The sequence below is a fragment of the Leuciscus leuciscus genome (genome assembly GCF_965113295.1).
Source record: "Leuciscus leuciscus genome assembly, chromosome: 11".
In the NCBI taxonomy this organism is placed as follows: domain Eukaryota; kingdom Metazoa; phylum Chordata; class Actinopteri; order Cypriniformes; family Leuciscidae; genus Leuciscus; species Leuciscus leuciscus.
The window spans coordinates 17,682,543-17,823,438 of record NC_138735.1 but is presented as its reverse complement, the minus strand read 5'-3'; the positions used below and the strand labels follow the sequence as shown (position 1 = coordinate 17,823,438).

The 140,896-nt window shown below is 36.5% G+C and overlaps 3 protein-coding genes across 3 annotated transcripts; all 3 read right to left on the bottom strand.

Moving 5' to 3' along the window:
* Nucleotides 1-3,523: 3,523 nt before the first annotated feature.
* LOC309508845 (uncharacterized protein) lies at nucleotides 3,524-14,133 on the bottom strand. Its single transcript, XM_082183327.1, has 5 exons — nucleotides 13,808-14,133; nucleotides 13,384-13,454; nucleotides 13,046-13,205; nucleotides 8,405-8,534; nucleotides 3,524-5,202 (listed from the first exon to the last, which is right to left on the bottom strand). The coding sequence occupies exons 2-5, from the start codon at nucleotides 13,401-13,403 to the stop codon at nucleotides 5,000-5,002; spliced, it is 513 nt and encodes a 170-aa protein (XP_082039453.1). The 5' UTR covers nucleotides 13,404-13,454; nucleotides 13,808-14,133; the 3' UTR covers nucleotides 3,524-4,999.
* An 837-nt stretch (nucleotides 14,134-14,970) lies between these two features.
* Nucleotides 14,971-17,736, bottom strand: timm21 (translocase of inner mitochondrial membrane 21). Its single transcript, XM_082183234.1, has 6 exons — nucleotides 17,292-17,736; nucleotides 16,928-16,990; nucleotides 15,870-15,967; nucleotides 15,700-15,773; nucleotides 15,525-15,630; nucleotides 14,971-15,426 (listed from the first exon to the last, which is right to left on the bottom strand). Exons 1-6 carry the CDS (start codon nucleotides 17,557-17,559, stop codon nucleotides 15,322-15,324), a joined length of 714 nt encoding a protein of 237 aa, XP_082039360.1. The 5' UTR covers nucleotides 17,560-17,736; the 3' UTR covers nucleotides 14,971-15,321.
* A 1,625-nt stretch (nucleotides 17,737-19,361) lies between these two features.
* neto1l (neuropilin (NRP) and tolloid (TLL)-like 1, like) lies at nucleotides 19,362-120,634 on the bottom strand. Its single transcript, XM_082183541.1, has 12 exons — nucleotides 119,551-120,634; nucleotides 118,540-118,593; nucleotides 118,319-118,453; nucleotides 117,098-117,346; nucleotides 47,603-47,644; nucleotides 47,377-47,504; nucleotides 37,807-38,035; nucleotides 30,105-30,218; nucleotides 28,179-28,755; nucleotides 24,044-24,118; nucleotides 21,186-21,217; nucleotides 19,362-20,512 (listed from the first exon to the last, which is right to left on the bottom strand). Exons 1-10 carry the CDS (start codon nucleotides 119,576-119,578, stop codon nucleotides 24,058-24,060), a joined length of 1,617 nt encoding a protein of 538 aa, XP_082039667.1. The 5' UTR covers nucleotides 119,579-120,634; the 3' UTR covers nucleotides 19,362-20,512; nucleotides 21,186-21,217; nucleotides 24,044-24,057.
* Nucleotides 120,635-140,896: the final 20,262 nt, after the last annotated feature.

Here is a 140,896-nt window from a genome sequence, read left to right as displayed (position 1 = left end):
TGTCTGATATGTGTGTGTGTGTGTGTGTTCATTTGTTTCTCACACCAGATCCACATGACTAACACTGATGATGGCCGCAGGTGCTCGCAGCAACTCCTCCAGTGCTCCTGCAGGGTGGCCAAAAGCAACGTCACTTATTTCTCCTTGAGTGCTTCTGCCTGCGGTGCAGCTTATATGTTCCTACTATGAGCTGTGGAAGAGAATGGGTACAAACACTGCTCATTAAACACTGAAATCATAGTTCACCTGGTGTGTCAAAATACAATGCAGTGGAGAATTAAGGTAACCTGTTCGCTTTAAATGAAGTCCTGCTTGTTATGAACACTAAACACAACAAGATGAAACATTTAACAAGTCTTACCTGTGCTTGAAAGTGTTCTGGTGCTGGTTTAACTGACCACTGCAATAACCTGAAAGAGGTTTTCTATACTTTAGAAATTACTTTTCATCCCCAAAAACACAACGTTATTCCAAACCAAGTTAAGAAACAAGAACTGTAAAAGAAATATTTTTTTTGTTGTTGTATTTTCTATTGATCAAAATCAAATGAAAATGTAAAGTAGGCCTACAATGTTTTATATTTTGCATATATATATATATTAAATTATACATTACTAACGTTATTAACATTATATGTGAACCTCAAAGAACATTAAAATAAAAAATCAATCCCATGACCCCTTTACAATAAAAACATAATGAAACTTTGAAATATTTTATTTACCTGCGTGTGACCATTAACCGACATCAGAAAAATGTAAACTTAATTTCATTATTTATAATTATTGACTTAATTTTATTATTGACCTCATTTATTAACTTAATATCTCAGAGAGTAGGCTACTTCAAGTAAATAGATTAAAGGTCAAAGAGGTTCAGCTAACAAAAAGCTGGAGAATACCTGCATGTAAATATAAAATGATTTGAATGGACTAACGTTACTTGCACAATTACTTCCGCGTTGTTGTTAGTACATATCGAAAATTAATCCAAATAAATAAATGTTCGTGGTTCGTACTGATGTTATTCATCTGTTCTCACACACTTCAGCGTCGCGGTCATTCTCTTCTAGACGAACACTGACACCCTGTGGTGAAATAATGGCGTATTTTTAACACCCGCTGCTTTCTCAGATCGGCTTGGGCCTTGGGTTGGATTAAAACTTAATGTTCCGACAAGTTTGGAAAATTCTACACGTAGTAAACATCAGAATATACCTTCTCCTGTCAATAAAAACTGCCAAATTTGTCAATCTTATTGCGGAAACTCATTTTAGGTGGCGTTTGTTCAACTCATTGACCACAGTACATTGAAGGTAAACATAACCGGAAATAAGTGAGACGTACTATTTCCAAACGGAAGTGCGTCACGAAGCTCAGTGCAAGTGGTCCATTTGCACCTTTCTTTTACGGTCTATGATTTGCACATTTGAATGTGTTTGAAAGACAAAAGCCTTCCAAAGACAGTAATACATGGTTAAATGACTCACTGATAATTCAAATAATTATTAATGTGTTTGGCAGGAGTTGATTAGATATGCAATGTTTAGAAAACACTTCTTAAAAATGTCTGTGTGTGCAATTCGACATTTTTTTTTTTTTTTTAAAGGAACATTTAAAAGATAAAGTAATAGTATCTTAGGGAGAATAAATTAACTATTAATAATTTGCGGTCATTTTGAGAATAACATGTAATCAATAAAAAAGTAACTGTAGTCTGATTACGAGTATTTTAAAAAGTAATATAATATAATTACAAGTTTGTGGGATCTGATTCAACTCATTTGAAATATAGGTCTAAGTAATAATTGTCTGGACAGGCCAAATCTACAGCTAACATGTCAAAAAGGTAAACAACATACATTGCATTTCCAACATCCTCTTTAAGTGTTTGATTTCATGTGATGTGGTGAAAGATCTTTTGTTGTATAAATAGTTCAAAACATTATGCAAAGCTGCGTTCTTCAGTTATAGAGCATCACAGTCCCGCCCACAGCCCGAGAGCGCTTCGGTGCCGGAAGTAAATTTCCCATTCATTTCTCCCATTGACGTTTTCGAAAATCCGTATCTAAAGAGTTTTAGAGCATGTCTGAGGATAACCAGCTACGGCTGAACTCATAGGCATACAACATATCATTTCGAGTGAAAAAACGGCGAGAAAATCCAAAAAAAGTCAAAGGTACAAGACTGTGTACATATTTTCATTTCCGAGCGAAGGAACTACTCATCCCATAAACCACCGCGCCTCACTGAAGTCGACTGAAGCCACAACCGCGAAAGAGCCTTTAGAGCGACTTTAAAATCTGACGACAGCCACGCGAACTTTTTCTTGTGCCGTTTATAGCAGTTCTTTCAGTAGTAATTGTGTAAATAGACTGGAAAGCATGGCTGGTGGTCCGCGGCTCACGGGTGCAGATCTGGCAGTCCGCGCGGCGTTCTGCTCATCAGTTTCAGCGGCCCACGGGCAGGTTGCTGACAAATGCCTCAACAATTTCCCACTTGTGATCCATGCTCATTTTATTCATGAAGTTATAGTTCATCCTTAATTTTAATAACATTTAATGTATTTTCTTAATAACAACAAGTGAAAATTAAAAAGTGAAGGTCAGCAAACCAGAAAGTGCATCATATTCAGTTTATTAACTTGCCATAAATTATTACACAAATGTTCAGTAAATGCATGAAGAGCTCTCTATGGCTCTGGGTATGCCTAAGCTAAATATTGTTTTGACAGTGGCATCATAAAATGCTTGATATGACTCATACCATATATGAAGACTCCTCGGTTCAAATGTCACATCAGTGATACAGTGCAAAAAAACGCAACAGTTTTTTTTTTTTTTTTCTATTTATCTTGAGTCTTCACGAACTTTCGCGGGGTTTACACGAGCTCCACCAATCAGATGCATCACTGTGGGATTGTGGGATTGTTTAGGATTGTGGGTAATGAAGTACTTCTCCAAGACATCGCGAATAAAAGGCATTTATCTCAAAACAAGGTTAGTGCCCCATGAACTTTTGGCGGTTATATGAGCATATACAATCGCTTAGTACAGCCGTAGCTGGTTTTAAGTCTACCATGTATGGTTACGTTTTTATGGCTTATACCCCAACTGTCAATGGAGAAATTGTATTGAATTTTTACTTCCGGCACCGGCTGTGGGCGGGACTGTGATGCTCTATAAGTTAAAGTTGTACAAAATGCCAGGAGCCGCCCACCTCACTGATTTGACTGAGATTCGATCGTCCCACACAAAAGAGTAGGAAGCAAGGAACAGAGGGCACTGGCTCTGCAGGGTTACGAATATGGAAATATGGAATACATAGCCAGCTGTTAAAAATACAAATCTGAACGGCAAGTTATCATAAAGATGAAGAGAACTTCTGTGAGAACAGATGAGACTGAAGAATAGTGTACTACTGCCCCCTTGTGGTGTCAGAATGTAGTGGCCAAAGTAAGTTTTTACAGTATTTATGAAACTTGTCCATCGAGTTTGTTTTGAGAAATGAGCTGTTTTCAAACATGATATTTCAGTGATCTTTATTTTTTTAAAGAGATTCAAAGGGTTTTTCCATAAATACAAAAATAGCATATACAGTACTTCAGTTTAAATGAGATAATACATGTTGCAGGATTAGCATTTTAAATCAAATTATGATTAAATGAAATTACATAGTGAAGGACCGGGTGTTCATGGGAGAAGGGGGACAGAACTATACACACATTTTCTAAAAGCACACTTAAATCACATCCTTTCATGTGGACTTTTTTTTTTTTTTTAAATACAAAAAAAACATTGATCCCATAATGTGAACCTGATATATTGACAATTGCACAGAGATGACTTCATGCGCTCACAAAAGCACATAAACATTTTCACAAGGAAGTTCTGTTTGAATTCATCACACAGTTAACATATGCCTTACACACACACACTCACACACGGAAGTTCTATTTCGGTTAGCAGAAATTGTTAATAAGGGCACTGTGATCTCAAATGCATCAGTGTGTTACATTTAACCTGATAAGCGATACAACACAGAGTAGGACTTCGCACATTTACACGAGTCATAACCATTATCCACACCGGCTCTGGTTGATTCAGGAATATTGGACACTTACTAACAGACGGAATTAAGGCAATTACAAAACATTAAAAGTGCTTCAGAGGGCAAATGTTTTTTGTGTTTTTTTTAAACTTTAAATTGTCATCACATATAAACTGAGGTTATAAATAACCTGAGGCTAGACCTCTATACTTTAAAGAGATGGTTCAGTCCAAAAATTTAATTCTGTCATCATTTCACTGTACACTGTATGACTTTCTTCAGTAGAACATAAAATAAGACATTTTGAAGAATGCTAATAGTTTCAGATACCATTGGCGTAGAGTCATACAGGTTTGGAAAGACATGATGGTGAGCAAATGACAGAAACATTTTTTTTGCGTGAACTACACCTTTAACCTATCCCTTTGGGACTTTAAAAAGCAAGAAAGAAAGAAATGCGTCAACGACATTGTCTAAGCAGAACGTGCTTGGCATCAGTCAACCCACTAGCCTATTTACAGTTCCTCAAACACGCAGCCACACGTGATCATAGCGTTAGTCTTCAACACTGCTGCAAATAAATGACGGTGAAAGTAATCATTTAAAAAATAGTGAAATGGCCGTGTTTGCCGTATGGTTGTGCGCTGGGATTTTGCTGGAGGAAATGAGCATAAGGCATGGGTGAACTGAAAGCACCGGTACACCAGCGTGGGCAGAGAAGTGCTCGACTATGCCAGAAGATGGCATCAGGCCAGTCTCATTCTTTATACCGCCTATTGTGTGCCCGATACTAATTCTCTAATGTCACAAGAGAACGAGCAAGATCCACAGCCAATGTGAAATCTTTGTATAGTTTGCTTAAAAAGAAAATAAGTCCAGATGGAAAAACGAGACCTAGAGGGGCTAAAGCGGTTGCTAAGCCCTTGTTGCATTTCTATATTGAGAGAAGTCTAACTTGACATTCCCTCAGGTTGTGATTGGCTGTGGCTGTCTACTTGCTGATTGGCTGCAGAGGTGATGCTGGGCGTGTAAGGGGGTGGGGCATCGCTAATTACACTGGAATCGCTGGCGTCCGGGATGGTGATGCTCAGGGATGCATCAGTATCGTCGTGTTGAGCGTACTCGCTGTACGGTGGAGGCTTCAGGTCATTTGCTGCACAAAACAAAGACGAGAGAGGACAATGATCATGCAAAAGGTTTAAAATGGCAAAGAAAACAAAGAAAAAAACATCACTGATAACACAAAAATATTTTCTCATTGTAAAATAAATCCTGTTATATTTACAGTAAAATAAATGGCAGCTGTGGTTGCCAGATATTCACTGTAAAAAAAAAAATGTATGACAATGATTCTGGTATTATGGAATCGGTGCCTGTATATTTTACGATTTATAAACCGGAATATTTCATTAAGTGATGTAATGTTAATATACCAATGTAATTGAAGTACCAACATCTGCATTTTACCTTAAAATGTATTGATAACCAGCGTAATAATACAGGTGGTAAAATAGAAAGCCACATGATGAATCAATAAAACATGGACAATATTTGTACATTAGACATTGCACAGGGTCACACACACAAACACAAAACATCAGCAGAGCAAAACATGACACTAAAATAATCTAATAAACATTAACTAAATAACAGAACATTTAACACAAAAACACCCTGCTGTACATTACTGATAACAAAAATGAGAAGAAACAAAACTATTGAAATAAATCATATGTGATGTGTCATGTAAGAACTTTTGGGAATGCCATTTTACTGTTTTTCAACCATAAATTATGTGGCAATTATATGGAAATATAACAATTTATTTCAGCATTTTACAGTAAAATGACAGTAATGTTAGCAATTTTATACTAATTTCTGTTTAAAAAAAAGTGTCAAAAAAAAAAAAAAATCAAAACAACTTAACTTTTATTGATCACTAAAAATACAAATACATTATATAAAAAAGAGAATAATAACTTCAATAAGACTAGAATAACACTAGTGACTCTCAGCAACTTTCTGCACAACTAAACCTTCCAATGACTCAATGTAATATGCATGCAAAATAGCAAGGTCATTCTAAAAAAAAAAAACCTAAAAAAAAAAACCTATTTCCTGTTTCATGCCACAGCCCACTGCAAACCATCAATGCCCTATTTGTTTTTTTAATAGCAAACACAAGCAGATATTGCCAAATATGTCCATGGAACAGGTGGCACAAACTACACACAAAGCACTTGGAAAAAGGGGGGGTTTCCATCACCACTTCACTCAAATATCAAGAAACGGTGGAAACGCTGAATGATGTGTCATTGAAGTTTGACAAAAACCACATCCTGCCCTGAAGATATTATTTTTCACTCTTCTGGGTCAAAGGAAACGCGGTATATGCACGTGTTGCATCTTCAACCTCATGTTCTTTCTTGGGGGTCTTCTAGACACCTACAGATCTACTTGCTGAAATCCAATGTTTATAAACTCATTAGACATTGTTAGATAATGAGAGCACAAATGGAAATGATGGAAATGGAATGATACAGACGACTGGAGCTGGGAGCCAGAATCTGTCGTTTGCTGCCAATCCACACAAGCACCAGAAGATTTCCTTCTCTGCTGCTGAATGAACAATCAGTCTCAGCACAGAAACTAAACTTAAGTAAACCCTACGCACAAAGCTTTGATTGCCAAATTCAATTCACTTTTCCATGTCTTAATGTCAATATCTGGCAGCTGGTGTTCATAAATGTCCTTCTCAGCAACAACGTGTCAGTTAGAAAACCTGCCAATTATGAAGCATTGGTCTAATTTGGGATGGCTGATGCCTGCAGGCCCACTCTCCAACTGTTGCTCCCTCTTGTCATAAAATTGTCCCTGTTAACCATTTACAAAGCATAAAGCAGAGTGGGTGAAAGCACGAGACTTTCCCTGGAGAGATGTAATGTGACTAAAATGCTGTTTCTCATATTAGGGTGAAAGACATGTCAAGTATTTAGCGTTTGTCTAACCCTTTAGGCTTGACAGTCTCCTCGGTCCTCACCATACCATATATGTATTCTTGCTGATTTTCTTGTAAACATATCGACCATTACTGTATTAAGCTTCTCATGCAGAGATGTTTTTAGGGATGAACTTAAACTGTGACACACAAGAGAACGTCAGTGCAAGAGCTCATAGTTCAACAAACATTTAATCATTTACATTCCAGCTGCGCTGTGAGTGATCGCTTGGAAAAGCACTTTCAGAGATGATTTTAAGTGCAGCACAGTCTACATGAACGCTTCAACAATATCGGGATTTGGCGTATACACAGAGAGACAAAAATAAGGCGAAATCCATCCTGCAAACACAAATGTGCAACTAGAAAATGATTAGCAGACAAGTCCCTATGCCATTGTTTATGGTTAACTTTTTTTGTAACACTCCACTGACCAAAAAAATCCATGACTGTCTAACAGATTCAAATGGTTTAATGAATGGTTTAATTTAAGTTCCCTTATTACGCTTTCTCGAATATTACCTTTCATGCAGTGTGTATAATATAGCTTTTGTGAATGTAAAATGTCTGCAAAGTGCACAACAAGAGAAAAAATGTATTCTGAACTGCCGAAACAAGTCGTCAACAACTCCAGTCTCAACGTCGACTTTTGACCAGCCCTCAAACACTGCAGTTGAAGCTGAGACTGGAAGTGTTTGGTTTGTGTTGTCGACATGTTGAGAAGACGCTGTTTTCGGCACTGAGAATCCACTTTGCATGCACTTCAAAAGGATGAGGATTTGCACTGGAATTGATATAACTACGCCAACGTCACTGTTCGTATTACTGTCTATACAAGTGCTGAGGAAGCTTCTGGAGCTGAAATTCAGATTTGGTAATGGGTGTTTCATTTCTGACACACGCTGTAAGCAGTAGACCAATCACAACAGACTGGGCCATCTGACCAATCAGAGCAGAGTATGCTCATGGAAAGGAAAGTTTAGAAAGACTGAATCTGCACACGGACCGGTTTTAGTCTCTTTGAGAAATGAGGTGATGTGCAATGTATATGTCCACAAACTGTATATTTAAGAAATAAATAATCCAGTTAAATCAAATACTAATTGATAATAAACGGAGCAATTCCAAGATGGTCCTCACACCATCGGCCTCTGGGGGGGATGTGACACAACACACTAAACAACAAAAAATACTACTTGTTGGGTACCAGTGGTCTTGAAAGTGGTCCAGTAAAAACTTGTATTAATCTCTTAAATTACATATCTCTTAATTTCTTACATTTTCTTAATAATCTTGCAATAAATGATTTCTGTCCCAGTGCAGACTGGGGTGTAGTCATACAGTGAGTCAGTCTTACCTCCAGACACTGCCTCATATGGAGGAGGCATGTCCAGTTGAGACAGTGAGGATGAAGGTGGAAGAGAGGCGGAGGGTTCGCCCACAGAGCCGTCGTCCTGAACTCCGTACCAACTGGGCCAGATTGATGTCTGTGGAGCAGAGCAGCAGTGCGAGTTAAACACCCGCAATCAGACGGGAATCAGACATATTACACAATAGAAGCATCTTAAAGACGCCTTTAAATACATGTGGCAGTGAAACAAGATCCAGTCGATGCTTGCTGTTAAATGGTGGAATTCTGCAATCCCTTGCCCAGGCCTGTGTATGTGCTTATAACCTATAAAACCTTGTGGTCTCAGTTTGGCTGATAAACACAATGATATCCCAGTTTCAGTAAAGATATGAGACACTTCTTATTTTATGTCATATGCAGTTTCATAGTTCACATAAAAAAAAATTGCTTAAAGAAAAGGTCATCTTTTAGGTTGGATCTTAATGGTCTGGTATTTCCCTTCTTGATTACACTATTACTCACCGAAGCAGTTTGTTAAGTATTAAAAAAGTTACAATTATGTGATACATGGCATAAAAAATGAACTCATAAGGACAAACTGTATTTTAAAACCACTGTAAGAAGAAAGAAAAAAAACTAAATGTGAATGTGTAAGCAGGCTAAAAGTTGATCATCTATCTGAACCGCTTGTTGTCAAATTAGCATTTCCTGTGTGGAGAGCTACAGGCAGCTTGGGTTTCTAAAAATAGACCTATATTTTGTTCTCTCCATTTCATGTTGTTCAGATGAAGAAAGAGAAAACTTCTGTTACAAGAAAGAGAAAACAACTGCTTTGAATTCTAAGATAATCTAGAACCTTTTTTATAGGCATATATCCTATAAAAATTCAGCTTGCAATGGTATGATGGTCTAATAAATGTAAATTTTTTATCCAAAATATCCAGTCAACCAGCAACCTTATTTGAATGGCAAAGCTCTTGAAACGGTCTTCAATACTTGTGCTACAAATTGCTTCCAGATGCTTTTCTGAACATAAGACGCTTTCATTTAGAAACAAAGGGCTTTTTCTGAATTTCAAATGCAGCGTTACAGCTTCAATACAGTTTAGAGCTACAGAGATCACATTCAACACATCAGACTCTTTTAAAGAAATCTCATTTATAATACAGTCACAGATACCATAACTTGACTGTACAAATGAATCTGCTTTAGTCAAACTGGCCAAAAAAACCACAAAAAAACAATAACATTCCTGTCAGAGCTGTCACGGCCCTTAGCTCTGGGTCCTGTTCTTGTTCCATCAAGTCTGCTTCTTCTGGCTTTTTCACAGGCACTGGTTAGTTTTGACAAGTGCTGTGCGCCAACAAGAGAAACTATTCTTCTGAACAGAAGAGCTCACACATTTAGTGGCCTGTGCGAATAACATAGACACGAGACCTGACACCCCTGCCCTCGGTTTGGTTTAACAGATCCTTGTTGCAGCTTTGAGTTTAGAGAGTGAAACGTTTTACATCATGAGTCAAAAAAATGCAGAGCACCAAGGGCAAAAATTGTGTTGTGAAACAGTAAAAGTGGAAGTTCACCAAATCCTTCCCTGTAGATAAATGACAGACAGAACGTGTCATACTGAAAATGTGCACCACATTAGAATCCGCACTCAGATTCAGTATTAAACCAAGCAAACTGAAATCTTAGAGAAGATTAAAATTTCCTGTGATCAGATATATTAAAGATTCCCCTATAGACTAACATGCCTTTTAGGATCTGTTTGGGTGATCCGATTACAAGTGTACAAATACATGTGTCAAAAGGGTCCAAATTACTCAACCCACATAAAAAAAAATGTATGACACCTTAACATTCACAGTGTAAAATCGAATCTGTCCTGATGTATCCCGGACAACAGTGAAGTTGTCCAGGATACAGTGAAGTTGACACACACTGTCATATATATATATATATATATATATGAAGAGTTCAGATGCAAAAGCCTCTAAATGCCATTTGAAATTTTCTTATAGAATGATCATTTTTATCAAGCTCGTATACTTAAAATCAATAATTTCACTTAAATGGCAATGAAGATTATCTATTAATTATCATTTAAGTGAAATTACTGAACTTAAATGTACAAGCTTGATAAAAATGATCATTCTATAAGAAAATTTCAAATGGCATTTAGAGGCTTTTGCATCTGAACTCTTCAATATACACAATATCAGTGTGTGTGTGTGTGTGTGTGTGTGTGTGTGTGTATATATATATATATATATATAAAATATATAACAAAAAATTTGTTGGCAAATTTTTAGATTTTTTTAATTCATTTCTACATTGAAGAAGAGCAATATCAAGCAAGTAAAAACTTTTTTGCACCGTGGAAAAAATTCAGGTATAAAGGGGTTAAATTCAGATTCAGTAAAATTACTGAATTAAATAAAAAAAATCTAATAATAATACAATTATACAAAAAACTAATTTTAAAATAAGAAATTAATAATTAATAAAAAAAAACATTTTTGGTTTCGGTTTTCGGCCAAGTGCATCCAGAATTTTCGAATAGACAACTAAACAAAATAACATGTAATTTACTAGAGGTTCTGACAAAATGTTAATTGCTGCAGTCAATTTAAAAATATTTAATTAAATATTAATTAATTATATACTTTTTAGTTAGTTTGAGTGAATGATTCAATGACTTGCTCATAGACTTCAATGGTCTCATTACTGGATAAATCAGTGTTTTTGAACAAATCTCTTGAATGAATGATTCATTATTTTGGTAATCGAGTAATCGGTCGATTATTTCGACAATTAATAGAGTAATCGGAAATGTTTTGTGGTAATAAAAATAGACCTAAGCAAAGACCTAAACTTTTAAAATGACTTAAAATACATATATAAAAACAATGAGGAAATAATATTTGGTTCAAATAAAGCATCAAAAGCAAGTAATAATATTGTTTTATAGAATAACACTGTTAAAATACATAATATAAACAATCATCTTATGTGCATTATGTATTGTAACAAATGCCTGCAGAGGGCGCCAACGGCCTAGTGTTGTTACACTTGATAGCAGATTCAATCTTTGTTTAATATTGGCCAAATTATATTTAATTCAAATGTTTACTTTATCTTTAATATTTGGCCAATTCTTTATCATATAAATGTTACGGCCACTATTATTTCTTGAACAAGAATATGTTGACATCAAAACATCCAAACTCAAAGCGAGGGTTTAAACTTTTATTTTGAAATTGCGATGAACAGTTCGCATATTTAGAAACAAATTGCTGTATTCTCCTGTATTTGCGTAGGTTTATAAATAATTGACCTTGTCTCATTGACAAGATAACAGTTCATGCAGCATTTACTGTGAATGAAGCTGCTCTGAGACACACATAACCTACACGGATGTAAATAATTAAAGTGCACATATAAAAACCCGCAGGGCATATATTTATTCAACTGAAGCACAGCCTTTGTGAATTCACAATTGCACTATGCTATAGTATGGTTTTTATATGGTTTTAATACATCATGCGGCCTTAGAAAATGGTCTAATAATGCGGTTCATAGATTCTCGTCCGTGGAATGCGCCACTTCCAGTATTTTGTGGGTAATTTGACACGAGTAAATTGCAATCGAGGATATTTTAAAATCGAGTACTCTAATTGGTCAAGGAATCAAGACAGCCCTACATCAGTGTTTATATCCAAACTATAAACCTTTATTCCAGCACTTCTGTGATAGAAATAGAAATAATGATACTGAGTGTTTGAAAAGAAGTGGTTTCACATTCACACCTATAGCTTACATGACAACTGCTCTCCCTGGGTCAAAGGCAATGCACATTTGAATGTTCGCTGTGATTGAACTTGTGAAAGGTTTAACAGACAGGCAAATCACTGTCATTTAGAAATAAGATCGAGTGGATGTCTGAATCGAGATTAATCATGCTGCTTTAATATTTAAATATAGTAATGGAGCTTTTTTATTTTATTTGATCAATTTCCTTCAATTCTGATAAAAAGGGGTTGCAGGAGAAGCATTTGATATGCATGTTAATACCAGGTGTAACCAGACATATTGTCTGACACTTTAACATTCAACAGGAAGATTTTCCGTCCTGACATGAATACTTACTTTTATTTGATGACAGATTAACGGTTTCGAATGAAAAAGTAAAGTAAGAGAAAATAAGACAAACTAATATTGATCTTGGTGTAATCTACTGTATGAGTGTAGACTGACTGAACAGTGATGGATTTAAATACATTTTTAGTGCTTAATCACAACATTCCTCTTCCCCCTACAAGTGCTTAATCAAAGGAGAAAAGTTTTGTCTGCTTATCAGCTTATCAGCCGCTCTGTCATTTACCTACTAGTCAAATCTCCTGTGAAATGCCACTTAAGGTCAACAGAAGTTACCATAACATATTGCGTTTGAGTCTGTCTTATTGTTTTGCTGAATGTACACTGAATCCAGGAGACCCACACAGTACTACACAGGAAGTTTAACTTTGTCATACTTCCAAAAAGCGATTATATCAGCAGCGACTGACGCACTGCCAATTTGGCCACACCTTTAAAAAAAAAAAATTATCTGATTGAACTGAAGTTTGAAGTTTTAGTTTTACTCACATTTTGTCTCTCACAGACCTGGTGCAGGTACGCACGTCCTCCCACAATGACGATCTGAGCGTTTCGGGGATTGCTGAGGTACGCAGCGAGCTGTCTTTGCCTTGAGCGATACCAGCAGATGTAGAAGAAGATCTTAATCATAATAAATATTATGACGACTCTAAAACAAGATTAAGAACAAGTTTAAAGTCTCAAAGACATACTCACAATAACTGATAATAACTGTTATTATTACAACACAGAAATAAAATATAAAGTAAAATCAAAGATGATGCAATGTTAAAACAAAAGACAGACAATACAACTGTAATCACATCAACAGTCTTCCTAAAACTTACATGTACCAGTACAGCTCCATGCTTCTCACCAGTTGGTATCAATTACCATAATCAGCTTCCAAGCTGTCAAACTGAAATAAGAACCAATAACAGTTATTGGCAGAGTCTGCATAGGAAAATGTCATTTCGACATTCCTTATGTCATGTTTAAAGCAGCTCAGATTCTTAAAGTCACTCTAGAAACATTTAAAATAGACTTTATTTTCAATATTGTGTAACACACAAGGTTGGGTTATTGTTACATAAACAGAAAACTGAAAATAAACTCACAAGCTTAGTTCGCCCATATAACAGTCAGTTACATAAACAAACAAACAAACATTATAGAGCACGCACACCCCTAACGTGCATTCAGTGGGATTTATTACAGCCCATTTTAGTTATATGACTTTACTACAACTTTTCATCAAGAAAATAAGCTCACCTTGTAAACGTGTTATAAGTAACGTTAGTGTTATAATCCAGCTTTAGACAGCTAGCGAAGCATCTGCTCCTCATGGACACAAGAGGAAGTCTCTTTGCTAACGGGCTAATATAACGTTAGTAACGTATAACGTTATACAAACACGGTCACCTAGGTGTATTGTTTTTTTCAAACAGCTCGGGTTCACTAGCAGCCTGTAGGCCGAGTGTGGCTCCTCTCTCTCTCTCTGTGTGTGTGTTGGTAAATGCTAATACTTCAGACACTCAAGGGCTTCCGAGAAATGTTGAGCGCTGTGTTTTTTCCATGAGCAAACGAAGGGGGTTTTGTTGTAGTTCTTGTGTTGTCTAGAAAGGCGTCCGTACTTCCGTGGATTCATGGCAGAAGAACGTCAAATTAAAAGTCCCTTAAAGTTTATTTTACGTTTTTATTGTTGTACTTTCATCATTTAAATGGAAGTGTAAATAATAATAATAATAATAGACAGTAATAACAATAATTATCACATGTAATTTAAATTGGTCGAAATGTTACTAAGGACCAAAGCAGTATTTACTATTTTTGAACCATTCACACACACACACACACACACACACACACACACACACACACACACACACACACACACACACACACACACAGTGTATATATATATATATATATATATATATATATATATATATATATATATATATATATATATATATATATATATATATATAATATTTGTATATATATAACAATATTATAATATTGCTCTGTTTTGTACCGGAAGATTGTTATATGAACGGTTAAAACAAAATTGTACAAAAGCGCCATCTACCGGGCACAGTAAGTTACTGAATGACGTTCTTGAATCTCAGATCAATTAAGTATTTTCTCACTGGTCCATCAGAGATCTACTGCAATATAAAAACTGGACATAAAAATAAATAAATAAAAACACACATTTGACTAACACACTACCTGTGCAAAACTAAGAGATCATTTACTTATTTGTTAGTTACATATTTTTGTTGGTATTTATTCCTCTGTTCTATAAAACAATGACAATAAAGAACCTTTATACATTTCACAAAATTTAAGAAATCTAATTTATAAATCTAATTTATAAAATTTATATTTTAAATGCTTCAGGCAAAGGAAGAATAACAGACCATTTGAAATAAAGGTATCAAATTGCTTTATTAACCTGTATTCAAGTTACATTAATTAAAAAATGCTTTTCTACATTAATCCTTTATCTTTATTTCAAACCACATATTATATAAAACAATCATTCATATCCTTGAACAAAATATAAGATGTTTCAGTACAAGCACTGTCCTCACCAAATATCTAGCTCTTCCACTTCCAATAGTCTAAATTATCTTGTGATGCTCAACACAACCAAATTCAAGCATGACAAATCCAAGCTTAATTAATCCAAGTAGGGACATAAATTCAGGTTCTCCAGTTTCCATTCAGAGCTTTTAAATGAATGTCTACCATTGAAATTCCTAATATGTGTTTAATACTTAAAACTCATTGAATCTGTTGTCTTCAATGACGACTGTCCTCTTGGGATACGTGTCAATCTCTACAAAAATATACCGGAATTCATACTTTCCAGTCTCAGGATTCTGTCAGACAGAAGCAGTATGTTAAATATTTGTCAACACTATTTTTGCACAAAACTAAAACAATTTATTTATTTATTTTTCATTGAGATGCATTGTACCTCCTTTGATTCTGAATGAACAGTTCCCCGTAATCCTGGTTCAGACCCCTCAACGTAAAATTTCAGCCGCATGTACTTGATTCCATCCTTCATGTACTCTACATGACTAAAGAAAAATCTTAAAAGCATGTGAGGTGTAACAAAAGTTTTTATTTATTTATATTAAAAATTGTACCTGACTTGCTGCCTTCTGCCACGCCGACTGGTCTCTCCAAAGCCTTTGATTGGCTCTCCAAAAGCTCCTATTACCTTCACATACAGCAAATACTCAGTTTATTCACACGTTTAACATAGTTGGTTTGTTTATCTCCGTTGCTCATTACAAATTAATCACCATTTGCTGACCTCTGGGTGAGTTCTGCACTTCTCAAAAGCTTTTCCATAAATTTTGCTTGGACTTGAAGAGGAAAACAGCTCTTGAAAGACCACATACAGCAGTCCACCTAATAAGGATGACAATCAGATCATTTATTATACTGGTGAACATATAAACATGCATGGAAGTGTCTGAGCACGGGATCTTTAATTGATCTTTGATAACAATGGCATCATCAACTAGATGTTTGAGAGAGCCGGATCATGGGCACACGTCTTTGGATCAGTGTTATTATTGTTAACTAAAAATAAAATAAAAGGTTTTTGGTAATCGAAATAAAGCTTTTTAGATTAAATATTAGATTAAAAACTTACATTTACAAAACTTAAAACTATATATATATATATATACTGTACCACAAACTATTGGTCAGGAAATTTGCTAAATTTAGGCAAAATGCACAACTTAAAAAAGCCATTATTGTCTCAGTAAAACATCAAAGACAGAATGAAGTTGCATAATGATGCTCCAGAGCATCTGGTGAGAAATATAATAATAAATGCATCTCTACCACAGTAGAGCATTGAGGAAGAGGAGTCATTGTGTCAGGAGCCTTTTTAGCTGCTCGTATTGGTGAACTACTTTACTGTGAAAAGTAATTTAATGCTTTGGTGTATATTGCAGAATGGCTTGCTTCCCACAAATGAAAAGTTGTTATCTAAAGAGAAATGATCAGATATTATTTCCTGCACAAATTGCAATTCCATCAGGCTCAAGTTTTGGCCTAGTCTGAGTCCAGATTTGACCCCTATAATGAATATTTGGTCTCACATTGGGTGGAACAACACTGACTCTTTTTCCTGTAAAAACCTGTCTGCAAGTTAACGGGGAAGGCTATTCTGTGCAAAGTTACTTGATCTACAGATTTTGTACAATTCTTGCTAATTTCCTGACCAATATTAGACAACAAAATATTTAGCCATTTTTGGCTTGGTACATTATTTTTGGCCAGGAGTGTGTGTGTGTGTGTATGGTACCATGATGGTCCACAATCCAGCCCTGGTTTGTATCAAATCAAACATGTCACCTGTTACACCAAGTCCAATGAGCACCACAATCAAATAAGTGAAATCTTTGCCGGCTTGTTTAACTGTTGAGGAAAGACACATAGAATCAGACATGCGCTTACTAACTAGCTATAATAAATCATGACACTAAATTCCTTAAAAAAAAAAAGAAAAATCAACCACTTCCTGCCAAAATATCATATTTACTGTAGTAGATTTATATAGCTGGGATCTCTTTAAAAACTAGCTTTGTTTTGAGAATCTTTGCTTAATTTTAACCTACTTTTTCTAGTGACTGGTTGGCAATATCAATTTCTAACCATATGATATATTGACAGAAAAGATGGTTAATACGGTAATTCTCTGTAATGCACGTATATATACCTTTCTGTGCAGCAGACGAGCTTGGAGGTGTGTATGAACTTCTGGAAACTGACACCTTGTCAGTGTCCTTCTTTCCATCGCTTCTACTACAAAACCGAACTCCTGTATGAAGCGAGCGAGTGTGGTCAAATGTCCAGTTTAACCCAGAACATAGATTCGTTTGTGTCTGTACAGCTGATATCTGTTGTGGCAGTCTGGCATGCACGCGTTTTAATATGAGCTGCACACATCTTGTCGTCCTTCCGATTCTGAAGAAAGAATACATCATGATTCCTTATAGTATAAATGACCCGTCTAAGCAGTTAATCTAAAAGATACACCGTGCATCACTTTAACATGTTTTAATGATGACTTTCACACGTCTCGGTCTCCTGATCGTTTATTGAAGTAGAACTAGATGGCATTAGTCCTTAGCTTCACGCTTCTGTCTTAATTTTCAAAATAAAAGTACCAATTCACGTGAAGAGGCGTCTGAGAATTTCATCACTGGACATGTTCACGCCATGTCGTAATTCCCAATTCGCCTACTTATACTACGCCCTAAAAGTGTGTACTCTTTTTGTGAAGAAAAAGTACATACTTTTGAGTGTGTAGCAAAAGAGTAGGCAAACTTTGGGGCATACTACTTCGTCATCTTAACGGACAGATCTGTCGCGTGCATCCTTTCACCGTAAACTGCCCTGTCAATCATCTTGTCACAGTTAAAATCCTCCATTCAATCTAATTTAATTGCCTACCGTTTCGGAGAGAAATGTAGTTCCACGTTCGTCTGTCAGTCGTGGGTCTTTCATGCGGAGACTCTCCTCATGTGTTTGCAATTTGAATATAATGATGCTTTTAAAAGTTAATGGCTAAACGTATCTTTACAAAAGTTCACAATGCTGCTGCAGATGCAATATAATGTAGACAACATTGAATAAATACATTTTGGTCAGGTTAGATACTGATAATTAATCACTCAAACCCCTTTATCTAAAGCTTTCTACATAACCGCCGGACTCGCGCGTCCTCCATGTCTGTAGTTTTTTAACACTTTTTACTCGTGTTTGTAGTTCTAACCGAATCCTGTCCATGGGTCCATGGGATTGTTCACTCAAAAATCAAAATTCTGTCATCATTTAGGCCTACTCACCCTCAAGTTTTTCTAAACCTGTATGCATTTCTTTATTCTGTTGAACATAAAGGATATATTTTGAAGAACATTGGTAACCAAACCGTTTCTGGTCCCTATTGACTTCCATACTTCCATACATGGCATAAAAATACCATGGAAGTCAATTGGCACCAGAAACTGTTTACCAACATTCTTCAAAATATCAAAACAGAAGAAAGAAATTCATACAGGTTTGGAACAACTTGAGGCTGAGTAGCCTAAATGATGACAGAATTTTCATTTTTGGGTGAACTATCCCTTTAAGGGTGGGACAGTTTTTGAATTTCCACCTTGTGTAGGGTGCCATAGATTAAAAAGTTAAACATGAGCCCAACACACCATACATTTATGTAATACTGAAGATGTTGCCTATCCATTTAAACAGTTTATATTATAGTAAAAGGATGCGTGACATTTTATGTAAACTGAGCCAAAAAAACATTTGGGTGATTGGGACAGGCTGCACTCATTGATTTAGTCTAGTGTAAGCATATTTATTACACAAGTTAGTTCATACTTTGATATAATTTCATATGAAAGATTTCCTTTTTCTGTTTATCATAAGAGTCCATGTTTATTTCTGTTCAACTTAATTTCTCAATGTTTATAAATTTGCATGTACGCTTATTGAGGTAAGAAGGCTTGAAGTCCTTGAAAAGTGTAATAAGTGAAAGCTTATGTCATTTTCAGGATCAACTTCCTGTTTGATGTATGCCCCGCCCACCTACATGATGTCACACTAATGAGGGCATCCAATTTTGATTATGTGGTCTCACAGCTAAGGTTCAGCAAAAGAGTTTTTATTTTCACTCATTAGTTGAGAAAATAAACTGTATACTGTCCCATTTGACCTTATGTCCCAAAACCCCTCAATTCACCATTTGTTAATATCAATATTTCATATCTTTTTTTAAATACAAAAACAAGACTAGACCCAGTTTTATTCAGGTTTTACAATATAATCTGAACATTTGAAAGTTTCTAAAGTATATTGGAAATACTGAAATACAACTATGGCAACATTATAAAGTTTATGAAACATTATTCGTCTCAATGGCAAAACTTTAATAATGATGAACATTTCATTTATTTTGGGGGTAAATTAAAGTGAATAAATTAAATAGTTTATTCATGTTCATATTTGTTTTCTTATTTGTAATCAATGTATACATCACAACTATTTAACACATGGCTCAAACCTCTTTTCTAAAAACCTTTTATATTAAAATCAACTATAAATAGTTGATTCAGTCATACATAATAAATTCAATCATTCATAATAAAGTTCCATGCAATGTTTGTCCAAAACAACACGTTTGTTTCACTTTATTTAAAACAATCTGTCCAGCATCAATCAAACATATTAACTAAATGCGTTGTGTCAAATTAATAGGTTTCTGTTTCTCAAATCGTAAGGGAAATATTCTGACATTTCTTATCAGTAAGCAACTTGATACCAATTCTTTGAAAATCTTGCTCGGCACACTTAGTATATTTTACTGTATGCATAGACATGACCATAACTGACCTTAATGTTGAACATTAAGAGAACAAGTCTTGTGTTTAAACATCTGAGATGCTAGTCAGATACATCTAACTAGACAATAGTCACAGTAAAATCACTCCTGACCTGGAGGATTACAAACTACCTGTTTATCAGTTGGTTCAAGTATCTTAATATGGTTTGGCAATATTTGAAAGGTCTTGATCTATGCTTTCTGCAAAGTAAAAAGGTTATGCACCTATACTCAGGACATTACAGTTTGTATTGAAAAATAATCTGAACATTACAATCATCAAATCAGAGGAAACAAAAACATGTCTGATTCATATTCCACTGAATGAAAAATGTACATCAGTTTGTGGATTCTGTTTCAGTCCAGTGTCTGAAAAATTGTTTTTAGTCCCCAAGAGCTTCACAGTATCAGCTTTAGAACACAAGTCGTCAAGATATTCCCCATCAAATAAAAAAAAATGACAAAAAAGCAAACTTGTCACTATGTTGCACCCCTTCCAGTTTTTAGAGGCTGCTTCCACAAGATGTCAGTAAAGGATATGATGTGATAGCCTGTAAAGAAATGAACATACTATTAAACTTCAGATCATTAACATTCATGTTTAAAAGAATATGTACACCACCGTTGATTGAGGTCGATAATATTTTTCAGTATTTAAAAAAAAAGTATCTCATGCTCACCAAGGCTGCATTTATTTGATCAAAAATACAATAAAAACAGTAATCACAATTTTAAAGAACACTTTTTAATATTGTTTAAAATGTAATCTATCCCTGTGATGGCAGGCTGTATTTTCAGCATCATCACTCCAGTCTTCAGTGTCACATGATCATTCTAATATGTTGATTTGGTGCTCAAAAACATTTCTTCTTATTATAAATGTTGAAAACAGTTGCTTAATATTTTTTGTTGATTTTTTGATTGATAGAAAGCTTAAACAGCGTCTATTTGAAATAGAAATATTTTGTAACAAATTTCATTACTGTCACTTTTGATCAATTCAATGCATCCTAAAAAGTCACAAACAAATCCATTAACTGAAATATTAATTTGTCATGTTGCATTTAAAGTGCATTATAGTGAGGCTGCAAGCCTATTCATTTCTACACAATGTAAAACGTTATATTTATGCCACACATAAAATGCCATTTAAAACAAATAAACATAAAACACGAACGTATACTGTAACATCAAAACTTATAGAAGTAAAAAGTTGAAACAAACCTTTGTGCCTTCCACTTCAGATGACATTTTGTCTACATATAAGAAAGTGGAAATTCATCCATAATGTAAATTCATTCATTCCTCAATATCATTTTATTTTCCTTTATATAGTTTAAATTCAAAAACAAAAATGTAATGACAACGAACAGACATACAGAAACACTGACAATTCATTTGAATTAGTTTGATGACTAAAAATTAAATCAGGGACATTTACCATAGTGTGTGTGTGTGTGTGTGTGTGTGTGTGTGAAAGAGAAAGAGAGAAAGAAAGAGAAAGAGAATGAGATGTTTTGAGGTCTTGGGGTTTTATAATGCTCTTCATCTCACATCTGATATTCACTGCAGGTTAATGGATCACATAAACAAAAGTATGAAAAATAAACTTAAGATTTATCATTACTAATGTCATTATTTATAATAATAGTTTATTGTTCTTTGACAGAGCTTGTATTGATGATTCGGCATCTACAAAAGTTTGAACACAGTTAACATACAAAGTTTGTGTGCTACTAAAATGTAGCAAATGTTAACTTACTGTCATCCTTCATTTGTCCTAAACATCAGCAACTGAAAGTGTTTACAGTATTAAAAAAAAGTATTTATGTAAATGAAAGATCCCATATTGAATCATACTTTAGATCTTATAACTCTGATGATTTTAGCATGCAGTTAGTAAGTATAGCAGTAAACTATAGGGGAGGGGAAGGGTATAGTGTCATTCCATTTGCTTTAATATATATATTTTGTAATTAAACCTATCAACAATAAATTAGTCTTGGGTTTGATGCTGTACCTAAATGTACAGTCACTCACTTAAAAATGATAAAGGAAATATGCATGCAAATCTTAACATTAAAGTGTCTTTCAGACAATTATGTGGATAGAAAGTGTTTGCTAAAAGTCACAAATACCCAATCTCTTAAAAGCATTTGAACAAATATAAAGACGTTTGGTGGCAAAACATGACAATAAAATGCATGCACTACAACAGTCCTGAAAGCACTGATTCACATTTATTCATGTAAATGAACAAACTTTCATGTAATGTTCTGCAATCCTAAATAAGTAACCTTAAAAAAATAAAATAAACGCTTATGCGAGTAAATTAGGAGCTACATGTTAAAGCCATTTCAACACAGTCACTTCCTTTGTTACTGAATCCATGTCCTCCTTTACATCTGCAGGTTGTTTTGATAAATTTGTCTTTAAAATGTCCATGTTATTATCATGCTGGTGTATATCTCCGGTCCACATTTTCATATTTCATTGAAGCCCGTTCGTACTGATCCAGGATTGCACTATTTTCAAGAAGTCTACACGATGGAGACAATGCATGATGGAAGATGAGAAAAACACAGCATTGCACATTACACAGTACGACACACACAAAATCATTTGCAAAGCACAAACAACAAAATCACCATTAATATGAAGAAATGCTGCTTTTTGTTGATCATCAAGACTGTCAAAAACTTCATGTATTTAACACATCAAAGTATATCACATTATAAGTAAAATGCATTTATTGGTAAAAGAGTGTTTTGAAAGTGTACACAAATGTGTGTTTCTTTAATTTAAAGCTATCATAAATTAAAGACATTTTTTAAATGGATATTTCCCCACCCTCATGTTGTTTCAAACTTCCTTTCTTCTGTGTAATACAAAAAGGTGAGTTTTTTTTTTTTTTTTTTTTACTTAAAAAATGTATTGGCATAAAGCTGATTTCTTGTTTCCTGATATCCTGAAGAAGTGTAATTTTGAGTCTGATTTGATTTTAGAACTGCTTGCAAATAGATTCATCCTTTATTTTCTGTCTTTGTTTCAACCGCTTGCTGACACCAACAAACAGAAATAAATGTTTCAGTACTAAAATTAAATAACTTAAATAATTAAATCTATATAGAAATATTAAAAAATTCTAATAAAAAATTACAAAACCACAACAAAAATTTTAGAACTTAAACAAATTTTTTTTATGAAAACAAAAATGTAAAATAAAAGCTAATTCAAAATAATAAATATACTATAATAGGTAAAACTTTAAGTCTAATTTGTTAACATTAGTTAATGCAATAACTAAGAACGAGCAATTTATTTTTACAGCATTTATTAACCTATGTTAATGTTAGTAAAAAAAAATAAAAAATCATATTCATGTTAGTTCACAGTGCATTTACCACGTTTCCCATGTGCAAAGAATGTTTCACATGTGTTTTTGCACATGCGAAATTCATGTTGGTCTTAGTTCATGTTAACTAATGTAGTTAACGAACTTGTAAAGTGTTACCCGATAATAATATATAAATTATGCTAAATTAATACTGGTAAATTATACATTATTTGCCAAGCCATTATATTATTTTTATTTTTAAACTCACCTTTGTGTGTTTCACTTGAAAAAAGTAAGGATGAGTAAATAATGGCAGGTTTTTGTTTGTTTTTAATTTCCTTTAAAGTAAAATTTTTCCTATTTTTGTTCACAAACTGCTATTTCCTCTCAGTGGGGTTGAATAATGGCTCAAAGTGTATGCAAGACAATCATGGATGACCCTCAACAAAGTGATGTGCTTCAGCTGACCCATACTTTTTGACACCTTGTCGGGAGACTGAATTTGCCAAAACAAATAAAAGAAAGAAAACATGACAAGCAACATATAAAATGACCTCACCAATAAGCAAGATGGTCATATGTCCTATGATGACCATCTCAATGGCAATGATGAAGGGTTATGACAAAACACAAAATAAATAGTACAAGAAAGGAAAAAAAACACAAAAAACACGACACTGACTCACAGACACTGACTAGACAAACATTTAAATACATAAAATTTAGTGTGTTTAAAGAGTCTTACCTTCAGATTGTCTGTTACACCCTAGTTGTGTTGTACTCAGATTCATGTTTGTTTAGAGACCCAATGAGGCAGAACCTGGAATATCATTGCTTGTATGTTTAATGGTATTTTTTGCATAATGAATTATAATGCACATTTCATTTGTTTGGGGTCTAGTTCTTAAAATTGTTTCATAAACCCTGTCATTTTCATTAAGTCAAGAATACACACTACTGTTCAAAAGTTCAGGGTCGGAAATATATTTTTTTATTGTTTTTGAAAGAAGTCTCTTATTGAGCATAATAATAATAACAAAGCAATAATAATAATTGCAAGGCAATTTTGCATTTGATCAAAAATATAGTAAAAACATTATTATTGTGAAATATTACTTATAATAGTTGTTTTTTCTATTTTAATATGTCATTTATTCCTGTGATGGCAAAACTGAATTTTCAGCATCATTACTCCAGTCTTCAGTGTCACATGATCCTTCAAAAATCATTATAATAAGCTAATTTGTGACCCTGAACCACAAAACCAGTCTTATGGGTAAATTTTTTTTTTATTGAGATTTATACATCATCTGAAAGCTGAATACATAATATTTCCATTGATGTATGGTTTGTTAGGATAGGGCAATATTTGGCCGAGATACAACTATTTGAAAATCTGGAATCTGAGGGTACAGAAAAATCGAAATATTGAGAAAATCGCCTTTAAAGTTGTCCATTTCTATTGGCGATAGTGCTGCATCCATTCACAAAAATAAATGTTTTATATATTTAAGGTGGGAAATTTACACAATATCTTCATGGAACATGATCTTTACTTAATATCCTAATGATTTTTGGCATAAAAGAAAAATCTATAATTTTGACCCATACAATGTTTTGTTGGCTATTGCCACAAATATACTCGTGCAACATAAGACTGGTTTTGTGATCCAGGGTCACATTTATTACATTTCTTACTATTATCAATGTTGAAAACAGTTGTGCTGCTTAATAATTATGTGGAAATGTGATACATTTTATTTCAGGATTATAAAGAACAGCATATATTTGAAATAGAAATAACATTACAATGTCTTTACTGTCACTTTTGATCATCAAATGAAAGAATCCTTGCTGAATAACTTAAAAAAAAAATATATATATTACTGACCCCAAACTTCTGAACAATAGTCTACATAAAGTCTCAGGTTACGACTATAACCATGGTTCCCTGAGAAGAGGAACGAGACACTGCGCCATTAAGTTGATGCTATGGTAACACTTCTCGTGAGCCAGAGTCCGATGCATGTGTGTGTTACGTAGCAATTTTGATTCGCTACCGCAGTCAGGTGACGTCACAGGCGTGCCAGCTGAGTATATATAGGTGCCAAGAAAAAACTTTATCAGCCTCATTTTTCTGAAGGAAGCCGTACAGGCATACCGAAAGTATGGCAACACGACGCAGTGTCTCATTCCACTTCTCAGGGAACCATGGTTACAGTCGTAACCTGAGACATTCCCTTCCAAAGTGGAACTCTACACTGCGTAATGGAGTTCACACTATAGGAACGGAATACCCACTATACCATACTGCCCAAATACCTGCTCAATGTGCAGTTAAATCATCAGCGAACTAAGCCGTAGCCAAAGATTGCCATTTATCGCACCTAGTGACCCAGAACTTACAGCTTGAGGCAATATCCGCAGCTCAATATCACCCATATTATATGATCTATGCCGGGGTAGAACTGACTAGGTAGATTGCAGCCTCACTGCGTCTGCAACCAAAGAGGAGGGGCAGACTAGAGAACTGCCACCTGGACCCTCAGCCATAGTTCCAGAGGGACTATCTCCTCCCAGAGAAGAATTATTAAGCATCCATTCCAAAGGACCAGTAGAGGCCTCATGAGAGAACACCATTCTCTCAACTTCCTGCTCTACCCAATAAACATGGCAATGTTCTTCAGAGAGATCTAGTGAAAGAGCATCGGGATGGAGCATCACATCCAGCTCCACCCCCTTGCTCTCTATCACCAATCATCACAGGGGCGTGACTGCCCAACCTCTTACAGCAACTTACAGTAGCGTCTGGAATACTGTCTATATTCCAGAGCGGCTCTCTCGCACTGTATGACGTGACAGACAACTAGTTGTCCAGTCTGGTTCCATTCATACAGCGCAGGTTTTCCGAGAATGAGTTGTAAATCCTGGAAATTTACAGGTGAGTTCTGTTATAGAATGCAGTCACTCTAATAACTAAATAACTGAACTCTGTGTGAACGTAACCGTATTAAGGACTCAGATACAGGACAGACAACAGTATTCTTTTGCTGTGTGAACTAGTAAGAATAAGAGAACTAGTTGACTGAAAGTCGTCCGAATATTACCTCTCCTACCGGAGAAGCCACTGAGAGAGTGGAGCGCATTCCTACAGTTCCATCAATCGAGTCCACTTGTATACTCTGTCCCAATACTCCTTGTGAACCGAAAACATGCTAACATAGTCCCCTGCTATGTCCCCACTTATAACCTCCAGGTATAAACTGGAGGGGCGTCAAATGAAGGAGTGACGCAGGAGTGGAATTCTCCTTACTGTCCTGCCCATTCATATATGGGAATGGCTTTATCATGGCTTCGATGGCAAGGCTGGAGCCTTCCATGAGGACGCTGCACGGGGACAAGATAGCTCACAAGCGACTACTCAACCTGGGGCATCCCAATCCATGTTCATCGAGCCCCTTAAAGCTACACTATGCAAGATTTGTACCTTAATATAACAGCTTCAAAATCGTTTCGATGGTAAACAAACTCGTAGTAGGGTGAATCATCCCGATAGCAAAGAGCGGGGGACGCCGCTGGCAAAACCAGCAATGCAAGTTTGAGAGGTGGCACCCCGACAAATCTGGCGAGAATCACGACTTACTTTACGGCACGACGTCACATACATCAACAACATATGAAGCAGCCTCTATGGAAGACACTAGCACGCATTTCAGACGTGAATCATGGCAGAGTCGACAAAGAAAACGAAGAAAGCACGGTCAAAGAGTGCAGAGACAGCTCTGCGTGAGTGGTATTTACGTCAGTAACATTAAATACAAGTACTCCACAGTGACTCTAGGGGTCACTGTTTGAGAAAAACGGAAACTGCATAGTGCGCCTTTAACGTTTGCATAACTGTTCATTACGAGTCGAAAACGGCTTCCCCCACGATCTCGCTACCTTAGTGTGGATATTTGGGAGGAAATGAAGGCTTACTGGAGAGGGATGCTTATGACCCGCAAGGAATCGCTCATCCAGCCTGCTTAGGGCAGATTCCTTTCTCTCCACAGATCAATCTAATTTTAACTTGGCCGCGGAGCAGGTCATTACGTCGACCAGCTCCTAGTGTGTGGGGGTGAGGGAAAAACAGACTAACTCAAAACATCCGCCTCAACTCCCATTACATCTAGTTCCTCAGATCTAGATCAGGCCAATAAAATGCTCTCCGTCAGATCGGAAGAAGCTGCCGAGTGGGCTTCCGGATCTGGCCGGAGAGCTGAAGAGCTAGGAGACAAAGAAGCTGATGACATTCTTTCTAGGCACCCTTATATACTCTGCCAGCGCACCTGTGACGTCACCTGGCTGCGCTATCCAATCAAAATTGTTCTGTAACACACGTGCTTCAGACACCGGCTCACGAGGAGCGTTCCCATAGCATCAACTCCATGACACAGTGTAGAGATCCACTGCGACAGGGAAGCTTGTTAAAACAGAAACCCTTTTGGATAATTTCACATATATTCTCCCTGAAAACGGACCCAAAAAAGGTTGTTTATTTCTCAGTTCCATCTTAATACAGCCTGTCTTTAGCTGAACATTAAAATTTAGAAGTGTCAGCCTTACTGCAGACATTTACTTAATGCATCTTCTGCATTTCTACAGCTTTTACAAACTCAGCTCTGACTGTGATGCTGTCTCAGTGACAAAAAAGAGAATATCAAAGCAAAAAACAAACAAAAAAAACAAACAAAAAAGAAAAAGATAAGATAGCTAAAACAAACAAACAATGAGAAGCTGATTAGAGGAGCTAAAGAGGAATACAAATGAAAGTGGGAGTAAATCCTTCCAAAATGTGCATTATGATGAATTTGTATCATCAAAAATCAATGGATACTGACCGCTGCACTGCTTTCTCGTGTCTGGACAGCCTGTGGCTAGTGGTGGGCACTTCCTCCAGGTCATCATCTAGGTCACAGGCATCTGCGGCATCTTGTGAGTAGGTGTGTCTCATTACCAGAATGTTCCTGCGGTTGGTTTGGGGAGGAAGCGGCCGCATGGGTTGTGGTGGGAGGTCCGTCAGGATGGCCGCCGCCGCCTCGCGGGCGCTCAGGTTGGTGCGGCTGCCCTTGTTGCTGGACAACTGCGTGGAACCGCAGTGATGCTCGTGGACACAGCGCGAGGAGGCGCTCCGCAGCTTGTGGTAGCTCTCAAAGTCCTCGGCCAGCTCGGCCAGGTCCGCGGATGTGGCCGCCGCGCTACGGAGAGTGCACAGTTCATAATGCGGTGGCTCCTGGAACACCTCTTGGAACATGGTGGGGTCAAAGTCTTCCCGCCTCAGGATGTACTTCTTCCGTGGCTGCTTGATTTGAACGATCACAGATATGACAAGAAGGATCAGTACGATGCAGCACGTCACGCCGATGATGGTGCCGTTGGTGTTATTGAGGTTGTCCAGGATGTTGGCTTTCCTCTTTTCTGCAAAACACAACAAGAAGCATAATAAATGATTACTGCAGGCATGCAATGTCACCGTGGGTTACCTTCTGTTGAAACAGTTGTATCAAAGAGATTACAAACAGCACACAGAAGTAGTAAATCATTATAATGGGAGAGCGTTGACATTTATGTAGCACAGTGAGCGTATAACATCTGCGCTGGCTTTGGTTCAGAGGAGAGAAGCATTTGCATTCAGAGACAACCCCCAAACTAAGGCATTATGATATTTTTCAAAATGAAATAATTTGTCTTTTATAATGTCATTGTACCAAAATAAATTATTTCAATATTATCTGCATGGTCTTTGTATATATACAATTTTAATTTAATTGTATTTTAAAACTATTTTTTTTTAAAATATTTATTGTAGTATTTTTTGTTTACTTTTTTACTTTTTCTTTCTATACTATTTTTTTACTATTCATCTTGGTCTGGGGAAAATAGTAAGCATTGTATTATAAAGTTTATTTAAATTATATGATTTTATTTTAATTTTCTTTCACTTTTATTTTTATTACTGTTTAAAACTAAGGCTAAATTCAATAATTGCGATTAATATCATGATTTACAATTGAATTTAGAAAGCAAAATGAAACAAGCCTACTTTAGTAAATGTGTTAAAGAAATGTGTTAAACACATTTAATTAATATCTGAAGATAACAAGGAGAACCCTAAAAAATACACTTTGTAAAGTTTTTTTTTGTAAAAAACTTCAGTGGACCCCCAATATGAATATTATTCAACTAACTTGAGTATTACATCAATTAAATACTACATTTAATTGGTAATAACTGATAAATTGTGTTTGATGTCAAAGATGTTTTAGACAAAATGTCAAAGTTTTAGGCCTTTTTAAAAACAATTTCTCCAATATTTCTCTAGTACTGTGGAAAACAAGCTGAGCAAAAACAATTCTCTATGGAGGATCCCAGCAGCATTTTTATCAACTTTCAGTTAATTTAGCTTGGACAGCTTATGTGAAATATAAGCACGATATAGCTGAACTGCACTTATTCAAATCCAGCCAGAGCCACAGTCATTCACATATACAAATGAATTTCTAGTGGCCTGCTCATTTTTCCCAGCAGCAGCATTACAATGAACCCTAGTGCAGAATTTTGAAGGCTTTATAACAAGGTATTTTTTTTTAACAGCTGTGGGTTCGTGAAGATATATTTGATTGACTAGCTATAAAACATGAACAAAAAGGGGACAAATTTTAAGACAATTCTTCTCCTCAAGTTTTGATCATCATTTAGAGAAAAATGAGGGCGACTCGTAAACCACTCAAGATTTAAGAGGATATTTAAAAAAAAGTACAATTTACCTTTGCAGTGGTTCTCGTCCCAAGGGTAGACGCAGTTCTGGACTCCGTTGCACACCAGCGTGTTGTTGATACACATGTTACTGTGGCAAAAGAAAGTATCTGCCTCACAGGGAGCTGATGAGAGGGAAAAATGGATAATGCTAATGTCATATTACACGTCATTTCTTCCTGTTAATAAGACGCTGTCTATAATCTTATCTCACAAATCACACTGGATGTCTATCTGACTGTGTCTGTGCATCAATACAGTTCAAATTTAGAAACCCATTACTCAAACCAACCAAATCAAATTCTGTTGCCTTCTGCTATGCATGAATTTTAATACAGCTCTTCAAATATGCATGGAAACAAGTCCATGTCTGTAGAAGCATGCACAGATATTTTGTAATATTTCTATTAATATTATTCTGGTTTTACCTCAAGAAAGAGTCGATATATGCATATACAGTGAATAAAATTCTATTTAAATTAGGCCTATTATAGATAAAAATGTATTCAATAATTTCACAAGTTTACTTGCCAGGATGTGGTGATGATAACGAATGCAGACACAAGCTGCAAGTACTTTAATATTTCCAAAAGCACTAATATCATTCAAGATCAAAGAAGATTAATCCATTATTTGTGTGAAAAATATATTAGGGAGAGTGTTCAAATTATAAAATGATAAATGAGAAAGTATGCATGAAGACAACCTCTCATAACATTTACAACATCACTATCTGAAGGCTCAATTAAAGCCAAGGTGACTTGCAGAAGGGGCGGGGCTTCGGTCTCAATCACCTCGCGTGCAACACGCGCACCAATGTGAGGCCAGTTCCCAAATACCTCACTTAACATTTTGCAGGACATAGATCACCTAGTTCGTACAAAAAAACCCTTAAAATAGCAGCTTCAAGGTTGACTGAATGTACCTTGAGGGTTTATTAATGACAGTATTCTCGACCTGTTCCCAGGTGAGAAATAACAACGTAAATTAGGATGACTCATCATTCCAGAAGTGTCCTCCTCACGACTCTCGCCTTCACGTTCTGATACAGTTCCACTTCCCACCACAAGGTGGTGCTGCAGCCCTGTATTTCTCCTAAATAAGGCACTGAAAGAGACTGGACTTCCTTTCTTGGATGGGACCCCATTGACTTCGATAGAAAATCCCTATGGAAGTCAATGGGGTCCCACCCACTGTTTGGCTAGAATGGCTACCCATATTCTTAAAATATATTGTGTTCAGCAGAAAGAAATTCATACAGGTTTGGAACAACTTGAGGGTGAGTAAATGATGACAGAATTTTCATTTTTGGGTGAACTATCCCTTTAAAAGGCGCTTCAACCTCCATAGAAATTATTTTCCAGAGACCTTACAATAAAAGTGATACAATGCGATCTCATTTGTTAAGATTAGTTAATGCATTGGCTAAAATGAACCATCATTTAAAAATATATTTTTACAGCATTTATTAATATGTTAATGTTATAGATCATAAAAAATACAATTCTTCATTGTTTGTTCATGTTAGTTCACAGGGCGATAAATGATAGGCATTTGTTCATTGGTAGGTCATGTTAAAGGTATAGCGGAGGATGTTTTACTTCCTGGTGGGTAGTCTAAACTATTGGTCCTCCTAATTGTCAATCATTCTGGTGAATCAATCAAACTTTTCAAAAAGTGGAGAGTCTTATCTAAAATTTGGAAAGATCCTCCGCTATACCTTTAACTAATGTACTGTATGTTAACAAATGAAACCTTAATGTAAAGTGGCTGTTTACACATAAACCAGTGCATGAATTACACAATATTACAAAATAACAATGCGGACAGGCCTTGACTTTCTAAAAAATAAAGGTCCTGCACAATATATATTAAACGATATTGAAGTTCTAAATAAAACAAAGATTATTGAAGTGTGTTTTAGAAGAAAAATTTATTTTTCCGTCTTGCAACTTCAATATGTCATGTTCAATTCAATGTTACTTGTAGTTTCTTAATTACTTGTGAAATTTGCTATCAATTTCTGAGTGAATCCAACATCATTTTTCATTCATTCAGTGTGTTTTCAGATTGAAAGGCTCTCAAATATGTTGAATTAGTCATATATGCATATATTCATATATGTAAAAAAAGTTGAAACCACTTAGTCACTCATCTAAAAACATACTTTGCTTCTGTAGTAGAGCAAACACACACAGTTTCACTTATTTAAAGGTATGCTGGGCAAGACTCTTTTCAGTGGATGGTGGTTTCCCCCGTTCAGCTGCTGAGGATAGCAAACCAGAGGGAGAAAGCGAGTGCATAAGTAAGTGCCTGGGCAAGTTATGCAGGGGTGTTACCCGGGCAACCGCACATCCTGTGTTCATTCACTGGATAGGGCTGCACAAAAGACACTGGGCTCCTACACAAATCCACCTATCGCCATTCACCAAGACTGACGCAGACGCACAGCTGCATCTTTCGATCTCAGAAAGAGCACTATGTGTTTTCTGCACCCTCAAGGGCCTCAGAACCAAAACCACAGACTCATTCCCTCAACCATTCTTCTCCCGCATGCTTCAGGATATCCGCCTCTCTCTTTAAACGCACAGTAATGTCCATTAAAGCCCCGCAATCAATCAGAAGAAGTGGAAGCTGCGCTGCTATATGCTGCTGTCTGGAATTGCTCATTTACTATTTTCAGCGCCAGGGGTTTTTAAACTTGTTGATGCCAAGGAAGGACCCTCAAATAAGACGATCCCCTTGCAAGGAACAACTTTGCTCAAATATAAAGAAGGCTATATATTTTTCATGTAAAAAGGAACTTTTATATTGTGTGACAAAGAAATATTGTGATAGTAAAAAGAAAACATATATATATATATATATATATGCATTAATCGATTAATCGATTTGACAGCACTACATATATATATGTTTTTTATTTTTATTTTTTACACACACACACACACACACACACACACACACACACACACACACACACACACACACACACACACACACACACACACACACACACACACACACACACACACACACAATATATATATATATATATATATATAAAAAAAAAAAAATATATATATATATATATATATATATATATGTTATTGTTCTTACTGTTAAAAACAAATGTTGTAAATAGAATAAAATGATCATATATATATATATATATATATATATATATATATATATATATATATTTATATATTGAGTATATAATTTATATAGCCTACAATAAATTATATATAAAATGTATTTATTTTACAAAAACATTTTTGGAATCCCAAAAGCCCTAGCCCTAACTGCCTTAACCAATATGTATAATTGTGGCTTGTTTTGGGCTTTACATTCCTCTGTGCATTGAATTATGGGTACAGTGTCAGTGAATGCACATCATTTGACCTCTAAATCCTAGTGCATTATGAGTAAAAAAACAACAACAAAAAAACTGACCTATGGGAATAGCAGTACAAAATGAAATACACTACAAAATGAAAAACAGTATATATGTATTTTTAGTGCTGGGAAAGTTACACAAATTTCATAATTTTATTCTATTTAGCATTTGTTTATATATATACTTATATATCAATTATACTGCTACAGTATATATACACTGCTTTTCTCTGTGCAAAATGAGGATGTTGGCATCATTTCCTTTTAATCTTTTACCCATCAGCATCGGCACGGCGTGCTTAGGCTGGGGTCGTTTTTAGGGACCACTGGGACAAGACAAATGGCGATGGGATGTCACAGGAACGGTGTTGAGACCATTACAAAGAAAGCCGTTTGATGCCGGCAATGTGCACCAATGATGAGTGTGCTACCAACTAAACATTAAACTCACATTTTATCACCCTATATTCACTTTCTCTCTCTCTCAGCACTTCCTCTCATAGCCAGATACTCAATCTTTATCGCTCCTCTTCTGTCCCACAATACTTCATCCTCTTTTAGAGCACCCATCCTTCAAGTTCCTTCTTTTCTCTCTCTCTCCTCCCCCATTACGCTTTATAGTTTCTCCTCCCCCATTACGCTTTAAGCTGCTAGCGCTGCCACCCGGAGAGATGTGACTGTAACTGCGCAGGACCACCGACTCAAAGACGCCCGGGTGGCGGGGCACCACCGCAGAACCCATGTTTTCTATAAAACGCTCTGTCCCAGCAGGAACTGCTTATCCCTTAAATGAATAATCCTGTTATTATGTGCATCTGTGGTCTCCCATGTAGCCCGTGGTTTTATAAAGGCTACTTAGCAGAGGGAACAGGGGAAGTGATCGTTATATTCAGCATGGGAAGGTATGTAACAGTGCTACAGTGTAATGCAATGTAATGTAGAATTTAAATATCAAATAGTTTATGTGCCTCATTTCGAACGAGAATGTATTACACCTTGTGTCCTTGCTTTATTAGAAAAGACTGTCTGTGTGAGTTAAAGGGATAGATACAAACTCTGTCATCGTTTACTTACCATCATGTAATTCCAAAACCTGTGTGAATTTCTTTCTTCTGTGGAACATAAAAGAAGATCATTTGAGAAGTGTTCTTTGTGCTTACAATAGAAGTCAATGGTAACCAAAATGGTTTGGTTACCAACATTTTTCAAAATATCTTCTTTTGTGTTCTGCTGAAGAAAGACAGTCTTACCGGTTTGGAATGACATGATGGCGAGTAAATTATTAAAGAATTTTTATTTTTAGGTGAACTATCCCTTTAAACTACAATTTGTGTTGAAGAACAACATGACTGTTGGGGTCCACCACCTTCTAACCAGCAAAAAGTATACCAGCACCAGTATAAACATCAGTATAAACCAGTTTGCTGGTATGTTCAGCAGGGTTATGAGAGATTTATCGTGTGTTTGTGGCTCAAATCTCTGGCAGGACATGATGACCAGCTAAATAAATGGCCCGTGTTTCTTGGACACATGGATGAGCTATTTTCATTTCCCAAGTCCTGCTCGGTTTAGTGTTCTGTCAGGTATGAATGTGCTGGTGAAAATGAGAGTGGGAGAGCATTTTTGCTAAGTGTGTGTTCATAAAACAGGGAATAAATACAGAAGTATTAGATGTCAGTGCTTGTCAAATTTTGTACAAACATGTACACAAGGGTGTAAAACCCATACTTGCTGTGAGGCGAGATGGGTTTCATAAAAATTGTCAAGAAATGTTAAGGTCTTATTTCAACCCAAAACCAAAGGGAATATACAATATATATTATGCAGAATATTAGGGGTTGAACGACTTCAGATTCTACGCTGACTAGTCACTGATGATGTTATTAATGAACAAATAAGCCTGAACCTCGAGCTGAGACTCGAACACGGGTTGCCTTGTGCACAAATATAGCATATGACACATTGCTCCTAAAGAACAGCTTATTTTTATTAGTTATTTTGTCTTTGGGTCTTGTATTTCTCACAGATTTCTGCTCAACAGATTTTCCTTTCACGATAATATAAAACTCTCCTGATATTAGAGTTACAATTACAGAAAAATAAAACAAAGCATATTTCGCTACCTTTTGGAGCTTGGAAGAGTTCAGTTTGAGTAGATGGTTCATACCATCATCACTGTCCTCGTTAGAGTTCATTTCCCAGTACATTCAGCATCTGGCTCATATTTGCGATCTCAAAAGTATTCTCAAAACTATCATTTTCAACATCTTAAAAATCAGTATTTTGATCACTGACAGCTTCTTCACCAGATCCACCATCAAGTGACAGTAACACTTATATGTGATTGCGTTCAGTTCTCGCTCTGCAGTAAATCGCTGAACCATTTCAAGGTTTGCTGAATATACTTCCTATTCTTTTATTTTCTGCCTGCAGTAACTATGCCTGAAACGTCACTTCATCATTGTGTATCAGACATTGCCATCTTGTGGAATAAAGGTGAATTGCACTTATTCAGTCATCAAATATTCAATCATTCTTGTGCAGATAAAATATACTTACACTGTTACACACCTCGGGTCATTAGCAACCCTATACAGTTTTTTACAAAAAATGTAAGGGAAAACAGGCATTCTTTTATACTTCTTTTTTTTTCTTGTTATATTGTTTATAATGAATTGATTGAGGAATACTAAGAAGGTTGATGTTTTAAAAAATGAATGAGGAAGAAGGTGGTGAATGAAGTCCCGGGTCACTTAGACCTGAGGTATGCATTTAAAGGAGTGATATAATGCCCTTTTCACAAGGTGTAAAATAAGTCTTTGATGTCCCCAGAAGTGTGTATGTGAAGTTTTAGCTCAAAATACCCCACAGATATTATTCTTCTAGTCATTGATTAGCATATTCTATCATCATAATCTATAAATAGTGTTCCGGGGCGGGGTTTATGTAAATTTTAGGGTTTGTGATGTCACTAACCCGGGAGGAATGTCATGTAGTCCCTACCAGCCGTTTGTTGTAGTCCTTAAAAAGCAATTTCTTTAAAAGAAAATGTCTCCCTTTGCTTTGAACTTTGAGCATTGTAACTTTGCAGATGTCGTTTATGCTCAAACAGCAACATTACACACTAACTAAAGTTAGAAAAGTGCAATCATAATCAACCACCCCTTTAAGGGTTAACTGTTGGAAACAGAGCATGAAAGTGGACTTTAAAGATTTCTTATCCTGTTGCGCCCTCTATAGGCCATGATCAGTGACTAGTCGACGTCAAGCTTAAAGCGTCATGGCAGAGCATTAAAGTTGACCAGTCTGTGCAAATTATAGAATGTTCTATTACCTTTTTGTATGTTTAATTTGATGATTTTCATTGTGACAATGAGAATTGTGCTACATTTCAGTTCTGTGAATTTAGCTGGGAAATTATGTTACACTGCATAAAATACAAAACATATTATTCAAAAGTTTGGAGTCAGTAAGATGTTTCATCTTTATTTATTTTATTTAGAAAGGATGCATTAATTGGCTCAATAGTGACAGTAAAGATATTTATTAAGTTACAAAAGATTTAAAATAAATGATTTTCTGGTAACAATTTACAATAAGGTTAATTAGTTAACATTAGTTAAATACCTTAGTTAACATGACCTAAGAATGAACAATACTTCTACAGCATTTATTAACCTTAGTTAATATTAATTTCAACGTTTACTAATACATTATTAAAATCAAAGGTTGTATTTGTTAACATTAGTTAATGCACTGTGAACTAACATGTACAAACAATGTACAGCTGTATTTTTTATTTACGAACATTAACAAAGATGAACTAATACAGTAACAAATGTTCTGCTCATTGTTAGTTCTTGTTAGTTAATACATGAACTAATCTTAACTAATGAATCTTATTGTAAAGTGTTACCGATTTTCTTTTGAACTTTCTATTCATCAAAGAAAAAATCCTGAAAAAAAATTATTATGGTTTTCAAAAATATTAAGCTGCACAACTGTTATCAATGCTGACAGTAATATGAAAAATTTATTGAGCACCAAATCAGCATATTTAACAATATTACTGTTTTACCAAAGTTTTGCATAAAAGACTTTCAAAAACATATTTTATTTTACAGACTCCAAACTTTTGAACAGCAGTGTCATTTCTGATTGTTTCTTGTCATTTTGATGTTAAATATGACCCATACATTTCTTCATGAGATGCATTCAGTGTAGGCCTAAATAATAAATACAGTAAACACACACGAGGGTTGGAACGGAGAGCTATAAGTACAGTGAATATGTGTGTGTGTGTGTATGGCTTACGCTCTTGGAAGGTAGTGAAGAGTATACGGAAGCGGCTCTTTCGGCTGCCTTCGTCGGCCCACATGCGAACCACTCCCAGCGCGGTCACCAGCATGACGTCGTTGGCCACCGTGCTGCAAAACTTATTCCTCAAATCTTCCACCGAGCTGCTGCCGTCGTACACCGCCACGAAATTACGTTTACACTCATTGGAGTTCTGCATCTCGTAGTCTAGGAAACGCAAGTAGATCTAAGAGAGAGGGGAACAGAGCAAAAAAATAATCTTTTTATTTCGGCAGTTTCAACACACCCATCCCAGATGTCATATCAATCTAGATCACCTGGTAAACTGTGTTTGCTTTAACAACAGATCTCTGTGGTCAGAAAAGCCTCAGATTGATGATAATTGCACAGATAGATCAACAACGAGAACACAGAAGGTTAGGTTTGGAATTCAACTTGAACACAAAATTGAGAGGTTTCAAAAAGTTGCAATGATGAGTTCTCGAAGAACAGCAATAACCTGCACATCTACTCATGCCAGCTCCTTTGGGCTCTCTAAAAACCAGAGAGGTGTTAGAATGAACCATCTGTTCTCCTCTCACCCAATCTGACCCTAATCAAACTGACTTCACACCTCTCCTCAACCAGACTCCCATTTTCACTGTTTGAAATATTAGAAAATTCTGTCATCATTTACTCACCCTCATGTCTTTCCAATCCTGCATGACTTTCTTTCTTCAGTGGAACATAAAAGGTGAGTTTTTGATGAATATCCAAAATAGTTTCATAAAAGTGTTTACCGGTAATATGATTTGTGTCATTTCCCAATGCTATTACTACTATAAGTCAGCATGAAATAGAAAATGATCATATCTGTTTTCTAAATGCATATTATTGATCTAATTGTGAATGATTTACCAACATGCATGTTTAACATTTAAAAATATTGTAATTTTTTAATCAAAATATCATCGAGTCCATTTAAACCCTGCCTCTTTCTTACAATTGACTGCAAGCTCACATTCAGATCTGCCTTCATCCAATCAACAACCGATGCACTGTAAAAAATTAAAAGTTGCTGCCTTAAATGTTTAGGTACAATCAACTTGGATGTTTAAGTTATTTCAACTTAAATTACATTAAAGTGACTTAATAAATTGAGTTGAATCTTGTATAACATTGCATATAAAATTGCATAACATATTTTGATGAGTTAAAAGCAATGTAAAAACATATGTTGTCATAACTTATTGATTATATAATTTTTTACAGTGTGGATAGAAACCCATTTTTTACATTTTTTATAATCTGTTTCACTTGGATGTGTGTTACAGTACGAAAGAAAAGATCAGTCGCTACTTCCGTTACATCCTGACATTAAGGTATACAATAACTTTGTGTAACCACAGTTCATGATAGTAGCAAGAAGTTGTCGACATAAAAAAAAATAAAAATTATTGTATCATTCTTTTATTTAGATCTTGTCAATGACTGTTCACAAAACCAGTCTGAATGAATCATTCACAAATCAATTGGATTCTGTTCTCAACTCACTGATTTGGTCACAATGTTAACAGGTCACTGAAGGAAAAGTCTATCAGTGAAAAATCGGTTAAATTTCCATCTCTTCCAGGGCAATCATATGTCTTCAGAAGATCCAAACGGCTAACTTTTCTGATACTTTTCTGATGGTTTTGCATCCTTTTTGTAGCTTTAAATCTCTAATTTCCATTCATTGTAATTGCATCGAAAAAAGAGAGCACGACATTCTTCCAAAATTTCTCTTTGTGTTTCACAGAAAGTCAGCCAAACCGTTCTGGAACAACATGAGGGAGAGTAAATGACAGAGTTTTAATTTTAGGTATACAGTACTATTCCAAATACACTGCTAGAATAACCCTCACCATGATAAAACAAGTAACATCAAGTAGAATCAAACCTTCCAAATATTAGTACAGAATGTTCTCCTTTCATCAGGTGGAGTTTGCACTATAAAGCGAGGTGATTGTACATTTAATGAGCACTTGGTATTCCATTATGACAAGTAAATGAAGCACCCCAGTTCACGCACTGGGTAAAAGCTCATGTGTTACTCAACAGCTCAGTAAATCTTCTCACTGTTATAGCATTTCATTCAACACATTTTACACTTTTATAGGAGGACTATATATCGATGTGTCATGCCAGTGACATTGGTTGGTTTGTCCTTGCCACCCACAATATGCTCACACCTACAATATAAGTAATGAACTAGTGACACCGTAGTCTTTCTGGAATGCTGCGGTGTGTACAATCTCTCATCATCAGCAAAAAAGCATGGGGGCGTCACTTATAGCCATACTGTACATAAACCCCACTCACTCACATCTGGACAAATGAAACATAAAGAATGAGGGTTTCCAATATCCTCCGAGAATCACATGAAGACGAAAGGAGACTCACTACCATATGTACCAGCTAGTTAGCACTTTTTAGTCACAATTCACTAGGAGGAATATCATCAATGTGTGAGACAGAAATGAGACTGAATTGATTTCAGAGAGTTGCCTAGATCAGTAAATGAAGCATTAGGGAACCTGACTGGATATTACTCTCCTAATAATCTAACAACCTTAGGGCAGCTGAAAGAAAAATCCAGACACTGAAGCTGAAAGTGCATCCACTGACTACTGAATAGCCAATCACTAGCAGTGCCTTATAAACCCTAAGGTAGAGGAATGCATAATGTGATAAAAGCAAATATTTAATCAAAAGATTTGGGCGGTCCTCAGATCAGTCACAGTAGTCTTATCATTGCACCCTAATTAGTGGTGCTTGCTTTTAATTTTTATCTTTTCAACCCCAAACGTTTGACACAAAACTCATCCGACACCATCTGTGCTACTAACTGAATAATATGTGTACTTGTGCTGAACGAGGAAAAGCATGCTTTTAAGTGATCAGACATATGGTTTCTTTATGACGAAAATAAATAAATAAATAAACAAACAAAACAAAAACAAACAAAATGATAAATTTATGACCAATATATACAGTCAAAACAACATTTAGTGTCTAAAATTATTCAGACACTTTGACCTGGCCATAAGTGTTTTTTCTAAATTGCTAATGCGACCTTTTAACATCACAGGCTGAACAAAATTAAGCATTGCTTGGTAATTGGTTGACCTTAATAGATATTATCTAATTGTGCACTTAAATTTAACATCTGACAGCTGACAGCTTTTCAACCTAATTCATTTGTGAGACAGTCTAAGAGTACATTTACATGACAATGATATGCTTAAAACGGAGAAGTTTTTCCTTTGAGTTTTTCCTCGTACAGACGACCCAATTGTCAAAATGATCCCCATTCACACGGATCCGCGAAAAAGACTAAAAACGCTGTATTCTGCTGTCAGGCCATTAGATGCCGATGAAACACAATAGACTGAACACGTAATACGCATGCGCATGATGTCATCGTCTTCAGAGATTCGCGTTTTTGTTGTTGTACCGTTCGCGTTTTTGTTGTTGTACCGTTTTCAGAAACTTGCACTTTGAAACCCGTTTTCAAAACTTTGCGTTTTCAGGCACCCAAAACGCCATTGTCGTGTAAATAAACAGCCAAACCACATACAAAGTTTTACGTTTTTAGTTGAAAACGGTGTCATGTAAACAGCCCTAATGGCCAAAACTAGATGGCCAAAACCAGTGAAACATCAACTGATTTCTTGAGTTCTTGTCATATTTTATTACAAATTTTCTAAACTATAGCGAATAAACTGTGACAATGTGAGAAATATTGAAGGTGTCTGAATACATTTTGGTTTGACTGTATATATACAGTATATATACCCCCCAAAAAAATTATAAAAAAATCATCATTTATATATATATATATATATATATATATATACTGGTAATGGTGTCTGGTCAACTTCAACATTGTATTGTGAGTATTGCATGAGACCACTCACATTTCTTGAGAAAACGCAAAGCTGTAGCCTTTAAAAAGTAAATCTATAAAAATGAACTGTGAATCAGTAAAAAAAAGACTATATGAATTAAAACCTCCTGCACCCCCTCCATCTGAAACAAGCCCTCTCCAGACTCAGAAGCAGGCTTGAATGCTTGAGTACAGTCTAATTACCCAGTAGAATAATTGTTTCTCAATAACTCAGCTTTGTTCTCCTATCGCTCCTCTGGAAAAAAAATTAGCCAGGGCTGCCTGACATCGAGACACCAACCTCTGGCCAGTTGGGGACTGCAGTCTCTTCAGGGCATGTGAATGTGTTTGAGGTGCTGTTCACATCCCCCTCTACGCTGACTTATTAGTCTGCATCTGCTGACGTTCCCACCGGAGCGGAGAGGACAATCAGAGGACCGGCTGCAGCCCAGAAATGCATGTGTGGATGAATTGCTGCGAACACATGATGATGTAATACACCCCACCCCCTTTTCTTTTCCTATCAGTCAGTAAATCAAATAAGAAACTAAAAGATGAGATGTACAGTACATGTCTGGGAGGTTTAAGAGTTGTGGACTTAATTGGATGAGATATATGAAAGCCTGCGAGAGATGTGGGGAGGAAAGTCATTTGAGGAACAGTAGCTGGTGTCTAGAGGAAGACACAACGCTTTCCCTGGCTGCCATCTGTGCTCCAAACAATCATTCCTGAGAGATTTCAGAGCCAGACAAACATAACACTGATTCAGAGCTGCTACAGAAAATGATTCCAATGAAATGGACAATATACACTTGTATGGAGATGACGTGAAGTTATATGCACATTTCAAGAGACGTTAGGAACAGGAGGACAAAAGTCCTTTTAAGGCAAGTCAGTTCGTTCTTAGGTAAAAGGCATTCAATAAGAAGTTTTGCTGAAATGTTATAAACATTTGAAAAATACTGACCCCTTGACTGCGTGTCAAGGTCAATTCGTTTTTAAAAATATCAGATAATTAGAATTTTGTATGACAAGGTTGTGAAATGTCATGTGAAATGTCAATGTCAATAGCATTCATGAATTAATCATTTATATAATACATAAAAAATACATTTTACCTTCATTTTCTTTGCAAAAATACATAAAATATTTATATATTATATAAACATACACTACCCTTTAACAGTTTGGGGTTGGGGAGATTTTTTATGTTTTGAAAAAATGTCTTTTACACACACACACACACACACACACACACACACACACACACACACACACACACACACCAAAAACTAAATTTATTTGATCACATTGTTTTTTATTTAAAATAACTGTTTACTATTTTAATATATTATAAAATATAATTTATTCCTGAGATGGAAAGTTGTATTTTCAGCATCATTACCCCAGTCTTCAGTGTCACATGATCTTTCAGAAATCAGTTTAATATGATGATATGCTGCTAAAGAAACATTTCTTATTATTATCATCAATGTTGAATACAGTTGTGCTGCTGAATTTTTTTCTGATTTTTTTTTCCCGCAGGAATTTTTGATGAAAAAATCAAACATTATAAATATTTTTACAGTCACTTTTGATAAATTGAAATGAATACATACTTGCTACTGTCAATAAAAGTATTGATTTCATAAACAAACAAACAAACTTACTGAAACCAAACTCTTGAAAGATAGTGTACACTATTTTATTCAAATTCATATCTAGATTCGGATTCAGATAAAAAAGGTGACTTTTTTTTTTTAACTGAAAGAGAAATTCTATTCCATTCCTTGAGCGTCATGATTTCTTTCAATCATTTTTCTGTGAGTGGTCCATATCCTCTCCCTTATACTACCTCTGCTCACAGTCTGCTGAATAAATACTGGTTTATCAACACTCTCTGAAGTAACTGGAGAAAAAAGGCAAAGTCTTCATAATAAGCATTGTGTACAGATTCATACAAATGCAATCATGAGTCATAGCGCTGACATTTTTAGTCTCCCTTGAGCAGTGCTGGTGGATGATAAAAATGCTTGAATATCTGTGTGAAACGGACAAGGGCATATGCTTTTGATTTGTGCCTCTGGAAGGACATCAGATCCACAAAAATCAATTTCTGAAACAATAAATCATATTAAAACACAAATATTATCACCGAGCCATGGCAAAATACACAGTTTTGCTCTCCAGTCAACACTGCTATCTAATATAGGAAATGGAGACAATTTATTGTGTTTAGTCATATGCTACTGATCAGTTTCACTGGCAACTTGACGACTCTGGGCAAACCCTTCTGTTCCAACTGAAGTGTGTTTAGTTTTATTGAGAACAGGGCTGAGTTTCCCGATAACGTTGTCTCTTAGCGCGCTACGAAGACTCTTAAGGTATAACTTAACTGAAGGTATACCATTTCTAGGCGTGTTCCCCGAACTATACCTTAGGAAGCTGCTTAAGATATACCTTCTTACGTGCGACGTTACCCGGTGCTGTCCGTGGCGATGGTGCTGAATCTGCTGATATCGATGGCTCGAGAATCAGCAAGGGCTGTTTATCTGAGAAAGCGGTGTTCTTTATAAAAAAGCACTTTAGAAATAGTTGAAATTGCATTTATTAGGACTCATGGGATATTATAAAAAGTAATCCAAACTATAATAGCCTATAATAGCATTGCCTACATATTTTAAAATTTAATATACATAATAACCATAATAACCATTTAAATTTGTATGTGCTTTCTTCTCTTTCCCATTTTTGTTCGCTGAGGTGGAGCTTCGATGAAATATTGTTCTTGTAAATACTTTCAAGCATTTCAGTAATAAAAGTGTACGTCACGTACGGTGCTCGGCAGTGATCAAAAATGATTTAAACAGTGAATTTTGAATCTCTTCTTGAAAACGCAGAGATGTGGATTCAGACGGCAATTAAATTACCACACGACCTGTTTGTCAAAAAACAGTAGGTACTAATTTGGCCAGGGATTTTTACGTGGGTTGGGTGAGAAAACACACTGATATTATGGATTCGGACGGCACTAAAATCACAGACTTACCCCTGTAAATGTTTAAAATACCGGACGAGCCCATGATAAACAATATCAGCGTCCGAATAAGACTTAACTGACAGTAGCCTTTGCTTTCACTGGCCTTTAAAAGCGCTCTTTTATTAAAATACATTTATAAAATTGTATTATATATAATAATATAATAAAAATTCTAACAACAATCAGTGTAATGACAATTTTATTCTTTGCATGAAAACACTTGAATTAGCCTAACTGAACACTGTCTGTGTGTATTAAAACTTCAGAATTATATTCATATAGCCCTTCAACGGTGATAAGGTAAAGCTAAGAGTGGTCCAGACCAACCTTCCGAAAGTATGACTTACAGAAGGTATACTTAACTAAGAACGTTTCGGGAAACACGTATTATCCATAAAGTACAGCTTAAGGTGTAACTTAAGAACGACGTAGCGTTAAGAAGGTTTCGGGAAACTCAGCCCTGGGCCCGGTTTCCCGATAACGCTCACTCTTAGCGTGCTAAGAAGACTCGAAAGATATATCTTACCAAATTTGTTTATGTTCCTAAGTGTGTTCCCCGAACTATACCTTAGAAAGCTGCTTAAGATATACCTTCTTACGTGCGACGTTACCCGGTGTTGTCCGTGGCGATGGTGCTGAATTGGTTGAAATCGATGGCTCGAGAATCAATTATTCTCTCGTGCAGGGGCTGTTTATGTGAGAAAGTGGTGTTCTTTATTAGAGAAGCACTTCAGAAATAGTTGAAATTGCATTTATTATGATTATTGGATATTATAAAAAATAATCCAAACTATAATAGCCTATAATAACCTAGCCTACATATTTTAAAATTGTAACATATATTGCTGCCACAATAACCTTTTCAAAAATTTACGTGCCTTCTTCTCTTTCCCATTTTTGTTCGCTGAGGTGGAGCTGCGATGAAATATTGTTCTTGGAAATACTTTCCAGCATTTCAGTAATAAAAGTTTACATCTTGCGTACGGTGCTCGGCAGTGATCAAAAAGGATTTAAACCGTGAATTTCGAATCTCTTGTAAACTCAGAGATATGGATTCAGGCGGCAATTAAATTACCACACGACCTGTTTGTCAAAAAACAGAAGGTACTAATTTGGCCAGGGATTTTTACGCGGGTTGGGTGAGAAAAACACTGATATTCGGACGGCACTAAAATCACCGACTTACCCCTGTAAATGTTTAAAATACGACGAGCCCATGATAATAGCGTCCGAATAGAACTTAACTGACAGTAGCCTATGCTTTCACTGGCCTTTAAAAGAGCGTTTTAATTAAATTAATAATATTGTATAATAATATAATAAAAAAAAAAAAATCAGTGTAATGACAATTTTATTCTTTGCATGAAAACACTTGAATTAGCCTAACTGAACACTGTCTGGGTGTATTAAAACTTCAGAATTATATTCATATAGACCTGCAACAGTGATAAGGTAAAGCTAAGAGTGGTCCAGACCAACCTTACGAAAGTGTGACTTACAAAAGATATACTTAGCGTACGAACGTTTCGGGAACCGTCCCATAAGGTTAAGAGAGAGGTTAAGGAATAGGTTAAGAACTACTTAGAGATAAGAACGCTTTGGGAAACCGGGCCCAGGTCTTTTAAATTGTAATAATATTCACAATATTGCTATTTGATCAAATAAATGCAGCATTGGTGAGCATAAGAGACCTTTAAACCCCAAACGTTTGATTGGTTAACTGGGACAACGGTCAATTGTGCAGTTTGGAATATTATAAAAGAATATGAGACTGCAGAATTATGCAATTAACCAATCAGAATACATTAATACAGTAATAAATTATCCTAATGAGGATGCATTTATTTTTTCCCCATTTGGATCAGAAAACAACATAATAAAAGGGGGAAAAAAGAGCAGTCCAATCTTTTTCACTGTTACTGTAACATAAAAATGGAAAAAGACTGAAGCATTAATTAATATTTTGATACACTTAAAAATAATGGTTCCAAAATGGTTTTCACAGTGATGCCATTTAGGGAACAGTTCTTAAAAGAACCATTTTTTTATTGTGAAGAACATTTTAAAAATCTAAAGACCCCTTTTCCATTATAAAGAACATTTTGTGCAATGGAAAGGTTCTATGGATGCTGATTCTATTTTTAAGAGCGTAGTGAGACAAGGACAGCTGTAAACTGCTCCACTGGCAACAGTGCCCCAATTATAAAACCAAATCTGACCCCAAATAAACTGGACTACCTGACTTTTTCCACATGAACACTTTTCCTTTGATTCTCATCTGCCATAGAAACAAAACAACGGCAGCCCTGCGAGAGCTCATTCTGCTGTATGTCATGCGCCCAAGAACTGCCACATTTTTATCCTCAACAGAATTCCACCTAACCGCATACAAATCCGCCCCGAGATGTTTTCACAATGGCCGCATAATGCAAACGACTGCAAAACAGGAATCCAAATGTTGAAGTGCTAGGCGGTTACTGCACAGCTTGAGGCAGATACAAGCTGTCATGTGTCAGAAATGTGGCAGGCTGGGTAACACAACGACAACAGGGAAACAACTGGAGAGTTATTAGACGAGAGCAGGGGAAGTTGGGACAGGGTCTGACTGCGGGGGACTGACCTTGGAACGAGGAGGGGCACGGATGTACCACTTGCAGTCCACTGCCTCTGTCTGCAAGGCTTTGCCGTCTTTGGTGATCTGCTGCGATTCAATGATGCCTTCAGGTCCTCCCATCTCAAACTCACAAACTATAGTGGAGGAGACATAAGAAGACAGATTACGGAAAATGAAAAGCCATAGATATATTAATATGTAGGGTGCTTATAAATGAATGAATAATACCCACAGGGAAGAGGTTTGGGGACTCCTACGTCTTTAAAGTCAGGATCTGAAAAAAAGAAGAAGCAAGAAAATAGGATTTAAAATATAATTCAGATGAGTGATAAATATTGTGCTGTGTTATATCAACTGAACCATTTAATGTACAATCAATGTGTACGTTGAGATTGATCAATAAGATATGTGAACTGTTTAATAGTTTTTGAAATCTCGCAGTTGACGTTTCAAAAATGATGCAGAGTTGCAGTTTGAACAGGAAGGAAAGTGGAATGAACAGGAAGGAAGCATTCAATAAACAGAGATTAGACCGCTCATTTAGCAATATCTTCCAGTATATTTTTCATTTCACTGCTCTATAGAGGCTTGTAAAAAAAATTAAACATGTTTGGCGAGCTGTCTGTAATGGAGGGGCTTTGAAACCACCTATAGAGAAAACGGTGTAGTTGGTTTTTGGTTAAATACCTGAAACAAAGTTAGTGGTTAACAGAAGCTCAAGTTTTATTGTACAAATGTGAAGGAATTTAAATTAATCATAACTAACATTTCTTTTTCAATTGGCATTTATATGCTTTTGAAAACTAAATGTCCCCAACACTTGGGTGAGAGTGTGTCTGAATTTGTGTCTGGGTTTCCATGTGATCAATAATGCTCTCAAGACCAAGAACAACAGTAACTCACACTCTTGCAAACTATTCTAACTCAAACTTTCCAATTTGTAGATTTTATATAAAGATTCAAAAGTCGGAAGCTTAATCATGGTGATGTTTAAGACATGCATCTGTGGTATAGTTTGTTCATAGCCTAACTTATAGCTTTTACATGTGGTGACTGTATAATTAAGTTTATTTGTGAATATGATCTTGATTAACAAAACGTGCACGAATCTTAATTGGAAAATCCTATTGAGTTTTTCTCGAGAGAACCAGGGTGATGTGAGCTTTCGGGTTGGCCTGAAAAAATACGTTCTCCCTGCACCACTTTAAAAAAAAAAAACACTTCAGTCTAAACAAATAATAATGGAAAGCCATAATCTAAATTGTATTGATCCAACCTGTTGTTCTTAAATAACATTACACGTTAAAGAACAATTTAGACTTTAACCTGCTGTGGAGCATCATTATGTAACCGTACATTCAGTGAAATCTCCTCAGTTCCCAGTTGACTCAATTCTTCTCTTAGTTGAATTTCTTGGTTTTCAAATGCACTTTAGTTTAAAAAAGTACATAGCCTATTCAAGTCTCTGAAGAACCACATGTATTGCAAATATCACACTCAGTCTAACAATAGTGGTTAAGAGCAGAATTTATAATGCACAAGACATTATTGTATATCCAACAATACAGTCTCATATAGCCAAACTTTTTTTAAAAAGTGGTCTTCACTGCAACTTATTCTGATCAAGAACCGCCCACTTAAACCATCCAATTGACATGTAAAGCAACCAATCACTGTTAGTTTTGTTTTTAAGTGCATTTAAGGGTAGAATTTGTTTCATAATAATAGGCTGGAGCTAAAAAAAAAAATATTAAAACGTGACAAAATAACCTTCATGAACATTGTAGAAACAATGTAAAGACAAAGGGAAATGTTTAGATCCCAAAGTAATAAGTACTGATTATTTTACTGACATAACTTTGAAAGCAATGCAAAATATACTATGCCTGGGAATACAGCTTTTCTGGTTAGATCTGATTCAATTTAGATTCAGATTCCAGACTGATGCAAACCGATAACTCTAAATTTTTTAATTAACTAAAAAGATTGCATTTTTTTTTTGTGCAATAAGAATCAAATGTTCTGTGGGATGCTTTATGTCAAAATGAATATCTACAATCTCATGCTTCAATACAGCCCTACTCTTTATCCTAACATAAATGAGCATAGTCTATCAGAAGCGGCATTTTGCTATGCAGAACTAATAGGTGGGCAGTTTAATTACTCTCACCCCTCTGTGATTAGATCGGCTTATATTTAGTATGGGTGATATTTCGCTCTGTGATCCCACCGTTCACTCTGATATTCATACATGGACAGAGACGATGGCATTTACAGAAGCGAATCTCATTGAAGATGACTTCTCTTAGAGAAGACACACATGTATAAATATACACATACAAACGCACAGAAAAGTCTGCACCCATTAAGAGAGGATTGGATTGTACCTCAGTTATCTTTATATGAGAGACTGATTGATTTGTGGATTGATCTGGTGAAAAATCCTGATTTATTTCTCTCATTCTCATTTCACCCTCCTGTGAGCACTTATGTGGGTCACTGTGTGTGATCGCAGAGGACACCCATCACTATTATGACATATTCACTCCTATTTTGGAACACGGACATGTGGTTCCTGGCAATATGAGACCTTTTTTTTTATTACAAGTCCACTTATAATGCATGTCAAGGTTTCTTACAGCAAAAACAGTTCTAATTTAGTTGCATTACCACCTCGATCTCTGTTGTGATTGGCTAATCTTTGCGTGCCAGAGTTGCCTACATTGTCCTTATTAATTTGGGGTCAAGGGGTCAGGGTAGTTAGCAAGCAAATTTATCGTGAAGGTTCTGTGCAACCCATCTTTGTTTAACATTTCACACATTACACATGTTGCTCAACATCTACACTGAGGATTCAGATCAGGCCTTGAGGAGAAAAGAAATAATAAGAAAGAATACATTACAGAAATAGGGTATTGGAAGAAAGAGCGAGTGTGTGTGAGAGAGAATCGCCATATCAAAAGCGATTAATTGGCAGAAATAAGATAAAATGGCAGATTAAAGAACAGAACAGTGTGGAAACTGGAACTGGGTTCTGCCACTTACATTCAAAACTTGACTTATTGCTCTCAATCAGTGTACAGTATATACATATTCACACAGTAGAATATTGTGTTATAGTGCAAAATACACAGGGAGTCAATTCTATAACCGAAATGACTGCCTTAAAGGGACAGTTTTTAGATCGATAGTGTGACCCTAATGTTGCTTCTCTATACAGTACTTATTCAAAATAAAATTATCAGTTGAAGCCACTGTTGGTTAATTCAGATTTGATGGATGAACTCTGGCCCTCTTTGTCGTCGCTCATTAAATAGCATTTCGGTAATTAAGATAAGACTTTCTGTTGTTATGTGATTTTATGATCATAGAGTATACCCTAGTCACTATGGTTACAGGTGTTTTTTTTACTATCTTTAGCAAAAACTGAAAAAGAGATTGATTACTCATTCATTACTTAATTTTTTTTACAGTTTTTTAGTCATTGTTTAGTTTTACTTCCAATATCCTTAATAATAATTAATTTAATATTTTGTCATGTCATATTCATTCCATTTATTTTTACTCTAAAATGGCATTGGATAATTAATATTAAGCATATCAACATTTAGCAAAAACAAAATTGTGTTTTACACATGAGTGTATCAAACCTACAGAGTTGAAAGTCAGCTTTTTGGTCAAATGTTTATGGACTCTGTGTTTTGATCATTGGTCTGAATCCGATCTGGATGTAATCTTTGACAAAAACGTTTTGTTGTTTTCTCAAAATGTGTTTTTTTTATTTATGAAACTTACCCACATTCAAGTGTCTATAATAAAATTATGTATTAAGCTAGAAATATATATATATATATTGTCTAAAAGCAGAGGCTCTGTTCTTTCTTTTGATATATTGCATGTTTAGATATTCATAAAAAAATTATAATAAAAAAAACCCCAAAAAACGGGGGCCATGAAATTGTTTTGAAAATGGTAAAAAATGCTGGCGGTGACTGGCAACGTTCAAAAATAAATAAATAAAAAATACGCTTTCGGGGAAAGAGTTAATTTTTATTTTATTTTTTAAATGCAAGCGAAGGTCTCAAGACTTAGAATTAGGCATGCATACTTGATAAAGTTGCCTTTGACTTCTACAGTCTATACTTTGAGTTTAAGTTAATAATTTGATACAATACACTTACTGTCTACATATATGTTTTTACATTGTAATTATATTGTTTAAAAACCTGCATGTAATTACAGCTGTAATCAATATCTATAATTACATCCATAATTACACTGTTGACCTTTCCCTTTCCCGTAATCCACCTGTAAACCTAATCACAACACCAAACCTGTCCCCCGCATCCCATCTCAATAGCAGCAAAAGTGTTCTGCAATACATGAACAACACAATATGCACATTGCACTAATAATTAAAAAAAAATTTTTTTAAGTACATAGAAGGTAAAGACACCTAATAACCACGTATACATACTCCAGTAGTGATTATATATTTTTTCATTAGACTTAATAGATTATTTTTTCGTTTTGATTGACATCTTAATAAATCTTATTTTTGTCAAATTATGTATCACCTGCAACATAATGACAAGCTATAGTGTGCGCTTCCACAAGCCTTAGGCTACGTTCACACTGCAGGGCTTAATGCTCAATTCCGATTTTTTGAAAAAATTAGATTTTTTTGCAAGGCCGTTCACATTCCCAATTAAATGCGACCTTTTGTGATCTCCTGTGTGAACGTGAAATGACCCAGAAGTGACCCGCATGCGCAGAAGAGTACTCAACGGTCAACGACGTCACTTGTTGGTTGCGGAAGTAGCTAAACTTTAATTGTGATTCTCTCTCTCACACACACACACACACACACACACACACACACACACACACACACACACACACACACGAGCGCGCGCAGCGACCGTTACACAAGAGCCAGACAGCAGCCGCTGACCTATCTAATATCAGATTCAGCACAAATAAGTTAACATAACGTATATATAATGGCCGTGGGCTTTTTTATGTATTTTTTTTTTTATTAACGGGCTCGTCGAGGTCGACCCGTTCGGCAGATTTATCTCAGCTCGACGAATATGCAGTCCGTTTTCAAACCGACGACTACTTCAACGCAGGATTATGACGTTTTTCGCGTATCAATGACGTGCGGGTCGGATAAATGCGACCTGGCCGTTCAGACTGAAGTCGCATTTGAAAAGATCGGATATGTATCGGATTTGGGACCACATACCCAAGTGGCCTGGGTCGCATTTGAAAAGATCGGATCTGTGTCGTTCAGACTGTCATGAAAAGATCAGATACAGGTCGCATAGGGGCAAAAAAATCGGAATTGGGTCGTTTCAGCCTGCAGTGTGAACGTAGCCTTAGACCATTCAAAATGAACAAGTTGGACTAATGCTATAGAAGGCCAGTGTCTTCAAACTTAAACTAGCCACTCTTTCTAAGCATTCCAAGACAAATCCTCTGAAACATTTTACCTGTAACAATACAGCGATCAGTTAGAACAACACTGCGGAAATAAACCACAGCCTTGTTTTGTTGTAGAAACTGACTGTTACTCTCCTGCTCACAGTGTAATCAAAGGTAGCTGCCACCCTTTATTTCGGTTTCCACAGAAGATGTGGATCCTTTCTTTTAGCAAGGGAGTAAAGAAAGGCTGCTTGAGTGTAGGGGTGTTATCTGATTGTACTTGTCTGTCATCCTCCTTATTCTTTATCTGACAATCTCGTGAAAGAGTAGCACCGACACTGTTTACCCACCCACAGCGTAAGCGGCGTGAGCCGAAGGGAAAGCTGCTCTTCCCTGTGGATGGGCTGCTGTAAAGTTGAAAACACCCTTCTGTCCGTTCAATTCCCCTTGCCAGAGATCTGACGCCTATCTGAGGGTAAACCAGGGGCAATGGGCTGTCAATCAACATGAGAGAGAATGTGGCTGCTTCCAAACAGCCAAGATTTATAAACACTGTAGTAGATCAGTTAGAATATTACCACTTCAAGAATCAATAAGGCATAAGCAATAAAGTAAATGTGTGTGTGTGTGTGTGTGTGTGTGTGTGTGTGTGTGTGTAGGTAGGACCATCGCAGAAGCAACAACTTCTGTATTTGTGGGGGTAGATATGGATGGAAAATTCAGAGTGGCAGGAAGTTAATGAAACAATGACCTTCAGGTCAAGAGAGCTGGTTGCTGGACTGATTTATGATTTGGATGTGGCATCACTTAACCCACAAGGTCCAGCAGACCCCATGGGATCAGTCTTCAGCCATAGTCACATGTAATATACAGGATTCCTCTAAAGGTTATCTAAAGGCATCTATCATCAAGAAGAATGAGGGAAAAGACACTCATATCTCTAAATGTGAGATAGGAGATATGAAATTACAATGAATATGTAAAAAGGATATAGGCTTTCTTTTGTGTGGTAATTCAACGTTACCACTTCAACATCTGCATAGCAGGTAAGGTGCCTGATTGTATTTGTTATCTCAGATACAGATTTTAAAAATTGAAAAGACTTGGGTAACAAAAGCACAAAACAAAAACAGCACCATTTATAGATTTATTGTTAAATATTATTTCACAGCAAAGGTCTGAACAGATGGATTGAACTGAACAATTGATTGTCTCAAAATAACTATAATAAAATATATTGCATGGCTAAAAAAAAAAAAAGAAAAAAAAAAAAAGGAAAATTATTTTGTACATTTTCAGGTTGACACCTATACACGTGTGTGTGTGTGTGTGTGTGGTTCAGGTATTCCGTTGTGGGGACACAATGTCTCCAAAGAAAGTAGGCTAAGCAGAAATCTTTGACCATGTGGGGAAATTTTTTAATCCCTATAAGGAAAACAGCTTATAAATCATACAGAATGATGTTTTCTTGAAAATGTAAAAATGCAGAAAGTTTTCTGTAAGGGTTGTTTTTAGAGGGTTAGGGGATAGAATATACAGTTTGTACAGTATAAAAATCATTATGGAAAGTCCCCATATAACATGGAAACCCAACGTGTGTGTGTGTGCGCACACAAATTAAAATAGTTTAAATAAATAATGAAAATATAAAAAAGGGAAAAGTAACAATTATTTTATTTCCAAGCTGACAACATGAAAATTGGTAACGTATCTCGCTGGTTAACTATAGTACGATGCATCGTTTGAAGAAATCAACTGTTTCCCGAAGCAGTATTGTCATAAAATGAGTCTTTCGACTATGTTGGTTAATGATGTCACGCAAGTGGTGGAGTAATAACTTCTTTTAATTAATCCATTTGAGTTCCAAGATCTTTTGCTATAAATTACAGACATGGCATCTGAGGACTACTTCTCATTTTTCTCAGTTATTTTGCTTTATTTTCTGATTCAATCATAGACTCCTCCATGTGTGAGCATGTGTGCATGTCCTGCAAAATTTGTCATGCAAACAAGAAACTATGATTCTAACCACAGGTCGAGGGCTGTCATTCCAACCACACAACTTTGCAAGGCTGTTTGCGAATTTTCGTTGGAACCATGGTTTCAGGAAACACCAACTCATTGAACTACGCTGAAAACGACTGACCTTGCGACCATAGTTGACTAACAATGGCTGAATAAGAGTATTGATGTCTGAATATAGAGTATTCATTTCTTTATATATGACTCCAAACACATTTCACTACACTGTGCAGAGGCTAAACGAAAACTTGCCTCTACACTTGTCATTGTCATGACAGTCAGCAGACTCAATCTGCCGTACACTCTGTCACTCAACAAGCGGCAGACACATTGAACTGATTCACCATTACCTGCAAGATTCAATACACTGTGAATCATATTTAGGTATATTACATATTTTAAAGGTATATCTTGCATCAGATGCTCGGTTTCCACTACAGAGAAGGAAACCTAACTAGGTTTATAACTGCATTCATTTATGATCAATGATTCTGGACCACGCACCGCTTTTCATTGATCTCTGCTATAGAAAGATTTTTGGAAATAAACAAAACATCACAGGTTACGACTGTAACCCTGGTTCCATGAGAAGGGGAAAGAGACACTGCATCTAGTATTGACGCTATGGGGAAACGTTGAGGCACGTCTAAAAAGCCAATAATCATTGGTAGACGGCTAGATTATTATCCTTCTAGAGAGAATCAAGAAATAACAGAGCCTCTTACTTCAAATTTATAGCCATGAGTGCCTTCAACTCCCTCGGGAGCTAAACGTGCTTCATGCAAACTGTAGATTTTTCTCCTTCAGGAGAAAATCAAGGAAGAGTAGAGTTCTTACCACAAAAATGTAATGCGCTTATCCAGCTCCCTCGAGAGACATCTTACATGCACATACAAACAAACGACTCCTAAAGATAAAAAGTTGATGCTGTGTAACTCAGGTACTCCTTTACATTCACGGGTGCTCCGTGTGTGACATCATGGACTGCCGTCTACCAATGATTATAGGCTTTTGTTTACACGTGCCTCAGACACCGGTCACGTTCCCCATAGCGTCAATACCAGATGCAGTTTCGAATTTCCGCTACGAAAAGGAACTAACCAACATCAGAGCTAAAAAGAGATAGTTATCAGTGTTCAGGTGCTTTCAGAAGGATTTATGATACCAAATGCATCAGATAATGGAATGATAGGAATGGTTTATCAAAACTGTAAATGAAAAACAACTACTTGAATTTACTTTATAAAACAGAAATGCAGAGGAAAAATATCCAAAAATGCTACACTTGAACTTCTACCCATGAGCACACACACTCACACACATTGTCGTGATTTACTAGGGAATTCTCACACCCAGCATAAATCCTGCAGATTTTTTTCACAGTTATAAAGCACTGTGAGAGGACAATATGGAAGCTGTAAATCCTCTAACACTGAAACCATGACCTCTGTAAACAACGTCCTCAGTATCCTAAGCAGGCATAATCTGGCTAAGAGGAAACACTATTATATAGCATTTCTTGCCTCGTCTGTCATCAATGGGAGTGTGTGTGTGTGCGTGTGTATACTGTATGTGTATGCATACTTCCAGATTACACCAGAATACTTCCAGATTCCCCCAGTGCTTGTGTGCAGCCTTGGTTTGTAAACCCTGGCTTAGACTATAATCTTTTGAAGATTACAGTATTTACCCATAACAACCTAAAGGAGATTTATATTTCTTCAGCCTTGAAAATGGTGCCTGCCAAGATATCCGTAAACTGTGTGAGGAAGTCTCGTAAAAATACACATGCGTAATGCTCAGTCAACATAGTGTCAAGACATGTGCATTGCTAACTTGTGTTTGACTTCAATTCCTTCGAAAAATTATTCTAGAGTGCATCAGCGCAGCATCTTGCTGTCTTTAAAGAAACAGCCGTTGGATACAGCTTTCCTGTAGCTCAGTGGTAAGAGCATTGCGTTAACAACGCAAGGTTGTGGGTTCGATCCCAGGGGATAATGCAATGTAAGTCGCTTTAGATAAAAGCGTCTGCCAAATGCATAAATGTAAATGGATAATTGGCAGACGTTCAAACACCATCTCGTACCCAAAAGGACACGTACAAGAGTGTATAAATTGCTTTTAATTTCAGTGTGCTCATAATAGCAGTTATAAACCAATCAAGATTATCCAATTGTGGAGTAGCTACTGAAAAGACCCCATTTCCCATTCTGCTTTTTCCAGGTGACATTTAAATAAGCAACTGATTAATATCTTCCAAAGTGCTAAATTGGTAGATCGAACTAATGAATGAATCCAATTAATCAGCCAATCCCCTGCTGGAGGCGGTACCACATCCTCTCGGCTCTGCCAGACTCGTGTCCTCTGTCTTATCAGTGTTGCCTGATGGCAAATGCTGCAACCTGCCACATAAATGCAAGCATGCACACATAAACACATGCGTCTATCTCTCTCTCTCTCTCTCTCTCTCTCTCTCTCTCTCTCTCTCTCTCTCTCTCTCTCTCTCTCTCTCTCTCTCTCTCTCACACACACACACACACAGGCATTTGGAGTAGCATGCTGGCATATTCTCATTCTTCCTGCAGTGTATAGCATGTATACTGTGCATAGTATGGACATTTTCAGCATAGAATGCCCTGGCAATCTACAACAATAGCCAAAATATGCATTGTACAACAGAGTACAATGCATGCAAGAACACATTCCACACTGAAATTGCCTTCCATTTCCATTTCCCACTGTGGCGAGCAGAACGAGGCCGAGGGCCGTGAGAGAACGGTGCGAGGCCGGTGACTTGATTAATGATGAGCGACACCTGCGCGACGCACCGGTCTCGTATCTCTCACGGAGGAGCCGAAGCATACAAGGAGGAGCGGCGACGTTGAAGGATGAGAGAGCAACAGGTCTGGGCTGGGTTTCCCGAAACCTTCTTAACGCTACGTCGTTCTTAAGTTACACCTTAAGTTGTACCTTATCGTTAATACGTGTTTCCCGAAACGTTCTTAGTTAAGTATACCTTCTGTAAGTCATACGTTCGGAAGGTTGGTCTGGACCACTCTTAGCTTTACCTTATCACTGTTGCAGGTCTATATGAATATAATTCTGAAGTTATAATACTCCCCAGACAGTTTTCAATTAGGCTAATTCAAGTGTTTTCATGCAAAGAATAAAATGGTCATTATATGGTTTGTTGTTAGATTTTTTATTATATTATACAATAGTACATCAGCTGCCGAACCATTAAAGGCTTAATAGTCTGTTAAAAGGGAATGATTGTGGTGAGGAGTTTGCTCAAACTATGGCAGCGATACAGCGAATAGTTGTTCTAAAAGATGGCGCCGTCAGCGGAGCGCTTTCAAAGGCCAGTGAAAGCAGACTGTCAGGTAAGTCCTATTCGGACGCTAATAGTTCATCATGACCTCGTACGGTATTTTAAACATTTACAGGGTTAAGTGATTTTATTGTCGTTCTAATCCATAATGTCAGTCTTTTTTCTCACCCAACCCGCGTAAAAATCCCTGGCCAAATTGTTTTTTGACAAACAGTCGTGTTGGAATTTAATTGCCGTCTGAATCCACATCTCTGACTTTACAAGAAGAGATTCAAAATTCACTGTTTAAATCCTTTTTGATCACTACCGAGTACCGTATGTAAGATGTACACTTTTATTACTGAAATGCTGGAAAGTATTTACAAGAACACTATTTCATCGCAGCTCCACCTCAGCGAACAAAAATTAGATGAAAGCACGAATTTTTTTTTTAATGGTTATTGTGGCAGCAATATATAATACAATTTTAAAATATGTAGGCTAGGCTATTATAGGCTATTATAGTTTGGATAATTTTTTTATAATATCCCATGAGTCCTAATAAATGCAATTTCAACTATTTCTGAAGTGCTTCTTTTATAAAGAACACCGCTTTCTCACATAACGCAGTGAAGCAGCGCCTGGACGAGAGAATAATTGATTCTCGAGCCATCGATATCAACCAATTCAGCACCGTCGCTACGGAGAGCACGTTGCACGTAAGAAGGTATATCTTAAGCAGCTTTCTAAGATATAGTTCGGGGAACACGCCTAGTAATGGTATACCTTTAGTTATACCTTAAGAGTCTTCGTAGCGCGCTAAGAGACAACGTTATCGGGAAACCCAGCCATGGACTTTACGTTGTGTTTTGTTTCTGTTTTATTATATGTGGCAACAGTCATCAGTGAGGGGCTGCTGCCATTACTTTCGTTTTGTTGTTTATTGATTTTATGATTATAAAACTTTGAGAACGTTCGCCGGTTCCCGCCTCCTTCTTCCCATTACAACTTTGCTACAACTAGTTTTAACATCGTTTTGTGATTCACTATTTGATCGGACTGGCAAAAGTTTTTTTATTTTTTTTATTACTGTAAGTCAAAATAAAATAAAAAGTAATAATGTATATAACATTTCATTAAGATGATGGTATGATAACTCATATGCAATGATCATGATGCCATGTGACAAAAAAGGAATAGTTGCCTAATGTTACATTTACTGTTTTTAAAGAACATAAGGTGCTATATTCCATTCCAAACATAGCCAAAAATGTACATAATTTAATGCATACTGCACTGCATATATTGTATTTTGATTACTATATTCCATTATGTATGCCTATAAATAAAATATGCTATATATGCACTACCATTCAAAAGTTTTTTTTATTAGTATTTCTCTGACACTGCAAGGAGGCAATACATTTATTAAAAGTGAGAGCAAAGACATGTATAGTGTTACATAATATTTCTATTTCAAATAAATGTTGTTCTTTTCAACTTTCTATTAATCATAGAATCCTGAAAATAAATGTATCACTGTACATTAGAAATGTTTTTTTTATATATATATATATTAGAAGGATTTCTGAAGGATCATGTGACACTGCCCCTGAAATTCATCTTTGCCATCACAGTAATAAATTACATTTTAAAATATATATATATTTAAAAACAGTTATTTTAAATTGTAATAATATTAGAAAATATTACTGTTTTAATAAAAAAATTTGCCTTGATGAGAATAAGAGACTTCTTTCAAAAACATTACAAATCTTACCAACTCCAAACTTTAAACGATAAAGTGTATAAATAGTAAGGGAAAGATTATGCAATAATAAACATTTCATTTAGTAGCAAATGGGTCATTTTGCATTTTTAATTCAATTTTATCCTATAAACTTGATCAAGGAGCAGTTTGATTAAATAATGAGATGTCAAACGTCATGTTGAGTGCACATTCTACCTTGTGTACTGTCTTAATACTGCAGATTTTAGCTTTATATACTGCAACATTTGCATACTGTGCAAAGTATTATTTATGCATGTGGAAAAAAAGGTTAGTGTGATTTAGTATCAGACAGTATATGAAGCACATTAAGAAAAATAATCCACTTTGCTAGAGAGAGAGAAAGAGAGAGATAGAGAGAGAAAGTGTAATGGTGCAAAACAGTTCTAAACAGTCATTAGTGATGATATTTACTTCAGGGTTCATCATAATGTAAAAGCTGTACCAAGCTCTACCAGACTGTGTCTTTGGCAAAGAGTTGCTGTTTGGATTGTGTGATATATTTCCTGCTCATCTTCTACCAAAGTCAATCATGCTTTCAGCTAAAGTAAGATCACATGTTTAAACTAAAGGGGACCTATATGCCCCTTTTTTCAAAGTCTTGATTTTGTTTTTGGGGTCTACTAGGTTTTCATGTCTAAATGTTCAAAACACATTACCTTTCACATATTTTACATCATTGCAGCACCTCTCTTCCCAGTCTGTCAGTAACGCTCTGGGGTGCGTTTCCCAAAAGCATCGTTAGCCAACTATGTTCGCAAGTTCCGTCGTTATCAGCATAGTTCAACATTCGCAAACAGCATCGCAAAGTTGTGTAGTTGGAACGACAGCTCTCGACCTGTGGTTAGAAGCATAGGTTCTAGTTTGCATGACATGTGGACTTAATAAATTCTTATCTTGAGCAAAATAAGCAAGATGACACTCAGTACGACCTGTGTCTTTTATTTAGAATACATACAAATGTCATTTTCGTCTTTTAGTTTGTCAAGAGATTTAAAGCACCGTTTTTGAAGAGTGCGCATGTGCGAACGTGCTCTAGTGTGTAAGAACGAGCCTATGATTGTATCTGGAAATAAAGCTAAATAACTGAGAAAAATTAGAAATAGTCCCCAGATGTCTGTAATTTATAGCGAAACATCTAGCGTTAATTCGATCTCAAACAGATTCATTAAAAGGAGTTATTACTCCACCACGTGCGTGACGTCATAGAATAACGTGGTTGAACGACCACTTTGCGACAATACGGTTTCAGGAAACAGTCGTGACTGGCTAGTTGATTTCTTCAATGATGCATCATAAAATGGTAGTTAAGCAGCGAGTTACGTCGTTGTTCGGGAAACGCACCCCTGTTTAGTTCTCTATGAAGCCCCTCCTTCTGAAAAGCATGCTCTGATTGGTCGGCTCGACAAGTGTGTTGTGATTGGTCAACCACTTCTAGCGTGATTCAGAAATGTAATTCCCCTTACCATAACCTTGAGTTTCAACACTACTAACACAACTCAAACAGCAACATTACTCTAAATAAAGTTGAAAATGTAAAAAAGTAGTTGTGTCCAATCGATTAATCGCAATTAATCACATCTAACATAAATGTTTTTGTTTACATAATATGTGTGTGTGTATATATATATATATATATATATATATATATAAGTATATTTATATATATTATATGTGTGTGTCTGTGTATATTTACATATACACACATATACAGTATGTATAAATATATGTGTGTGTATCTACAGTATATACACATACAGACATACATGTAAATATAATATATAAATATAATAATATATACACGCACATATATTATGTAAACAAAAACGTTTTATGTTAGATGCGTGTAATCGATTTGACAGCACTAAAAAAATCTGAATAGGACACCTTTAAGACAGCAACCTCCAAATCCACATATCTACTAAATTACACCAAAACCGCACTGCTACATTCACAAGAACCATAACAAGCGCCTTTCACTGCATTAAAACCGCATGCAGCAGAAGCTGGAACGTTCTCGGCTCATTTTATTCCACGTCTCACTGGGGCTCAGCTTTATTGCTTTCGACAGAGTGACTCCTCATCAGAAGAGAATAGGTGTCCTCCCTGTCATTGATCAAGCTGTTAATTTAGCAGGAAAGTGCTGGAGGGGCCACAGTTTGGCATTCCTATTTCCTGGAGTGTAGCTGAGGACACATATTGTGTCTTATACCGATCGATGCCGTCCACCTTTCACATTGCTCGGAGTGAAACTCTGACGAGGCAGTTGTACACATGCTGACATTTTGTTTAAATAAATGCTTTCCAATAGCTGCTATAAACACTGCTCACATTGAGCTATTCATTTAATAAATCAGCACGATACAGTAGAGCTCTTTCATTCTAGTAATAGTAGAGGTCTGGGACAGAGCCGAATCTCAAATTTGATTTCGAAAAGAGGTAATTAGAGCATCAGATAGCATTTCGAGACTTTGTACTCCACAGAGGGTTTTCATTTTCGCTGATTCGCTCACTTCAAATATGGCAACACGCTGTTGATGCATTCATCTAGATATTTGCATTCTATTGATACAGAGCTCATCTGACTGCAACAACAAACAAATGAACATGCTTCAAATGCAGAACAGACAGGCTTAACACCTCTAATCCTTTAAAAAGAATCCCAAATGCTTTGTTTGAAAAGTTGAAAGGGAGTATAAAGATTCAGCTTTACAGGAGCTGCTGATGTCTTTTAGTAAGAGTTTGTTGATATTAAAGTACCAGAATCCCTTAGCACCGTAACTTCTGTGCTAATGTCCGACTCTCTTTTGCGGATTGATGTGTGGAATTTAAAACGGACTTGATTAATTGAGTGTTTGTGCAAGAGGTTTTAATCTGCTCTGGAAGACTGCCGCGCTTGGCTCTGGTAAACAGAAGGCTTTCTCTCAGAGCGTGTGTTTGTCTTCAGAGAGGACACCGCATGACTTACTTAACTCCGCTGTGCTGCCGAGCGGGTTACATCGGTTCATGGATTCCTGCATAGACGAGCTGCATGAAGCCACACGTTCTCAGAAATCATCAAAATGGTCAGAAAGATTCCTTAGACCACCAAAAGGTGACAAGCTCTCTCAGCACAGAGATTGTTTTGTCAGATTTATGTGTTATGTAATAAAAATCTATACAATCAGCTGAGAATCTCTATAGGGTGACGGCATTAAATGGCATTTAAATGCATAGATTTAAACTAAATTTATAAACTAAAATTAAAATGTAAAATTAAAATTAAAACTTACATTTAAATATTATCAATAAAAATATAAAACACAACAATGTAGATCATAAATAACTAAAGAACAAAAATAATGATGAACAGCAGAAATCGACTATATATAAATATTCTGAAAATATGATATATCATATCGTTTTTCAGAATATTTATATGTGTGCGTGACTGCGTGACTGCGTGTGTGTGGTCTAGGTAAACCCTAAATTAGGGGGACAAAATGTCTCCAAAAAGATGTCAATATCCCAAATGACATTGAAAATGTAAAAATGCAGAAGTTTTAAAAAAAATTGGGTAAGTTTAGGGGTAGGGTTAGTGTAAGGGAATATAATATACAGTTTGTACAGTATAAAAATCATTATGTCTATGGAAAGTCCCCATAAAACATGAAAACACAACATGTCTCTCTCTCTCTCTCTCTCTCTCTCTCTCTGTGTGTGTGTGTGTGTTTGTGTGAATATTTGTTTCTCTTGTTAAAGGTATACATTTCATTTCTTTACATCATATAGGTTATAATACATCAATTTTACATTACAGTTAAGTTATCATCTATGGAAATTGCTCAACAGGATAGAAAAAAAATATATTTTTAATAAACATTCTCTGAAAACAAGCCTTAATGTCTTTTTCAGTTTTTCTTTGCAAGTACATTTATCTTCTTTCAAGAACGTTAGAGATATTCCTCTGTAAAACAAGGCAAAAAGGTACTGATTAATGATTATTTACAGTGACCAGCATCACAAGCTGGTGAGCAGCAGTGCTGGTGGATTCAGCGGGGAGAGATTACGCTATTCATGATTATGAATCATTGGGAAAACAGTGAAAAGAGCTCTTTGCCACTCAAACTTCCTTTATTTAAATGCCATGAAGTGGCATTATTGAAATCAGCTTCAGCTTCAGCTTCAGCTCCAACGAATTAGACAAACCAGCTTTCTGTTGTCTTTCTATAGTGGCCAAAAATGCTTATAACAGACAATTAAGTGCATCATTCCCTCTTCCTCCCTGCCCACTCTCCAACTCTAATTAAAACATTTAATCTTACCAATTTAGCGAGTCAATGCATCAGAATTGAGTTCGCAGAATGTTGTGGGTAAATGTGCAGCAAACAGTTCCAGATAAGATCAATAAATGACTGAATTGCTGACTTTAATTTGTGCACGGTGTGCTAGACATGCAGATACTTATTTCACTGGATGCATTAACCTATAAAAATAGGCCTGCCTCAATTAAACACAAATATCACCATCCCAGAATGATAAAGATACACTCTTGACGTCAACCGCTGGCAATGTCGAATCTATATAAAAGCAGTAAGTTTAAGGCGTCTTTTTAGACACTGTCAAGTTAAAACACAAAAAGCCCAATTATGCTTCACTAAACCTAGTGTCAAAATAAATAAAGTGCTTCACTATAAAAACTATTTATAGAAACAGGCTTATGTTTTCAATCTATCTGCTTTAAAACACAATTACACGCTACTCTCACCCATCTCTGAACAGAATGTCAGCTTATGTTTTTCTTTTCAAACAATTTGATGAAGCTCAATAACTGGTGTAATGGACCGTGACCAGGTGGTGTCATGCTGCTCATCATTAAATAATGGAATATCACAGCGCTTTAATAAAACCTCTCATGAACCTCCTCATAAATTGTCATTGCAAAATAGTCCTGCATACGAACACAAACACATGCATTAAAAATAAATGTTTTTTTTTATTACTCACCCTCATTTCATTCCGAACGCATATGACTTTCTATCTTCCATGCAACACAAAAGAAGACATTTCCAAGCATGCAGAATAATGTTGCCCTTTTCTCTGCAATTGCAGTGAAGGGACTGAAGCTTTCCAGCTCCAGAAAGGATGCAAAAGCACCATAAAAATATATAAAAAATATAAGCACCATAAAAATATATAAAAAATGGACTGTATGATTCTTGGTGGTATATTCCAAGTGTTCTGAAGCCATACGATAGCTTTGTGACCCTCATTGGCATGATAGTTCATTAGAGATGTATCCTAAAATAATCAAGTTACACATTATTTTAAGGTTTCCATGTTACAATGTAATTAAACATTTAATTTAAGTACTGAGTAATAATAATTAACTGCATGTACTTCTAGGGTTAGGATTAGGGTTTGGTTTAGGTTTAGTTGCATGCAATTATGCATCATTTACAGTTATAACTATGTAACACCTTGTGTTATCAAGAATCATTTTATTTAGTCACATTGTTTAAACAGTTCACAGTACCAATCTGAATGATTTGTTCACAAATCAAATCCTTGGTTCTTGATTCAATTCACTGACTCGATTCAGTAGCAGCAGTGTTATTTTAGTATCATTCATATACTTTTAGAGTATTATTTAATCTTTTGAATTAGATTTTTTTTTCTCCAAAAAATATATATTTTCAGTTTTAATTTTAATTTAAGTTTTAGTAATTTCATTATGTTCTTTTTTTTATTTTCTATTTCTATTTAGGTTTATTTTCTATTTCAGTGTTAGTTTTAGCAATTTTAAAACCTTAAGTACTTAAACTTATTTTATTTCAGCGAGTTGCTAAATGCAAGTTTAAAAAAAACTAAACGTTTTTCATCTAACGTTATTATTTTTAATTTATTTTTAACATCATTTCAATTATCAAAACAATCATGTTTAAATAGTTTTTTTCATCAAGTTTTTAAGGAATCTTTATATACATTTTTGATGGTTTCTCATTCAAAGCAATCATATGACTTTAAAGAATGCGCACAAGTTGTACTGTTTTTAATAACTCTTTTGTGTTCTTTTGATGCTTTAATGTTTGAATCCTCATCCACTGTAAATGCATGGAAAATAAAACATGAGACATGACATGAGTAAACGATCTTCTTTTTTGAAAAATCCTAATCCTTGAATCTCACTTAATGCTGAACTTAACAGGCACTGCTAAAAAGTCAATATATCATTCAGACAAAAGAGTATGATCCCTGGGCAGTAACTTTCTGAATAGGAACGTGATGAAAAAGATAATTCACTATTTAGAGAGAGAAGAGGAGCTCACAGTTTCTCACAGTTTTTCTAGACAGTGTTGATCAAAAGTTCAATGCACAGGCCTGGTGCAGGTCTTCACTTCTGAAAAGTTTGATTCAGATCAAAAGAGCGGCTTTCACACATTCCCACATGTGGACTGCAGACAGATTTATCAATAAACTTTGACGTCCAGAGCAGGATTCGTGGCTCAGCACGGAGGAGCCAGTGCACAGAGGATAAGTCAATCGCAATCTGGATACTCTGCCCACTGTTTTATTAATTTGATCTATTTTATTTAGGGAAGACGTTTCTGTTTCAAGAAGTTTGGACTCTTTGGCATACAACTGGAAGTTCGGCATACTTATACCACAAGGTTTTGACTATAATCATTAGATCTGGTCTACCTTACACCTGGCTAGTACCGGGTTGGATCCCCCTTTGCCTTCAGAGCTCCTTAATTCTTTGTGGCATAGATTCAACAAGGTGCTGTAAACATTCCTTAGAGATTTTAGTCCATATTGATATGATAGTATCACGCAGTTGCTGCAGATTGGTCGGCACATCATTGTCATATTCAAGAAACAGGTTTGAGATGATTTTAGTTTGTTATCCTGCTGGAAATAGCCATCAGATGATAGACACACGGTGGTTATAAAGGGATAGACATGGTCAGCAACAACAAAACTAGACTGTGGTGTGTAAACGATGCTCACTTGGTACTAAAGGGCTCAAAGTGTGCCAAGAAAATATCCTACACCATTACACTACCAGCACCAACCTGAACCGTTGATACAAGTCAGGATGGATCCATGCTTTCATGCTGTTTACGTCAAATTCTGACTCTACCATCTGAATGTTGCAGGAGAAATCGACACTCATCAGACCAGGGAGCGTTTTTTAAATCTTCTATTCTCCAATTTTGTTGAGCCTGTGTGAATTGTAGCCTCAGTTTCCTGATCTTAGCTGACAGGAGCGGCACCCGGTGTGTCTTCTGCTGCTGTAGCTCATCTCTGCTTCAAGATTCAACGTGTTGTGAGTTCAGAGATGTTCTTCTGCACACCTCGGTTGTAACGAGTGGTTATTCGAATTCTAGCTCGAACAAGTCTGGCCATTCTCCTCTGACCTCTGGCATTTTTTGCCCACAGAACTGCCGCTCACTGGATATTTTCTCTTTTTCTGACCATTCTTTATAAATCCTAGAGATGCTTGGGTGTGAAAATCTCAGTAGATCAGCAGTTTCTGAAATAGTCAGACCAGTCCATCTGGCACCAACAACCATGTCATGTTCAAAGTCACTTAAAACACCTTTCTTCCCCATTCTGATGCTCAGTTTGAACTTTAGCAAATCATCTTGACCATGTCTACATGCCTAAATGCATTGAGTTTCTGCGATGTGATTGGCTGATTAGACTTTTTAACGAGCAATCGAACAGTAGTACCTAATAAAATGGCGAGTATCTATATCTATATATATATTAAATCATATAAAAGTTATAATATATTATAAAAAATAATAATAAAATAGTAATAACTGACAGAAAGAACACATAAGAACATAAAAAATTTCTCTTTAAAATGTGGATTTCTACATGGACAAAAAATAAATAAATATGTTGCTGCATGAGAAATGGTTTAGTAGAACAAATGTAGTCTGAACAGAAAAAAACACCATGCATGAAATCACATCCATGTATGTTTTGAAATATGAGTAAAATCTGATTTTTGTAATGAGATTGGAAGTGTTTTCTGTTGCTAACCTGTATATGTAACCTATATATAAGCAATAATGTCTGCAGGAGTGGTTGAATTCAATCATTGACGCTCACCTGTGGAATTTATACGCACCGAACAAGCAAACAGTTTCAGGCACAGCATATGTGACTGTGTAAATACAGTAATCCCTCAGATGTTCGTGTTGCTGATGCTCCTTATGAGTTTAGCACAGCAGGGGAGATGACGATGCTTCAGCCATCACCATAGCAACCTATGTAGATATTGTATACCGGATATCGACAACAAACAAATCTGATTACAGCACTTACAAAATGACAGTCGGTAATAAAGTTGTGAAAAATTAATTGGATTTCTGTGCAATGTGAACAAAGCCAAGGAGAGTGAGGTGGTGAAATCAACAAGATATCCGTCTCACTCAAGTCACATTTCTCAGAGCCGCCTCCTCTTATCATCTTATCATTAAAGAAGGCAGAACAATAGCTCATTTTGAGAGCCTGACACATTAGAAGCAGAAGCGAAGGAAATAATTTCAATGGATTTCCTCAGGGAATGCGTAAATAATAGCTGTTAGTCTCATCCTACACGGTTGTGCTCATTTTGTTTGAGTACCAGTAAAATTGTGTAACGTGACAAAAAGCTTCACATTTCTGTAGTTTTCAGGACGTTTTATTGCATCTGCAGCTTTACCACAGAGTGAAATGAAGGTAATAGTCCAATCAGATATTTAAACGATTTAATGACTTGGTAATTTTAAATTCATTAAATTACAAGTAATGCAAATTATGTAATTAGATTACTTGGTCCCACTTTATATTAAGTGGTTTTAACTACTATATACTAACATAGAAATTAATAATTTGATACAATGGACTTATTGTGTACATGTTTTTACATTGTACTTATATTTAAAAAATACCTGCATGTAATTACAGCTGTAATTAATTTATGTAATTACATTTATAATTATGACCCTTCCCTTATACATTAACCCACCCTTAAACATATCCATACCACCACACCTGTCCCTAACCATACCCGTATATTACACCTCAAAAGCAGCAAAAGTGTTTTACAATACAACATGAACACAATAAGTACATTCTACTTATTTTTCGATGTAAGTACATAGTACTTAAAGCCACTTAATATAAAGTGGGACCGATTACTTTTTTTAAAGTAACTAGTTGTCACATGAATTCACCAAATGAAGTGTGATTTTCTTTTTTATTGGTTTCACAGCTAATTGTACTTGAAAGCAGGGTTTGTGTTGAGTTGTGTGGCACAATGGCTAGGTCAAAAAGCGTTTAAAACCCTGAATCACAGCCATACTGCAAATAACATAAATCCAATACCCCCTTAGGAGATAATTCCATCTTTTAGTATTATAAAAGACTTCCATTTAAACCCTATAGAGCCTAAGAATCAAGCACAGGATTTTATTAGAAAAGAAAAGACCCATATAATCTCAAACCGACAAGAGCACTCGAACTTGGAGAGCACAAATATCTTTTAAAGCAAAGAATTTTGCCCTTTTTTAAAAATTTTATAGTTGAGAGTGAAATGCAATCACTGAGGAGAGAGGGGGAGTCGGATTGGGACTTGAACCTGCGTCCCTGTTGAGAACCACAGCATATGCCCCCATATGTCAAGATCAGTGGCGTGTAGAAATGAGGAGGTCCCCCTTTGTGTTCGGGTTGTTTAGTCCAAAGAAAAGTCATGTTCCAGTTCCAGTTGATGTTTCCGGATTGAAGTCATTTGGAAAAAACTGGAAGTGGACCTTTAAATTAACCGACTCAAAGCTGCTCTTCCTTTTTCAGACGGAAAGAGGTATAAAAGCGATGGAAATGTAGTCTGGCTTGCACAATCATTTGGCACATGTAAAAGCAATCAAGCAGCCCTCCATAAAGCCACACAGCTACCATCCAAAGTTCAAACTGTTCCTGAAGCAGATGCTCTCGTAAAAAAAGCCCAAATCAGGAAGCATCAGAGAGTCAAAGACAACAGTAACTCAAGCCGTGCGCTGATTCTCTTCCCTGGAGCAGAGGTGCTGCAGCTCTGACTGTATTGTGATAAAGGCCAGGCAGGCATTTGTGCTATGCCCATAATTGATTGGTGGTCTGATTGAATGCAGAGTAAGAGGCTTGAGTGGGCAGTCATCCATTATAGGCGACCTTGGGGAGCAGTGTGTTGCAATCACATCACTTCCTCCCCTCTTCTGTCCTCCTCTCCCTCTCTTCCTTTCCCTTATCACTCACTCACATGTGAGCCAAGTGAGTCTTAAAGTCCTCATGAAATCAAAATTTGCCCTATTTACTTTGTTAGCACACATTACTGGTCTTAGGGCGAACAATTAATCTGTTAATACACAGAAAGAAATAGTTTGTCGTGGTAATCTTTAATCAAAATCTGAAAAGTTGCTTCCGGTCTGGAATGGCGTTTCTTTTCCGATGACGTCAGTTTGACGGCTTGGGTCGAAAACGCTTAACCACTCTCAATCGTCACTCAGTCTACAATGAGCGAGGGATGGAGAGGAGGTGCGCTAAAGTAAAATCCCGCCCTCTATTCAATGTTACGTTTCACTTGGAAATACATCACAGCACTGAAGTAAAATCAGTTGATACTTCCGGTTCATGGGGACTTTAAATGGAACTTTCAAAACCCTCAATTTGTTTTGCTACTTTTGATAATTGCGTTGCATGATTACTAAACTAAACTAAACTAAACTAAACTAAACTAAACTAAACTAAAATAAACTAAAATAAACTAAAATAAACTAAAATAAACTAAAATAAAATAAAATAAAATAAAATAAAATAAAAGGTCATGTCCCTGCATTTAACAATCCCTGACCATAAGAATTATTAAAAAATTTTGACAGCTTTGATTATACATTATGAACGCATTGAAGCTTTGCACTGAACTTAGGGGAATAAAACAGAGATAAATATTTTTTTCTTCTTTTTTTGGGGGGGGGGGGGGGGGCAAATCATAATTAAGACGGCAGATATGAGGGTGATCAGATACAACACCCTATTAATGATATATGGTCAAGTGGTAAATACTTTGAACTTTGATTAATTGGAAAATGAATCTTTTACAGATGAAACAGGACTGTAAGTAAAGTCTCTTTGACTCATGAGTAAAAAGTCATTCAGTGGCTCTTACGCCGGGTACACACTGCACCATTTTAGCTCCAATTTTAACTCGCCGGTTTGTGGAAATCGCAGACAAAAGCCCAAAATTGGCAAATGGTACTCGTTCACGTGAGTGATCAAAGACACAGTCTGAGAGAAGTGCCTATTTGTCGCAGATGCCCGTGAAATATTTAGCCTGCTGAATATCTGGACATGGAAATATCATGCATTGTGAAATGTATGTTGACTGGAAATTACATCGGCAATGATGACCTACAGCCAATAAGAGCTCAAGATACAGGGTAAGGGAAAGTTTAGGGGGAGGAGCCATCTGAAACAGAACATCGATCAGCAAGCAAGCTTCTGCAAGCAACCATTATCTCCTTCATATTCTTCTTTTTTTCACTGCAAATCGGCGCACAGACAACTTGGATTACAAACTTCTTGTGTGCATCATTTTAACAAGCAGAAATCTGGTCTCACGCAAAAACTCCTGTCTCACAAGCAATTTTGATAGCTTACATAAATTAATATATATATATATAAATATTGTCACTTTTTGTAGAAGAAATTAGAAAAGCCTTGGCTGGCCCATTTCCATCATAACTAAAACTAAATTAAACTAAATAAATAACCAAATTAATCTAAAATATGCTTGTCTATATTCTTAGAAAAAAGTTTAATGCAGAATTGATCCTAGATTTTCACACATTTAATACATTTAATATTTTCTTAGGAAGTAAAACATCAGTGTTAATCAAGCACAAATGAGTGAAAAGTAATAAGAAATAATAGAAAAGTTTAAAACGATTATAATCTTATATAATCTATAATCTTATCTTTTCTTTAAAATCATCTTGGCATGAAAATATATTATATATAATATTATATATATTATATATATTATATTATATGTTTATATGCTGTAGAACAGTGCTACACACCTCTTAGCATGCATTTATTGATCCACATGCTAGATTAAGTCCAGCTATATAGAGGACCTTCAAGGCACAGTACAGTGCGTGATCGCACCCATTCCTGTGGCTGCAACACAAATCCTTCAGTTCCTGCCTCTGGTGTTCACCTAATTCCAGATCACAATGGATGTAGGCTGGAGAGATTAAAGTAATCGGGGAAGTTCCTTTGCAATTATCTTTGCAGTGCTGCTACATCTTAACACTGATTAAAACATCAAAACCCATTTTGTTATAAAGAAAATTTATTCAATTTACAGTGCTGGACATAGCAGTCTAACAGGGTTTTCATTCGTTAACATTTAATAGAACCACTCTCAGAAGAAATCTTATAATTAATGCATGTTTTACAACATAAAATGCTTCTTTAATTATAAGAAACATGATACTTTCAGCTAATGGCTTAGGGGAATCAATATAACTGTAACTTATGACTTAAAAAGTGTCATTGAGTACATATTTTAAAATCACAAAAGTACAATAAAAATGTTTGATCACTTAATATAAATAATTATGTATTCTTGTTTATACCATGATATGTCTGAATACTCTATTCTGATTGGCTGTAAAGTGTGCGATCAAAACGTGTGATGCACATAGTCGGTTTAATGACCGCTCTATAATAATTTGCTGTCTTCATTGAATCTCCCATACACACACACACACTCACTCACTCACACACACAGAAAAATGGGAAATCACACTGCGTACACACTTATTAATGCTGCGCCACAACATTTATTAATAACATAGCTTCATTATAATTTATTAATAAATCACTTAATTATATTACTCAGCAACGAGGGGGTAACATCGCTGTTTTTGAAGTAATTAAACTCACATATTCACTGTTATTAGAGCGAGACGCTGCACAGACGCAAGTCATTTGCATGCACATCTCTCTCTCTTAATAATTCATTCAAATAAATTCAAATAAATATTTGTGTCTAATTTAAATCAGGCAGAGTGCTATATCTAATGAGCCTTAACTGATGAATATTACTGTCATTTTAACCCTTCCAGTCACATTTTGTACGGCAAACATCAATGACAGCTTTAACTTGTCAGTATTGTCAAATAAGCATGGTATAGAAGCGGGATAATACATGTCTAGGTGTGCATCACACAATTTGAATGCAGTTCGTGGATGATCCCTTACAAATTACATTTCAGCAGGCATTATCCAATGTTTAGAAACATTTAATTTATTTAACTAGTTAAATCCAGCGCATAATGACATTGAGTTGACCTCAGCTGTGGAGCGGGCACGGGACATAACCATACGGGTTCGCGATGGGCACTTGTATGTGATATAGTCACTCTGCAGGGTTTGTCCTGTCACTACTGCTGCCTCATTACCGAGTGCCAGTAGGGAGGATGCCACAGATCATGGCCTCCCCCTCTGGTTCATTTACATGCCAGCATGCTCTTTTAACTGGAGTCCAATCTGCCTCAGATTGCAGCCAACTAGGGAGCACCTTGTTTATCAGCAGGGGAGCATATGTTCCCCAGTCCCTCATTCCGAGGTGCCACTTGAGAGTGTCTGGGAGGGTGGTATGTGTGTATGTGGTCGTACGATGGTGGTGTGGGTTGGTTGTGTGAAGTGTTGGAGAACCTGCTTTGAAATGGTAGCTTGCCAAGATCCGAGCTACTCATAATTTAAACTACAGCTGAGTTACTCTTGTGGGGAAAGTATTTTATTAGTAATTTGTAGTTTAGAAAAAAAAAACATAAAGCTGTGAAACATAAAGTGACTATATGCACCAGTTTGGGTGACACTGAAGACGGGAGTAATGGCTGCTGAAAATTCAGCTTTCATAGGAATGCATAACATTTTAAAATATACTAAGCATATGAATATCATACATTTTAAACAAATTATTTCACAAAACAGTAAAATCTGATTGATTTTGAATCTTGAAAAGTCTTGAACTCTAAAATGAATCACTTTTAATGCTAAAAATAGCTAGTTATTGGAAAAAGCTAAATGTTAGCATACTCTCATATGCTTAAACCTTTTTGGTTCTTCTAAGTTTTGGTTACCTTGACTTTCAATTGAGGGACATAAACCCCTCAGGTTTCATTAAAAATATCTTAATTTGTATTTCGAAGATTAACCAAAGTCTTATGGCTTTGGAACAAGACAAGTGTGAGTAAATGATGACAGAATTAAAATTTTGGGGTGAACTAACTCTTTAAAGGCATCCTAAAACTAATCCATATGAATCAAGTGGTTCAATACAAGTCTTAAGAGACAATCGCCTTATTGTGAACAGATTTAATGTAGGCTTTTATTTACATCTAAACAATGATCGACACGCATACACAGAGCACATCACACATGGGAAACAGAAGCTCAAACATGTGGTTGGTTTTAGCACGTTACGCACACATGAGCTTCTGTGTTTACCATATGTGATGCGCTCTATATATGTGTTTAAAGCTACACTGTGTGATATTTTCCCCCATCTAGCGGTGAAATTGTATATGACTACCCAGTGAATATTAGTTTCTGTTCCTTTCAATTTCGAGGGCGTTTTAACTCCTACGGTGGCCGTATTATTCCAAGATTAACATGGCTTCCAGTTCAAGCAGGCAACTTCGGCGTCCGTTTTAAAATCTTTGCTCCTCGTGAGCTCTTTCCATCTGGGAAAAGTTACTCCAGTATTGACTTTGGTCTTGCTGATTTTCCTGTCGCGTTGACGTTTTAATTCTTTCTTTCGCTTCCTTGGCGACTCTGCTACATGTCCTCGAAAATAGGCGTGATCCTCCATCAGCAATCTTTCAAATCTGCCGGCAGTCGCGAGTAATCTCCCCCTCGCATTCGTCTCTGTGTCACTGAGTGTAAAGCGCGAAAGGCGAAGCTTGAATTTACAGGTATGTCCCTCTTTGGCTAATGTAGTTTCAAGATGGAGGGGCAACATGGCGACCGGCATTCGAACCCCTCACCCGTATGTACTTTCAATGGCAGATTATAAACTTACGAGAATACTTTATTACTTGAAAGAAGTAAATATACATTAATGAGCACATATATTTTTGAAAGAACTAAGTGTTTTTTGCTAAGAATCAACTAAAAAAATTACACAGTGTAGCTTTAAATGTGAATAAAAGCCTAAAATTAAATCTGGTCATCATACTGTATAAGCGATCGTATCTCTTCACAAGACGTTTTTGTTACCTGGACTTTCAATGGAGGGACAGAAACCTCTCAGGTTTAATTAGTGTTTTGAAGATCAACCAGTCTTATGGGTTTGGAATGACATGAGAGTGAGTAAATGATGACAGAATTTTCACTTTTGGGTGAACTATCCCTTTAAGTTGATATAAACATTTAGTTAGTGTGTGTGTGTGTGTGTGTGTGTGTGTGTGTGTGTGTGTGTGGAGTGTAAGATATAACAGAAGAGAGTGTCTGCTATAGTGTTTTGTCTATAAGTGCTGAGTTAAAAGTGAATAGTGAGAGTTTGCATGTGGGAGTTTGTGGCTCTCTCTGAATGACTAAAGGCTCACGTTAATGAATTTCCAAACATTGGCTTATGTTAGTTTAATGCACTCGTGCAGTGTCCAATTGTTTTACAGTGCTTGAGTGCTGAGAACAGAAGAGTTGCTCTTCAGTGAGGGGTGCATACACACACTGCATTTCCATCACAACACAAACATCAAGCACCCTGTGACAGAAAAAAATAGACCTATTTAATATATTCTGAGCAAATCTGATTAATCAATCGTGCTAAATCTGATATGCGCAGTGGGGATAATCCGAAAGCTCTGTGACATTTACAGTGTGAATGAGATCTGCCTTCTCTCCCATGTTAAAACCTCAATATCTGCCTCATAGTTTACTGCATGTAAATGGTAATCGCAAGATTTTCTGTTAGACCATCTAGACCTCAAGAGCAGGACAGGTGAATCAGTTCTTTCAATTCTGCCAAAAACACATAAAAGCCCTGTGTAACTCAAGTAACTAACACACAGCTGGTGTTACTTGGCAACTTATCCTTTGGAGAAAAAAAACAAACAAGAAGTGTAAAAATAAAATTATCAGGTGCACAAGGCAGGAAGAGGTGCAAAGAGGATGAGCAGAAAAAAGAATAAAGGCTTGTTGGGGTGCTCTCTAAAATCTCACCTATGGCACCAACAGAGCCTGGGCCGGCCCTTGCTAATGTCGATAATTAAAACAAAAACAAAAAAAGCCAGAAATCAGCCGAAATATCAGCCATGACAACCACTAGACAGCAGAAACAGACTGATATTTAAGTCATTCAGTGATAATCCAACACTGCAGTGAGCAAATCAGTCATTCACAACCTAATCATTTAGACCGGTTTTGTGAACTGGATCAACTGAGTCATTGAAAAGATCTGACTCAAAAGAAAGAATTTTTCAAAATCAGATATTGATTTGCTTCTCATGACTTAATTTTAGGTCTGTTCCTCACACAAAGCTATCATGTGACTTCCCTTTGGCATCCTTTTTTCAAAGTTTGGAAAAGAGCGACCAGTATAATGCTAAAAATTTTGCCTTTTGTGATAGACAGGCTAGTATGGAATCTTGTTTATGCCACAGAATAAAAAAAGATAATTGCAACGTTTAATCTCACAATTCAGACTTTATAATTCGCAATTGCAAGGTTGTGTCTCGCTGTTTTGGACTTTATTTCTCAGAATTGTGAGATATAAACTCCCAATAGCGAGAAAAAAGTCAGAATTGTGAGATAAAAAGTCACAATTACATTTCTTAAATCTTTTATTTCGTGGCAGAAACAAGCTTCCATGGGTTTGGAATGACACGAGGATGAGGAAATGACAAGATTTTAGGTGTCTCCCTTTTAATGTTTAAACAAAATGCTTAACATTTGTGTGCACTGCAGTCAATACATTACTGGCACATTTTCTTAAAGCTGCTGACTTTTGTTAATAATCTCAGAGGCCTTGCACACAGCAGGTGTGTGTGTGTAGTTTACGCCAACCACGTGCACACACACACACAGGCAGGCAGTGTTGGATATTCTCTCAGAGCCTGTCAGCTCTCCTGGCTTTGAAAAACGGTCTGTTGGAACAATTCCTAGATAAGTCCCCCAGCTTTTGAAGTTAAGTACTGCTACACCCCATTCTGCAGCAGACAGACATGATGATGTTATTAGTACACATTCTGTAAATACCTGTCAGTTTCCTGTGTGTATCCTGACAGCCAGCTCCGCCTCTTTGAGCCCAGTGTTTATGTTTGTGAGCGCGGCACTACTCCCAAAACTAAACAAATGGGCTACCTCCACATACTGCATACATTTGCCATCGGAGGCACCTGACATACGAAACTATTATTATAATATATACTTATATCAATACTGCATAACAATTCACCTTTTCACTACTTTATGAAACAGTTTGCAAAATATGCAGAGCAAAAACATAAACACTATTCAAAGACTTAAATTCTAGTCACAATTAATTTGCTGTAATTACATTAAAGAGAGCATGACATGAGAAATTAAATTTGCCTTGATGTTTTGACATATAAGAGGTCTTTGTTCCATTAACACATTTTGCAAGTTTCATATCTTAAAACATCCTCCTCATTATAAACAAAGCATTTATTTAAAGGGGTGGTATAATGCCCTTTTCACAAGATGTAAAATATGTCTTTGATGTCCCCAGAGTGTGTATGTGAAGTTTTAGCTCAAAATACCCCACATATATTTTTATATGGCATGTTAAAATTGTCACTTTTTGAGGGTGAGCAAAAACGCCTCTTTTGTGTATGTCCCTTTAAATGCAAATGAGCTGCTGCTCCCGGCACAGAGGGCGGAGCTATTATCTCACATAGACATGCACTGAAAACTTCAAAAATGTTTAGCCTTTAATGTTCAAACTGGAGTCAGATGATGTCAACGAAGTAAATGATGGAGAGACTCAAGAAGAGGTAACAACATGTAGAATGCAACAGGACATTTCTGAATGGTTAGTTGACGAATTTATGTAGCTGATGTGTAGTTATCTTCTAGTCATTGATTAGCATATTCTGTCATGATAATCTATAAATATAATAATGCTTTGTCTGTACATGACGGTTATGGATACTGCTTTCAAAACACTTACTCGTGTGCAATAGTGAGTGGGTTTCTATAGTTTCCTAAGCTATGACGTTAGCCAATCATAAAAGTGGACTCTTACTGAAAAGCGAGACCCTCAGAATGAGGGTTGAAAATGATCGTTTCTCTCGAATATATATTTTTTTGTGCAAAAAAACCTTTATCAAAACCCACAAAGCCAGAAGGATCGTGAGACCCTGCTTTCACGGTCCGTACTCATCCTGAAAATCAAGATCTAGCGAGCTTTTGCCCTTCTGCTCCGTGGGATGTTTCTGTCCTCCCTGAGCTCGGTATGGACTCCTGCATTACCGTTTGACAGGTGTACCACCCCAGTCAAACTCCCCACCTGGCACTGTTCCTGGGGCAGGTCACGTGGAGGACCGGGTGACCGGCCCACTCGCGATTGACTCCAGAAGCGAGAGCAATAGGTGATAGGTAAGCGATAGGTAAGTGAGGAAACGATAAGAGTAGTGGTATTTCCCCAGCAGTGGAATTGTAGGAGTGTATTATTCTACACCCCTCATGTCTCTTCACAGTGCCAGACTAAAGTCAAGCTCAACAGGTTCTTCTTTCCCTGCTGATTCTGCTAAGCTCGTTCCCTTGGCTGTGGTTTCGCTAGATAGCAGGTAAGGACAGTGGGAATCTTGTTCATCCATGCATGCACGTCGCTAATAAGGTGACGAGGCATTTGGCTACCTTAACAATATAAGTGAACCTCAAGGAACATGTCATAACCCCTTTAATCCACTGACCTACAAAATGTGACAGATGCAGGGATCAGGTTATTAAATTAAACATGTCACAAATTAATTTCAGCCCTTAAGCAGGAATGGCTGCATTATGCCAAAAAATAGCAACTCAATGTGTGATTGATATTGATGTTTAAATGATTTTTGGACATTTCTGAAAGCAATGTTACTGTTTACAGTTTTGACTGAGCTGTTCATCTTTACAGCTTTTGCTAGAGTAACCATAATATTTATGTAAAAAAAGAATACATGTATATATTTTATTTGTGTATTTTAGAAATGTTGCAATCATTCGCATCTGCCTGCCAAACTTAAAGCAGCACTCAGTAACTTCGGGACTTCTTCGCTGTATTCTTGCTTTTTGCTCGCAGGTTTCTCTCTAGAGCTCCCCCCACAGCTTCGGAATAGATATTTGACAACACTGTCGTAAAAACTCGTTGGTGATTCTCAGACACCAGAGGCTATAGATCAACGACATCAAAGCACATGGGACGTTCTTTAAAACGTCTTCTTCATTCGGGTTCGGACAGCGTGAGGGAGCGCAATAATGACAGCATTTTAGCAGATTTCTTTTGGCCGTAAAGCAATTGTTTACATCGCGAGACCTGATATCACGCGAGACTTCCTGACGCAGCGGCCGGCGGCCCGCCAGCTCAAAGTTGCAAGTGCGTATTTTCCGCTCACGGGCACCAGGGGGGTGCGAAACGACCACCATTCAACCCGAAATAAGTAATATAACCATTCCAATGACTCCGAAGCTGTTCAGTTAAGGTAAAAAAAGTTACTTAGTTCACCTTTAAGGCCAATTTATACTTCTGCGTCGAGTGTACGCCGTAGTGTACGTCGTAGGCTACGCACGTAGGCGACGCCGTCGTGAGCATTTATGCTTCTGCGAATGTCTGTGTTGCTCTGCAGTTACACCGCCGAAACGCTAGTTGGCGCGGGTGGGTTTTAATGTTCCACTGTGTTTACATTCCTCGCGGCTGTTTTGAGTTTAGGTTTCTACGAGCAATGGCGACTGAAGGAGTCATACAGATGGCTGTATTTCCGCACTTCTTCAAGCTATCTCTCGGTCACTTGGTCTATTTCCATGGCTCTTCACTGATCTTCGGAATTTAAAAATGGCAGGCGGGCGGTGCAGAGTGCAGAAGATCATTCCGGAAATGCGTAGGAGGAAACGCGATGGTATCCAGCCGACCAATCACAGATCTTGCGGTCCGCGTCGCCGCGACGCGTAGTTACATTTTTGAGGAGGTGCGCGTCAGGGTACGGCGAAGGGTACGACGTATGGTACACGTCAATGCGTATGCTACGCCGTACCTTCTACGCGCACCCGACGCAGAAGTATAAATTGGCCTTTACTCTCACATTAATCATTGTTGATCAGCTTTTCATTTCACAACCTGTTTTATTCAGTTCCTGATTTATTTTCTTCAGTTTTATTCAAAGCTGAAGCCAAATATTCTAAAAAGAATATGACAAAACAAGCTGAGCTGGAAAGTCTGTTGTTCTTGGCAAATTTTACTTTCAACAATTAAACTTAAAGGAGGAGGAAGATTGGCAAATGTTGAGAGATTTAGCTATTAAAAAAAGACACATACAAATGTATTGTCAGTTTTTACACTGTAAATAAAAATCCAGCTGAATAAAATAGGCTAAAGAATGACGTCAGTGAATAAAAGACACACTCTAAAAACGCAGGGTTATTTTTTCAACCCAAATGCTGGGTTGAGACTGTTGGGTAAAGCAATTGGGTTGATTTGACCCAAGTTGGGTCAAAGTTTGGCAAGTTCCAACGGTTCACTGAGTGCCAAAACCACTTTGCCTGGAAAATAGTAGAGAACTAATCGAAGTGGATAGGAAAGAGAACTTTATAACTGACTACAATGAGAAGCATGTTCTTTTAAAACTGGAATGTTTTCTCTCACAACCAAATCACTCACGCAGTGACTGGTGAATGGGAATGCCGTTTAAGAGGAATGATTAAAAATGCTTTAAACGTAGAAGGTAAAATCCTGCCGATTCACTAGCACACAGTTTATTCCCGTCTTTCAGTGTTTATTACAGGCTGAGGCTTTCAGTCTGAGTGTTCTTTGGCGGCACTCAAAGCCTGACATTCTGGCGATTGAAAAAATAAAATAACTGGTCAAATTAGGTCTGAAACGCAAGTTATTCGACATTTATTCAACAATGTTCAATTCAACTTAAAAAGCCATTTCATTTACCTGTATAACTGTTGATTTGCCATTCTCGTCTGCACTTTTTCTCATTCACATGTCCATGTTGTTATTATTTTTACCTATTTTGGCCATTTTTGGCTGTTCTTACTTATCGATAAATGTTCACTTTTTAAACAAATTTTAAACAAATGTTGAGTAAAAAACAAAAACATAACTTTTTGACCCAGCACTAGGTTGCCAAAGTGACTCAAATTAGGTTGTTTTTAACCTATGATTTTTTTTTTTTTTTTTTTAGAGCGTATTCAGCAAGATAAAAAGGAAAGACATTAGATTGCAGATTATATAACAAGTGAATATATGCCAATAAAAATGAATAAAATGTCATAAAATGACCTTATTCCACTGAAATACAGCAAAATTCTCTACTTTAGCCACTTCCAAGTTTTCGTTAGGTATCAAAAAGCAATTATCTTTAAAAAATAATGATCCCTAGTACTCAGTTTGACATGCTCTTTCTCAACAATCCCTTATGTAGACAGTCCAAATATTTCCCCCAAAAAAATCTCCACTAGAACTTTATACTCGGAGTAGTACGTTTTACACTGATTGGTCCACATCAATAAACATCAAGTTAAAATCTCATCAGTTGTTCTGGATTTTGCGTTTTATCTACCCTCCATTGGAGCCGCTGATGAGATTAGGTAAAACCATCCGAGCAGCTTCATTTCAGGATTTAACAAGGTGTCCTCTGTGTAAATGATCCCTCAGCTCATTTCAGACACCACTTAACATTCCCTCAATACCAGCATGGCAGTTCCCACCAATTTTACCCCTTTTCCAGTTATCGATTCCACTACATTTGTTCATGTATCACCTCAGCGTTAACCAGTGTGACCCAGGTACCGGTCTCACATTCTCACATGCCTGTGTGATAATTGCTAAGGAGAGTGAGACTGAGAATCCGTGGGGGAAGTGAGACATGTCATGAAGACAGAAAGAAGGGAACGAAGAGAGAAGTAGAGAGACAGAGAGGTGATAAACAAGGACATGGACAGATTCAGCTACCACACGAAAAGCCATGCAGGGAGAAAGAATGAGTGGAGAAACACGAAATCTACTGAGGAACGACAAATGGCGGGTGCTGGGATCAATACCAGTGCCTCTAATGAAGAGAGTGACAGGAAGAGAGAGAATGAGAATGAGGTGTGTGTTACAATGTACGCAATAATATAATTCATATATAAAGATATAATATTTTACCATCCAGAAAACGGCATTTCAACAAACAAACACACACAATATATTTGCAATAAAATAATGTATTAAGGTATTTATTTTATTTATATGCCAAAAGCCTATTTCCACCCCTATAGTGTGTATTTGTGAGCTTTTTTAGTTAAGTGCAAGCAAAATCAAGCATTGCAATGTCTAATTTGCTAATTATTCTCCACCACAGGGGTTTGCAATAAAAAGAATGAGATGCTTTATAATATATTTATTAAAAGAGTTAAATTAGGTCACAAAATACTAAGCACTGATAAAAACAACTGCTAATTAAATATTTTGTTATAATTTGGTCATAAAAAGAGATTTCTAGATCTAAAATTAAAAACTTTCCCTCTTTTAATGACATTAATGTTGTCATGTTAAGGAACTTTGAACAGTAATTCATCTTTATGCAATAAACACAAACTAATTAATAATTCTTAATAAGTAATAATTAGTAATTCTGTTGTCCTCCGTTCTATTAAATATGCTTGTCACATTGAATTGAACACACTGTTATTTCTCAACCTTATATTGTGCACTTTCTTTGTTTAGATGTAAACACCTCAGTGTCAACACTTAAACATTTACCTCTGTATTTGCACACATGCACCATACAACCACATGATAAGCTGGCAGACTCTATATAGAGTCTGTATACAGTATGAGGTTCGAAGTCACAGCTTATCATCATAGCAGCAGTGTGTGTGTGTGTGTGTGCATGTGTGTGTGTGTGTGTGTGTGTGTGTGTACCCGGTATTCCCTATGTTATGTCCCCACAAGGATAATAATACCAGTACATTTGTATTTCTTTTTTTTGGTCCCCATGAGGAAAACAGCTTATAAAGTGACGTTCTTTGAAAATAAAAATGCATAAAGTTTTCTGTGATGGGTAGGTTTATGGTTAGGGGATATAATATACAGTTTGTACAGTATAAAATCCATGTCTATGGAATGTCCCCACAAAAGATGAAAACCCAACATTATTGAATTATTTAATTATTTATTTATTTTATTAACATTTGCATTATTTGTTTTATGAGGACACAGATGTGTATTACGACATGGGTATTACAACGTAACAGTTTATAATAAGGTTCAATTTACAATAAGCATTTATTCAATTTAGTTAATTAAAGTTAATTAAAGTTTAATTTAAGTTAATTTGAACATTTAATAATATATTAATAAAATCAAAAGTTGTATGTGTTAATACAATTAAATGAACCTGAGCTAACATGAACAATGAACAGTTGTATTTTTATTAACTAACATTAAAAAAAAGATTAATACATAGCCTACTGTAATAAATGTATTGCTCATTGTTAGTTAATGTAAGTTAATGCATTCTCTAACATTAACTACTGGGCCTTTTTTGTTGTGTTATAATAATAATAATAATAATGATAATACATTTATAAATGTAAATTATAACACCATAATTTAAATTTATAACTTATAAAATATTAATAATGATACAATGTATTAAATTGAATGTATAATTTAATTTATTTTATTTTTTAATAATAATAATAATAGCATAAATAATAATAAATGTGACATATACTAATTTATATTATACAACAAATTCATAGTTGTATGTATAATTTAATGTAATTTGTAAAATTTGTATTTTTTTTATTTGTAAATTATTTATATCATCATTATTATTATTCCTTTTGGGTCACTTCTGCACACTGTATTTCACTGTGCTGGGTGTATCCTGCTTTTTAACTCATTCTGTATAAGAGTGACGATGCAGACACCTTCTGCATACATCATTAACCTTTCAAGCACAATACTCACCAACTCTAAAGTTGGAGTCCAATTACATCAATTCTGGCTATCCCACGAATATCTGTGATGTGCGCCCAGACCAACTGACAGCACACTGACTGGCCTTTGATGTGCACATTAACTAGCCCAGACCGTTTGAGTATTCAGGGTGACTTTGATATGCTCCATTAGTGTCAGTCTCCACTCATGCTACCTCAAAGGGAAACACGGTATTGTTTGCACACTAAATTAAGCCAGCACTGTTCAGATCAGAGGGACTGCGTCAAGCCATGCTGGTCATACAACACGACCCCCGCCTCCTTATGTGACTCTATAACTGGCTTTGGCAAACAGAGGAAAGAGGAGAGAACTATGCTTTCCTGCAAAGGCAAAATCCAGTAAATGGAATGGAGGAAAAATTTCTTCAAAGTTTATGGACTGGATTTCCATTGATAAAAAGGAATGATTGAGTGGATGAATGAATATTTGTCACAAAACCTAGGGATGACCCAGCAACATATAAAGCGCAACTTACTCAGACTTTTGTTCTATCTAAATGAAAAAGAGTATTTATAACCAACCTCAGGAGCAAAAGTTAATGGAAAATGTGATGCATCAATTGAGCTACATTAAAGCGTCTCTGGGAAGGAGCGATAACAACATCCCTTTCAAATCATTTTAAATTTTCTAATATTGGCTTTTTGTCTGAGAGGCACGTGTTACTAAGGAAGCAGTAATCAGTGCATTGGCTGGGATTAAAAGATATACGGAAAGAGATCAAAAAGAGTTTCTCATGCCTGTAATGAAATCATAAAGAAGCTAAAGAATGGCTAATAATTATAGCTTAGAAACTCACCCAGGCATGTGCCAGGACAATCAATAGACCCCTGTCTTCAAAGATTGAAAATAGGTAATGACTCTGCACAGTGTAATTAGTTGGGTTAAATGTTTGGGTCAAACCTCATATTCTGATTTTATGAGTTCCTTAGGCAAAACTGCAGTATAAAGCACGTAAATCCTTTGGATTTGCATAGCTTTCTGCTTAAATGTCATAAAAATCATAATTACAGGAAATGTTCAGTGGAGGTTATTGCTGCCACAGGATGGTCAAGCAGTTATTAAAGAGAATGAATGGCTACATAACAAGTAAAGACATGAACATATGTTTGTTTGTTTGTGACTTAGGATCAAATTTAAAGGGTAACTCTCGCCAAAATGCAACCTAGGGTCTTTTTGTTAATCTACCCGAGGCAAACTTTCGTTTAAAAGCATAATTAGAATGGAAACGGCACTTTTAAGTTTGACCGTATTTTCGTTTTCGGTCAAATTGCCTTTTGAATGGGAGTGCTCTATGATAGCATCAAAAATCGCTATTTTTAAAACACTAAGAAGGCTCGACACAACATGAAACTTTGCTCGAAGTATCACCAGGGGCTCTACACATGAACTCGAGCATTGAGAACATTGTTTGTGTACAGAGTCTACTAAAAAGAAAGATTTTGAACAACTCACTAGCTGTTGTTGTTTCTGTCCGCCGGCATTTTGATAGTCAAAAATAGTTGATCTCCGAATGCAACGTAACAGGGAGGAGAGTAAAGATGGAAAGCTCCTAAAGCTTAGTTCCATATAAATTCACGGATAATTTGTTGTTTTGTCATTAGTGAAAATCAATATTGACCTTATATTGACCTGCAGTTCATTCGCATTCAGAGATCGACTATTTTTGACTGTCAAAATGCCGGCGGACAGAAACAACAACAGCTAGTGAGTTGTTCAAAATCTTTCTTTTTAGTAAACTCTGTGTACACAAACAATGTTCTCAATGCTCAAGTTCATGTGTAGAGCCCCTGGTGATACTTCAAGCAAAGTTTCATGTTGTTTCAAGCCTTCTTAGAATAGCGATTTTTGATGCTATCATAGAAGTGCCCCAGGCACTCCCAATCAAAAGGCAATTTGACCGAAAACGAAAATACGGTCAAACTTAAAAGTGCCGTTTGCATTCTAATTATGCTTTTAAACGAAAAGACCCTAGGTTGCATTTTGGCGAGAGTTACGCTTTAATACAGAATGTGTTTATTATGTAAACTACAATTCAAATTTTTGCCGTGGACAAAAAGTTTGTAAGCTTGTTTCCGCCGCAGAATAAAAAATAAAAAAGGAAATTGCGAGTTTTTTATCTCACAATTCTGACTTTTTTCTCAGAATTGCATGTGATAAAGTCGCAATTGCAAGTTATACAGTAAGAATTGTTTGATATAAAGTCGCAATTGTGTTATAAAGTCAGAATTGCATGATATAAAGTTGTAATTGTGAGTTATAAAGTCAGAATTGTGAGATATAAACTCGCAATTCTGAGGAAAAAAGTCAGTCTTTTTTTTCCCTTAGAATTGGACTTTATAACTCGCGATTGCAAGTTTAAATCTCACAGTTCTGAGAAAAGATCTCATAGATATAAACTCGCAATTGCGTGTTATAAAGTCAGAATTGCGAGATATAAATATATCTAGCAATTCTGACTTTATAACACGCAATTGTGACTTTAAATTCATGCAATTCTTCTCAGAACTGCGAGATGTAAACTCGCAATTGTGAGATAAAAAGTCACAATTTATCTTTTAAAATGTTTTATTCTGTGGTGGAAACAAGCTTCCATACTTATGCTCTCAATTATATATTTATTGGATCAAATATATAGTGAAACAGTAATATATATTATTAAAAATAACTGTTTTCTATTTTAATATAATTTGAAGTGTAATCTATTCCTTTGATGGCAAAGCTGACTTTTCAGCATGCATAATGTCAGGCTTCAGTGTCACATGATCTTTCAGAAATCATTCTAATATGCAGATTCATATTATTATCAACAGTTGTGATGCTTAATATTTTTGTGGAAACCTTGATACATTTATTTGTCTTTACTGTCACTCTGATCAATTTAATGCATCCTTGTTGAATGAAAGTATTAATTTCCTTTTACTTTTTAAACAGTAATGTAGTTAATCCAAAAGATTCACAGACTTTCTTCTGCAACTGTATACTCACAATGCACTGTTGGTCCTACATAAAACAACCCAAACAAGAACCAATAGTGTTTATGAATAAATTCATATGGGCTCATACATGGTAATGTTTCCAGAGTAAACCCTGCTGCAGTGAGACTGACAAGGGAGTTCCAGTTCTTTATGGTTTACACTCTTTAATTTGATCAGCACATCCTTGGGAGACATTCATATGAATGTCGTCTTCTGCTTGAGCGGTTGTTTTTCAGCACATTTAACTCCTTGAGATGACAAAGATGCTTAAGAGAAGAACAAAGCCACCAGTAACAAACAATCTTCATTCTATCATACAATATCTTTTTAAAGCTTCACATAAAATCAGTCTTTAACTGCAATTAACAGATTTTTTTAAGTAAATAAGAATACTGTATTGCACCATCCATCTGAGAGCCAGCCATGCTAGAACACAGTGTTCACTTATATAGAAAGATTGCAAATGTATCATAATTAGTACTAATAGTCATCTAGTGGTTCTATTTTCAGCCACATCATAAATGATAGCCACATAATACCGCTTACATTTCTAATGCAATTAGCCTCCAAGCAGGTGGGCCATTTTACTGAGTAAATGTGTAAAGATCAGCTTTTTTTTTAATTCCAGGAGAAAAATGAATGAACAAAAAAAGTAAGCTGAAAGCTGAAAGAACAGAGGGATTCAAATATGTTATTTTTAAATAGAGAGGGTCATAGTTCTCAGTGTGATTTCATTTGGATTCATACCATAGATATTTATACTTAAAAGTGCACACATTTTTTGGATAGACACTGAAATGCATAAAATTAGCCTATTGACAGCATAAAACATGGAAATACTTTTACACATGAACAACTTTAGAGATGTACAAAACAGATTGGCCAAAACTTTCTGAATTAATGGCTCTAAAAAGTCTGAGATGTTTAAGTCAGTTCTTTTTAGTGAATCAAAAGCATACAGTGCATTTTTTGAACAAATCACTCATATCTGTGGAGTGAATGAAAACCATAAATGCCACTAGTGCAATCTGATTCATCATAGAATGATTCTGAGTCAGTTCTTTTATGAAGTCTGAATCTGAGACTTAAATCAATGTAGTTACTAACATGGTTGTTCATATATGATGATGTGTACCTAAAAATATTATTTTTATAAAAGTAGTATTTTATAAATACTAATAAATGATACGCGTCCACATTTTTATTTTGTTACCATTATTGTTTAATATATACAGTACAGTAGTTAAAGGTGCACTACGTAACTTTTTTTCATCAATCCTTCTTCCAAATGTTTGTTTTTTCTTACCCCGAATTACTATGTTAAGCCCGTTATAAGTGTTTATATTTTAGACTGAGCGGGATGCTTTTCGTGTGAAATTGTGTACCTACGACCCTCCGTGCGTGTCTCCTCATTTCCGTAAATAGAGAAAAGTTGACGCATGTGGGAGTGGGGCATGAAAACGCAAGCTTTTGAAATCGGGTTTCAAAGTGAAAGTGAAAATGCAAATTTGTGAAAACGGTAAGACGTAATCTTTTGTAAGAATACTTATTATGTATTTATTTTTGAAACAATCTAATCATTTGCCAATGGAATTTTCATGTTTTCAAAATAATTTTCGGTTACACTTTATTTTAAGGTGTCATTGTTACAGTGTAGTTATATATTTAAGTACTGAGTAATATTAAGCAACTACATGTACTTACTATAGGGTTAGGGTAGGATTAGGTTGAGGGTTAGTTGCATGTGATTATGCATAATTTACTGTTATTACTATGGTAAGTACATGTAACATATGTAACAAAGACACTGTAAAATAAAGTGTTACCTAATTTTCCCTTAAATATACTAAAATAATCATTAATTGAATGCTCTATGAACCTCAAAGAATTTATAAACATCTCAAGTCTAAGCAATCTTGGTATTACTAAATAGAACTATTAGAAATGTTTTTATTATTATTATTTAAATACATCTAAAATAAACTAATAAAAATAAATAAAAATAATAAATCAGATGAAAAACTTCAACTTAATAGAAAATATGAAATGTGGCTTGGCAACTGCAGTAACTGAAATTAAATAAGTTTAAGTACTAAAATGACAAAAACTAAAAAGTAAAGCTAAATATTAAATATTAAATAGGGAAATATTAAAAAAGCACATAACAAAATTGAAAACTGAAAGTACAAAAATAGAAGCTAATTCAAAATATTAATAAATACTACAATAGTAAAAAAAAAAATATATATATCTAGTATAGTTTACTATACACTATACAATACAAACTAATACAAGCTTGTTTACTATACAAGCTAAGGATATGTTTTAGAAGTCGTCCATATGTTGACATTGGTGTACGTGTGCTAAAGCCACACTTCATATAAGCCTATGAATACTAATGAGATCACATTATAGAATTACTCATTGTGGGTTGAAGAGCTCGATCCAGTCACATTCTCCCCTCCAGTGTGTAATCAATCAAAAGGGGCGTGGGCTCGAGAAAGATTGATGCACAAAGCAATCAACATCCGCCGAGAGAGCAAACGACATTGCTTATACGCCGTAATGATGTCAGCTGGAAAATCTATGCTGGTAGTAAAGGATCGTTTACCTGCACAAAACCGAGAAGACTTCATTACCATTACAGTTTTTCTGAAATGCTAAAACACTAAACCCCATTCTCTGAACCAAATTATCAATAGCCAAAACCAATTGGTCGAATAAATCACTCTTTCTGTAAAACATTAAACAAGGTCAGGTAGTTAAAACATCGTTTGCGAATCTCATGCACTCTTTTTTCAAAACTCTAAACACATTTTCACTCACTAAAACACATTTCGCACTGTGATACAATTAAGTTTCAAAATGCTAAACACAGGCAGGCAAAAGTTAAACACAACTACAACACAGTTGTCATCGTTTATACACACCGACTCAAAATTGTTCACACTTATTTCTGATTATGGTCAAACCAAGTGTACATAACACAAGTCAGTTCAGAATCCCAAAATTGACTCAAAATGTTGCACTGAACGTTGATACCAACAATGGATGGAAGCAATATATGAGGGAGAGGAGGAAGAGCATGTGGAAGAGGTGGTGAACAAGGAGGAAGAGGACGAGGACGAGGAAGAGCAGGTGTGGAGAATCTTAACAAGGCTGGATCTGGCTTCAGGGTTTTTCCCTTTGCCTGCAGAGATGACATTGCTTTGATGTGGACAAAGTCCTCAGGCCGGACCCAACATGAAGACATGATGCAGAAGCAGAATCAATCTCTCTCACTGACCTTGATTCTGCAGTTGCACAACTCTTCTAATTGTACTTTAACATACTTTTCATTTCGAGTTTTTGGTAACACTTTATAATAACGTTCAGTTGTAAGTCATTTATAAGTGGTTAGTTAATGATACAGAACATTCATAAATGAGTAACAAGTGATATACTAACATTTTATGTATGTTTTGTAAATTCATTTATAGTGATTAGTAAATGATTAACTAATTATTTACGAAACATGACTATGCGTTCATAAATGATTCATAAGTGATTTGTTAATTATTGTATGTATGTTTTGTAGATTCAGTTATAAGTCATTTACAATTGATTAGTAAATGATTAACTAATCATTTACAAAACATGAATATGCGTTTCATAAATGTTTAATAAATAATGTTATTTAAAAAAAAAAAAAAGTATTGTATGTAGCAATTAGAGGGTGCAGAAAGTGTTGTAAATGCCTTGAATACATGTACAGATCATTTGTAACAGGTAAGTATAACATATTTACAAGTGATGAATAGTTTACACTTTAGATTAGGGGTTGCAGAAAGTGTTGTAAATGATTTATAACCCTTTCTGCATCCCCTAATCTAAAGTATGTAAATATGTTATACTTACCTGTTACAAATGATGTGTATGAATGTGTTACATATACATTCGTATATAACATTCGTAGATCTTATGCCTTTTTGATTCTTGAAGTGGTAATCTACAAATGAAGTGTAAGACATTTACAAGTGATAAACAGTTTACACTTTAGATTAGGGAATGCAGAAAGTGTTGTAAATGATTTATTCATGCATTTACACATCTATAACAGGTGTTGAACACTGTAGTGTGTACTGCAGTGTAAGTGCTGACTGGTGAGGGTATAGACAGCTGTCTTCTCTGAAACACATGGAGTCTAACCACTGTGCACCTGATGTGAGCAAAACATACAAAAAAAGTAACATAATTTATTAAACATTTATGAAACTCATAGTCATGTTTTGTAAATGATTAGTTAATCATTAACTAATCAATTGTAAATGACTTGTAACACAATTTACAAAACATACATAAAATGTTAGTATATCACTTGCTAATCATTTATGAATGTTTTGCAAATGATTAGTTCATCATCATTAACTAACCACTTATAAATGACTTACAACTGAACGTTATTATAAAGTGTTACCGAGTTTTTTACTGTAACCTTTTTTGGCTTTTGCAGTTGGGTCACTGTATTTTCACAATATGCAAGTGCGAGTATACAGACATTCAATACTACACAATATTCGGTACAATACTATACTTGCAGTGCATACAGTATAAAATGTATTCACCATACTACAGTTTTTGCCCATTGCTTACACACTAAAACCGAATGCTTAGACCAAAGCCTCAATACCTAAACTTCTTGTAGCATACCTTAAACACAGTGTAACCATAGATTAAACACATTGTCAACTTTGCACTTTGTTTGCAATTCTGTAACACACTTATTGCGAAACACTGACACGTTTTCTTACATTAGACACTTTGTTCAAAAACGAAATCACCTGTTAGCATTGGGAAAATACTCTGTTCAAAATGCAAAACTCATCTGGCAATTGTAGGCACTTACATACACACCTGAAAACACTTGCACAGAAAACAGAACACCAATCGGTCTGAGCCTTAGCACTACAAATAGGCCTCAGGTAAGCCATTTTGAGAACTTTGCAAGCATGGAGGCAATGAGAGTCAGAGTAAGAGGAGGAGAAAGAGAGAGAGGAGTCGGACGTGGAAGAGGACGAGGACAAAGACGAGGACCAGTGCGGAGACGTGTATCAGATGACATCAGGGCTACTCTGGTGGACCATGTGATAAATCATGGCCTGTCCATGAGGGAGGCTGGGCAAAGAGTCCACCCTAACCTCAGTCGCTACACAGTAGCAACGATAATAAGGACATTCCGACTAGGGCTGTCACTTTTGTGAAAAAATTCTGTTTGATTGACAAATGACAAACAGGAGTGCAACATTCTCGAAAAATGTTGGACGCGCTCCGAGAGAAGACCGTTAAAATCGATTCCCTATTTTCGTTTTCGAAACTTGTGTTGGTTGGTCTGATCGATTGTGCAATCGATTTTCGAACGTAAAGTGACCGCCCTAATTCCGACTGGAGAACAGGTATATCTTCAAGTTTCTACTCCAGGCTGTACCTACTGTATGTGTCACATGATTTTGTATCATATTACAGTATTACTGTTCTAACTGTACTATAAAAAAATGGGTAGTGCTGTGAAGTATATGTAAAGGAATACCATTGTGATGCTACAGTACTGTGTACAGTTTGAAAGTACAGTATGTGAAAAAGAACATAACCAATGACATCTTGTGGTGGCATTTTCTACAGAATGGTTGGACGACCACCTCAAGGTGGAAGGGAACGGCTCTTCACTCAACAACAAGAGCTTGCCATCATTGAAATGGTGCGAGAAAATAATGCAATCCGACTTCGTGAGTTGCAACAACGCATAATTGCAAATAGAAATGTATTCAACAAATATCAACAGGGTCAGCGTTTCTACACTTACTGTAGTTGCATCCTACAGAAACATAACTTCAGAATGAAGCAGCTGTACAGGGTGCCATTTGAGAGGAACAGTGTCAGGGTCAAGGATCTGCTCCATGATTATGTGCAGGTATGTACATACTATATATTGTGATGTGGGAATGAGGGTTTATGCTGCCACCTGTGTGAAAATGTGTGAAAATATAGACATTGTAGTTACTGTATGTGTTTTCAGCAACACTATTCAATATTTTCTGTTACAGACAGTTCTGAATTTTGATGCCACCGAACTGCCACATGAGTTCATCTATGTGGATGAGGCAGGCTTCAATCTGGCCAAAACCAGGCGTCTGGGCTGTAACGTAGTTGGACAAAGGGCTGTTGTAAATGTCCCAGGGCAGCGTGGGGGAAATATCACCTTGTGTGCTGCAATTAGTGTCCAAAGAGTCCTGCATCACCATGCCACTCTAGGTCCCTACAATACAGGACAGATCATTGCATTTGTAGATGCACTACATGCAGTTGTGCAGGACAGACCAGAGCAGCCCAGGTTTGTTGTCATCTGGGATAATGTTAGTTTCCACCGGGCTGCTCTGGTCCGAGATTGGTTCAACAACCATAACCATTTCACACTTTTATACCTGCCCCCTTACAGCCCCTTTCTAAATGCAATTGAGGAATTCTTTTCAGCGTGGCGGTGGAAAGTATATGATCGGCAACCGCACGCCTGCATGACTCTTCTGCAAGCAATGGAAGAGGCATGCGGAGACATTGAGGTGGGATCAATCCAAGGGTGGATTCGACACACAAGGCGATATTTTCCCCGATGACTAGCCCGCGAGGACATCGCCTGTGATGTTGATGAGGTGTTGTGGTCAGATCCGAACTGAAGGCGGGATCCATAAGCAATAAAAATAGAAACACAAAGACTGCAGTGTTTTATATAAAGCCCATCAGTGTGTTGCTGGTGATATGAAAGAGTAATTCAAATGGTGCTTGTGTGTATGGTTTTGTTGCAAGAATTTCATTTTTAGAAAGGAGTGTTAAGTTTTGATTGCAGCGTTTCATTTTGGCATAGATGTGAGTTGTTAATCTCCAAGTGCTGTCTGATTGGCTTGTGTGTAGAGTTTTGACATAATGAGCCAAATTCTGTTCAAAGTGTGTAAGCAATAGGCAAAAACTGTAATGTAAGTTGTCATTACTATACTTTTTTGCATAATTGCAAAATTTGTTTACTTTGTTACAATATACTTTTATTCTGTAACTGCATGCTTTGGGTTCTGTGTTCTCCATTTTTTGATGTAGTGTCTAATGAATGATCTGTAGTGTCTAAAATATTGACTCGCTGTGTGTATGATCTGAGAGATCAGAGTTCTCTGAATGTGGTTTGAAAATTTGGTTTTGTGTTTAAGGTTTTGAGAAAGTGAGTGATGGTTTCAAGAAATGTGTTTTAGCAATTCAGAAAGACTGTAAATTAGCCATCCTGCATTGTATATCAATATGTCCATTTATGGTTCATGATGCACAAATCAGCTTCTCCAAATGCCACAAAAAATAGAATGGCATAAAGAGCCCACATGCTCATGCAAACTCCGAAAAACGTGCCTCATAATAATACATATCGAACCAGCAGTCGTTTGATGCATGCTGGGAGGTTCAGTTGGAACAGCAGGTCTATTCCTCAGTTCAGCGGTACGCTAGAGGCTATGTATCTAAGGGCTAGCCGCGGGTTTACCAAGCCTGAACTTAAATCCACTGCACAGTCCTCTCTCTCTTTCTCAGATGACAGGGTAGGAGCTTGCTCGGTGTTTCTGGCTGCGCCCCCAGTCAAACTGTTCATGTGAACAATTCAATCCTGCTCCCTAGAGCAAGTCCACAACCAGATTGACGTTGACTGAATTTTGAAACGGCCTTACATGTCTTGTAAAATAAGAATCTGAAGAAAGCCCCCAATGTGTTAGCTTGTTTTAGTAAAGCATACAAACTACCATCAGTGTGATACCTACAAGAAACTAAAGCATCTGTTTTCAAAATGCATATATACAGCATGACATTTAATCCTATTTACTTTCTTAATGCACTGGTCTTGTTGTGAATGATTCATCAGTGCATCCAAAGAAAATTATTGTTTGGTTTTCAAAAGTAATTAATTGCTCTTTGAAACAACTTTTCTTTTCGGCTGATGTCACTTGTGTGGGCTGTTAGCCAAATAGCTACTTTGACATAGTTTTAACAAACTCATTTACTTTGACATTGTTTTAGCAAACTCATTGGCTATGTTCACATGCACACCTTTTGTTTAAATCGGAATTAATTCATTCCAGTTGATGAATCTGAATGTAGTGTTTACATGAATGCTAAATAAAGTGATTGGGTTGATGTGTGCGTTTATGTCACAAACAATTAGAATAGATTTTTTGACGTGTGCACACTGCACAAATATACAGAGTTTCCCACTGTTTGGGCATACTATTCTCCTACATTGCTTCTTTTCTTTGTTTTAAAGAGCAGACTTTTCATCTTTTCCTCATATCCATCATACGTAATTACGCCATTTCTACGTCATTGCACATGCGCAGTCCTTTCCAGCTTCAGTTTTCAATCTGATCAAGTGTTTACATGTCCTCTCATTAGAAAAGGAATAAACCACCCCTTTCAATCCAAATGTCATTCAGATCGAGCTTGATCGGCTCGATTAAGGTGTTCACATGAAGGCTTTTTAGTCCGATTGAGCCGTCAATCCAGTTACTAATGGATTATTTGGTTGCATGTAAAAGTAGCCATTCAGTCTGGCTCCATTCTGACATTCCATACGCATTTTTCAGGAACCAATCAATTCTGGATAAAATAAACCAATGGGTTGCATTTCTTTTCTCAGTGAAACATTTACTTCTGTCACATTTATAAAGTTAAACTATTACATTTATTATTATTTATTGACCTCCAGTTTTGTTAAAGTCGTCTAATCTGCTTATTATTAATTGTGTCTAATTATAATGATTTAAAGCTGAATGAGAATCAAACATGCTATCATTTACAATGTTATAAAAATACATACTGAAGGATCATGTGACACTGAAGACTGGAGTAATGACTTCTGAAAATTGCAACCTAGGCTCATTGCAAAAAAGTACCTGTGCATCAGGGGTTTCATCAACTAGTCGACTAGCCGACTAGTCGACTGTCACAACCACTAGTCGGCGCTGTCGGCCCTAATCGACTAGTCAGAAAACAAAATGGCGTCAGGCGCTGAGGTACCTATGCGTCCAAAACGGTCAAGGTCATGGAGTGCAGTGTCGCATTTGGTGCAATATAGATGGACACGCAAAACGGGACACATTCAGAATTAATAAACATTTAGTAAACTACAGAACAGCGCGAGTGGGAAATGGCGCACCTCACACGGGCAGGGCTACGAGAACGGACACTGCACTGGTGATATAAAACGCACACACACAGGTCTGTTAACTTAAGCATACTTTTAAGGTTGTCTAATATTTTTCTGACTAACAAATTACTGACACAGTAGGCTAAAGCTAGACACAAAATTTAAATAAAGAAAAAACGAAATTTAGGCTAAATAAAACAAATGAAATTTAAATAAAGAGAAAACGAAATTTAAATAAAGAAAAAACGAAATTTAAAAAAGAAAAACGAAATTTAAATAAAGAAAAAACGAAATTTAAATAAAGAAAAACGAAATTAAGTTAAATTAAAAACGAGATTAATTTAAATTAAAAACGAGATTAATTTAGATTGATAATAACGGGTAAAAAGACTAATACATTTTGTTTCTATTATTCTATTTTCCACAATGTCAAAGCAACGCAGCTTAACCGAAAACACAAGCTCAGGCATGCACTTCGGTCCATACAAACTCCGCTGTTCTGCACTCTAGCGGTTCGAGCCGCGCCTGAATCGCGTGTCTCACGCAGGCAGTGTGCACTGTGCAAACTCCAACCTGTTAAGCTGAGACGCTCACGCCACGCAGCCAGTGTGTGTCGCAGGTGATACAAAAATATAGTGGTTCAGTAACCTACATCAAACTTGTATCGGCCTATATGCTTAAATGATATTTGCTTAAAGATGCAATGAAAAATGCACAGTTAAAACTATATGCAAAAAATATGTCGTGATGTTGACAATGTTATTGTCTGAGGCTAGCCATGTGGCAATGTTTATCTGCAACGTTCGCTGATGCGCGTGGTGTGGCAGTTCATAACAAGAATGTTTTAATTACAAGAATGTTTTAAATGAATGCTGCTGTTTTTGTATTAACACAAGAATAACTGATGAATTTATTTATTATGTTATTTCTGAATTTCAAACATACATTTCCAATAATTCACCAGAACTCCTTCCTCTGTCTTCCTTAACAATGCTCAATGCGTTAATGCGTCAATTTAATGAATAAATAATTTAACGACTAGTCGACTAGTCGTCGACTGTTATGCAAAACTAGTCGACTAGCAAAAATCAGTAGTTGTGAAACCCCTACTGTGCATACATTTCTGCAAAATGATATTACATTTCATCCTGCACATTTCGTGACACTTTCAAACCAAAATTTAGAAGTGAAAATGCAGTGAGAGGCACTAAAAGCGTTCAGTTTAATCTGAAACAGATTAACGTGAATCTGGCAACAATTTATTACGTTAGTTCATATCACAGCAGTTCTGAATTGAAATGTCCGGTGAGAGGCAGTAAAAGGTTAATGCTTAATCGCGTTTGAACATAACGTACCACACTAAACCCCTAAACATACCCGATAGTATTAACAAAAAGCAAATGTGGCATAAAAACAAATTTTCTGAAGCAACCATGCCATTTTAGCTAGCTTCTACAAGTCTTTCAGCTCTTTTATCGTGACTTGTGTGTCACAGCACGTGTGTCATGTACCCAAGCGCTCCAAATCACAAGTGCGGGAAGCTAGTACTCGGTGAGCAAGTACCGAGCAAGATATGTCAGAAAGCCACATATATGGAGCTGGTTATGTGATGTAAACATAAAAATGTAAACATTTTGAAATTATGCACTATGGTAAAAGTGGCCATAACATGGTAAATGTTCGTTAATTTGGTTTATTAATATTTATTACATTTGGCAGACGCTTTTATCCAAAGCCACTTACAGTGCACTTATTACAGGGACAATCCCCCTGGAGCAACGTGGAGTAAAGTGTCTTGCTCAAGGACACACTGGTGGTGACTGCTGGGATCGAACCAGCAACCTTCAATTTACCAATTTACCAGTTCAGTGGTTTAACCCACTAGACCACCATCTCTTATTACTGTAATGTGTTTATTATTAGTGTCTTTTAATCTGTCCCTGTAATCATACTTTTATGTGAAAAGGAATACAAATTGTTGCTGTTTTACAGCTGGAAACTGCAGTGATTTGAGTCTTGCAAAAAATGTGTAGATGCAATTTTTTTTCCAATTAGCCTATGTTGGAAAATGCAGCTGTCATCACAGTAAAGGCACACTGGCCCATTTTACAGTCAGAGTTGAAAACAGATAGTTGTCCTTTTACAAATGGTGCAGGCTCTCTTGCCAAGCCCCATGAATATTCAGAGGGAACAGGGCCTTAGGGAAGCACACTAGCACGGAACTGTTATCAGACACTTCTCTCCTCTACAGAGCCACGGTACTTCCCCCCCCATATCTCCCTATTTTTCTCTCCGAACAGCTCTGCATTTTCAGAGACTGGATATAATAAGAGAGGAGAGGAGGATTTCCATGCGACTGGTGTGATTAATTGAGCTTGGCAAACAGAAAATAAAAAGTCAGTGGAGCCATATTGTTCAGTGGCTTGTTTAGTGTTTGTGTGCCAGAGACGATGAGCTCACATGATCTGCAGCCACGATGTTCCGCTCTAGGAAGTTAATATTCCCACTGGGAAAGCTTCGTATAATTGACTTTCTGGACTTGCACGCTTAACCGTCAGCGGCCAAGGAGAAATCGGTAAATGGCCGCATAACTAACAATTTGTGCTTGCGTAAACAAATGCTGCTAGCCTTAATCAAACACACAAACTTCCACACAAAATGGTGAAAATGTCACACTCTGAAACCCCTCCAAGAACAAAAGGTGCTGTAAGATCAATTAATAAAGTAAGCAGCAGTAAAAAGTGCTGCAGTGGATTCAATACTTGTTGGCGCACCTTGCGTAGCACAGAGTATCAAAAGATGTCAACCTTTAGCTGGAAGCCTTAGAGCCCGATAAAATGCTAAAAGCTGACTGTTCCTCATAGCTGAAGGGGAGAGCAGGTCGCGTGGGATAATATTTAGTGGGGCCCTGACCTCACCGGGCCGAGTGCCATCATGCCTATGAATGAGATGCGGACGAGTCCAGACATTCATGGGGAACTTGGCCTCATGAATGCTGAAAAGAGAGAGCTTTGATAAAAAAAGCAAATGGCATTTTCAACCCTGTGACACTGCGCTATAAAAATCTGGCAGAAAGTGATAAACTGCCTTATACAAAAATCTGATAATTTGATCTTGAAGCTCGATGGGGATATCTAACATATATTAGTGTATACAGTAGGTGGACCAATAACACTGATTTTTGTCCTAACTTTTAATACATAAAAAACACAAAAAATTTAAGAGACTTAGATATTTGTTAATGTTTCTGATAGAAATCTCTTATGCTCACAAAGGCTGCATTTATTTGATCAAAAATACAGTACAAACTGTAGTATTTTTTAAATATTATTACAATTTAAAATAACTTTTATATGTTAATATCTATTTTAAAATGTAATTTATTCATGTGATGGTTAAGCTGATTTTTTTTTGGCAGCCATTACTCGAGTCACATGATCCTTCAGAAATCATTCTAATATGCTGATTTACTGCCCAAGAAACATTTCTCCAACAGTTTTGCTGCTAAATATGTTTGTGGAAACTGTTTATGATGAAAATAAATTTAAAAAGAACAACATTTATTTGAAGTAGAAATCTGTCATATCATTATAAATGTCTTTACTGCTACTTTTGATCAACTTAATGCATCCTTGCTGAATAAAAGTAGGCCTATAAAAAAATAAAGAAAAAAAACCTCCAAACCTTTGAAGGGGAGTGTATGCTACTTTTTTTTTTACTTTACTTATATTACAGTTTTTCTCAATTGCTAAAACACAATTTCTGAAACCTTGCTCCTTTTCCTGAAAACGTTAAACACAAAACCTCATCTTCAAGCACTATTCACAAAACCTCTGACTCCTCTTGCAAAATGAAACTCACAAACAAAGTGATCAAAATGATATACACTATCAAGCAGTCAGTAAACAATACACCAAAAAACAGAAAACACATTGTTCAAAACATATAGTTCTCGAAATATATCTATGGACTGCTATTCTGTTTGTAGACTGACTTACCCGTGACACCTTACTGTACCATCAAAAAGTTCATTTGTGACATACTGTATGACTGCACTTGATAAAAGGAAATTAAAAGAACAGTAAAACAAAAAACAAAAAAACATATAGTTCTCAGGGAGAAGTACATTTTTAATCTCAAAACAAATTTCATATTTTTCCTTCATTGTCTTTTGATGAACGAAAACATGTTCTATCATAGTAGCTCAAAATGTATCAGAAATTACTACTCTGCTTTGGTCTTTGCCATTTTTTTTGTTCTTCCTCCTCCTTGTACCCCTATTTTTACAGTACTATACCCTTTATCTCACAAACTTGTCCTTTTTCTCTGTGATACTGTAAGTCTTGTTCTTTGTTGATATGAACCTGCAACCAGTCAAAATCTATTGAGCAGTCAGTGCTGTTAACAAATGGAAAGCACAATGTTCAGGGCCATACAATTTGTTCGTTGTACAGTATACAGACTACAATGCACTGTACTACAGTATACCATACTAAAAGGGACAAAAATCAAAGGAGTAAACATGTGATCAATGTGCTTCTTCTTGTCTTTGGGCATCATTTGAAACAGGTTAAATCAGTTTTGAGTGGTTGTGTTCAATCTATGACGTGTGTTCTCTATTTGTATTTGATTACCAGTGTGGATGACATGTGCATTACAGTGCAGAATGTGTTTTGAGAATGAGAATGTGTTTAGAGTTTTGCTGAAAAGTCTAAGTGAGATCTGCAAATTGTGTTTTACCATGTGAAATGGTTTAAGGTATTGACAACAGACTGCACAATTAGCTAAACGAGTTCAGGCAACTGAGAACTTTGTTCAGCCAATGGGTTTTAGTGTTTTAGCAATTGAGAATAACTGTAATTACAAGACTTACTGACGAATGCAGACGAATATAATTAAATAACTTTTTTGTTTGTTTTTAACTCGCACCAAAATCAATAAATAATTTTGCCTATCACTTGGCCATTTTGTAATCAATTATCCATGGTATCACGTATCTGTCAAGTAAGTAAAAATAAATAAATAAATAATTAAACCAATTACCAACCAATTCACCCTTTGCAGGGAGTTTGATTGACAGGCGATCTGACCAATCATAATCCGCCATCCGCTGAATCCGCCATTTTTGTCCGACAAAGCAGTCAGGAGAGATAGTAGATTAAAGTTGGTGGATTTGAACTTGAAAAACGATGTGTACTGATGTGTTTCCGCGGTTGAAACAACATTCCCTCTGATGTTAATTCATGTTTATTTGATGCTATAAATTAACTAGAAGGAAGAGATGATCGGTTCACGAGCAGCTTTAACTGAGGCGAGACCTGTCATGAGACATTAGAGCCACTAAAACGGTATTTATTGTTTCAATTTCTTTAATAAATACCCAAATTTGAAAGTTGAGACTGTTTCATATCAAAAGTAACCTGTTCTGTCCAGTCTTTCAGCGCGTTGTCAGTGTCCTCTTTGCTCACAATGTACTTTTCATTGCATGGGAACATGGTGTGGCGTGGCTTGTCGGACATAGCAACAGTAACTAAAGGGGGCGGGTCTTTGCGAACGGTCAATTGAAAGCTCTTTGAACTTGCTTTCACCATGCCACTGACAAAGCTATGATGGCAGAATAATAATTATATACAGCAATTTTAGAGATTTTGATCGAACCACGTACAGGGCCAGAGGCAACACTGTAAATCTCACCTAAATCCTTCACCTTGTAACATGCTAGAGCGTTCCTACAGCATGTTCTGGGATATCCCATTAACCTCTTGTACTCACAGCCACGCAGTATAAGTTCCTCTTTACGGTTAAATGGGTGTAAGGATTAGCAAGGGAATAATAATAAAGCACACTGTAGGCAAGCCATTATGAATGGACGGGTAAAGAGATGAATGTTGTATGTGGTTAAATTGAGCATGGGCTTTCCAGCTGCTGGGCCTGAAAGTACAACACCATAAAAAAAGACAGAAAAAGAGAAGGAGAGACAGTAAATGGAGCAAACAGCAGAACAAAAAGAGGAAAGAAAAATGTACTCATAATTTCTGCAGCTTTGGATTTTCTTTGGAAAAATCAACATTCTGTCAGAACGTTAATGTGTGTTTGTGTGTGTGTGTGTGTGCAGCAAATTAGCTCAAAAGGGAAATATGTATAATTAATTAGTATAACTTGTTAATGTTATACTATAAGTATAACTATAAGTATAACGTGTTATAATTATTTTAAACTATTTGGATCAGTTAATAGAATTAACTTGATGTAACGGAATTTATATTACAATCAATGAACCTGTTCATCCATTGAACACTCAGTATTAATCGTCTATCAACTGTCAGAAAATGTATTGAACGAGCGTCCACATGCAGTCTCAGATAAAAATGTCTTGATGGTTCAATAGTTCAATGGTGGTGAAGTTGCGATCAGATTCTTCCGGAATGAGTGAAGAATTACGAACCTCAGTGATAATATGCTGCCTTCACCTGCTATCGGAAATTTCACAACTCCCCATTTATAAAGCCATGATTACGAGCTTGTAGCATCTAAGTGCTTTGTTATCGGAAAGAACAGGAATCGTGGAGGACACCAGGTTTATTCTTGTCTATTTATTGGGAAAATCTTAATTAAAACCAAAATGATATTTAGCATCCCATTCATTGACAACCACTTTCCCTGTGCCATCTAGATAGTCAGCTTGCTGATGATTCTAGAATTTGGGTCAAATACAGGCTATTTTCACAAGCCTATATATAAAACAAACAATATGCTTCAAATGTAAATATGCACTATTTCAACATTTGACAAGGCGATGTAGGTGTTCTGGAAAAAAAACGAATAAAGAACACCAGCCACAGCCAATAATAACCAACTGCAGAACTGCAGAATCAGCAGATTGAGGAGAACAGCACCAGGCCAGCAGTCTCCCTGGGGAGAGCTTTTAGCATCATTAAGGGTAGGTTTACTGGTTGGGTGGGGTTTGCATTTGTTAAGGTTGAGCTTATAGTTATAGTTAAGGGTAGGGCTAGTGATTGGGGCGGGTTACTTGATCGTCAAGTATGTTTTCCTTAGACTGCTGTGGCTTGTGATTCTGCAGTTATATCACATCACAGCAGCAATCATTCACCCCTCCACTATGTTTAAAGCTTATAGCACGCCCAGCTCTGGAACTTGCTTGTCGAAATTATCACAGAGCTTTCCAGTGGTAAATACAATAATTCCGATAGCACATAAAGGCAGCATTGGTTTGACTCGGTTGTGGTTGGGAGAGTCCTCTCTACTGGGTGGAAAGTTAAAACATGGCTGGTTGTAACTTTGAGGCCCTTCAGCTGAGTCAGCTGTGCTCTGGGGCAAAGTGTGGTCCCGCTGCTTCACGGTCGGACTGGATGTCTCCAGTCTTTTCCGCATGAACAGCAACAAGAAGAGAGGGGGTCACTGAGATAATGCCCTTTTAACATATACAGAGTTCACACCTCTCGAGTTTGGCTTGACCAATGGAAAGGGTGTCATTTCAGGTGGGAAAAGTTCCTTTGTTTGGAAGCTGAGTAGACTGGCAATTTTGTGTCCCTTTATACTCTGATGAACTCTTTCCCCGCCATTGACGGAAATTTCCGTCATTTGTAAGACAATGCTTCCCCACCATTGACGGAAATTTCCAGCTTTCCGTGTTTTCACTGTCACAAGGTATGGCACGCTTTTAGGCATCTCCTGAAAGAGTACTGAATCTCCTAATCGAAACACAGGCAAAGAAGAAGCAGAAACAAGCGATATCATATGTAAGCATATGCATGTAAATTAACACAATCATCATCATTAAACAGCATATAAATCAAAACTGCCTAATGTTACTGAAGGAAATGTCAACCCAGGACGAGCTACGGTGCAAGCTTTGTGGGTGTTGATGGACTCGATCTACCCCATCTATGTTTTAATCATTGATCTGAATCCCATCCAGAAGTAATCTTTGACAAAAATGTGATTTTCTCAGCTTTTTGCAAAAAAAAAAAAAGCTTATTGGCCATTAAACTTTTGTGAAAATGATCAAAAATGTTGGCGGGGACATAGTTAACATAACAATCATATAATGTACATTATGTGGAGGTGATATACACCTATGGGAAGAGCGTTAAACGAGGATCATTTTGATATGAAGCATGATACCAATAAGGTTACATTTTCATTTACATTTCAATAGGAATGAGGTGAAAGTGATCTCTCTCTAAATTTATTTGGGTTGTAAAACCAGTTTTATCTTGATTATTTGTCTGTGAGATTATTACTGTAATTCAATTTAACAAATAATTTAATTTAGTGTTTGATCAGTGTCTTTTTTTTTTCTTTTTTTTACTTTCTTATTATATATAATATATATATACTACTGTACTCCTAAAAGTTGAGAAAACTATATATTCATTTCAATCTTCCTCTTCTGAGAAAACAGACCAAAATGATTAATGATGTCATCCTGTACTTGTGTACTTGTAAAATCTTAGTCCAATCAAATGCTGCTAATATCACATTCTTATTTTATTTTTGTATTATTTATTTATTATGAAGTCTGCATGAAATGGAAGTTGCGATGGTCTTTTCCCCTTTTGTGATGTATATAAACCGGCTTTTTGAATGAGAAAGAAAATGTAGGACGGGTCTTGGTTTTGTCCACTGGGAATTGATTGGATGCTGGGATGGTTGTGGTTTGCTATTACTGTGATCTCACGTGAGTGACAGGTTGTCCCGTCTTCACGCCAGTAAACACATCATCAGGGAAGAGATGTCATAGCAACAGGGAGGGGAAGTTATTTTTATAAAAAATGAAGAGGGCACAATATATACAGTATACACAGATAAATAATTTATAACAAAACAGCAATATTCCATAAAAAATAAGAACTGTACATTTTTATTTCATGGTGACTATCAAAGGAACAAGCCTTTAAAATGCCCCATCTCAACTTCCTGTATGAAATATGTCAACATAGGAAAGAAAACAGTTTTTTCTTGTTTATCTTGGGGCTATTCAAAATCCTCATCCTGTCTTGTCATGAAATATCCAAATATGCCACACAGTCGAATGTGGAGATGCCTGGAGCAGATCTAATTTGCTAAAGTAATGCTATCAGACTGAGCTGTTTGGCACAAGCGCACACGGACAAGGTGGAAAAGAACGCGGGGCTCCGGCTCTTGTTGTTTGTCTCCTCCAGACTAATTTGGCTGTTTGCATCGTTTCAGTAACGGGGAGCCAGGTGCATTCTAGACTGGTTAATGAAGCATTGAATTGGTTTTAAAGAGCAGTACTTTTTTTGGCAATTTAGAAAATGCTTGTCTTCATAAATTGTATCATGAATAACAGTAATTTTGTCAGGTTTTATGTTCAATGTGGATTTTTAAACATAACATAATATAGGCTAATGTGGAAATAATGTGTTTGTGCTCTGTAGTAGAGCTCAAAGGACTGTGTTACATTACACACTAGCTGCAGTACAGAGGTCGCTCCAGAAGCACTGGCCTCGTTTGCAAGCACAGAATGTGCACAGGCTTATCGAACTCTACCTTTCACTTAAGGGAGATCTACTGTGTTTATCGCAGCCACCAACCAAAACTCAAAGAAACCAATAGTACAACGTTATTTAGCCGCCAACATTTTTATCTCCCTTTCCTGACCTGTATTTTCTCTCTCTCTCTCTCTCTCTCTACCAAAGCCAATTACCCCCAAAATCAATATGTGGACTAACTGTGCTTGCAGTCAGATGGTGAGAGAGTGAGTGACAGGAGGAGCTAGAGACATAGAGAGAGAGAGAGAGAAAGAGCCTCATTTTATTGGCTCATGAATTTACTTGAAGTAAAGGATTTTTGCTAGTTTCAGCCTGACGCAGTTATGCGTTGTTTTAATAGCAAATGCATTTGCGCCCATCTGTTCGCCCATGGGCGTGCTGTTCTGACTGTTCAGGCGCATTGTTGGAACGTTGCTATTTTGAGGCAACTAAAATAGACTGCGCCATTGACCAACTGAAAACTGGTCTAAAGTCAATGGCGCAGTATTTTTTTAATTTTATTTAAAGGATGCATTAGTAATATTTGCCTATAGGTGGGTGCACAAAGCGCATACACTCTGCTTATTACACACACAGGGATGGGCAGCAGCACACAAACATGCCAAATATTAAAAATAAAAGGATTACAATGTAAAAGATTAATATTGTGTACATGAAGATATGGTGAAATCCGGCTTGTCCCGTAGATGGTCTGCTTGCGCGCTTTAACCTCGCGCACAAGCAGTTCCGCCATGTAAATAGCAATCCGCCATGATGCGAGCTGGCTTTTAAAGGAAATGGGAGATGAGACTCTGATTGGTTTATTGCACGTAACGCCCAAAACACTCATCGAATAGGGACAATCCTTTTAGACCATGCGCGCCGAACATTTTTCCCGTCGTTAAACTAGCAAAAGTGGAATCGGACACGCCCTAAGTGAACTTGCGCTGTGCAGATTTTTTTACCTGAACTGACCTCAACTTGCCATAAAAAGTTCAAACTATGTGATATTTATGCAGACTTAATTACCTTTACACAAATTGATTGATAATTTTTATTTTTATTTTTTGCTATGAAATAAAATATCATGCTAAATGCACTTCAATATCTTTATTTTAATAAATTTTTCTTCATTATGATTTTAGAACAATTGCTCTAGTGATATGAGTGATATTGATATTAGAACACCCTGACATTTTTGACTATATGACCACCCAAAATATTCAAATTAATTTGAATTCTGAACTTAAAAACTTACTCATCATATAAAAGCAGTATGCAAGTACTTTATAATAGATGTATAGATATTAAAATGCACACATGAGCAGGCCAAATCATCAAAGCACAGCTAAAGTGCTTTCTATTGTTCAGGGTGATGTTTTCAAAGATACATGATTTCATATACAAGATTTTCTCATTCAGATTCTTCACTGTGTTTGCACTCCTCAAATGAAATGTATGCTGTGCTGACTTTAGGTTCTTTCACAGCGGAAACCCATGTTTTTTACTCCTTATACTCAACCACCCAGAACAGAATCCATTTTATGAAGGGAGCAGCATTACGTGTGCCTCTTTCAGTTTTCTCCTCGTTGTAACATCTGAAGCGAAACACAAAGCATGCAATTTACCACCCCAAGTTTCCAAGACATCCTAATGGGTAATAAATGCTGCCATATTAAATTGCACGATTCACATGTCCCACGCAATGAGGGAAAAGCATTTGATTCGTGTACATTTTCTGCAATTCTGGGACATTATTGAGAATTTACATAAAATTTTCCTTTGACTCGAGCAAAAGAGGCATGCTATAAAAGTTGTGCAATCAAAATTAGAACTGATACTTTGTTTACCTTCCTCCAGCTACTACCACTAATGCAAAATCTACATTAATTTGTTACTCTGCCTTCATTTGTTAAGTCTCTCGGCTAATTACCATTACTTACACTCAACTTTAATAGAGGGGAGGATGTGAACCATCCTGAAATAATAATGACTGATTATTGTGCCTCGAGATGGAATTTTGCTATGTCAAGGACTTCAGTAAATCTATTCAACCTTCCAGAGCCTGAAATGTCGATTGCACAGAGGAGTTCTCCATCCCTACACTTTATCGGGCCTGATAAAATAAAGTAGATGGTGAATTGTGGCCACCTGAATGTCCCCAAATTCATTCCCTGAGTTCAATTTTCAATTTTTCGGTTTGAATCCATCACGCCTCAATAATATAGTCCTTGTGCACAGAGGAGTCATATATCCAGCTCCCTTTTCTAATCTCAGATGTCGTTAGAATGATTTAAATTCGATGCGATTTCGAGTCCACAAATTAGAAGATTTAATATCTCCACTATATCACGGCCTAATCAGAATTATTGGACTTGGGATTAGTATTTCTGTTTTTTCTACATCCTCTACGTGTGCAAAGAGAGTTGAATATTATTTGTTATTACCAAGAAGTATGCAGTTTTGAGTGCAGTGAATGCAAATCATATTTGAGTGAGTATACAACAACATGCACAGCATAGCAAATGCAACCATATGAGCGATTCAAATACAGACAGAAAGACACTTATGCTAAGGTCATGAAATTTTTTTTTTGATCTGATTCTTGTTAAAAGTTCAATGTAATATGTCAACAAACTGAAATCAAACCAACAGCGTGGCTGCGAGTGTGATATTCCTTTTATACATAGTTCAATAAACAAGAAGTTAATATTGAGTAACTTACTTTATTTTAGGCACATGATACCAGTCTATTTTTGCTCTGTCAATGAAAACAATTCCAAATGATCACATTGCAGCATCTCAGAGCAACAGACAACAGTATTGTTTATATTTTCTGAATGAATCTGTGTTTTGAACCCTTTGGCTGAGTGAATGAATCAATGACCCACAGATAAATACTCATGCTTGCTTTATTCTTGAATGAATCTGTAATGATTTGGTTGTGGTACAGCATTCAGCAGAGAGAGTGAGAATCCAAACGCAGTTTATTAATGGCACACTATGCTAGATTTGTACCTCAATATAACTGCTTCGAAATCTTTTCGATGGTAAACAAACTCGTAGTAGGGCGAATCATCCCGATAGAGAAGCGGAGGGGACACCGCTGGCAAAACCATTAATGCAAGTTTGAGAGGTGGCGCCCCTACAAATCTCGCGAGAATCACCACTTGCTTTACGGCACAACATCACATACATCAACAACATATGAAGCAGCCTCTATGGAAGACACTAACACGCATTTCATACATGAATCATGGCAGAGTCGATGAAGAAAACAAAGAAAGCGCGGTCGGAAGAGTGCAGAGACGGCTCTGCGTGAGTGTTTTTTACGACAGTAACGTTAAATACAAGTACTCCACAGTGACTCTAGGGGTCGCTGTTTGAGAAAAACAGAAACTGCATAGTGTGCCTTTAACAAAATATAAGTCAAGGTCATAGTCCATATCAGGCTGAGGGTCAAGCACATGTAATGACTGTAATGATGTAAAACTGAACACAAAAATAATCCACTGAGGCAGACAAGAACAAGAAATCCAAAACTCAGGAAAATATAAAGAAACCAGGAACTGCTCAAATTGCTGACAGACAGTGTGAACCAAATCAAACAAACAAGACTTCATACTGAATGAAGGCAAAAGGCATTTAAATAGACAGGGTGATGATCAAATGAAACAAGACACAGCTGAAACAGGTAAACTAATAATGAGCAGAGGGTTCTGGGAAATGAAGTCCGGGAATAACAGAGTCTATGGAAACAGTGAGGGACTAGGCTGCCATCAGTTGGTACATGATGGCACCTGCAGCTGACAGATGTAACAGAATCAGTGGTTTGAACAAATCATTTGAATCAATGATTACGTGATTAGTAGCTGTCCACCACCACTATACACTGTTGAATAGCCTACACACTACTAAATGTATATTGCAACATGCCAACTTCTGTGGGGAAAAAAAGAAATAAATACGAAAAAAAAAAAAAAATGTCATGCATTTATTCCAGCAGCTATATATCTGTGCTATATAGCTATATAGCATGTGCTGTGACGTTTGTGAGACCCGTTAATTACTGGTCTTGTATTTGGCCGTATATCTGTCAACAGTTGTGCTTTGGAAGTTAAAATGAGCTGTTTATGACTTCAGGGCTCATGCAACGCCTCAGTGCAGTGAAATTCAAGCCGCACCAGCAGCAGGGCAATCGGGTCTTATTAGAGCAGAGGCGATAATGATGACCGGGATCTGCAATCATAATTTGTGTCAAATCCTGGATTTTATGCACTGATAATGCATATCTGCAGAAGGCCAAATCCCCATCAATCTCTTGGAAAAGGGTTGTTTAGTAAACAATGTTTACATTCAATTTGAATAAAGCCCTAGACAAAAACAGCTTTCTGGTGTTGCACCCCTTCCATTCCAAACCAAAGGCTTTGTTCAGGCATTATAAACCAACTTATGTTCATAAACCCATATAAATGACCCATTTAAAGGTATAGTTCAACCAAAACTTCTGTCATTTACTTATCTTCGTGCTGTTCCAGATATGTACACCATTGCTAATTTCATCAATTTTTGAACAGAAATTTTAGCCTGGGAAAACCCAGACAACTTCCGGCAAATTTAGATTTTCTCTGCAAGTAGTCTGGCAAAGAGCCCATTCAAGCCCATTTCTAATCCCTCGAAATCGCGGCACCAATCAGAAACGTTGGGGAGGGCTTTACACGATGACGATCGCTCTGATTGGTTTTAGGTCTATCCAATTGTGCCCAGAGGCATTTGAGCGACGTCCGTTGGTGAAGCGCAGCAACTTTTAAATGCATTATTATATTAAAATTGCAAACACATGAGGACAGTCTCCATGAAAGACCCACTGGCAGATGAACGTGCTACTACATTTCTCTCCGAAACGGTAGGAAATGAAATTAGATTTAATAGAGGATTTTAACTGTGACAAGATGATTGACAGGGCAGTTTACGTGACAGGACACACGCGACAGATCCGTCCGATAAAGATGACGAAGTAGTATGTCCAAAAGCTTGCCTACTTTTTTGCTACACATTCAAAAGTAAATACCTTTTCTTCACAAAAAGAGTACATACTTTTATGGCGTAGTGTAACTTAGGCGAATTGGGACGCAGCGGCTTTACACGATGACGATCACGATCGCTCTGTTTGGTTTTAGGTCTATCCAATTGTGCCCAGAGGCATTTGAGCGACGTCCGTTGGTGACGCCCCTTTGGAAATGAGTTATTAATGGAGCTTTGCCAGACCATAACTCAGTTACTACTGAGAATGGTCTGGTTTTAACCAGGCTACAGAAATTTGTAACTGACTAGTTGACTAGTCCAAGAAATCCCCAAAGGACAGTCAAGAAATCTGTATATGCCATTCATTCGAAATAGCCTACTTGATCTATGAATCAAACAGTCAAATCTCATACTGAATGTCACTGAAAAATATGCACAATGTTTTTATATATGCAATGTACTTGCCTTGCATTATGATCATTGAACATTAAACTTAAGCATCACTTAATCAATGTTAACCAATGTAAAATTAAATGAATCTATAGGCATTGCAGGACAAGTAAGTAGGTCCAATGTCGACTAGCAGCATCATTTAGTTGACTAGTCTCCCACACCCAAACGAAAGAAGATATTTTGAAGATATATATATATATATATATAGAGAGAGAGAGAGAGAGAGAGAGAGAGAGAGAGAGAGCTTTCATTTATTTTAGTTTTAGTACTTTTAAGACTTCAACTTATTTTATTTCAGTTAGGCTATTTGCTGAGGTAAAATTTCTCATTTTCATTTAAAGGTGCAATGCGCAAGTCTCTGAGTTTTTGCAGAACTATGTCCCCTCTGGCGACAAGCGAAACTGCAACCAGACATAGCCAGGTGAGCGTGAACGCGCATGACGTCACGCCCAGTCTCAAATTCCGTCCCGAATCCCTCTTATTTATTTTACTGTACAGGATAATAGAGGCAATCGCAGTGATCAGAGAAGGGCTCATTCAGCCCATCAGGCAATTGTTTAAGCATGTATGGGTTAGAAAAACGGGTATTTTTAACATGAAATGTTGCGCATTGCACCTTTAAGATAAAATGTTTCATCTAATATTTATATTCTATTTTATTTCAGCTATTTCGATTAAGAAAATTATTTTAATAGTCTTAGTTAACAATAGCAACAATGGTATGACTTTCTTTCCCCAGACCCCACTGACTTTCATTATATTGTATACAAAAAATATATAAAATTGTGTGTTTCTCAAAATCGAAAAAAGCACACGTTTGGATGACAATGAGAGTGAGTAAATGAGAGAATTTTCATTTTAGTTTGAACTATGCCTTTACTATCCATCGTTTTACCTGGCAGGTCACCTTATTATGTGACAGCAAAAAACATACAACACAAAACATCAGAAGGCGCAGAGCTATATTTCCTAATTGGTCCTGACTGTGTTTCGACATTTGGATCTAAGGGACCGCTCTCAGCTCCTGCATTCAACTTCCACTTTCCCTGTATTCGACAAAGCTATTGAAAATGAAAAGAGGAAAAGGCCACATGAGGCTTTCCCAAACAAGGTTATTAAATGGCCACTGGATCAAAAAAGCGGTCCCTGAAATGCTTTTTAGTCAATCTTGCTTTTCTTATTACTGCTGCGTCTGTTTACAGCAGGGACAAAGGCTTCAAACAGCCAGTGGCCTGGGGAAAGACACATGAGGGAAGCAGCTTTCCCTGTTATTTAACACAGCCAGATCTTGTCTGGTAACACAGCTTTATCTCTTAGAAAAGAGGAGGGGTAATAAGGTCAGTCAAGCCCAGGAGACAAGGAAGTGAGACTCAGGAGAATGAGCGTGTGAGTTTTCTAGATAGTGAGAAGAAGAGACGGAGAGAAGGACAGGTGGACAAAGGGAAGGTAAGAGACAAATGACAACAACCACAAAGTGTCCTGCATGTACTGCTTAATCCAGTTAGGTGTATAGTAGGGTTATGAGAGGAAGTGACATCACAATGCACAGTCTGTCTACAGACAGCATGATCTGACAACTGGAATGAACTCATACACTGTCTGCATAATAATTGCATCTGAATGCTGTGAGTGACTGCACACAACCATTTTTATTTTCACACGATATCAGGAAGTAATTACACACAGTGTGCACATCATTCTACTATTTAAATCACTACTTTGGAAATCATCCAGCAATGGATTATGCCATGCATCTGCAATTTCAGATGAAACTAACCTTGAGTGAAAACACCTTTAATTAATTTATAACCAAATTGGGAAACTCAAGCATTAAAGCCATGTGATGTTCGAATATCTTAACCTACAACTGGATGCTTGTTGCCCAGGTTCAAGATTTACATCAGTCTACACAGCATTCCCACACCTTCTAACCAATCATTTTTCCTTATCATTTTAGAGTGACAATTTGGAATTAATTGCTTTCAATCCGACTATAACCAATTTTTTATTAGGGATGGAAATCGTGCGGAATTTAGGCTTGCAATTATTTGAATTGAATTGGTGAATTCTTAGAATTGGAAACATTAATCCTATGCTATGTCTACATTAATCCAGATAGATTTGAAAACAGAGTTTTCGTTTTAAAACGCTCTCCGTCCACACTAGTGTTTTCAAGCGTTTTCATCAGTTTGTCATCCACACTGAAACGTCGGAAAACGCTAAATTCACCGTACAGCGCATGCGCAAACCCTCATAAAAGCTCACTGAGATGAAACAGACAGAACAAAACATAATCAAGTTATTGTATCAAGCAATTCTTCTGGCAGGATCATTTTATTTAGCAAAATATCTCACCATTCACTGATGCGTCCAGGTCGCACTCACTCACCATTATATGTTTGGTCTAAAATGCAACTGCTCTCATGTTTTGCCGCAGGACAGCAAATGTGAGTGAATTTTCTGTCCTCTTTGCAGGACTGTGATATGAAGAGTGTGCAAAGTAACATTTTAGCAACTGTGTGAAAGTGAATAGCACATAACAGGTGAGCTTTAATGGACTTCCAAAGTTATACAGCCATTCACTCCCATTATCAAGCTTGGAAGAGCCAGGCCATTTTTTTATGTAACTCCGATTGTATTCGTCTGAAAGAAGAATGTCATATACACCTGGGATGGCTTCAGGGTGAGTAAATAATGGGCTAATTTTCATTTTTTGGTGAACTATCCCTTTAATGGGATAGTTTACCCAAAAATAAAAATTGAGTCATTATTTACTCACCCTAGTGTTGTTCAAATGCTTTCTTTTACAGACCACAAAAGGATAAAAAAAAAAAAAAAAATCCTGCTCACAATCATCCATATAATGGCAGTGAATAAGGGCTAGCTTCAAGCTTTGAAGAAAAAGATGCAAACGGATCAGAATGATTCCATGTAACTGTATTTCCAAGTATTCTGAGTGTATGGGTTTGGTAAAAACAAAACAAACTAAAAAAACATATATTATTATTTAGGGAAACTCTTAACCTTTGGTCAGCTGTGCACGGCTCATGACTGTGTGTTGAGACCGTATTAGCGCAGCAGTTCACTCCAGAATGTTTTTAGAACCCATGTTTCGTGACATGTTTTATTACTCTTGATTTCTCGAAATGGTGCGCTTGTGTGTCAGTCTGTGATATTTTGCAACTTTTCTTTAAAGCTTGAATCTGGTTCCTATTCACTGCCATTATATGGATGAGCACGAGCAGGATTTTTTTTTTTTTTAAATGTCTCCTTTTATGGTCTGAAAAATAAAGAAAAATATGGCATTAAAACACCACCAGGGTGAGTAAATATAACGACTGAATTTTCATCTATCACCTTTAAGAACAACATAGCATAGTATTAGTTCTTGGTTCATGGAGTCAAAATGAATGTTTTGCTGTTCAGTAAGTGAGTCAAATCAGTCAGAATACACTGATCAACCTTTTATTTGTTTGATTCACTAAAAAAAATTGGCTCATAAGTGTCATTCTCTTGAGAATCAGAATGTTTGTTTAGGATCCATTTTATGGAACCCATTCACTATTTTATATCTATTAACCAGCTCATAAGAGTCATTAAAATCATTCACATCAGAACTGGTGATCATTGGTCGTACTGTATTTTTTTTATTCAAAAGAACCAACTCATAAAATCATTAGCTCAGGACTTCAATGGTCACACTAAAGGTTCTGCACTGAATAATATATGATACCAGGAACAGTATTTAGTCTTGGTTAGCACAGTGTTTTTGTCCGCATGAACACATTTAGGTATTCCAGTCATTTTTCAAGTCCCCATGAACCGGAAGTTGCAACCGACTTTACTTCAATGTTGTGACATATTTCCAAGTGAAACAGAACATTGAATAGAGAGCGGGATTTTACTTTAGCACACCTCCTCTCCATCCCTCGCTCTTAGCAGACTGACGGTTGGAGGGGAGTGGTTAAGCGTTTTCAACCCAAGCCGTCAAACTGACATCATTGGAAAAGAAACGCCATTCCAGACCGGAAGTAACTTTTCAGATTTTGATTAAAGATTACCACGACAAACATTTTTTTTTCTGTGTATTAACTTGCACGGATTAATTGTTCACTACATGACTAGTAATGTGCTCAAACAAAGAAAAGAGGGTCAATTTTGATTTCATGACAACTTTAAACAATGATTCACAGTTTCGAATCACACTTTTAAACTGATTTCATAAGTTGATCACATAGCTCTACTACAGTAAGGAGAAAAGTCTGGAGATCAGATCTGTAAGTCAGCTGCACTTAAACTGATTTGATATGAATCAAGCAAGTGCAGTCTTAATGAGGTCTGATGCAGAGAATTTCAGAAGTTTTGTTGCCAGAGCCCCAGTATGACGAAAATACACTAGACTAAGTTCCCCCTCTTTCACACTGCAGATTGGCACATCTTTGATTGAGTGGCCGTTTTGTGATAAGAAGCATAAATTTTGAGCTAAATACAGTAATGTTTCTTTCTATAGCGATAAAATGTAAAAAACACCAAGGAACATGAATACATGCGAGTTCTATCCTTCCTCATTCCCTGCTTTTCATTCATCTGTTGTACCTTCTGCATTAGCATGTGTTACCATTGGCTGCAGCAGAGCAGATGCGCTCTCCACTTTTTTTGGGGGAACATCAAGGGAAGTGAATTCAGGGACTTTTATCTCCTTAATTATGTAAATTATATGCCACTGATATTCCTTATCAAGACTAGAGGAAGCTGTGTTTCTTCCCTGGCAAGTTGCGAAGCGAGAGTCTGAATCCATTCATGCTGAACAGTTTCTCCAAACTTGGTGAAAGAATTTCCTCTTGACTCACAATAGGATGGAAAAATTCTCGGCTCAAAACTCATTTCTCAGATACGACTCTAAATCAGTGCTGCCTTCAATTGTGTGCTACTTTCTCTAGTACAGCTAAGTAATTCATCAGCAAGGCCCTTTAAAGCTCGACCGCTCTGTGAAATTCTTCAGCATTTTCAACTTTAGTTGCAGCTTTATTCAAATATTGCTTTTAGCATTCTCCACACAATATCTATAACTGTTCAATTTGCACACCATTTACGCAAACATCTCTCGATTGAACTCAGGTATAGTATTACATGCAGTTCAGACTCACTTTAGAGCTTCAATTTTAAATCAAAGCAAATGATCAGAAAGCAGTGAATTTTAACACCCTGAGAATGAGATGTCAGATAAAAATCAACCATTTTGCAATCTGCTACTTATTTTCAAAGGATTATTTTGAGAGGACGTGAAATCAGTTATATGCGGAATGATGTAGTTGTTACCACTTAGCATCTTATTGGCAATCTTGAGCACCTGAAGCAGGTCCTGGGAAGGATTGTCAGCATTCATTGTGGCACTAAGAGCTGATCAAGGTAAACAAGTTAAAATGGTTTTAGATTAATTAGAACATGCTGTTCTTCATTGCAATAGAATGACTAATAAGCTCAACTGCAGATTAGGATCATTGACAGAACCAACATGGACCCACAATTATTGCTATATGAATCAGCGGCTTGGATTTTGAAGAGTATAGTTACTGATTGCATCAGGAATTCAAGTCGACATGCAGAGGATAACAATAACCCGAGAGTACTGAGGTCACTCAAAACCGGTTCCAGAACTCTTAAAGACCATCAAGGAATGGCAAAAACTCACTGGTGTAATAAGTCTTTCACAATCATAAACATTACTGACACTGCATAAAGGAGCATAAAACAGAACGTAGGCCTACCTGCTGTGAAATTGTAGCTCGCAGAAAATCCCATGGCTTCCAATTCACCATCCGCAACAAATTTTATCCATAGGTAGCGGCTGCTCGATCTGATGTATGGAGGGCTCTGCTGCCCACAGTAGCGTCCAATTATTGGAGAAAAGCCAAAGGGCCCGTCCCGGACTTCAATATGGTCAAATTTACATTCCCATGAAGGCTCTATTGAATACTTTTCATCAAAGAAAAGATCAATGCATTGTCTCGGGGGAGCTGCAAAGAGTGAAAAGCAATCATGAAGACTGACAGCTGTAATTTATGATGGATGATGTCATATGTAAAACATACTGTCATGGCAATACATAACAATTTTTTTCAGAATGGTGGCTAATTCATATGAATTTTGTATAATCTCATTCAAACCTTTTTTTTTGTACAATCTGCTTATGGCCCACTGATGGTTAGGTTATGGTTTAGGGGTTGACCTTCATGCTTGCATTCTTTCTAAAAACTGTTCACTTACGTACGAATGACATCATACAAATTCAAAAGAAATAGCAACCTCGTTGAATAATTACGTTTTCTAATGAGATTGGGTTGGGTATGTCTTCCATTATTAGTATACAAAGGACGTTTCAGAGATCAAAGGTACATGGACTGCAACCACATGCATTTATTGCTACTGGTAGAAAAAGCACAGTAACATCACACTTAATCGAAAGAAATTAGCACTAAAGATTGAAGACCATGCACATGGGTTTAACAGTGGTTTTTACTAATAATATCTCATAACATTTGTAATCTTATTATGACAGTAAAATATCATCACGTATAAACCATCAGATTGCAAGACAATTGCTACTAGCTTCTTAGTTCAATTTGATTATCAGCTCGCAGCAGCACTGCAGCATACAGTCCAACAGATGTGACTGAAAGAAAATCCTTTTTTTTTTTTTTTTTTACTGAAATCTAATTGCGATAATCAAACTGACTTTCAGATATTGAGAGATTGTTGATCTATAGATCCTTCTGTTATAAATGCAAATGAAACACTAGTGTTCTGTTTATTAGTATCATGGTGCTGTATGGGATTAACAATCAACTGATTGCTCCTGCATCCTTCACTGTGAGTGCAACTGCGCTCCTGAACAGTTTAAAACAACCCCCTCCATCCCAGTGTCACATGAAAGATTTGCTTGTGAGCTGCATTTACTATTTGAACAAGGTTTTTTTTTTTTTTTATACCTTCAATGATGTAGATGCATTCTCGCTCTGGGGGATATTTGTTTGGGTAATTGGGTGAGGTGAAGAGGCCTCCCTCTGGTTCTTTCACCCAGGTTCCACACTGCCCTGCCGGCTGCACTCCTGAATTGTTTTTCACTGAGAGAAAGCAGTCAAATGTCAGAGATTGCCAGGAAACATGGAGATAGAAAGTGGGTGGGTATTCTGTGACAAAACATCATTACCTGCTTCCTTCTTTGTTGCCCCAGACAACCCAAGCATGAGAAGACCTGCAACAACTGCGACAAAAGATTTAAGATCAAAACAGCATAGAATCACGTGGACTCATTATGAACATGCAGCTGGACTGAAGGATGTTGTTCCTACTGCACTAAATCACAAAACAGAAATACTTCAAGGAATGGTTGAAAATCAGGGATCTGAAACCTTATCCCTAAGGAATTTGGTCTATACCTTGAAAAAGTTAAAAGTTACACTTATTTCTATTAGTGTTTAACACAATACAAAATAAACGCAAAATAAAGAATTACATTTATCTAGGTCTTTATTTTCCATTCATTTTCCAGACTAATTAACTTGCTATGGATGTACTGTAAATTTGGGGAAATATTTGTTTAAAACTTCAGCTTAAGCTAATTGTTTTGGAATATGTTAGCTGGCTAGTTGACTATCTACTGATTAAAGGTACACCTTAACATAGTATGTCCAGCGAGTAGCCGGTTTGTTTTTTTCCTAAATGTTCTTAAAACTTCAACTATAGCTAACAACTAGCCTTAGACCATTAATGATCATCTTGGGCAAGCTAGATGATAAGAACCAAGTAAAAACCAGCCTAACAACTTTAAGCTGGTATGACCACTTAAAGATGGTATGTTTGCTGGTCCAAAATGGTTTACCAGCTTATGAACCAGCAAATCCCCAGAAAGAACCAGCTAATAACCAACTTGCTCCAGCTAATGATCATCTTAAACCAGCTAGAAACCAACTACCATCTTAAGCTGGATTTCCCAGCAGGGAACAACATGTAACTGGGAAAATATGATATAGGCTAATGTCATGTTGCATATGCAGTTGTATCGCTTAATTTAACTCTTAACACATTAAATGATTTTAATCAGTTTACAATCAAACACAAAGTTCCTAAAGGAATAAAGGACACACCGGTAAATTCAAATAGACCGCATGCGTAAAATGAAAGAGAGGGAAGAGTGAAGTTAACTGGCAGCTAGACTCACCGTGAAGGAACCTGTTCCCATGTACCATGTCTATTCCTTTCACAAAGGGCTTTCTCAACTAATTCCATTTAGATCGGAATACTTTCAGAAGAAAAGATGGATATTTCCCCCAAAAAATAAAATCACAGCATATGTCAAAAGCCCTGAATTCATTTTACTATGTTAATAATGACAATGGAGATTCCAGCAGAGATCCACAACTATGCATTACTAGTTTCGTATAAAACCAGAAAAAGATGTAAACATTTCCATCCAAACGTTTCCAAACCCCTCTGGTGCTTTTGATGGATTAATAGGTCCGTCATTAGCTTTTCCTGATCGCTCCACCTTTCCAGAGTCACTACGAAAAGATTCATAAAAGGCTGGAAAATCTTCCTTCCATCTCTAAGGAACATTTATCAGAGTATCCATTCCAATTCATTTTTCCATTGTTGAGCAAAGCCAACTTCAACAAGCAAACTCGCAGCGGCAAGAAAGGTGTTTAGAGCCTCATTCCAGTGTTTCCTCGGCAGTAGCCTAAATGCAGTACACAATCCCGTTCCAGCTTCCCTTCACATCAAAGAGTTAATTCGTATCATCGCTCCTCTCCGGCCATTCATTATTTTCAGTTCTTCAACAGAGTTATGTCAACATGATGCGGCAGCACTCGGAACTGTTCGTCATAGGCTATCCACTAAAGATAATGTAGATGATTCTCTTAAAGAAGCACCGCAAAGCCGGTCAGACTGCGGGATCCAATGAATCCAACACCTCACACGGCACCACTAGAGCAAAACATTTAGAGGGATAGGCAGAAAAAAACCTGTGTGAGGAAAAGAAACAAGCAAAGAAAAGGACATCTAGCCAGAACTACTATCAGCATCTTCAGTATTAACTGCACCTGCAGTGCTGGATTGGCGAAGAGCATCTGCAGCCTGCGGACATTTGGAGTGAAGTAGCGAAGCATGCAGGCACTGTAAATTCATTCGAGGGTTTATACGTGGCTCGTGCGAGCCAGTCAATTTCTTCCAGGAAAAATCACTCTGTTTATCTGGCTTTAAAAATGTTAACTTCATTCATCAATAAACTTGACGCGATGTAAATATGGTGGAATCACTCACGCTGCTTTCTCCCCAATGAATAAATTGTGCGCAGTGTTAAGCAATTATGTTTACATGAGTTTGTTATTCACGTGACAATGGTTTGTAGAGTAATAGCCTATTGTGTGTGGAATAATGAATCGTCTTTATCAAATGATCTTTGAAAAGAATAAAAGACTACATTACACATTTACTGCTGATAAAAGATACCTTAAAAGAGACTATCTATCTATCTATCTATCTATCTATCTATCTATCTATCTATCTATCTATCTATCTATCTATCTATCTATCTATCTATCTATCTATCTATCTATCTATCTATCTATCTATCTATCTATCTATCTCTATCTATCTATCTATCTATCTATCTATCTATCTAATTTTGTCTGAACCCAACAGTTTTTTTAAAAAGCATAACAATAAATCTATTTTCCAATAGGTAAGAAAAATCTATTCTTTGAAAACAAGTTTTGGTATAATTTATATTTCAATTTAACTATAGAAAACTGTCAGGTATATATAGATATATATTATTCTTCATAAATTATAAGGCAATTCCTACCTTACTTATAAAATTAACTTGCAATTAAATTAAATGATCTTAACTGTGTGTATTTTAATGTGAGTTTAAATGTGGTGTCACTGATGTATTTCGGTTCGGAGAAGTCGAAGACAAATTTCCACTAAGGTGGACAATAAAGTCTAATGAATGAATGAATGAAAGTTAATTTATGACAGAAAACACTGCTCACTATACTATGTGTTTTGTATGAAAGAAAACTCTTATTTCATTAATAGATTAGCATACAGGTAAATCCTATTATTCTTGCTGCTCCCATAAAGAAAGCTATATGCAATGAATGCCAGACTCATTTTTGTTGCCTAAAATTGTTGCGTGCATGGTCTTCACAATAAAAGTGCCATTACACACAGAGTTTTTTCATTGCCGTATTTGATTAAACTTGTCTTCAAATTTACAAGCATCTTACAAGCATCTGATTAAATTCGTCTTCAAAGTTACAAGCATCTGAAGTGATTTTTATCCTGTAAATATGCCTTTACCTGATGCAATAATCTCATCAACCACGTGTTTTTAGAACATCAATCTCCCTTAACCCTCTGCTGCTGTTCGGTCATTTTTTACTGGAAAATTTTACGTTTTTTTATTTTTTTATTTTTTTACTTCATCGGAATGGCACAAAACATGGCAAAAACATGCCACACTTGTATTGTTCATGATCAAAAATGACTCCATTGGAAATTAATGGGAGACAAATTTCATCAAGTTGAAAACTTTGGTATTGAGCCAAAACAAAATCTTACTGAAAGCTAATTTCTTGAGATATCAACCTCAAATCTGGAGCAAAATTTGTTTAGATTTATTCCTTTGATTTTCTCGCAGTTTTAGAGTAAATAATATTTTGGAAAATATACATTTCATACAAAATTGATTCATACAACAACTTTTCATAGTAATAAACTTCTATCACTGTTTTTTTTTATGTTTCACTTTTTTAAAACGTTTTTTCACTTTAGCTATAATCTGCAAAGTGTCTTCTTTAAACAGAGACCAAACTCTAAAGTGCTCCAAGGCATTCAAGATTTACGCCAGTTTAAGTCTAATTTCATTTTTTAGGTCTTAAAAAGTGGTTAACAGGGTAATAAATGGATAATAACTATTCAGTAAATATAATTGAGTAAAATTACCTAAAAAATAAATGAAAAACTAAATTCAAAAACATTATAGTAGACTACATTAATTTCATTGAAAAAACCAAAACCCAGCCATTTTTGACACGAGCAGGACCAGAGGGTTAAGCATGCTAATGTGAAGTACACTGCAGACAGCTAATCTTTATAGAACATGAAAGTCAGCACTAAATCAAAGGTTTTTGTGTATACACAGACAGCCACAGTCATAAATTGAGTTATTAGAAGAAATTGCCCCCTTTTCAATGATCAAAAAAAGTTTAAGAACTCAGAAATAGCTTGCACAGTTTTTCAAGATTTGGATTTAGGCACATATTATGTGCTCGAAAGTGTGCCTTCGACCCAAATAGGCTGTCTGACAACTAAGAGTGTATTGATGTTGACAGTAAAAAAGCTGTCTGCCCTGCCCTAACAGTCCCCTCACTCAGTAGCGGCTGCTTTAACAGAGCTAATGATGGGCCACTCCATTAAAACACAGCTCTGAGAAGCAAACTCTGACACTGAATGTATTAATCTTCAGAGTAATATGCTGAAGCTCAGAAAAAAAAGGAAAAAGGGTTGACATTGAATGTGGGGTTTTCCTAAAGAGATATTTAAAGCGTAGTTTCTTTATTAAAACATATTCTTATGTTTTTAATGTCAAAATTTAGCAATCAATATTAAAGTCACCATGAAATCGAAACAGACTTTTTTTTTCCTTCAATGGAATATTTCAGTATTTGTTATAAACGAATGATCTATGCATTTTTATTGTTTATTTTTTATCCATGTACACTTGTAAGCTTTAATCAAAATAATTTCCACTTTCTCTTGTAAGAGCATCTCTTCTTTGATCTGATGATGTGTTTACTGGCATGAGGGCGGGACAACCTGTCACTCACGTGACATCACAGTAATAGTAACCCCACAATGATACAACAATCCAATCAATTCCCAATGGACAAAATCAAGTCCCACCCTACATATTTTTCTTGTTTGAGATATTCTGATACGTCACTTGGATATACGTCACAATAGGGAAGAAAAAACTGTTGCAACTTATGTTTTATGCCAAATTTAATAACATACCATAAATTGCAATCACAAACAGATTAAAGCTGGTGATTAGTAAGGAGCAATGGTAGAGCTCCTGCAGATTAGTATTGTTGGAAAATTCCAGCAGTTATGAACGCTCAATAAGTTCTGTCTCACGGCAATGGCAGTATCAAATTTAAAAGTGGCCCCAGGACTTGATTTATTTCCTTAGACAGATAGCAAAAGAAAAAACAAACAGATCCTTTTCATCACTATCAGCCAATAGTACCTGATAGGAAAGCACAGGAGAGGCCAGATTGTTTTTGTCGAGTGGTAGTGCTTCTCGAAATTGGAATTTCCTCAGGAAAAACTCTGCAAGAAGCTGTCTGAATATCTTGCACCGGACCTTATTTATGAAAAGATACTCATGTGATTTATGCAGCAGTCTATTATCATTATCATCCATCACTGTCCATAAAAACACCAATCAAAGGATTTAAGGCCCGTTCACACCAAGGGCGATAACTAGATAACCATAAAGATGTTTTTTAAAAATCGTCCTAAATATAAAAGAATAAAGAGTCCATACCACAACTAACGATAACAGCACAGAGAAACAATATCCTTGAATAACTTTCAGAACGATTATTTTTCTGGCTTGAGAACTAAAACAATGGCAGCCAATCAGAACATTTGAGCAGCTCGAGCATTTAAAGCGGCAGACGACAAAACTTTAAAGTCATCTTTCTTGTGAACGCATCTTTACTCATCAAAGGTTAAAACATCCTTTAAAAAAGTGTGGTTAATGAATTAGCATTCAACACAACCAGAGTGAAGTTTTTTTTTTTTGTCTATATAGCTTCAACAAGGCACTGTCAGAGGGATTTGAATATAAATGTATACATGCTAATCCTATTAGAGATCTTTTTGTTATACCGTATTTCAAAAGCTGCAAGACTCTGCAAAACCAGTTAAATATTTTTGTGACCAAATCACTCAAAATTCAGCTCACCGATTGGTTATTTTAGGGATGACTAATGACAAAATGGCAATTATGTAAATAAGGGCTTATCTTGCTTACTGTATGCAACACCACAACTGCAGAGTTCAGTTGCTTCAGCTCATGTGGAAAAAAAAATATGAGGAAATATGCAACCTATGAAAGCAGTTCATTCTTCATTCCCTTATTAAAAGTAACCTAACTTAGGTGTGAATCTCTATCATTTGAACTGAGATAGTTACGGTTCTGCTGTTTGTAATTAAAAAGCTCGGGGGAGATGGGACACCAGTCATATACACATAAACACTACATTCATGAGTAAATGAAAAACAAAAATGAGTGTGAGTATAGCCTCTACTGAATTTAATTAACTTTTTCTGATAAAGTGATGCATATGAGCATTTACCAATATTAAAAACAATTAGGAGGTGGGGCATTCTCATTCTAGAGAGCATTTGATTGGACAAAATAATGGAGTGCAGGATGAGTCATCAAAACTTTTCCCTTTTTTTTCCCGACTAAATGCATTAATCTGCTAAAATATTTTTTATTTTTATTTGTGAAGTATAGATAAGCATTTATTATTGTCAATAAGATTAGATTTACTTATATGTTAAACAAAACAGCATGCCTTCAAGCGATCTGGCTTGACTGAGAGACCGAAAAGTTTTTTTTTAGGTATATTGTAAAGCACTGGATCAGAAACCTTGTCTTATCCTCGTTGATGCCTGCCAGTATCACGTTGCATTTTAAGAAAAGATCGAGGTTAAAGGAAGGTGAGTAATGAGAGGCTGTCAGTCTTCCATGTAGTGCTTAACTTATCAGAGTGTCACACATTATTCACTAAGGCTTGTGTGTAAAGCTATCTTACCACATTTTTCCCACTATAAAGGAAAATATTGTTAATGAGATTAAGGCATTCTTGAATAAAGAGTGCCTTTGTGTAAAACATTATTGTGTCAGGATCACAACATAAATTTTAATTTCTTGTATATCTTATGAATACTAGAAATATGTAAGAGTACTATGCAGTGACTCCAATGATCGATAATGTAAACAAAGTAGCGCCATACATCAGATAACACCAAAGTCTTTGTTCTTGATCACTTGTCTACTTACTGTATTTTCTGTTCCTGCATTTTGGTCCAAGTGTTCAAGTGTGTGGAACTTTTGATTATCCGATGGGACACACTTACTGTATATAGTGTAAAAACGCAACTATTTACAGAACTTTATTTTGATTTTCAGTTCTTTCCATAAAAATCAATAAAATGAACTTCTAAATGTTTGTTCAGTAGTCTCTAACAGGCGACACAATTTTGTAATTGTGGTGCTTATAATTAAGTGATAAAAAGCAGTTGCAAATGTTGTACAAAATACACTCTGAAGCGTATTCAAGGGTTTAGTGTGTGTTAAAGGGATAGTTCACCCAAAAATGAAAATTCTGTCATAATTTACTCACCATCAAGTTTTGGGTAAACTCTCTCTTTAATGGCACTGAGGTTTGGTGTCTTTAAGAACTGGGACAGTCTTGCGCACTTACTTCCTGTTGTGTGCAAGCGCTCTCAAGTGGCCAAGACCACAAGTGTGGGTATTTGGACAGGGCTATTTTCTTCTTAAAGTCGAGATGAAACGGAAGTTGTGAATGTTTTTTCTTCCCTATTGTGATGTATATCTGGGCGGGATTTAATTTTGTCCAATGGGAATTGATTGGATTGTTGTCATTTGTTATTGCTCCACTGTCATGTGAATGAGAGGTTGTCCCACCCTCGTGCCGATAAACATGTCACCAGAGAAGAGAAGAGGTGTCACCTATTAAGAAGGAAATATTTGAGTTTGCTGTTTTGCTTTTTATCGGTTGTAGTGAAAATGACTTAGAGAACGGTAATATTACTGTAATATTATGATGATGACATCATAAATAGACATACATGCAAGGAATTGACTTTTTTTTTTTTTAAATGGCCAATTTTTCTTAGCGTAAGCTTTAAAAATACATATAATTTTTTCTTAGCAGAAGCTTTAAGATAGTTATAAAATGATTTTGATTCAAATCAATGTTTCATGTCTGTTACGGAGGCTGTATTGAATGAATGAATGAATGAATGAATGAATGAGGCATTTATATAGCGCTTTCATCTGTACTACTGTACACCCAAAGCGCTTTACAATCATATCATGGAATCTCTCCTCAACCGCACAACGGTTATTATTATCATAATCCAACAACAGAAAACTCAGGAGATTTGCAGGAGAATAACAACACAACAACTTAACATTGACGAGACCAGACAAAGGAACTGAGGAAGCACAGGGCTAAATTCCAGAAGAATTCCATATATATATATATATATATATATATAACATTTGGATTTCATACATTTATTTCTTAAATCCTACCATCTCCTCCCTTCCTCTTTCATCCTCATCCTTTTCACCAAAAATGTGTTTAATACACTGTAAAAAAAAATTACATCCCCAAGTCCAAAATTTCAAGTGACCGATAACATCTAAATTTTTCAATTAGTCTGACGTATTATTTCTCATTGAGCCAATGTTAACAGACTATTGCAACAAGAATTTCACTTGGGCCAATTGAAAAATTTAGATGTTATCGGTCACTTGAAATTTTTTATTTGGGAGGGTTCGAATTTTTTTACAGTGTATATATATATATATATATATATATATATATATATATTTGCAGAGACTAACTGCTTTATTAGTTGACAGTAATTGTCAGCTCACAGACTTGGACGAGTTTTGATCCTAAGGCATGCAGAGGCAATTTTAGTACATGTCAGTAAGTCCCGATGGCCCTGAAGGATATTCAGTGATACCAGCACCATTTTTGTTGATATATTTAAAAAAATGCCCTCAGGATTTTTCCCTTTACGTCTTAGATTTTTAAAACTAGAGAAAACTATATTTTCGTTGTGTTATTCAGCATTTATTGTTTTGAGGGTTTTCTGACAGTCTATAGGAAAATGCAATATGACTCATCTTCAGCTTTGTAAATGAAAACAACGAGATTTTGATAATAAAGACCACAATGGAATTATAATTAATTGCCTCTGGGTGTCTTGCTTCACCTCATATACCTTTCCCTTTTCTTATCTAATAAGGACTATGTCTTCCTGTCAGTTATCGTCTTATTTTCTATCTATATCCTTGATGTTAGCCATTTTGATATCTGTCATATTAGTTGGTGCAGACAAGACTGCATTGTGAGGCCCCTGGGCACACAACTTTGGGGGCCCAAACTGAATAATGTGCACAAAACAACAACAACAAAAACATTGGAAGAATTTAGAAGAATGGAAGAATGAGTTAATATTAGTAATACAAAAGTAATGTGTGCACAGTTTGAGTATGATGTTCTAAATATGTTGAAAACTATCATACTAGCTACTTAATGTGACAGACTGACTGACAGGACGCTTATTATTCAACACTTTCGCACATTGTACACAACAAACGACTAAATGAATGCAAAAAGCATCAGAGGTACTGTAGATTTCTAATTGTCAAGTGCTATTGCTAATGCATTTTTGCTAGGTTTGCATGTTTCTAAAATAATGAGGTTGTTGGTTAGATGTTTTATTTTCTTTAATTAATTGTAAAACTGCTCAGAGTTGATGGTAAGGCTGAACAAGTGACATTTTAATGAATTAACACTAGTTTTCAAAAAAGTCCAGCTTGTCCTGGCCGTTGGCTTTTTGCTCTCTTCAATCTGGTCCTCATTCATTTTGCTCCTGTAGTTTGGCTCTGCAATTCATCACTTGACCTCATTAACATGATGGTAGGGGAGGTAGAACCGACTGCCGAGTGTCGCTCCTCGGGCCCCATCACCTCCATAGGGGAAAGGGACAGCCACTTCCCCTCTTAACCACAGGAAGCTAGAGCTTCTGGCTCTTCTTGAAACGGAGAGGAAAAAAGATTGAACAGCCATTGCACATTCCCCGTTGCCCCATCCATCTTGCTTATAAGGTACATTTAGAGGAAAATATACTCCGCTATCTCAGTGTGAAACCCTTCCACACCTGACCCAGCTCTCCTATAGCTTTCCTGAAGTTATCTGCAGATGGCACTTTGCTGGATAAGGTTTAACTTATATGATTCATCTGAAGCACACACTCAAGATACAGATTTCATGACAACTAAAGGCTTTAAGTGTCTCATACCAAGTGGAAGCCCTTGTCAGGGCCACTGTTCTGCAGAGTTTAGCTCGATCTCAAATCAAACATGTATCTAATCAGCCAGTCATTTTCAAGCATTCCTTTAAACTTTTGTTATTTGACTGGGATACGCAGGACAGCGGCCCTCCAGGACTGGAGTTGCCCATCTCTGAAAGCAGGAACTAATAACAGGAAGTCAGAGCAGGACCAATAGGACCAAAATAAGAGTCCTAAGACACAAAACAGGGAACAGGGAACACGAAACAGGAATCATAACACTTGTATTGCATCACTGTGAAACCCCCTTTAGGAAAGTTTATTTTTAAAAGTGATGTATTTAATTGATTTTGTAATTCATATTGGACAAAAGCATCTACCAAATGCACAAATGTAAAATATATATATATATCTTTTATATTTATTAAAATATAAATTAAATCATTTATTTTAATATACGTATATTTATGCATACATTAAATGTATTAAAGGAGAACTTGGTAACTTTTTTAACTTAATAAAACTGTCTAGAAATCATTTGGATGGTTAAACAACCTGTTCTGGTGATATTGGTGACTTTCCCCGCTCCCCCCAGCGTTCCCAGGCGGAAAACCAACCTTGCAACTTGCGCACTGCCGTCCCGGCAAAGTGAAATTGGAAGTCTCGTGAGAAGCGAGAACTAGAACGAGAACGAGCGCGAAACACAAATTGCTTTACGGCAATTCGACATAAACACACACGCATGTATGATGTATTACCAGATTACTCACCTCGGTAGACATAGTTCCACACGATACAGTTGGCTTGCTCCGATCAAAACAAACGCACATGAGCAGCGGTAGAGAGGGGGAGGAGGCCGCCGCAAGTGAGTTTTTTACGACTGTGTTGTGAAATATACGCCCCCCCACAGCTGTAGGAGGAGCTCGTGGGGAAAACATGCGACAACAAAAGGGAAAATCAGCGAAGAAGTGACTAGAGTTCGCTAGAGTTACAGAGTTCTCCTTTAAAAAACCTGAAATAACCACCATCTAATCCAGTTGAACCATGACAGGAAACGTATGCTCCTATTTGCACAATTAAAGGGTAAGTTCACCCAAAAATGAAATTTCTGTCAATAATTACAAATCCTCATGTCGTTCCAAACCCGTAAGACCTTCGTTCATCTTCGGAACACAAATTAAGATATTTTTGATGAAATCTGAGAGGTTTCTGAACCAGCCATAGGCAGTAATGTCATTGCAACTTTCAAGGCCCAGAAAGGTAGTAAAGACATCGTTAAAATAGTCCATGGTTCAACCTTAATGTTATGAAGCGACGAGAATACTTTTTGTATTTCCCAGAAGCGCTGCACAGTGTTTACTACGTGATTAGACTGACACAGAAGAGAAGAAATTGTTGAATAAAGTCGTTATTTATGTTAATTTTTTTTTGCGCACAAACGTATTCTCGCCGCTTCATAACATTAAGGTTGAACCACTGTAGTCATTTTGACTATTTAAACAATGTCTTTACTACCTTTCCGAGCCTTGAAAGTTGCAATGACGTTGCTGGTTCAGAAACCTCTCAGATTTCATCAAAAATATCTTAATTTGTGTTCCGAAGATGAATGAATGTCTTACGGGTTTGGAACGACATGAGGATGAGTAATTACTGACAGAAATTTCATTTTTGGCTGAACTAACCCTTTAAAAGTCAAAGCACACACCATCTAAATATCAGAAATATTATTTGCTAATTAAAACAAATGAGTGACTGAACTCTTTCTAGTTCTGTTAATAAAACTTACATTAGAACTGCCTGACATATGGATACATGCATTTGTAATGAGCACAGTGCACATACGGCAATATGTGGCAGCTCAATAATTTATCCCAAAATGGCCTTCACCAAATAATCTTCCAGATCTCATATACTGTTAATACAGCGTTTTTTCCCCTTTGCCTTTAATAATAATGTTTTTTTTTTTTTTGTGAATTAAACATCAGTATAGTAATTGCCTGGAAACTGACAGTTTGGCAAATAGAATTAGTTACGGCTTTCAGATTTGAATGTATTCTGAAAATATTGAAGTGCAGAGTAACATCAGGAAATTGAATTTGAAAGACAGTTCTAAATAATGGGCATTATTCATGAAACACAAGCTGAACACAAAATGATGTGTAAATCCATTCGTATGTAAATTGTCACATTAAATTAAATGGGGCAAGTTATGTACAAATTGTTTTATTTACAATTTACACAGAAATGTATTCTGCTTGTGTTTCATGAATAAGGCCCAAATCTTCAACAAGCACGCATGCATGAAATAATGCTGATCAGTTTAACTTAGAGAGCAGTGGAATGCCTCATAAAAGCTTAGTAGTATGAAGTACGGATGTACGGAGAGGGGCTGCAGAACCCCAACTATATGATGAAAGTCAGAAATGATTGATTATGGTTGTGAAAAAGATGGTCAAGGTGGTTAGTGAAACTAAAAGAATCTTCCCTGGCAGAGGACCTGGCAGACCAGATGGTGGAGGTTCATGCATACTGTCCTCCAGCTAAACTCAGTGTGTGTGTGTGTGTGTGTGTGTGCGCGTGCGTTTGCATGGGGAGAAATTGGGAAGAGGGAAAATTGGATCACTCTCTATGTAAAACTTTAGAATTTTACTACTCGAAATAACATTTTAACCCTAGAATGCATAGCTAAGTTTGACCCATAGAGTACAAATGCGCTTGCACAATTACAATTGTATTACATTTTTTAAATACTTGTTCTGTAAAAAAATTTAAAAATAAAGTTATGTTTGTACCTAACCTCAGATTTCTACAGGTTGATCCAATCATAATATACTAGAAATTACATTGAATAAACACATCTGCAAAATGTTGTAATAATAAATATTATTACAATTTAAAATAATTTAAACTTAAATCCATTTTTTTAATTGAGTGATATAATGTTAATATACTAGGCCTACTTTAACAACTAAAATCTGCCTTTTTACCTTAAAATACAGATAACCACCACAATAATGCAGGTGTATGGAAGTAGAATAATGTCAAATGTTTTTGAAATCAAAAGCCTGTTGAATTGCACTACTTGAAAAAAAATAGGCATTGCATTAACCATGCTTGCATTTTAATGCATTGCATTTTTAGTGCTTACATTTTTATGGGCTGAAATTCAACATGGTTCAATATTTAAGCTGTGAATATTTCAATTAAAAACATTTCAAACACCTTTTCATTATTAAAAATTCAATAATCCATATTCACCTTTCATATTTCACTTCCAAAATATTCAAACTGTTTAAAAATACAACCAATAATATTCAACAGGCAATTTTCGGTCCATTTTATTTCGCTTTGCAAATTCGCTTCCACAAATTCAGTGGTTCAATTTCGACAGTAAATTCAACATTGACGTCCAGGAACTGCAGGAAAAGCAGTAGATTGCCGAGCATACTCTCCATCTGCTGTTAGTCGACCTCACCAGCAGATGGTGCAAAAGCGCGTGTTGAAGACCAGCAACAGTTAGAACAAGTCATTCATTTCATTCATAAAACTCATTTACAGCAATGTAAGTGTATTTGTGATTATTATAACGGCTGTTTTATGTTAAATTCAGTGTCTTCACGGTTACTTTTCCTGTGTAGCCTACATGCATCTTTCTCTACCGTGAACGAGATTATAATGTTATTCCCCGATGCGGATATACAGATCCAATGTTACATTTTTGAGGTTGACATATATTTCTCTTGGTTGTTTAGTTGCCTTAACTTTAGCCTATATTGTGGCGATGTGCTGCATGCAGGCTATTAGGGTTTCCCTCAATACTTAAGGATTCCCCTGCTGGACATATACAACGCTTAACGTAGCTTAATGGACTACAGTGATGTAAAAGACCAAACTCGCAGGCAAGCAGATGGACTCAGAATAACGCGCAAAGCTTAATGCTGAGCGTTTCCCAGTGATAGACTGGCATACAGATGGCTTGATGTTGGACATTCGCACATTTAGGGACCGTCTCTAAAGTGTATACGACTTTGGTATACACGTTTCTAACTCCGATAGCATTTGAATAGAACGACTTACAGTCATAAAACCAACTGTAAAGTGTTCATTTAGTGTCAGGCATAATGCGCACTCTTTGGATTTTTGATATTTATTCAAATAAATTTAAGTTTGCTATTGAAGTTAGAAACGTGTATGCCAATGTTGTATGCAACTTTAGAGACGGTCCCTAAATGTGCTAATGTCCAATTTCAAGCCAATTTTTACATTTAGTCATTTAGCAGACGCTTTTATCCAAAGCGATTTACAGTTAAACTAACAGTAGGAGGACAATATGCAAGTGCTGTGACAGTTTAAGCTAATGCAATACACGTATGCATACTATATGTATGTGTTGATTTTATGCCAGTATATCACGAAACGCTCAGCATGAAACTTTGCGCGTTAAGTTCATATTCTGAGTCCATCTTCTTGCCTGTAGCCTATAATAATAGCCAACAGCCTACTTCCCTAATAAGGTGTAAAATTGGTCTTTCATATCACTATCAAAAGTGATCATCCTTGAGTATGAGGTATTGAGGGAAACCGATTATAATCCTGTTCATGGTAGAGAAAGCTGATGACATGTAGAATACACAGGGAAAGTAACAATGAAGTTATTGAATGAAACATAAACAGCTTTTGTGTGTTTATCATCTTTTCCGCATATACTGACACAGATAATCATTTTCATTTTATGAATGAATGTCTCCGTCTACAACACGCGCTTTTGCACCATCTGATGGTGAGGTCGACTAACAGCAGATGGAGAGTATGCTCGGCAATCTACTGCTTTTCCTGCAGTTCCTGGACGTCAATGTTGAATTTACTGTCGAAATTGAACCACTGAATTTGTGGAAGCGAATTTGCAAAGCGAAATAAAATGGACCGAAAATTGCCTGTTGAATATTATTGGTTGTATTTTTAAACAGTTTGAATATTTTGGAAGTGAAATATGAAAGGTGAATATGGATTATTGAATTTTTAATAATGAAAAGGTGTTTGAAATGTTTTTAATTGAAATATTCACAGCTTAAATATTCAACCATGTTGAATTTCAGCCCATAAAAATGTAAGCACTAAAAATACAATGCATTAAAATGCAAGCATGGTTAATGCAATGCCTATTTTTTTTCAAGTAGTGCAATTCAACAGGCTTTTTATTTCAAAAACATTTGACATTATTCTACTTCCATACAGGTGGCACAATAGCAAGCCACACGATGAATCAAGCGACCTTGTTCATAAAACATGTACAATACGTGCAGTGTTGTATAAAGTACTAGAAAGCAATACTTGAGTAAAAGTACAAGTATCGTACTAGAAAAAGACTTTGGTAGAAGTGAAAGTTACCTTTTAGAATATTACTTAAGTAAAAGTCTTAAAGTATCTGATATATACTGTACTTAAGTAATTGAAGTAAAAGTAAAAAGTTTTTTTTTTTTTTTAAGCAAGCGGTTAGAACTTTGGGTTTGTGAACTTTATTGTGGCTTTCTTATAGTAAAGCATATTCAGGGTTCCAACTTCCCATATCTTCTTAATCTCACTCATCAAATCAAAATCACAGTCTTTTCCAGGACTTTTCAGGCACAATTCTCTTAAGTTCAAAGAACAAACAGCATATTTTTAGAGCTGACATCAAAGAAAAAAAAACTGAAAAAGAAATTTCACTTTTGTATGAACTTCAGGTAAAAATGAAAAAAAAAAAAAAAAAAAAAAAATGGCCTGATGGTAGGGAGAATATTTTGGTCATGTGGTATGAGCATTTGTAGGACTTACTCCCCAGGTCACCATCTCACACACACACAGCAACATTAGCCCAACATTATCCTATAACCACTGAGTTTTGAGTTAATTAACATAAAAGGAAATCTCAAGTTTGACAAAACGTAAGATGCTTTTAAAGACGTGAATAGCCCTTAACACTTTCTTTCTAACCTGCCACTGATTAACGTAGCAGTTCTCAAAAAATATTTCTCAATCTAACATTAGCCTACCTGAGGAAATATTCGGCCTGGCAGTTATGCTATACCAAAAACAGTTAAGCGTGTTTCAGTATTATGGACATGTCTTTGAGAGTTCTCTGTTGAATTAAATCAAAAGGTAGGTGCTCGCTCGCATAGATATCGGTGCTCGAGCTTCCATGGCGGTTTCAGTTGTGCTTCCTCCTCCTTTGGCATGGCAACAAACAAGCATTACACTGGAGCGCGCGCCGTGCGGAGCGTGCGTAATGCAATCTAGAAGCAGTGATTCGCCAAACCTCCCTTATTGCAGTCGCACACATTTCTTCTGATTTTATTTTGTAGTAACGAGAAACGAAGATGCTTAGTGGAAATATATCGGAGTAAAAGTATACATTTTATCTAGGAAATGTAGTGGAGTAAAAGTGAAAGTTGACATAAATTTAAATAGCGAAGTAAAGTACAGATACGTGAAATGTCTACTTAAGTACAGTAACGAAGTATTTGTACTCCGTTACATTACAACACTGAATACGTGTATATAGACTGTACACAGGGTCATACACAAAAATAATGCAATAAACATTATTAAACAAAATTTAACATGAAACACACTAATGTACATTACTGATAAAAACAAATATATAAAAATGTAATCATATGTGATGTGTAACACAGGGAATTAAATGTCCTTTTACTGTGACCTTAAACTTGATAGTATTTTACAGTGAAATTACCTATAATGTGCTGTCAAACCAAAGTTTTTAAAGGTAAATTACAGTTAACAGTATTTTACAGTATTCTTCTGTAAAAAATATAAAACATTTTGGTTAAACTTTATGTAACCCTAGTACGGGTAAGTACACACTAGGTTAGTTTGAATGAATATACAATTACCCCTGATACAAATAATTCACCTTAAGAAAATTGAAATCACAACAACAAGGATTTGGCATAAAATTACAACTTGTATTAATTAAACAACAATTGAAATAAACGATTACAATAAACAAGTGTGTGGGTGCGTTATCAGTGTACGTGTATGACTTAATAAGTCATCAAGGATCACCAGTTCTGTCCACTCAAGTTCACGTTGCTGAGCTCAGATTAGTTCAAAAATTAAATTTCCTTTGCCTTTAAAATCAAAGGAATTTTCCTGGCAGATGAAATCCGTGGGTTGTAAGTTTATGTACAATCCTACCACATGCTGGAAGGCAAGGATCACACTGCACGATTGAAGATCACCTCAAGATCACCAAAATCAAGCTGGTTGGCTCGCCATCTTCCATCCGGAAGAGAGAAATCAAGGAAAACCAAAAACCTGGCCTGCATAGGAACAGGCACATGAATGTTAATCAAATAGTCTGTCAAAACATTAATACCAAATTCACAAATTTAGATTTTCAATAACTCAGTTCCCAAATTCACATAACATCAAGTGAAAATGAACACATACATGTTTATCACATATTAATCAACACCATTAACTCATTAATAAGTCAAAATGAGTCAATATAATACTTTACAGATAATTGTAAACAAAAATTTACAAAAATGTTCTTTTGTTTTGTTAGAACACATCAGCAGTTAATCGCAATATTAACTTGCATATTTGTAATATAGCAATTAGCATCTTGCTATTGCACAATTGTAAACAAAATGCGTCATTCCTCAGTAATCGCACAGAGTTCGGTTAAATCAACCTTATATCAATTAAGTGTAGCACAAAACAAGAAATAAAACATAAAACATCAACATAAAACATAGAACATGAATCTAGTCTCCAATCGTACATAATATGATTCATAAATGAGCACTCACCGAGATTCAATGAATGTTCTTTTGTTCCCGAAATCAACAAGAAATGAAAATTACAAATCTTCTGCACCTCTTTCTGAATGCATATACTCTTTTCTTCTACTCATAATCAAGTTTTAAACCCACTAATAATTTCGCTGAGTTTATGCAGCTTTTCTTAGCACTCTTCGCAATTATCAGCGTCTTCCACTGCATTCTCAAAAAACACGCACGAGCATAGCAGGGCGGAGCTTGAATATGTTCAACCAATCACAATTCCCTGCTCATGACCCCTCATCAATTGCTAGGCAGATTTACTCAATGCAGGTTATATTCAGCATAATATATGTAGGTATAATGCTAATGCAGTACAATTGGAGGAATAACATAAAATACAATAATATGACAATATGAATAATAATATAGGCTATTAACATTTGAAGTTATAAGAATTCCATTCCTATAAGACTTCTTATAGGGGTTACATCCTCCTCCTCTGAATCAACATGAGTCTCTTCATGTTACTAAACTACATCGCAGTTTGAGATTGTAGGATTTCTTAAGCTACCATCCTGTGTTGCCACAAAGGTGTCAATTACTGCTTGATGAAACCCTTCCAGTAATGTCTGTGCAAAAGAGATTATAGGTTTCCCTAATGTCGGGTAATGAAACAATCCTGGAGGTCTACGGATTCTTTCTGATCTGCGCACAGTACATTCGCTTGATGGTTCATTTGGAGGGATTTCAGCATTATTTCCAGGTTCCATCACTTCAGAGTTTTGTTTGTCAACACTAATGTCAGGTGGACTGTTTTGTACCAGCAAATCCAACTCAACTGGAAGTTCAGGTGAGATCTCATTTCCTCTGCTCACAGATGTCTCAAGTGAGTCTCCTTCTTCAACTCTGATCGAAGCTTGGTCTTTTGTTTGATTTGCAATAACTGTATCTTCAAAATTAATTTCCTCAACAGTTTTGGCAGGTAAGGGTTGGTCTTTTGTACTCAGGCCTGGAGAAGCCGCAAGTGGGATTCCTTCCAACCCATCTTTTTTTACAGGCTCATCTGGAATAGTGTGGCTCCAGGGTACTTCACATGACTCCACAATTCCCTCACTTGTTAGAGTTGGCATGATGAATGTATGCTGCCAGTAATCTTCATCATCTTCTGATTCAGGTTTGTCAGACTGAATACAATCATGCCTCGTCTTCGGCTTCCTAGCTTGAATAACTACTTCTTCTGTCTCTTTTGTTTCAGGGAGAAATCCACAAGGAAGAAGGTGATCACGGTGCAGTGTCCGTACAGGTTCCTCCGCATTCTCAGGCTTAACGGAGTACACGGGCAAGTCTCCCATACGCTTGGTCACAATGTAAATGGTAGATTCCCACCGATCAGCAAGTTTGTGTTTGTTACGTAAGCGCAAGTTTCTGACTAACACTCTGTCTCCTTTCTCCAAAGTGGACTCTCGAACAACCTTATCAAAGCGTTTCTTGTTCTTTTCAGCTACTTTCTTTGCATTTTGGATTGCAATTCCATAACTGTACTCTAATCTGGCTTTCAGATTCTTCACGTATTGAGAGTGAGAGGTAGTTCTACCATCCTTGATGGGTAACCCAAAGGCAATGTCGACTGGTAGCCTTGGCTGTCGGCCAAACATTAGTTCATACGGTGAGAAACCGGTAACCTCATTCTTTGTACAGTTATAAGCATGGGCTAATGGCTTCACATAATCACGCCAGTGAGTTTTGTCCTTGTCTTGCAATGTTCCCAACATACTCAAGAGAGTGCGATTGAATCGCTCTACAGGGTTCCCTCTTGGATGGTAAGGACTTGTTCTCACCTTACGAATGTTTGTGATGGTACAGAGCTCCTTTATGACATGAGATTCAAAATCCCTGCCCTGGTCACTATGGAGTCGCTCGGGAAATCCGTAATGAGTGAGGAACTGATCCCACAGACACTTGGCAACTGTAGCAGCTTTCTGATCTTTTGTGGGAATGGCCACTGCATATTTTGTAAAGTGGTCTGTGATAACAAGTATATCCTTGGTGTTCTGACTATCTGGCTCCAGTGATAAAAAGTCCATGCACACCAGTTCCATGGGTCTGGTGGTGCATATGTTGACAAGAGGAGCAGCCTTATTAGGTGGAGTTTTCCTTCTGACACACCTTTCACAAGTCTTAATTTTCCTTTCTACTTCCAAGGACATTCTAGGCCAATAAAATCTGGACCTGACAAGGTCGAGCGTTCGTTCAATCCCCAAATGGCCCATTTCATCATGGAGTGTCTGGAGTACCAGGGGTCGAACCACTTCTGGCAATACTAACTGGAAAACTGTTTGGCCATCACACATCCGTGTTCTATACAGGAGTTCACTCTTTAGCTGGAATCGATCCCACTCCCGTAGCATCAACCGGAGATCAGGACTGTTAATCTTAATACTAGTAGGCACTCTTTCTCCAGACTCTAGATGCTTTATGACTTGACTAATGATAGGGTCCTCCCTTTGCAGTTTCCTGAGATCTGCTTGACTATACTTTTGAAGAACTGAAACACCACACTCAATGTCCTGTTCCTCAAAACTAGCCGGAACTGCTGAGGACTGCATTGTTAAGGATTCCACATAGCCAAGGTAGGGAAGGTGCTCGATGTTTTGGCTAACAATATGTCTTTGACATGTTGCTTCAACTGTCTCTCTAGTGATATCTCCCAGTGGACTAGAAGACGATAAGAGATGTGAGGTAAACCACTGGATCCGTTGACCTTCACTTCCGGAAATAGCGTCGTCCTCTATCACATCATGAGGTCTTCTGGACAATCCGTCCGCATCCATGTTGTGCTTACCAGCCCTGTACTTGATGTTGAAGTCAAAGACGGACAGAGCAGCTAGCCAACGATAACTTGCTGCGTCCAATTTAGCTGTAGTGAGCAAGTAAGTCAGTGGATTATTATCTGTAACCACCGTGAATTGACTACCATAAAGATAGTCGTGGAACTTTTCGACTATAGCCCATTTAAGGGCTAAAAATTCTAGCTTATGGGCTGGGTATCTTGATTCACTGCGACTCAACCCTCTGCTTGCATAAGCAATCACCCGGGTTTGACCACCCTGTTCTTGGTACAATGCTGCACCCAAACCAGTAGTGCTAGCATCTGTATGCAGGGTGTAAGATAGTTTTGAGTCAGCAAAACCCAGCACTGGAGCAGAAGTTAACTTGTCGATAATGGTCTCAAATGCTTCCTGACTCGCTTGACACCAACGCTCTGCAAAAGGCTCCTTGGCATGGAAGTACAGACCACTGGTGGCTACCTTGCATCCCTTTCGGTGAGGTGGATAACCTACTGTGAGATTAGTCAGTGGTTTGACTATCTTGGAGTAGTCTTTTATGAAACGCCTGTAATACCCTGAAAATCCAAGGAATGACCTAAGTTCTTTCAGATTCTGGGGTCTCGGCCAGGTCTTTAGAGCGCGGATTTTTTCAGGATCTGTTTTCACTCCTCCCCTAGACACAATGTGTCCCAAGTAGCGCACCTCAGTCTGGAAGAATTTACATTTATCAAGAGACAATTTGAGTCCGTAGTCTCTAAGGCGTCCCAAAACATTGTTGAGCCTACTCTCATGCTCTTCCAGTGTGTCAGAATAAACGATTAAATCGTCCAAAAAAACTAGGACTTCTTTCAAATGAATGTCTCCCATGCATCTTTCCATAAGGCGTTGGAAAGTACTGGGAGCATTCGTGATGCCTTGAGGCATCCGGTTGAATTCCCAGAAGCCTAATGGACAAGTGAATGCTGTTTTGGGCTTGTCTTCCTCTTCCATTTCCACCTGATAATATCCGGACTTCAAATCCATCACAGAAAACCACTGCGATCCCGCGAGTGCTGAGAATGACTCCTCCAGGTTTGGAAGCGCATAGGCATCCCGTATGGTTTGCATATTTAACTTCCTATAATCCACACAAAGGCGTACATCTCCGTTCTTTTTCCGTACTACAACTATTGGCGAAGCAAATGAAGACTCAGATTCCCGGATTATACCAGCGCTGAGAAGAGTTTGTAAGTGTTTTTTTACTGCCTCAAAATCTCTGGGATGAATTGGACGCGCTCTTTGTTTGAAAGGTGTCTCATCCTTTAATTTGATACGATGTTTTATCCTTGTAGCGTGACCAAAGTCAAGATCATGGTGGGCAAAGACATCAGAAAAATTATTCAGTTTCTGGATTATCCGCTCCCTCCACTCAAGAGATAATGGAGACTGCCCAAAGTCAAACTGTAATTTAGGATCAGGAGTTCTCTCTTGCTGAATTAAACAGTCGGCTGAAGTCATCTTCTCTTCCTTTAAGGAAGGGTTTTGGATGAGCTGGTATGGCATACTAAGATCAGCCAAGATACAATTACTGGGAAGCAGAATATCATGATCAGTTTCGTTCCTCAAAGAGACAGGGACTTTGAAGGGACTGTTCGTTGGTAAGGTAATGAGACAGTTGTCCACAAACACTCCACCAGGAAGAGCAGATTCTAATGGCTGTTCAAGTACAGCCCATGTCTCATCTCCCATTGGAACAGACTGGACCATG

Coding starts and splice junctions, on each gene's coding strand:
- LOC309508845 (XM_082183327.1), bottom strand. CDS start 13,403: ATGGAGCTGTACTGGTACAT. Junction 13,206..13,383: donor ATGGAGCTGTACTGGTACAT/GTAAGTTTTAGG, acceptor ATCTTGTTTTAG/AGTCGTCATAATATTTATTA. Junction 5,203..8,404: donor ATATGAGGCAGTGTCTGGAG/GTAAGACTGACT, acceptor TGTTTTGTGCAG/CAAATGACCTGAAGCCTCCA.
- timm21 (XM_082183234.1), bottom strand. CDS start 17,559: ATGATGTATTCTTTCTTCAGAATCGGAAGGACGACAAGATGTGTGCAG. Junction 15,968..16,927: donor CATTGGACTTGGTGTAACAG/GTGACATGTTTG, acceptor CATCCTTATTAG/GTGGACTGCTGTATGTGGTC. Junction 15,774..15,869: donor AGTGCAGAACTCACCCAGAG/GTCAGCAAATGG, acceptor CTGTATGTGAAG/GTAATAGGAGCTTTTGGAGA.
- neto1l (XM_082183541.1), bottom strand. CDS start 119,578: ATGGTACATGGGAACAGGTTCCTTCACG. Junction 47,645..117,097: donor GAGCTACAATTTCACAGCAG/GTAGGCCTACGT, acceptor TCTTTTTTTCAG/ATCCTGACTTTAAAGACGTA. Junction 47,505..47,602: donor AGTCCCCAAACCTCTTCCCT/GTGGGTATTATT, acceptor CCTCCACTATAG/TTTGTGAGTTTGAGATGGGA.